The sequence below is a fragment of the Rousettus aegyptiacus genome, unplaced genomic scaffold (genome assembly GCF_014176215.1).
Source record: "Rousettus aegyptiacus isolate mRouAeg1 unplaced genomic scaffold, mRouAeg1.p scaffold_m13_p_2, whole genome shotgun sequence".
Classification (NCBI taxonomy): Eukaryota; Metazoa; Chordata; class Mammalia; order Chiroptera; family Pteropodidae; genus Rousettus; species Rousettus aegyptiacus.
The window spans coordinates 72,743,708-72,887,886 of record NW_023416295.1 but is presented as its reverse complement, the minus strand read 5'-3'; the positions used below and the strand labels follow the sequence as shown (position 1 = coordinate 72,887,886).

The 144,179-nt window shown below is 35.8% G+C and overlaps 1 protein-coding gene and 3 pseudogenes across 1 annotated transcript; 2 read left to right on the top strand and 2 right to left on the bottom strand.

The window, feature by feature from the left end:
* Window positions 1-23,920: 23,920 nt before the first annotated feature.
* Window positions 23,921-124,014, bottom strand: NXPH2 (neurexophilin 2). Its single transcript, XM_036237148.1, has 2 exons — window positions 123,403-124,014; window positions 23,921-26,300 (listed from the first exon to the last, which is right to left on the bottom strand). The coding sequence occupies exons 1-2, from the start codon at window positions 123,451-123,453 to the stop codon at window positions 25,557-25,559; spliced, it is 795 nt and encodes a 264-aa protein (XP_036093041.1). The 5' UTR covers window positions 123,454-124,014; the 3' UTR covers window positions 23,921-25,556.
* LOC118614250 lies at window positions 31,272-31,390 on the bottom strand (annotated as a pseudogene).
* LOC118614376 lies at window positions 33,761-33,879 on the top strand (annotated as a pseudogene).
* Window positions 56,051-57,669, top strand: LOC107515824 (annotated as a pseudogene).
* Window positions 124,015-144,179: the final 20,165 nt, after the last annotated feature.

Below are 144,179 nucleotides of genomic sequence, written 5' to 3'. Positions count from 1 at the left end.
ATAAAACAGCACCCCATCTGTGCATCACAACTTCCCCTCCTCACCCCACTCTGTTCATCTTCCTAGTATTTAGCTAGAGTACTGTCTGCTTATTTTACGACCTGTCTACCCTCTGAGAATGTAAACTCTATGAAAGCAGGGACTTTGTGGGTTGCTCACATATCTAGAAGAGTGCTTGATGTGTGTTGAGTGAATTAATAAAGGAAGGCCAAGGATGAGAAGGGAAAGAGAAGTGGCATTTACCCTCTTGGGCCCCGTGCCAGGCTTCATAACCACTTTTTAGTATAGTAATGTTCTCACCATTGCACACAGGATTTAAGACTCAAGACAATAAGTAGCTGCCACTTCAAAGTCACAATGTCCAAAATCACAATTGTGATCTTCCCCCTCAGCCTGCTTTGCTTCCAGTGAATCCTGTCTCAGGGAATGGCAGAAACATCTTCCCAGTTGCTCCCAGATTAGAAACCTAATTAGAAACCATTCCCTTCCCTCATTGCCTATATTCAATCCATCATCAAGCCTTATTGATTTTGCCTCCCAATTATTTCTCAAGTCCATTTGCTTCTCTCCATCTCTACTGTTGACATTCTAGTTTAGCGAATCATTATTTTTCACTTTGATCTTGCACTAGCTTACTATCTTGTTGACTCCCCTTTTCCACACTTGTCCCTCTAATAATCAATTTTCTTTACAGAAACCTGAGCAATCATTATAAAATGCAGAATTGATAATGCCCTCCTACCTTCCATGCTTAAATATCTCAGTGATTTCTCATCATTCTTAGCATAATACCAAGGTTCTAAATTTGGCACAGGTTTGGCACCATCCTGCCCTTGCCCCCTTCCACCAGTTTCCATGATGCTCACTGTGTATATGCCATATTTCTAAATACTCCAGGCACCTTCCCACCTTAGCCTGAACACTCTCATCACCCGCATGCCTTGCTACTCAGCTTTGATTAGTTAATTTCTCATTCTTTAGGTTTCAGTCCAATTATAGCTTTCAGTGTTTCTTGATTCTATCACAGGGACTAGGGACTGATGTGAGCCATCACAGAACAAGTGGCTTCTCCTTCAGGGATTTTATCATAGTTATAAACAAAGAAATGTTCAATTATGCCTATCCTTCCTACTAGATTATAATTTCCTTGAGGTAGCACCCTATACAACTATTTTATTACTGTTTTTCCATCATTTAGTATAGAGTAGCACATGGAAAGCACTCAATAAATATTGTTAAATGAAAGAATGAGATCCACTTTGAATGGTAGATTTGATGAGGTTAGATCCTGGCTTTGAACCTAAGGCTGTATGACTCCTAACTGAAGCAGTCCCCCTCTGTCCACAGTTTTGCCTTCCACTGTTTCATCCTCCATGGATTTAGTTATGTGCAGTTAAGCCTCAGTCTGAAAAAAATTAAATGGAAAATTCCAGAAATAAACCTTTCAAAAGTTTTAAATTGTGTGCTGTTTTGAGTAGCATCATGAAATCTCTTGCTCTCTCCTTCCCAGGATGTGACTCGTCCTTTTGTCTAGTATCTCCCCACTCATATATGTCCCCTCACTTGTTAGTCACTTAGTTGCCATCTTCGTCGTCAGATCGACTGTCCAGGTATCACAGTGCTTGTGTTCAAGTCACCCTTGTTTTACTTAATAATGGCTCCAAAGTGCAAGAGTAGTGATGCTGGCAATTTGGATATGCCACAGAGAAACTGCAAAGTACTTCCTTTATGTAAAAAAGTGAAAGTTCTCAGTAAGAAAAGACAAAACATCACATGGTGAGGTTGCTCAGATTTATGGTAAGAATAAATCTTTTATTCGTGAAATTGTGACGGAAAAAGAATTTGCATTACTTTTGTTTTCACACCTCAAACTGCAGACGCATCTTATCACATAGATATTGAATCATCTCACATCATCACAAGAAGGATGAGTGTGGTACAATAAGGTATTTGGAGAGAAGACCACATTCACATAACTTTTATTACAGTACATTGTTATAATTGTTTTATTTTATTATTTTATATTGTTGTTAATCTCTTACTGTGCTTAATTTATAAATTAAATTTTATCATAGGTATGTATAGTAAAAAACAGTATATGTAGGGTTCGATACTATCTGTGGTTTCAGGCATCCACTGGAGGTCTTGGAACAAATCCCACAAGGATAAAAGGAGGCTACTTTATACCATCATTCTTTCCAAAGATGGCCAAGGCAAAAGCCTACCAAAGGCCAGAGAGAAGTGGAGGATTGGTAAATTCTGCCTGAAAACGGGCTGGGGAGCATCACAGAGGCTGCTGTGTTCTTACTCCTTACTATCAGGCTCCAAGACTGATATAAGTTCTCATTGTTGGAGTTTGCCTTTGTTTTTTCACTTCTGTCAACTTTTAAAATAATGACAGAATATCACCTTTCAGGAAGCTGCTGCCTCATTTGGAGTTAAGATGAGGAAAGTAAAACTTAATTGATGGAGAGTGAGTGATGAGACAGGTAATGCTATATATCTGAAAATGAGGTGTGAGAGAGGAATTAGGATTTGTGGTGACAATAGCAGCTGAAACAGAGCCATGCTGCAAAAGAGCAGCTAAAATTCACTCATTCCTTCCTTCATCCATTCATTCAAGTATTAATGGGGCTCCTACTGTTTTCTAAGCAGTGATCTCACACAAAATATACAACAATGAGAAAAAGAAACAACTGGCACTGTCCTCATGGACTTTTATATTTTAGTGTGAGAGAGACAATAAACAAATAATAATAAAATATGTATCAATATTATGTGATGATAAGCACTTTGAAGAAAATTAGTGCAAGGTTAGGGAAATAATAGACAACGATGGAATGGGCTAGCTTAGTTCAGATGAGTAGTCAAAGAAGACCTGTTGGAGGAGGTGACAGTTAAGCGAATCTCTAATGAAGTAGGCCATATGCATACAAAAAAAAATGTTTTGAGCAGAGGAAGTAAGTAAAATAGAAAGAAATTTGGTTCTTGTTTTAGTTATGGGAGGGTAAATGTATTAATAAATATCACCCAACTCCCCCTATGGAGACTCAAAAGTTAGATACAAAAGAAGCTTATTTTTTGCTCATAGCAGAGGCTCATGTGGGTTTAGTGGATGTGTTTTCATTTGTTGCTTCAGGGATCCAGGAGCCTGCTCTCTGGTGCCTCTACCACCCTCTAGAGTCTCAAGTCCTCTGTTTCTCATTGACAGATAAAGAAAATGGGTCATATTTTTATGAGCTAGGTTTGAAAGTGGCATATGTCAACCTTAATGACACGGAAGGCTAGGAAATGCAACTAGCTGTGTGTCTGGGGGGGAGGATCCAATTTTGGTAAGCAGCTAGCCAGTCTCTTTCCAGTATATATAAAAACACACACAGAAGCCAGAATAACTGTCACAGATGGAATGGAAGATGAAATTTGAGAGGTGGGAAAGTGCTAGGGCAGGTAAGGCCTTTGGATCTTAGTAAGGACTTTGTATTATTTTCCTGAGTATATTGGCATACTATTATAGCGTTTTAACAAGGGAATTATATGCTTAAATTTTAATTTTCAGAAACAACTTGAAAGATCTTCAGAAACTGTAGAGTAGGGGACAAGAAAGGCTATAGTACTAACCCATAGAGGAGAGAATGATACCTGGGAGTAGTCATGGCTGTGGAAAAGTGCTGAAAAGTGGTCTGATTGAGTACATTTTTTAAGGAAGAGCAAACAGGAGTTACTGTTAAATCGGATCTAGAGAGGGAAAGAGAGAAATCAATGAAATTTGCTAAATGTTTTATCTGAGAAACTAGGTAAATGGTTGTACCATTTACTGGGAAAGGGAAGACTGGGAAAAGAAGAAGGGAGAAGAAATGAAGACTTCTCTTTTAGACTATATGTTCATAATGCCTATTGAACAGCCAAGTGAAGATATCAAGTGGGCCACTGGAGATGGGGAGGTTTATGGTGGGAAAAAAGAAGAGATTGAGACTGGCGATAGAAAATTTATAGTTATCAGGGTGTTGTATATGAAACCAAGAGACTTAATACGATTACTTAGCTTCAGTAGAGAAGAGAAGCATTTGTGAGACCATACTCAGGAGCATCCCAATATTTGAAGCTCAAATTATAGATTCATGGACTCAGAAATAAAAAGGCTCTAAGAAGTTAATAGGTCAAAATTTGGTCACCCTTTCCCCCCACCCCCACACCTTTTTTAGTGAAGAAACTAAGGCTCAAATGATTAAACTGTTAACGTATGGTCACAGATTTTGTGCTGGCTGAACTCAACTACAATACAGATCTTTGGACTACTTGTCCACTCTTTCTTCACCTCTCTTATAATCAGAATAATTCCTGTGGTAAAGGGTAAGAGAGGAGAATCAATGAGATGAAAGAAAAATGGAGGGAAACAAACTATGCAAATAAACAAACGAAATGTTTCTCTCTCCGTGTCTGCTCTTCATCTTTCTGATAGGCACAGAACACATTTTATGTAAAGGATGGGGTATTGGATAACTTTTATATTATTGCAACTTCGAAGGGACTAGAAAAGTACGGGATAATAGTCAATGCTGCAGTAATATTACAAGAAACATATTTTAGATTAAATGAGGGAAAGTGTGATGAGCTGTTGGAAGGAAAAGAAGGGAAACTATATCCATTGTCCTAATATTATGAAGCAGAAGTTAATTTGGTTTTGCCCTTGTCTGAGAGCAATAGATCTGGATTACAGCTGGGGGTGAAGGAAGGTTGGGCAGGCCAGAAACATGATGAGAGCGATGGGGTGGCCGGAAAAGGTTGTATAGCCTCAAGGGCCGGTCCTGGTTAATCGAACTGAGATGAGGTAAAATTCGGGGACTGAAAAATAACTATAGGTGGTGAGTAAAGAGATGGTATTGACAAAAAAAAATCCAGAATAAAAAATAAATTGCATATAGGGAAGAGAAAAATGAACCTCACCAAGGGAAGAGGAAGAACAATCCCAGCTATCTGCTGTCTCTGTTTATCACAATGGTTGAGCCAGGCAATGTCAAATGTGATTTTCTAACTCCATCATCCCTTCTAGATTTATCAATTGAAAATTTATTGTGGGATGAAAATCTCCCTTCTCCTTCATTTATTTATTCATTTATATCAGCATGTACTCATGGCTTTCTGTTTTACTCAGAGGGTTACAATATCTTACAATCTTTATTTATTTTTATACTAAAATTTTCCTGGGCTTCAGTAATGGGAGCCCCTTTAAACTGAATCATGAGCTTTTTTGATGTTTTTATCATTCTTGAGTGTTTCATTACTTTCTGGCATAAAAAGTTTTAGTCTCATATATTCTTCTTGCCCCAGTCCTGGAGAAACTCATTTCTTCAAGAAGCTCTGCTTCGTTTTAATGAAGAATGATATTAAGAAATACAGACCTGGTCTTCAGAGTGTTGTTGCTTCTAGAGTCTCTCATGAGGTAGCACTAGGATCTACACATGGATGCTCACATACACACCTGCATCTGTCTGTCCACTGTCCATCTGTCTATGTATCTATCTATCTATCTATCTATCTAATATCATGTATTTGTCCATTCAGTCAAGCACAGGCATACCTTGGAGATATTGCAGGTTCAGATCCAAAACACTGAGTTACATACATTTTGTTTTGTTTCCCAGTGCATATAAATGTTATGTTTACACTGTACTATAGTCTATTAAGTGTGCAATAGCATTATTTCTGGAAAAACAATGTATAAACCTTAATAAAAAATGCTTTACTGCTAAAAAATGCTAATCATCATCCGAGCCTTCAGCTAGTCATAATCTTTTTGCTGAGAAGGTCTTCAATTTGTAAAAAACGCAGTATATACAAAGTGCAGTAAAGTGAAACATTAAAAAAACGAGACATGCTTGTATGTTTATTAGCATTCCCCTTTCTTAATGGTAGCTTCCCTAACTGACAGTGGAAGACCTGGCTTTCATTATTCTCCATGTATGTATGTATAAATATATGTATGTACGTATATATGTACGTATGTATGTATGTATGTATGTTGTATGTATTAAATCTCCTGACCACACCAGCTGAACATTTGACTTTGTATGCATTGGTTTGTTGCATCACACCTCCAGCCCCACTGAGTACACTGGCTCATAGCTTAGACCCAATGAAAGGGAAGGGGGAAGAGGAAGCCCCCTATGTATTTCATGAAGGGAGTCATTGAAGGAGTTTCTCAGATGTGTTGTCAGCTATAGTTGGCAAAAATCATTTGCCTTACCCACCCTCTCTGGTTTCTCCTCTGTTGTTCATTTCCATCGTCTACAAAGATATTTGCCAAGGCTCACTCTATGCAACTGCCACAAGGTGAATAACAACTTTGCTTTCAAGAGCCCATTCTACTCAGTAAATTCCCCACAGCTGTGGGGCAAAGGACCTGCCTCACTCTCACTTCTCTTCCTCTTTCTACCACTTGGCCACTGAACATGAGCTCAGAGGTGCAGGATTCTACCACCTTCCGGCTTTCACCTACGCTCTGATATCTCTGCAATACTTTCATTAAATAACATACAAACACACTAACAGAACAGTTCTGCCTTCTGTTCCTTATATCTTTTCATAGAGACTCAAACGTAGATTATTGGCTGAATGAGGAGTCATGTTCTTCTGCTCTTAGTTTCTTAGCTCCCCCTCAGGCCTTCTTCATCTACATCTCACTCTTCAAACATTGAAATCCCCCCGCCTTTCTCTGAATGACACAACATGTGCCAAGCGCATTGATGAATGTGAACAGGTCCTGGAGGAAAGAAATTAAAATGATATTTGGTTTAGAGCTCAGCCAAAACCCTAGGACCTCATCTCCCTGATCTGATGATCCTTGAAACTTTTAGCACCCAAAGGACAAGCTCACAGAAACACCTAAAGAGTAGGCTGGGGGCCTCTCATAATGGACCAAACTCAGTGTTACTGTAGGGAGAAACACTCTTTCCAGAGCTGTGCCAGCCATAAGGGATTCTCACTAGAACAAGGCTGAATGGAACAACAAACCTGTGGGTTTTGATGGATCATCCTTGGATTATACTGTGAGGGTAGTCAGCTTCCATGTTTCTTTAATTTAAAACACAGTTCTGAGTATGTCCCACATTTCAGACAATGCTAAGTAGTGAGGGTACAGGGTTAAATATTAATAACCGTAATAATAGTAATAGACAGTCCTCTTTCTCAAATAATTCACTGCCTAGTTTAAGAAACAGACAAATGAATGAATGATTATAATGGATTACATTTGTTGAAATGCCAGAAGTATGACAGTAACAGAACAAATAGGAGCTGGCAGAGATGGGTGAGGAAATGGTTTCAAGACAAGGGCATGAGCATTAGAAGGGGAGTAAGGTTAGCCAGGCTGAGTATACAATAGAAACAAAGGCATAGAGGTGATAGAGAACTTGACACTTGAGGGAGGGGGACTTGTGTTAATTAGTAAGAATGTCATGAACAACCTCAGTCATGCACTGAGGGTCTGTCGTACAGTACAAATTGGTACAGTACAAATTGGTACAGTATTCCTGAAGGACAATTTACATTTCAACTTTCTTAGCATTTGACCCATTTATTCTGCCATTATGAATTTATCCTAAGGAAATAGAGAAGTAGGGGGAAAAAAATCTCATTTCAGTATTATTTATAACAGCTATTTATAATAGATAAAGTACGTATAGTGAAGAGAAAGTTGAACATTGGAAGGCAGAATAATTATTGAAATAATAATATTTTAAAACATTGGAAATAAGTTTTTTGTCTAACAAATAGAATTAGGAGTTATATTCAGGGGATTTAAAAGATGGAACATTATGCCACAGTAACTCTGAAGATGTTAAATAGAGTGTTTTAATACACAATTAAATGAGGTGGGAAAATGTTCACAGTTTATTATTGTAGTATACAGTAGGTTGCTTTCCAGGTATCCAGGTCTCTGTTGCTTCTGTCAAAACAGACTGATCTTCCATTTAGAAAATCAGCCCTTCCCTTAGTGAAGAAGCAGTGGAATCTGTGGAGAATAGACTCCACCCCAACTGCTGCCTCCATGAGGGCTCTCATGGATTTAAGCCCATCAGCATACCTCTTGTCACTAGGTAGGGGCAAGTCTTGTAAGTGGGGCCATGAGAATGAAACTAAGGGCTTCTTCTGTTTCATGATTTCAAGAGAAGTCTTCTCTTGATTTCCTTCTGGATAAAATGGTATATCAGTTCAAAGTCTGAAACTGAAATGGCTACTTTTGCTGCTACAAACAATGAAGTGAGCCTGAGAAAAAAGCCAACCATGTGAAGAGCAGAATTTACAGAACTGTAGATAAAGGGAGCTGGAAAAGTAAAGAAAACTCTAATTTTGGAATTTTCTATTATATAAATTAAGAACCCTTTAATGGTTTAAGCCAGTCTGATTTGGAATTTTGGTTACTTACCTATGAAAACACCTTACTTGATATAATTAAGTAAAAATAGCAGTAAATAAAACTGCAAACACACATAGTTAATGTGTTATTTTTTTTACATAATGTGTTCCTTAAAATGTTTTTAAAAGTTAGATAATAGGGGGAGGTGACAATTAAACTGATAGGAAGGTTTAATATGAGTTAATGAAGGGAAATGCAGAGAAAGGGGTATGTTGACCGATGCGATAACACGTGAAAGACCTTTGGTAGGAAAGAGAGGCGGAGGGTAGGGAGGAGAAAAGAAGGGGGAGATGGATGGGGGACAAAAATTTAAATCATTTCTTCAATTAAAAAAAAGGAAATAGGGGTAAATATAAGGAATTAGAATACAACCAGTGTGGCTGAAAGTGCATGAATGAGTAGAAGAGAGGACCAAGTGAGTCTGAGAAAGTTGGGAGATTTACATCTCTTAATTCATAAGGTGTTGCGTCTTAATTCTAAGAGCAAATGTCAAGTCAGTAAAGGTTTAAAAGGAAGTTTTGAGAGTGTGGTAGCTAAAATAAATAATACTTCTAAGTATACTCCCACCTTCTAAGTTCTTCTAGCTGGACTAATAATCAAATTAACAGAGATAGATTAACAGGAGGAAATCAAAGTTTTAATACATGTATATGGGGGATTCACATAAGCATGAGAATTTCAAAAACAGTGAGGCAACATTGAGTATATATAACTTTTTTGGCCAACGGAGAAAAGCAGGGGGGTGAGGGGTTGGCACTAGATTTCAGAAGTGAGAACAGGCAATTTATAGGTAATTGAGGAAGAGCAAAACACACATGGTAGGCAAATTCTTGTTAGGCAACTCAGACCTCTGGGACACAGGGAGTAAGTATCTAGCTAACAGGCTTGGAGTCATCCTGACTAATGTTAAGCTGATGACTCTTAAGGTGATTAAGCCAGGGCTTCCTTTCTAAATAGGTTCCTCTTTCTGAATCTCTTGGGAAGCAAAGGGAGGGAGGCTCAAAGGTTCCTTTCTGAGTCTTGTTTCTTAATAAACTGCTTAAAACCAATATCCCTAAAGCAGCTTCAGGGTGGCAAAACTTGGGCACAGAGAGAGGATCAGATTTACCTTCTGTAAGTAGGAAGATTACACTCTCTGTAGAGTGGAGAATAAATTCAAGGGGAGAGTCAAGAGGGAAGGAATGATATAGATACTTAGGGTCCATGTCAGTGCACACAGAAGTGGACAATGATTGCACACAGCATGGTTAGTGGAAAGTGAGTGCAGATGATTTCAGAGTAAAATCAGTGAGATTTACTCATAGACAGGAGGTAAAAGAGATTCCTCAGACTAAGGTCTATAATATTTAGAACTTATCATCAATAATGATAAAATATATGAAACATGAGGCTTTATGGTGAGATACGTTGACAGAATAAATACATAAAACATAGACTACACTGAAACTAGAATAGGGTGGGGGGAACAGGAGGGACAGTATAGACTTTAATGAACAGAGGAGGCTTAGGGAGGAGAAGGGCCATGAATGAAACAGAATTTGTAAAGGTGATGCAATTATGTGATTAAAATATTGTTGTGGATTTTTTGCTATCTTGAGATGTGTAGAAACCTTTTTTTTCTTTTCTTTTCTTTTTTTTTTTTAAATTCAAGAGAGATTAAAAAAGCTATGGGACCAGCCCAAGATTTTATCCAGGGGAAAGAAAAGATAACTTAGTTCATAGAGCAGGATGAGGGCAATAAGAGAAAAAATCAGGTTGGTTTCTACTGAGTAAAGCTTATTGAAATATTGATTGCTTAAGCATCTTTTGAAAGTGCTAGTCATTTGTAGGAACCTGTACCCCAAGATTAGCAACAAATCTACACCAGTTTGGCAAACCATGGCCCAAGGGCCAAATCTGGTCTACAGACTGATTTTGTAAGCAACTTTATTGGATCATGACTGCTTTAGCAATACAATGGTAGAGTTGAATATGTGTGACACAGAACCTTTGGCCTACAAACCTAAAAGTATTTACTACCTTGTCCTTTAAGAGAAAATTTGCTGATCCCAAATCTGGAGAAAACTGGGAATGAGAACTTCCCTTCCTAGTGCTGCATAATTTTAAAGAGAGATATATGATTTAAAATTTTTAAAATTTCAAAAATTATTATTGAATGGAATTTGAGGAGTCAAATAATAAGTACAAGAAAAAAATGAATGAAATTTTATCCATATCTCTACTACAGCAGTTAGTCTACTATTCATTTAATCTTTAATTCATCTAATAATTATTTATTGAGTGAATACCATGTGCCAAGTACACAGCTTGATGCAGGGAAAAAGCTCCTGTCACACTGGAGCTTCATTTTTGGGAGTGGGGGAAAGATCATAAAGACAAAAAATAAAAATAAAAGTAAAAAATATGAAGAATGTTGATGGTGATGCATGATATGGAGAAATATAGAACAGGAGAGGATAGAGTGAGTGAGAGTGGAGATGGATATTTAAAATAGGTTAGTTAGAGGAGGCCTCACTTAAGCAGACATTTGGGCTGAGACCTGATGGAGGTGAGGGAGATTGCCACATGGCTCTCTGGAGCAGAAGCCTTCCAGAGAGGAGACAGTAGTATGAATGCCTTAAAGCATGAATATGCCTATTGAATTTGCAGAAAAGGGGGAGATGAGTATACCTGCAGTGACATAAGCAATGGAGAGGAGTGGAGCTGAAGGAAAGAAGGTGAGGGAAGAAATAAGGGAGTCAGGTGATGAGGGATGATTGTAGGGACTGACTTTTTCTCTGAATGAGAAGGTAGGTCTCAGAAAATTCTAGGCAGAAGAGCAGTATAATTTGACTTAACATTTTAAAGGATCACTTTGTCTTCCACTTGAGAATAGACTGGAATAAGCCTAGATAGAATGATAGGTAGATGATTTACCCTGTTGGGAGGCAATAATCCAGGCCAGAGGTGATACGGCTTAGAACAGGGGGGTACAGTTGAAGATCAGGTCCAAGAAGACTCGCATTTGGGTTAGATAGGAAGTATGAAAAAACCAACAGTCAAATATGATTCCATATTTTGGGAATGAGCAACTGACAAGATGACGAAGCTTGTAGGAGGAGCCAACTTTGTGTAGAAGATTAGGAGACTGAGTTTGGATTTGTTAAAGACTGAGATGCCTATTAGCATCCACATGGAGATGTTGAATATAGACAGAGGGATATATGGACCTAAAGTTCATGGAAGAAGACCCTTGTTTTTAAGTCCTGGATATAATTGTTCTAAAAATTTGGGGAGACCACAAACCTGAGAAGTGTAAGATGTTGCTGAATGTGATGGACTCAAAAGCTTTCAGCCTTAAGGACCATATTAATCTTGGTTTTAGGCATCTAGAGGCAGAGGCTTCCCTCCTTTAGATGGAACTAAATATTGAAAATCAGTTAAGCTGATTTCACCTGACTAATAAAAAAACTGTCAACAAATATAATTCTAACATCCTATTGCCAGATTTCTTGAGGCTTTGTAGCTGCAATGTTAAAACAAAACAAAACCAACCAATCAAACAAAACCAAGAACACACTATAACTTATAAGAAGCAATAGCAAAGGATCTTGCAAAATTTAAAGCATGTTATAAATTTCTCTTAGAAAAGTAGAGTAAAACTTTGTGAGGAACCTGAGTTCAGCAGTTCTTTTTTAAATGAAGGAAAAGTGAAATGGTAAAACTGGTTCTGGTGAGAAATGTTTAGAAAACCATACCCCAGTTGACACTTGTGAAGTTAATTTCTTCCATGTTTACAAGTTCAGGTTATCTGTTCATTCTTTCTGATTGAATCTCTGTAATGGTTCCTCACACACCTACTAACCGGCTTCAAGGGAGACTATTTTCCCCGTGTGTTGGTTAGTCTCCATATACAATTGCCTCTCCCAAACCAATCCATTCTCTGCTCTCCTTCTCTTGTTCTGCTCCATGCGTTGAGAATCTGATCTCTACATGTACCATTTTGTCTCCTTTGCTCTTTGGCTCATGGTTGGATTGATCAGTGGAAGGCACCAACAGGAGATTGGAAGGAAGAGATAAAGTTTGAAGTGTTTCATCTTCTGTTTCATCTCTGCCCTAGGATAAGATTCTGGTGTGTCTTCACTCCTTATGGCTCCAGTTCCTGTTGAGCATCCCTTCTTCTGGAGTAGTTTCTACTCACTGGGTTTTTTGTAACACTGTTTCATTCCCTACTCCTTAGGTCCTAAGAGCAGTGGGATTTCCCACTGATGCCTTCCCTGGTGTCTAGCCATCCCTTGGTAGTTCCTCTACTTTTTCAACACCTATGTAAATAGTCCCTTCATTCAATTTACTTCAAAATACTTCTTCAAGGTGGTCTCTGTTTCCTGCTGGAGTATTAACTGACAGATACATTACCTAAGCTTTTAAAGAATAATTTTGAAAAACAGATTTTTAATAAGTCTACAATCATGGCCCTGAATGGATGGCCCCAGAAGGTAGTCTCTCTCATTCTCAGTTGAACTAAACACATGTTATTAATTATACCAGGGATCAGGCACTTTGCTAAGTATTAGGGAAGAATAATGAGCAAGAACAGTGATAGCGAGCTGGTCATAGCGAGCTGACAGTCCAGTCAAAAGGACAGCACTTTGCTTATACACATTACGTATCCATCATTTATTGTTGCATCCACATTGCACCCTGCCCATGTATCATATATGTAAGGTTTCACCTCAGAACAAACATTTATTAGGAAGCACTTGGTCTCTAGACACAGTTATTCTGCAATAGACCATGTTATCACCACCTCATTAGAAAATCAAGTAAAAATAATATTCAAAAATTTGTAGTTTTTTGACCTGTCCTTGGACTAAGGTCCTAACACTCAGCATGGGACCCTCTATATTGATATTCAAAATGTGCATGAGAGTCAGTTGGGAAAGTTTAGGAAAGAAAGAGTTAAAATTTCCATTTCAATAACACCAGGATGTGTTTTAAAATGTGTTTTTCTTTACCAGTTTCTTACGCACTTACATTATTTGTGACTGAGTTAATTGCATCTTGCCCACTTTTCCCCCACCCCTCACTACAGTGAATAGAAAAATGATCATTCTTTTATGTACAGCTAAAAGGATTTTATTACATTGAGTTAGAAAAGATTCGAACGAATAACTCCTTCCTGATTTTTGCCAGAAAGAAAGGTATGGCTTATTTCTTAACTAAAATTGTTATTTTGGTAAATGTCCTCAATAAATAAGAATGCTTTATTATAAAATTACTTTATGTATTTCCCTTGACAGGCATTTTGAAAATAGTTTGTTTTGCAGCATGCGTTAGAAAATAGCTTTGCTGAAACCTGGGCCATCAATAGGTGCTTTATGGAGAATTTGATTGTGGAAGGATGTTTGTTGTATTTCCTCTGTCTTAGAACAATTTTTAGGTGTTAACTATTACAATCATGCTTTGTAAAATAAAATGTAGAGAATCCTGAAACTCACTATTTTATACACTGGAATGAATTAAAAATAAGCCGTTAACTACCATTTGCCTACCTTTGATAGACTTGTTCCAACAGGATTTTCTTTCATATCATCATTTTATATGACTGCACAGATGTACCTCAATATTTTTAACCAGTGTTCTATCTAAAAATTTCTGTTGTTTTTACTATTTTCATATTAATAATGCTCCAGTGAATATTTTTGTCAATTAATCTGTGTACTCATATATGACTAGCTCTTTAGGAGTGAAATACCAGGATCAAAAATAAGCAAAACAAAAAAAGGCTTTTGAAGATATTGCCTTCGAGAAAGGCAGACTAAAAAAAAATGTTCACTTTCTCTTAAATATTTTGACTAGGATTTTTATGAAAAAAATTTTTTGAAAAAATTCTAATTTGTTAGGTGAAAAACAATATTTCAATTTATGGTAATTTGGTTAATGGTGAGAACAAAACTGTTTTCACATATGCATTAGCCACTTATCTTCCTAGTCTTCCCACCCTCTTTCTTAAACAAATTTCCTTCTTCCTTTACTCCCTCCTTCTTTTCTTTCTATCTTCTTTCCTTTTAATTACAGGTTCATGCTCATGGCAGGCACTGTAACTGGCTTTCCCAGTACTCATTCTCCCCTTATTTTTTTAATGAAACAACTTCAATTTTATTCAGGGCCATTATCTGCCAAATTAAATTACAGGAATGACAACATCAACAACTGTATTTTTCAGCCCATTTTACAGTTAGGGTTGGCCATATGTCGCAATTCCGGCTAATGAGAAGTATGTAGAAGTCGCATTTGAGGAGGACTTTGGGGAAAGCCCTTTAAAATGGAGAAGAGAAACCAGCTTGCTTCCTCTTGGCTTTTGCTGTGTCTCTCCTCTTCCTTTTGACTGATACAAGAATGTGTTACTGCAGGTCTTTTCAATCTCAGGTGAGAAAGAGATGAAAGTCACCTACTTAAGTTGGCGCTGCAGGAAAGCCTAGTCCCTGTTGGCAGAATTGCACCATGATGCTTCTATAATAGCCCCAGACGGTTTACGTCCAGATTTATTTTACATGAGAATAATAAAACTTCCATTTGCTTAAGCCATTCTAAGTCAGGTGTTTATTAGGTATAGCTGATAGAATGTTCTCTGTCTATGTTTAATTGTGAAGACAATATTTTGGTCATTGATCTAAAAGAGGTCTTTAGCCTTAAAAGGTACAAACACCTTATTTAATGAGTGTCGCCAAATATTTTCCAATTTCCTATTAAAAAAATTTTTGTGTGTGGTCTGGTTTAATATTTTAAAAAATTTAGTTATCATCAAATTTATCAGTCTTTTGTTTTATGGTTCCTGCTTTGATATCATATTGAGAAACCTTCTCCAGCACATGATTATTCACTTATGTTTTCACGTAAGACTTGGGTTCATTTTTTACAATAAAAACTAAGATGACCTATATATTATTTCCTCCTACCCAGCTGATGGAAGACATTGCTGATTGATTATGTCACTCATTCTTAGTGAGCAATCAAGTAGGCTGCAAACCTTTTTCCACATCATCTTCCGGACTGCCACCTCTAAACAGTAAAGTTTCGTGTAGCATAAAAGTCATTTGCCGTTCTTGATTTATAGTATTTTGTATTTTTAAAAATTTTATTTCTACAAGCCACCTTAAATAACTTCTTGGACAAAATGGAGCATACGTAAATAAATGAGAAATAAACTGATCTAATGGTAGCTTTAATGATATTCGTCAAGCATCACTAAGAGCAGACAACCTACTATTACTATTTCACAGACTAGAAAAAAAAGCTGAGAAGAGACTTTTTTTGTGTCATGTAGCTTCCAATTTAATAAGAAAGTCAGTATAATTCAAATGATGATATTCCTCAAATGACAAAATCACTGATCTATAAAAGAAATAAACAATTATTTAGACAGGCACATACGTTTTCTTTTAGCCTCTTACTTTCACAATATAAATTAGAGTTTAGATATTCTAAGCGTCTGTAGAGAACTCTTGGCCCCTGGGGTGTTCAGAACCATGCCAATATATTGAGAGGACTTAAAGGTAGATGAACATCTCTGCACAATAGCTCAAAAGTAGGAAGTAATAATTAATGAATTAAAAACATAAGTATAAATATTTAGGGTGGAAAATGTTACTCAGCAAGATTTGAGGAACTAAAAGTAAAGGGAACATTGTCAGTGGACCCTAGAAATAGATCATCCAGAGCATAGCATTTGAGAGTCATGGAGATTTTTCTCTGACCTTAAACTTGGCCCATGCCTTTTATTCTCCCTCTTGTAAACTGCCTTCTGCCTACTTAACATGTACTAGGTTTATAATTATTATGACTTCTCTTCTTGCTCTCTCATTAGAAACAAACAAAAGGGCACTCACTGTAGGTGTAGATGCACATAAAATTTAAAGAGTATTACTTTTAAAATATATGTTTTATAGTTACTTTCAAGGTTTAATTTATATTATTGGGTCCTGAAAGGAAATATCTGGAAAACCCCTAAAAGCTTTCCTCTAGCTGGTGTCTGCCATTGTGCTACTCACTGAAGATGAGTGGCTGGCTGCTCTGATGTTATCGATGATGATTCCACAGCATAAAGTAGGAAGAAATAAATGAGACTGGGCTTCATTGGTTTAACCTCTAGAAGCATCATGCAGCTAGGAAGAGAGGTTGTGGGAGGGGATCAATAGCTGACAAATGAAAAGAGTCTCAGTCAGTTGGAAAGGGCATTTATTTTCCCATGATGTAGTGGAATAAATCACTGTAGAATCCTACAACTCAGGATTGTCTTTTGCAAAATAACATTCTCCGTTTTTCTTTACCTAAAATCTTTCAGTACTATAACATAACATTTTTTTTCTGCCTTGTACCATTAAGAAAATAGAAGTACAACTATCTAAATTGATGTTGGAAGTGAAGCAAATTTATCATCAACTCCATTATCTTGATCAAGTATTTTTGGATAACATAGAAATTTTGTGAAACAATACTAAGTACCACAGAAACTGTGTAATAAAACGTGATTCTTATTCCCATCAAGTTTTTTCCCCCTTAATAAAGTAGCTTATTGCCTACTAGCAACATATGGTCTCAGTTATTCTTTTCTATTGAGAGATTTATCTCAAATCATTGTTTCTCTCACTAATTTTTTTGTGTAAGTCAAATTTTCTTCACATTAGGAGGTCTCTTGGTTGCATGTGACATAAATCAATGTGAGCTGTTTTTGAGGTTATTCTACACCTGCCCTTCCCAAATTTCCATCCATCCACTGCCATTTTGACTAGTGGCTGGTATCTGCCACTGTGTTGCTCTATGCTCTGGGATGCTGAGCCCTGTGGATTCCTTCTCTTGGACCACCTTGCCAATTGACTTCTGGTTGGGTTTAGCAATGGGAGGTGCTGTCAGATATGAATGAGGCCAAGCAGAGAGAGAGAGAGAAAGAGGCATAATTCATTTCTTTTCTCTGTTCTTCTTTGAACAGTGGCTATATTCCCTTAACCACAGCTCCCACAAGGCTGGGCAGCCCTTTCTTTACTGTGCTAGCTCCCACTGCTCTCAGCATATTATTTCTTTCCTTATTTCTTTAGCTTAAGGTAGTAATGGCTTCCAGTTGTTGCCCAGCTATGGGTGCCTCACTGTATTTGTAAGCTTTTGTGTGGCAACAAACAACTGCTAAGTTTCAGCAGATTAAAACAGTAGATATTTCTTTTTTTGCTCGGGTAACATGAGGGCTATGGGTCAGCTGTGGCTCAAATTTCGTGTCTTCTCATTCTGGATCCCAGGCTGAAAGGATATGATGTTTTCATGACAGAGGGCAGAAACTCAAGAAAGCCCAACCCAAACTCCACAATTACAGCTAAAGCTTCTTCTTGGATAGGGCAAATGGCGAGTCTATTGATATATAAGTGGCCAAAACCACATAACAATGCCAAGGTTAAAGTCAAACAAGTGTGGACATTCTCCCATGTGATGCTCAGACTGTCTGAGTGACCTTTATTTCTGCTAAGACTCTGATTAACATAGTTATCTATAGAATTTTAAAAAGGAACATATATTTCCATGGCAATCTCACTGAATACAAAGGCAGGGATTGCAGCAAGCCCCTAGAATGAACCAGAAAAAGACTTGGGTAGTTTTAGGACTTTTCTTTTCTCATCTCTACTCTTTTTTGTTTGCTTCCCTCTTTCTCTTTCTGTAGGACAGCCTCATTTGCAACTTTACCTACATGTTGGCAAATATTGTGTCCAACAGTCCCTGAGTGTAATATTCTATGATGAACTGTCTTTTGGTCCTACCTCTAAATTCCCAGAGAAGGCTCTGACTGGTCTAGAGTGCAAGAGGTGCTCATTACCAGTGCTATTGAAAGAATTCAGTGGGCACAATCATGTTGTACAAAATAGCTGCTTGGACCCAACAACGTCACTACATTGATTATGCCAAAGGAAAATTAAAAGAAAAAAAAAAGGGAACTGGCAAGATCATCCACTAGGTGTCCACTACATCATAAGTTTTCCTTTTGTGATCATTATTTTACTAAACAGCACTTATTAACTAAATAAAATTAGTTTATCTTGTTTAGTGAAATATCTATTCTCTACTTAAAAGAAATATGGGTAATACTATGAGGTCAATTGTCTCTTATTTCGTTTTTAATCTTTGATCTTCTTTATGCAAGACACTATGTCTAAATTTTTAGCTTCTCCCAAATATAGAAATAAATAATATATTTTAAGTAGACATCTCTCTAAAAATACCTGAGAATTCCAATTTCTTTTCTACTGCCATATATGGCTTTGAGTCTGGTAATAAGGACAATTTTACTCATATACTAAGTAATTTTTGAGGGAGAGATTTTAAAGAAAAACAATAAAGTGTAATAATTTACAATGGTTTTGGTAAGTCTACACTGTATAAAGTATTGGTAGCAAGAAAATAATAAAAACAGTATTGTACTTTAAGATTCTTGTCCTCCCTAACTGCTCACAATATATGTGATATTTACTTTCACCTCAACATCACTATGGGGCAGGTATCATAACTCCATCTTGCAGATGAGAAAAACCCAAGCTCAGAGAGGCTGAGTAATTGGTTCAAGGTCACACAGTTATTAAGTGGCAGATTCAAGGCATAAATCCAGGTTGGACTAACTCCAAAATCTGTGCTTATTGGTCAAGTATCTAGGGTGGTACCGGACCCATAGTAGACATCAATAAACATTATCTTCTTTTTCCTGTAAAGACTCTTTTACCTCTATAATATTATTATTTGAATGGTTATTTCAGTAAGTGAGTGGAGCAGGACTCCATTCACCATGATAGATGCCATAGGGGCTCTGAGAGTGAGTTGGCTTCCCAGATTCTATTGAGAGCAGAATCTGAGCTTAATTCTCTTAATTAAGATTTGTAATTTCTGCTTTAGCCCAAAAAATTCTGGAAAATTGTTTTATATTTCAGAGACTTAGAATAATTTTATAGGATCTCTATTTGTCATAGAGTAAATAACAGAAAGAGAGAAGGCAGAGGGCATCCCATTACTCTCATAATTCTGGAGATATTCCATTTTTGAGTTCATATTGAGCCACACACTATTTCTCACATGATTTGCTTTGGAGGTGTTCTTAATTCTAGTCAAATATTTGATACATAAGATGTAATAGTATATTATTACATTACTATACTACATATGAATTTATACATATATTCATATATATAGATGAAGATAAGAAGGAAAATATCAGAATAAAAATATTTATTACTTATGCAATTATGGGAGTATGTTTAAATTTTTGACATTTGAAAGTGATTTATTAAATTTTAAAAGGATACAAAGACAAATTAATGCATCATAATGTTTCAGCTAACGAGAATACACACAAATGGGATCATTCTGAACACTGAAGAAAAGATATTTAATCATTTAGAACACTTCAAAATATATTCATTTATCTCTGCCATGATATTCAAGAAATGTATATTATGGTTTTCCTCTGGACAGGGAAGTAGAGTAGTTATAGAAAACAGTTGGGAGGAAAGTCTGTCAATTATGAATCATGTGTGTTACTAACAAAAAAATAAAGATAAAAAAGAAAATGAATATGTTTCTTCCCTTTCTTTGTAGGTGGAGTAGAATTAGCATGATTCTTAAATTACTGTTTTCTTATCTTTTAAGAATTCTCTACCTCTATTTTATATGAGTCATTTGTAAAACAAATGTTTTTGAGTAAATGACTCCTTATGATATTTTTCAACGTACCTTACCATCACATATATATTACTTAAAAGGCAATAGCTTCATCTAGGCATCGTAGAACATTTAAAAGAGTATAAAATGGAATCTCTAGTTTTAGTGAAATTTTTTTGTTGTTAATATTGATGACAGAACATAGGAAGAGGTATAAATAATAAGGCAAGCTAAAAGCATATGAAATTATTACTACAGTGCCTAGCTTTGGTTGAAAGAAACAATTCAAATAGAGAGAGATCAGAGCGGGCTAGCTGCTAGAGCACAGAGGAGACTTAATGCAGTGTTTGTATTAGATCATACTGAGATGCAGTAACAAAACCATCTAAACAATTCAGTGACCGAAAGAATAATATATTTGCTTATTTCTCATTTAGCAGTCCCAGGTAGGCTTTTGATTAGCTGGATGGCTGTCTCCCATGGTCGAAAGACTCTCATATGGGCAGTTACTTTGCCTCCTTCATTGCGTAGCATCTCCGGTCCCACAGGGCATCTCTCTGAGATAGCCAAAGGGGAAGAACACAGAGAAGCATGAGAGCACTTTTATATGAATCTATATATGTCAGTCCTGGAAGCATACATATCCTCTTCTCTCACATTGCATTTACTATAGCTTGGCAACAAGGCCACACTTCACCACAGAAGACAGGGGCATGCAATCTAGTTGGCCAGCTACATACCTGATGTTTCCATTGCAATGGGAAGAGGAGGAGGGTCCATTTTGGTGGACAACGGAGTATCTATCAGCAGGAAGAACAATAAGAATTATCAGGCTGTTAAACCTCATCAGGCTTCCTTTATCTGACAAACAAAACTTATTCTAGATGATTTCTAATATTATTTCCAGCTTTTAAGTTTCTATGGTTCTGGGAGCTAACATTCAGTATTTATTGTGCTCAGCTGAAGAGATATGTTCATATTGGAAAGGTGCTCGATAACTCTTACATTGCATGGGTAGAGTGGGGTCTTGAATAATTACTGTATTGCCCTGGAGATTTTTTTAAAAATCAAGTGATAGATATTGATCAAGTACTTATAACATAGAAGACACTTTGCCAGGTGCTGTGAAGGACACAAAGAAGTTAACTCATTTTCCCTTGAATATTGATTACATACTACTTATGGGGTAGCTGAATTGGATGGAAAAAAGGGAAATATTTCCAGGGTTCCCCACTTCACAGTATGAGGTAGGAGATGAAGGTGAGTATGACGTGCCCCTTGAATATCTCCTACAAGATTTTTATGAGCCAAAAAAAATCTCTATCATGAGCTTGTTTCCCTGTGATGTCTCTTATAATTGGAGATATTAAATTTGTATTCATTCGGAGCTCTTGTTAATTAACTTGGGGTTAACTATAGTTTTATTGCAAGTAAAAATGCATAACTCCATCCTCTTCTTTATAGGCCAATTAATTAAGATTCTTTATGGGGTAAAATTGGACCTTTAGGCAATTAAAGCATTCCCCACAATTTACCTATTTCTATGAAAATATATTAACAGGTGTTATAATAACTTGAAAATTCTGCCAACTGTAGAATTCTATTGCTGTTGATTCTTAGCCAATTATACCTCTAATATGTCCTAGAACTCTTATCTTTGGATATAATGGTTCTATCTAGACTTTACTTTCCTATGCTTTTAGTTTTTAAAAATTATGTTTCAGAGAAATTACAATCTTGAAGAATTTGGAGAGAACGTTTCCGGTCATTTTCATATTTCGTTTGGCTTCTGGATCATGTCTTGTTATAAACTCACTGCAGTTATTTTTGTTTTGTCTTGAATAGCTGCTTCAATTTACATTTGTTATGTAACATAAGACCTGGCATTAGGAGTCAGGAGGCCTGCATGTTACTTGGGTTTGCCACTTAATAGGTATGTCCTTTACTCTGATGGAGCCTCAGTTTTACTTGTCTGTCAAAAGAGGGGTTTAAACTGTAAGATTGTGTAGGCTGCACTCTCTTTGAAATATTATTCTTCCACATAGGTCGATCACTTTTCTTTATTTGATTATCAATTCCTTATTTTTTGTTTTTAAAAAGGTCAGTTCCTTTAACTTTTTTGGGGGAAAGTATCGTCAAAAGCCCATTTGAACCACATAGCCTAGTGTGCTTATTTAAGATGTAGATTCTTAATTCCTATAACACATTCACTAAATCAGACTTTCTAAGGAAGTACTTCTTAGTTTTTAATGAATATACAAGTCACATAGGGATCTTGTTAAAATGAAAACTCCAATTCAGTATGTCTGGGGTAGGACCAGAGATTCTGCGTTTCTAACAAGCTTACAGATGATACTGCTCATCTGCCAACAACACTGTGAATGAATAGCATGGCTCTCTAAGCGGTAATGGCAGCTCCAACCCAGCAGGACTATGTCTTGAATGGAGACAGAATTAGCCAGATGTGGAATGTACAAAATGTAGCAATCATGCCTAAAACGTAGCATGTGGCATCTGGGTCATATAAAGAAGAAAAGTGTTGCAGAATTAAGAGTAAAGAATATAACGTAATATGTATCAGGTGCTCTTATGAGCTGCCATATCAGAGGACCATGCTCATTGTTGCTACCGTTATTCTAGATCATGAAAATGTGTTGAGGTTCCAAGTCCTAAGCAGTAAGAAGGAAACTGTTTCCTTTTTACCAAGTGCTGCTTTGCTGCATGCTATGCTGCATGCTGCCCACAGGATTGCTCTCATTTCCCTTCTATAGATTTTGCAGAGCCTGTGGCTGGTGTGATCACATCATTTCTAGTCATAGAAATATGGTATCTTTACTCATTTTGTGTGGTGATAGGTAAAGATTGTTTCTGCTGAGGTGAAACTAGCTTGCAGGCCTAGTGAGACTCTGAGAAGTTGCCTGACCTCCCTGTGCATTAAATTTCTGCTAGTGTATGTGTGTGTGTATGTGTGTTTAATTTTTAAAGATTTTTTTCCTGAGGTATACTGACATTAACATTATATCAGTTTCAGGCATACAACCTATTAGTTTGATATTTATTTTGAAAAAAGTGTGTTCCTTTTAATATGAACAGTTTGTGATCTGGGATAAAATTAGCTTACAAGAAAGTCTTTTTCCTCAACTGCAGTACTCAAAGACGAAAATGACTTTGTAGAAATGTGTGCATTTGCATGTTTAAATGGGATCTGATCTATATCGTGCCAAGAACCATTACTGACAATTATGTAGGCTCTGAAATGAAGTTATGACTTAAAGATATATGTGGCATATGTTCTACTCCAATTAAAAAATATGCCTAGGGAAACTTTCTTCCTCTTTCTCTCAATCTCTCTCTTTTTTTAAAAGTTGCTAAAACCTAAGACTCATGTAAACTGATATAGCGTTTTTTTCCTTTGCATGGATATAATGTTTATGCCATTAAACTTTTGAACATCAGATAGTTTTAAATCGCATTTCATGTTGTAATAATAATAATAATGGCAATTCACACTTGCAGAGTTCTCACTAGATGTCAGGCTATGTGCCAAATGACTTAAATGAATTATCGTTTTACTCTATAGTCTCCATAGTCAAGCTGTTCTGTTTAATATGTACATATGAAAAATCTTAATCCTCAGTTGATACTGTGTGTGTGTGCTCACACTCACACAATAAACCCTTGTGAGGAAAAGAAACAAGAACAGTCTTTAAAAAAAAAAAAAAACTCTGAAGTCACGTGACAGATTTAGCAAATTTTTTTATTTACATAGAAATGTGTACACATATTTTCTTTGTACACAGAAAATTCTAAGTATATATATACATATATGATTCCCACATATTTTACAATAAATAGTATTTTAATCTTGTTTCTAGATGAAAATAAAAAGATGTCTCAAAATATTTCACACCAACCACAAAACTACAAAAGCACCTGATGAATCCAGAGCAAAAATTTCAAGCCTGTACTATCACACACTAAGCCTACTACAATTTTTACAAAAACAAAATCAAACACTGTGCAGATATTAGTAGTTAAAGGAAAGAAATGGAGATGCGAAATAGAGAATAGAGCTGTTAGCTTTTTGAACAACGTGGTAAGAGTATTTTTGTTGGTTAGGACAGGTTTCTCTTCGGTCCTCAATTTAATGTTTTACTTTAACTGATATTGTACAGATGAGAAGTGGGGGTGGGGGAGGAGTTAACATCTATTGTAAAAAGAGTAACCTTTCTAATTTCTAAAAACATTTTTACTGGTCATCCAGACCCTTTTTGTTGTGCTAATGGCAAGATCATCCAGTTCTACAATCCATGAGGATTGTCTAACCCCCAGAGAAGATGGGGAGGGCATTGATTGGTAAGAAACATTAATTTCAAAAGCCTGGTGAGTCAGATATATTGATTATTATCACTTAATAATAATTAGTATTGTTTAAATATACTCTTTATTTCTACATGGAATTTGATCCTTCACTCAAATAAGTAAAGTCGAAGAGAATTTAATCTGGGAGGCTAGTAATAATAAATTCATAATGCTGGAATTTCCTTCCTCCACTTCCAACTTTCCCCCATTTCCAGCTTACAAAACAATCACTTTCTCTCAATTTCAGAGTTGTTCTATACATGTATACAAAAATCATACTATAAAATTAACAGAATGAGGTTATAGGTTATAGGATGAATGCAGATTTATGTCATGTGTGATAATCTCGCAGCACTGAATTTGGCAAAAGAATCTAAAAACATTATGGTTTTACTATCATTGAATTGACATATCCAGATTTGCTTTCCCAATACACCAATATTACTACTCAAATGAGAATCATAAGGGTGGTGACCAACAAAGGGCTAAATGTTTAAATCACATTTGCTCAACTTTAGCTCAGATAATAATGTATTTAGTTCCACTGTGACACTGTAACTTTACACATGAGTTTTAAAACAGATTTTACCCCTTCAACTCTCATATCCCTATCAGCACAGATGTGGGGGAAAGACAGCAATAAAAAGAAATCGGTGTCAGAAATGCAATTCATCTACCAAATATAATCTTTTCTGTTACCTTACTGAATCTGCTGTTTTTAAGGTAACCTTCTAAAACATATTTCAAGGCAGTCTCATTTCAAGAGCAGTGTTTATCACATGCATAATTTGATTCTTTCTTGTTACATGTTGCTACCTCTGATTCATTTTTTAGAGAAACAATATTTGGAGGACTTAGCCATCCTCAATGAAAGTGGTGGCTCTTTAGATTTAAGATACTTAAGATAGAAACAAACACATGCCACATTTAAAAATGTTCCTTTTTCATTTCTTTTTTTAAATTTGAAAATGTAATACGGACCTAAGGTTCACTGCTAGAAACAAAAGGGATCCTTTACCATGAAGAGCTGGGCTTGGTCATTCTAATTTGATGTCATTCTAATTTGATCATTCTAATTTGATTCATTCCTCCTTTCTATCACTGGAAAGACTCAGCCAGAAGATAAGTATGGAGTCTCACTATGGTAATTGTAGTCAGGACAGACCTTTTGCACGAGTTTATAATCAACACTGTAAAAGGCAATGTAAATGCAAATGACCTTGAAGGGCTTGGAGCACAGCCAAGACACATGGCTCTGAGTCTGCTCCTGGTAGCAGATCTTCGATGGGTCAAAGTTGCACAGGGCAGTCTTCTTCGCCCGATCTGTTTTTTCATACTCAATGCGACAATTGAAAGATTTGGATTCCTTGGTCTCCAAGGTAGACTGCGGGGAAACTTCAAATTCCACAACTTTGGAGGGGGGTACCAAACTCACTGAAACATTGCCCAGGCCTGTGGAATTATGTCGGAAATAAACACTGAAGGTTCCATTGCCATGGTCAACAATTTTCCCTGTGATCAGTAGGTTGAGTTTAACAGTTTTAATGTTGGAATGGAAGTCACCCCATCCAAACATTTTTTTAAATTTTCCCGTTTTTACTATTGGCCTCCGTTTAGTTCTTGTCAATGTTTCCTGAACCTCCGTGATGTTGGCCAGCCAATCCCAGAAGTGTTCCATGCTGTCCGCATATGCTAAGTGTCCAGGCTTTGGGACTGGAGACTGTTTAACAAACAGGCGCAGAGGATTGATGATCCTTGAGTGTACCACGTTTCCAACCAATGTCCCTGGAGCATCTTTGTCTTCCCAATCCAGCCCCTCGGTGGCATGCACCACCTTTTTACTGTCACAAAATAACTGTGAAAAGAAGAAAGAGAAATAAACTTTAGGTTAGGCTTTGAGCACACACATACTATAAAACCAAAGCACAATGGAAATTCTTGCAATATTATTTCGATTCTTGCTACACACCTGGGCTCAGCACTATAACAAGATGAGCATTTAATTTCAAGTAATGTAAATCCATGAGTACAAAAATTAAAATGAGATAAAAAAAGTTTTTCATTTTAATGGGCTGATGTGATTTTAGTTGCTGTTTCCTAATCTTTACAATTCTATCTTTACAGATTTAGGGAAGTAGTATATTTTGGTCTCTCATTTGATAAAGATGTTAAATTTGTGAGAAATTTTCTTTCAGGTAAAACATAACTATAATGCTGAAGGTTTCTCCCAAGAAGCTAGAAACCATCCAAATATAAAATATTGCTCTTAAATATATTTTGAAATATTAAGACTATTGTTTTCGAAGGCTTATGTCATATAACTTCATAGTTTTTGACAGAATTTTACCTCAAAGTGTAACAGAAAAGGAGCATAAATAGTAATAAAAAGCTCTACAAAAGTTCTAGTTGAAAAGCATAATTTTGAATTAATTAATAGATGGTATATAATACAATAAATTTTATTACAACTGAAATAGACCTTGAAAGATAGAACTGCTAAGAGTTATGTGCATGTGGTTTATAGATTCCACTGTATTGTGGTTCAAATCATACCCACTGAAACATAGCATTTTATCTGCATTTGATTTTTATTTTTATTCTTTTTGTAGTAGTATAAGAGTCTCCATGATTTCTAAAAATCATTTAGTTAAGTCAATGTGGATTTTGAGACATGAAACTGTAATACATAAAGCTACTGCCTGGAGTGAATATTTATAAATGAGTTATAAAGCCTGGAAAATAGGGGTTTCTAGTGGAAATACAGATAGCCTGTTATCTCTAATGGCACAAACCATGCTGGTAATGATTTTCCGGAAAACTGTCAACATGATGAAAAGGATGAGAAAGAAGTGAGGCCGTGTTTATGTACTGTTTCCCCAACGCTTTCATACTTGGAAAAGCACCTGGTAAAATCAGTCTCAGATTATTACAAGTATTGTCGCTTTCAATCTAATTTTGAAAAAAAAAAAAAAATAAGGCACAGCCTGGATTATAAACATTGCACTCTTCTACATGGTAGAGTTTAATAGCATGCGGTTATTTTTTTTATATATGTTCATAAAAGTTTAGAAGCTTAAGTTCTACTAGAGCTTTGTGAAAAGTGTTTTACCTATACCTTGTCCTCAATCACTTTAGAATAGGAATCCAAAAACTTAAATATATATATTTTTCTTTTTTTTCTTTTTTTTCTCCCTTTGGCAGGGGAATTCATAATATATATTAATATATATTGGTCCATTTGATTAGTTTCCTGAATACTTTTCCTCCTCATGTTTAGTATTTTTAAAAATTCTTTTCCCTTAAATTACTGAGATTTGGTAGGACAGCAAATTAATATGATGCACATCCTTACTATTTTGAGAACTTAAATTCATATTACCTCTCCTTAGGGGAGTACACATCCTGAGTTGTGTATCTCCTACGCCAAAAGGCTCTCCTGGTGTTGAAAGGCCGGCATGCTCACCGGGAAAAGAGGGATCATAACTCAGTATTTCTGCTCAAAATATTCTGGGTGTTTCTAATACTGTAATTTGCTTTTTGATTTTGAATACTTTTAATTACAATGTGCATAAACCTCATTCAAATCAATTGGTAATAGCCTGTAGAGTCAGTGCTGGCTCTAGTTATGATTTTAGTTTCCTGAGAACTAATGCAGCCGGGTCTGAGTGAGGAGGTATCCTGGCCTCTCTCCAGCGAGAGGTCCAAGGACACGTGGGCAGATAAGCAATCCTTTGCTGATCAAGGTCTAATTTCTATTTTCTATAATTATGATTCTTACTGCCCAGAGTCTATTATCAATTTTTCACCTGTTTCCAGGACTTCATGAGCTGTGCCTTGCTTGGTCAATTCTGACAGACACACTTTTCACTTGCTGAGAATCTCTACCTAGTATACAAGTTCTCCTTTACTTACCGATCTCTGCCCCTTTCTGAATAGGTAAATAGGGTAAATCATTTCTGAAATTCTCACCTTTTAGCTTGCTTTTTTGTAAATAAATTTCAATTCTTACCTCTACACACCATACTGCTGATTAAATATATTTTCGCTCACAAGTATAACAACAATCTTTGCTACGAGCAGCAACAAGCTCTTTTTTTACATTAAGATGCTTGCTTTACATTACACATTTTCCTGAATTTTTCCTCCTTGATTTAGCACTTTGCCTGATTTTTTTCCTTACTTTCCATTATTGAAAAGCTATAAACAGTGAACCCATAATTCAATGACAGGTAAGTTTGAGATCATGTAGTATCTTAACTGTATTGTTCCATTTTGGAATATATGATACACTCCATTAAGAGAGACATTATGAGATCCTTCTCTTATCGCTAGGACTTCTGCAGTGATACCTCTGGGAATAGTCAATGATAAGAATAATAATAAAAAATGGCCATTTACTGGGATTTAAAGAAAATCTGAAGATTTTCCTCCTAGTAATTTATGTTGCACAACTTGACCCAAACTTATGTGACTCACCCTAAAAAATTTGAGTGTAAAAAGAAATCTAAGCTTATCAAACAGATAAATTAGATGCAATTATTTTCTTTTCGATGGCTCATCAGCTCTTCCAAAAAGGATTCTCCATGTGAGAACTTAAAATGGAATTTGATTTATAAAAATTATATTCTAACACAATACTCTTCAAGTTCAAATATGTATAAGAAGCCCTTGATTTTAAAGTTGGCCTATATAAAAAATAATAAAATTTAACTGATAGCACAGATTTATAATAGTTCTCTGTTCCAGAGACAACATTCAGTAATAGTTCCACAGACAAAAAGCAGAGATATATATTTTAATTTTTTTCTTTGCTCTGGACATCACATTTCCTACTTTGAAAACAACATTAAATGAGTTGAGAAAAGCTGTGTATAACTTCATCTGTTTATTACTTTAAACTAAATGGACAGTTTTCACAAATACTGATTTTCAAATCTAAACCCAAATCTCAAAAAGCTATCAGACAGTGTTGTATAATTAAAATGGTAAATATATTTCTAGTTGTCTTAAAAAAGCTGACAATGGTACCTCCTCTCCTGACTTCCTCTCTCTTTGATGTAACTTGTTCAATCTTTCCCTGGTATGCAGACATCACTGGTAAGAGGGCACTTTCTCCTATAACGAGGTCTACAAATATTTGGTTGTATGACTTAAGACCCCAAGGTTCATGCTTATCTTCAAAAGACCTAATCAGGAATGACTAGGGTTGGATGAGTCACAGTCTTGCCCTTCACTCATCCATACACTCCCAATATGGAAGCAGTATGGTGGAAAAGCATAGGATTTAGTGGCAGATGATCTCATCACTCTTCACTTAAGTGAACCTTGGTTTTTTCAACTATATCTCCTTAGCTAGTTTATTGTAAGGATGAAATAAAAGAACAGATGGAAATTACTGAGCCCAAATTATGGCAAAAAGAATTCAATAACTGATGGCCCCTGCATGGTCCAATGGATAGTCCCATGTCTCCTATTCAAGAATTTTTATGTATTCTCAGGCCTCTAGGAAACTGATTATGGTTAATCAAGAAAACTCGTTGGGTGCCATATAATACATTGATGACTGAGTAGAAAGCAGCATTTTCAACTCCAGAGCATCTATCAAATGTTTCCTTGTGTTTCCAGTCTCTCTGGCATCTGAGTCATAGTCAGATTGCTTGCACAGGTAGGCTCTCTTTGCCAAAAAAAAAAAAAAAAAAAAAAGTGGATCTTTAAATCTAACCTACCAAATGAGTCAGCAAAGGGAGCTGAAAGTACAACATGCCTGGCAGGTGCCCTCGTTTCTGAACCATTTCCATGATACAACGTACTGGGTGAGGGCTGTAGGTGGTTCTGAAGCTGCTGGCAAACCACTCTGCCCAAGGCAAAGTTGTTAGATGTTTTCCACAAAACGCATGGCTGTATTCCCTCGTTACTTTTGTACTTGCTGAGGCTCTCTATGTTAATATTGGTATCACTGCTGTCTTTGTCCCATCATATTGCAATAATAATGCAAAAACATTTAACTGCAAGCACAAAACGGAGTCTAAAAAAGGGAGAAAGAAGAATTGCTGTGCTTTATCTGTTCAAACATTCCTTGATTTCGACACATTTATCAAAGCTTAAGTAATTTATGTCTTGGCAGGGTGTATCAATTTCACAAAGCACACACATTAGCTAGATACAATGATATCATATTAGCTTTTTTTTGCATCTTACAGAAGAGCTCAAAAAGATTAATAAAAGCTCAAACCTTCATCAATTAAATGAAGCAGGTGGAAGGGAGTAAAGGAAGAAGACTGTATTTCATTTCGGTTCTTTTGTTTTCAGGGGGAAAAAAAAGCTGACAGGTTCAAATCATTCATCATAACAAGCTGGAGTTGAATTTCCCTGATAATTAAATGCATTTTTTCCCAAGAGGCAGAGAAGCTGCAATGAATTTTATAGTAGCAGATGTGAGAACTCCTGCAAATTATGGAAATAATTTATAAACTAAAAAGCATCTTTCTCTGCAAATACTATAACAGAAGATCCTTTTTTCAATATCTATTATGTATTTTTCAGTAAAAATTTTATTTTAGAATAATTTTAGATTACAGAAAAGTTGCATAGTACAGTTACCACATACACACACACACACACACACATACATATATAATTTTTTTTTAGGCAAGTCAACCACAAAAGTTGCATAGTACAGTTACCATACACACACACACACACACACACACACACACACACACACATACATATATAATTTTTTTTTTTAGGCAAGTCAACCCTTGGTTGTCCTCACAGATTGTAAGGACTTTGTCAGCTTACAATCCCTCATTTTTTAATTTTTTTATGCCTACAGCACCTGGTCTTCCTAGGTGGTCTCCCATCCAAGTATTAACTAGGCCCAACCCTGCTTAGCTTCTGAGATCAGTCAGGATCAGGCCTGTTTCGGGTGGCAGGGCCTTAGACCCTATGTTGTTAATATCTTAAATTATAGTACACTAGTTGCAACTAATGAAACAAAATTGATACATTATTATTAACTCAAGTCTATGCTTTACTCAGATTTCCTTATTTTTTTCTAATGTCCTTTATCTGGATCCCATTTAAGATTCCATATTAAATTTGGTCCTCACAAATGCTGAGGCTTGTCTTGGCTACAATAGATTCTTAGTCTTTCCTTGTTTTTGATGGAGTACTGGTTATTTTGTAGAATAACCTTCAATTTGAGTTTGATGCTTTTCTCACAATTAGACTGGAGTTATGGGTTTTGGGGAGGAAGAATACAGAGGGGCCATTTTTGTCACTGCATCTCAATGCTACATGAAAGCAACACGACTTATCAGAGTCAATCTTCTGGCTTAGGTAGAAAATATATTTTTTAACGTTTTTTATTTCAGAATTCTCATAGGCTCATATATTTTTGTTATCATAAATTCAATCTACATTTAATTCAGTGGTGCTTAGTTTTTTTTTTTTTTTTTTAAGTCAGGAACACTCAAGCATTTCAGTTTGTAACTCTTTGCTGCATCACTAAGTGTTCTAAAATAACTTCATATCATTTGTTGTTAAAGAAATCATGCACTATAAATTATTCTGGCAATATTACATGCTATAAATGTGTCTACCACCATCATTATAATTATTGCTGTTTTATTTTGACTAAATCTTAATTTCTTAAAAATCGAAACCATTTTAATAATTAATAGCTTAACAAATAAAAGTTTATTCTATAAATGTCTTAAATTTATAGCTTTGGAGTTACTTTCTGACTGTATTAGATTCAAATGCCCCTTTTCTCAGTTTTGGAGCCAGTCCATTGTATTTAATTCTACACATCTAGTGAGTCAGTATCAACTTTTAGATGAAGGACCTGTTGACCAAGAGGAATAGAGCTAATAAAAGAACGCCCACGAAAGAGTATTCTATATTCATAGTGCTCTGGGTGCGACAAGGCCACTAATGCTGCTTGGTTTCCCTTGGGATCTAGGGAAGTAAGACCTTTGCCATAATTATGATAAAATCCTTTTTTATATATCCATCATTGTGATAGCTTTGCTTCTTCCTTGCAGTAGCATGGGGTGCTGGGTCCTAAACTGTGGGTGAAGGGGACATGTGGGAGTGGGAAGAGGAAGAATGGTGTTTGGAAGAGGGGAGGAGCTCTCCCTACAGCCAGTGGATAATAGAAAGGAAGTTAATGGCATTTAAAGCTTTGAGCTTCTGAGGTTCAAATTCTATCCAATATATACTGTATCATTATCAGTCCAAGTAGCTTTATCCTATAGCAATCCTAATAGGTGGTATTTTTCCTATTTGACAAAATGCCAATGGAAGAGGGATCACCACTGGCCTTGCTGCCCCAGTCCAGTGTCTAACAATTCTAATTGCCACGTTTATTTAATAGCTATTGACTCTTCACCTTCATGACACCAGGGGAGTAGGAGAGACTTCAATTTTCTCAGTAATTGAAGCTTAGCACTTTAAGCTCACTGCCTCCTGATTTTAGCACACCTTGTTTAAGAAAGTGGGAAGTCTAAAACAGTTTAGACATATTTCCACAAAAATATCATTTTATTTTGTAGGAGTGAGTTTATTGCTTCACTGACTTTTGCCTATACCTGAAATCATATGACTGCTACTGTACTCCCACATTGCACTTGCAAATTATTGAATTGGGAGAAGTAGAACAAACGAATCAAGTCTGTATATTGTGGAAATGAACCTGTTGGTACATCCTCCAGTGGCTGAATTTATCCAATCAGAGAAATTGTGCCAAGAGTGAAGAAATAAATGAAAGAAACAGGGCCAACGAACTCAATCAGAACAGGTAAAATCAGAAGCAGGAAAGAGCAAAGGATAGAAATAGTAGTGATTTGATTTACTAGAAGGGGTTGGGGTCAGGGACACCTGAATGGAAATCTGGCACTGTCACTTATGGTCTCATCATCCTGTGCAAGCCACATCCCTTCTCTGTGCCTGCTTTTCTGTACAGTAAATAGTGAAAGAAAAGGCTGGAGCTGCACTTCAGAAAGATGAAGGAGGCTGCGAGGTAGAAAGTGAACAGAGTGAGGCAGATCTATGGGCAGAAACACTTGCAAGGAGGTGAGTTCCATAGTCCAGAGGAGAAGGGAGGAGATCTGGAACAGTGGTCACAAATGCATGCAATCAGTTTTAATCGCTGATTCAACAGATTTTTTGAATGCCTTCCAGGTGCATTACTTTGCTCAAGGCACTGGGAGCATACTGCTGGATAGGTCACAGAGTTTTCTTCTTCATGTGATTTGCAGAAGAGCAGGGAAAAACATAAATAAATAATCATACATAAATAATATCTCACTTGTCTATGGCCATGCCACACTGAACAAGCCTGATCCCATCTGATCTTGGAAGTTAAGCAGGGTCAGGCCTGGTTAGTACTTGGATGGAAGACCACCTAGGAAGACCAGGTGCTGTAGGCATAAAACCAACCAACCAACCAACTAACAAACAAACACATAAATAAATAAAATAAGGGATTGTAAGCTGACAAGTTCCTTGTAAACTGTGAGCTCAACCGAGGGTTGTCTTGCCTAAAAAAAAAAAAAAAAAATCTCACTTAGTCATGGTTATCATAAGGGTCTGAATATATAGGTATGTGTGTATATATATGTACACATACATACGTACACATGTATCATTATAGCAAGAAGCATAGAGAGCAAGTCCTAAATAGAGGAAGCAACAGTGCAGGAAGTGAACAGAACTGAGTAATTCATACCTTTATTCTGATAAGGGAAGTAAAATCCAAGATTTACTAGTTGATAGTTGATAAAGAATGAATTTGTAATAAGAAAACAAGCCGATCTTGATATTCATATGCCTTTCTTCTTGTTCCAAATTGTTTATTAATTTGTTTATAATTACTAATGAGAGTGTGGTAACATTATAAGACAATAGTTATATTTTTTTCTAGTGAAAGTTTATTTTTTCTTTTCTTCTTTTCCAGCTTCGAGGTTAATTGACAAATAACATTGTAATATATTTGAAGTGTACAAAGTGATGATTTGATATACATTTACATTGTGAAAGAATTTCCAGCATCAAGTTAATTGACATCTACCACCTCACATAGTTCTTTTTAAATTTTGTAAGAATTCTTAAGAAAGGGTTCTTAGCAAATTTTATACAATACAACATTTTCAATTATACAGCACAGTATTATCAATTACAGTCACTATGCTATAAATTAGGTATTCAGAACTTATTTACTTTATAGCTGAAGTACATGTCCACTTCCCTTAACCATAAATAAACTCTAACATTCAGTTGGTGCTGAATTCCTAACTTGGAGATTTAGCGCTCAGAGGTGGCCACCTTAGGAGGCCTTGTCTTTCATCCTTAAACTTCCTAAGAATTGTTGAAGGTTTAAAGTATCTATTCTGAGATAGCCAGATCTTTGCTATAATAATGGTGTAACCCTTGTATATAATTCTATCTAGTTAATATAATATGTATTAATGCTTCCTGATAATAAACTAAGTATGCTCTGGATAAATAACAATATTTGGAAATAATGTAGATATATCTTTATGTTTATAGATGTGTTAAAATATGCTGATGTCTACGAATAGTCAACAAATCTAGCTAATGTCTATGATTTTCACAAGAACACAAATGTTGTAAATGAAAGGTAAAACAAAAAAACACTATTTTTTTTTCCCTGTAATCATAGCATTGAAGACACTGCTATACCTCAAGAGAATGTTTTCAGTTTTCTGTGTTTATAGTGATTATAAAATATTTACAACCTATACTGGTTTACCATGAAACACTTGCCATTATATATATATATATATATATATATATATATATATATATATATATATATATAAATACATAATACATAGATTGAATAGATACCTATCATTAACAAGGAAGGCCATACCTTTAACTATTTTACAGTCCAAAACATATTGTCTTCTATTCAAAAAAAGGAAAGTACGATTTTCCAGCATGAAGCGAAATGAGCTGAATGCTCCAAACTTGAGGATTTCTATCAAGCTGGGACAGTTGGCTTTTTCTTGATAACAGTACTGGCATATGCTATAAGAGATAAATTGACATAGATCTGTACAAATATTTTTTAAAGACAGCTGGCTTGCTCCTCTTGGATATTCTGGAAGCATTTATTAGTGTTCTTTCAGAATGACAATAATTGCTAAGTACCAATTTGGAAGAATAACTGGTTTGTTTAATAGATCTGTTTATAATGTTTGTGATAGGATCTATATAGCTAGCCATTAATTTTTTCACTGGGGATACTATTTTAAGCCAAGAACCCCCAAAGTGACCACTGTTATACAATCTAGAGGCGACTTGCAGATCCAATTATAGCTAAGGACCTATAGAACAGATAATGAAAGTGGTCTAAAGCCTTATTTTTGTTCCATATACATAGCTTATATAATTGGATTGCTTTAACAATTCTGTCCTGTATTCTGTAGTTAAAACTAAAATGGCAACCCACTCAGCAGAAAAAACTAAACCAAACCAAAACAAAACACAAAATAAAACACTGTCATGGCCGAACTCAGCATTCCATTAAATTTTTTGCTTGCAAACAAATCTTGTAAAGCATTTTCTCTAGGTAGAAATTTTACAGAATATCATCCTTGCTGACAAAACAGGGACACGTATCTGCTGGACAACACACAATACTATATTGATGATTAGTAGTATGGCTTCCCCTAGAGTCATATTTCTGGGGCTCCATTACAGAACTGTCACAGTAGATTAAAAGAAGAATGGCATAAAGGAAATGAAGAATGACAGAGTCAAACATGTATCAATGTATTAATTGTACCTATTAATATTTTGCGGCATAATGTGGCATTGTTTAAAAATTCATTCGCAAGTTGAAAAACAAATGATTGCTTGGGAGAAGAAAGCTAAACAGCAGACATCCTTTCTGCTGAGAGTAGCAAATTCACTTACCTTTCAGATATCTTTTAATAGTTACCCTTTACATTTTCTAAATTGATACAGGAACTAACAGGAAACATAAATGTGAAGACAGAAATCTTAGCAGTAAGAGCCAAAAAACTAGATTGCAATGCTTGGCAGTAGTTTTATTGCTAATGTTAAATATGGCAATTCTTATTTTATCTTGATGACAGTAATCTGAAAAATCAATGACACAACCTCTGTAAAAAAATCACACACATAAACCTAACACACAGAAATAGCATGTGTATAAACACATGTGTGCATGCACATACCATAATTTCTATAAACATTTAAGGAAACTGGTGTGAAAGAAAACATAGGTTTTATTTTGTTAGCAAGCTGAATAAAAGAGGCTCTTTAACAAATTACGAAAGGCTCGAAGCAAATGTTAAAGATGCCTTGTGGTACGGGGTGCTGTAATATCATAATGTCATAAATATCATCATATGGCCACGTTTGCTGAGTAAAACAGGGTCAGATTGCAGTCTCCTTAAAACTCAGAATGCAAGTTTCGAGAGTCAAACAAAGTATTCTTTTGTTAATGAAACAGAAACAGTCCCTTTGCTGTTAAGGAATAAAATGGCTTAGCATGGTAAGTGGCACTGTCTGTTTTCCCCCATGTGTCCTTATAACCACGAACCAAGTTTTCATTGGAGAAGAGTTTCACATGACAGAACACATAAATACTTCTGAAATATCATGGCCTGAGAGAGACAACACGAGTCTGTGTCTTGACATCTAAAAGTTGGCATTTAAAAAGGAAGGATGCAACAGAGGGAAGAGCAGTCAAACGAGGAGTGGAAATGCCAGATATTGTATTTCTGTGTGAGTTTAGGCAGAGTTTCAATGTGGGATGAGGAAACATGGTTGGGGGCAGCTTCCGGGGGTGGGACACAAGATGGGGGTTAGCAGTGAATATGTGTATGACTTTGCATTTTACCATCAAATCCATTTGATATTTCAATCTTCGGGTACCGTAAATCTGGCAGTTATGCTGCCTGAGACGGGTAGTTTTAGTTGTCAACTTGGCTACGCTATAGTGCTCAGTTATTCAAACACTAATCTAGGTGTTGCTTTGAGGTATTTCGTAGAGGTGGTTAACATCTACGATCGGTTTTCTTTTTTCTTCCGTTCGAAATGTCAGCATTTATTGATTACATTCTTTCACTAAACATGACATTTATTAATTTAAAATATTTTTCCAAATTGTTTTAGATACACTGTATATTTCACTTGAAAACATTCACAGTCTGTTAGGGATTTTTACAGCATCCTACACAAATGTGCTGCTTTATTATGATTTAATACAAACACGTTTTGTAAGAACAGTAACAGTTTCCATACTATTAAACTTATTCAGCAAAAAAATATAAATCCCTAGTACTCATATATATGAAACTGATAATTGTGTTAAACTTATTTTTGCAATAATCATTCCTGACACTTATGCTGAGAATTATAGCATTTTCATAAATAATCTCATTTGATTTTTACACCTATTTTGTGAGGTATGTAGTGCAGGAAAATAGCCTTGAGAGCTTAAAAGGCTTGTCCTAGATCCAAGTTTTGAAAGGCAGCAAAAAATCTAGATGACAGGTCTTCTGTATCAAGTCACTGCTCTTTCCACACTAACACTCTAATAGACCTGATACCAAACAACAACAACAAATAGGAAACAAAACCTCAATCAATACAATATTAATAACATATTTGCCTTATAGAAAAATTCATTCATTATGAAATGAAAAGTTTATTCTAGAAAATGAAACTAAGAAAACTGAGGAAAATTAAAGTCTGATAGCCACTGTCAATATTTTAATATTTATTCATACTTTTCCTTTAGTAATAGAAATAACACACATTTTATATATCATCTTTAATTATTTTTAAAGAAAATATATAGTATTCAGTTGCATAATCAATTGCTCAAGTGCTATAAAAGAAAAAAAATCTTACTATTGCTAAGAGTAAAATCTAAATTCAAATCAGGGTCAGTTTCCTCTAAACCTCCTCCCTAAATCTTGAATGACATTTTACTGTTCCATCATTTGTCATCAATGTCTAAATCAGAAGTACCTTGGCTCTTTGGGCAGGGGCAGGCTGCCTGTGCTCTGGGCCAGCTGGGGTGGCAGCCCCATCTTTATAGCTCAAGAAAGTCTGGTCGGCTCTGGTCTTTGTAAATATGGCTCTGTCTTCAGAGTTATGCTTCCTTTGTTTTGTCCTTTCTCTGTGCCTTCCAGGCCAGGCTGTTAACATTTCTGGTGGTATAAAATTCTTGAAACCTTGTCACAGTCTCCTGTGTAATTTACTAGGTCCAAACCACCATCGAGAGTGCCCTGAACACATCTTTTCTGGATAACGGCATCCCTAGTCCTGGTTCCTGCTGAGATGGTTGATGGGATCCATGTGTCCTGCACCTATATGACTTCAGCAAAAGTTGTCCATCCACACCTTTGGTGTTTTCTCCAGAGCAATTACTTTGACATAAGTAAAGGAGATACCTATGATGCTGTGGGTGGGCCTCATCCACTCTGTTGAAATGTTTAAAAGCAAAATTGAGGAAGAAATTCTGCCTCAAGACCGAAGCATCAACTACCGCTAGAGAGTTCCCAGAGCCTGCCCTATATGTGTCGGACTTGCCAGTCCCCACAATTGCAAGAGACGATCCTTGAAATACAACTCTTTAGATATCTATCTATCTTTACCTATTTGTCATCTACTTTATCTATCTATCTATCTATCTATCTATCTATCTATCTATCTATCATCTATCATCTAATGATCTATCCACTACTTATTTTGTATCACTGGAGAACTCTGATACACTGCCTTTTGATTTTAATAATTATGTTCATGTGTGACTATTCTATTTTCATGACTCAATTATGTCTCTTGCTTTATTATATTGTCCATAGACCCTAACATAAGGATACTTGATGGTGACAATCACAGGTTCATATTTAGGCTCAAGTGTCTCCATATTGCTCCCAGAGTAAACTGAAAATTTAGACCACCGTGCTTGTTACATTATTTATTTATTATTATTAATTATTTTTTATTTGACTCTTCCTCTTGTAAACTCCTTGATGGCAGCTACTATATCTTGATCAGCCTTATGTCACCAGCACTTGTCACAGATTCATAGTAAGTGCCCAATAAAAACTAAATACATCAATCTGACTAGCACTGTGTAACAACCCGGACCTTTCACAACTTTTTATTTCCTTCAGCTTTACTCTTAGGCCACTTTGGGAAATGTTTTAAATCCTAAATAAAATGTTGTCAATAAAGTAGTTAAGCAGGAAATATAGTGGAGATAGGGAATGAGGAGTTACAAGTTAGGAAAATGGAACCTAAATAATAAGCAATGATAATTTGATAGAATAATAAAAACTAAATCAAAATATTTTAAAATAATATTTGAAAAAGTTGGTATAATTAAGAGGATTAATCTACAGTTTTATAAAAAAATAAATTCTATTTATTTCCAAGGGTAATAATTCCTATGACATCATTTACCACATGTAAGCTGATATTAACTCACAGATCTGCACCATTAGCTTGAACTTCACTTGGAGTTCAAGATCTGTATATATAGCTTTCTAACAGATCAATTCACTTGAATTGAATCAGGAAAAGTATACAACACCAGTTTTGGACTCTGTAAAGTATAATATGATTTCTCCATGATAGCGTAAGTAGCAGTTAAAAATGAGGGGGCTAAGAAGGAAGGCTATGAGCTCTTTGTTATAACTGACTGAAACACTTCCTCATACAATCTCTAGTGGGCTGCTGTTCTGCTTGCACAATCCCATGAACTTCTGTACTTTGCAGACAACTGGCAAAGCTAACTATACTTACTGGGAGCTCTCTTTTAGTCATCTGATACTTGGCTAAGATCAGCTGTGGCTTTTTTCTTGGCATCTGCAATCACTGGTTTGGGCAATGGGATTCAATGATGAGAGGACCATCATGGCTCCCATTTAATAGAGTGTCTAGTGCAGTGGACTGACAGAAAATTTATAAACAAACTAGTTTCAAAATAAATATAAACTCTGAGGAGTGCAGAGAGGAAAACCAATAGGAGATTCACTAGAGAATGTGGTGGATCACTTTAGAGATTGTGGCATGACACTGGACAAATAGACAGAAGTCGGATTATTTGGGCATCAAGTTGAGCATCTTACTTGTAGGTAGTGTTTACTAAGTATTTGTCGAGTTTTCATGAGGTGAATATACTCTTAACTACAAAATTATACACATTAAGATACTGAGGCCCTAAAACTCTAGAATTGATCTCCACATTTCCAGTTGAATGCTCTTTCTAGTGTTGCTATAGACTGTTAAATATGAATGAAGACACAAAAGCGGAGTTGAGATGTGATTACTCAGCATCTGACAAAGACAGTGCCAGTTTCTATCACGCACAGATGGACTCGATTGACATGTATTAATCAACAGTCTTTTATTAGAATATGTGACAGTTATGGATAGTTTTCTTGAGTCTACCTTTTTTCTAAAACCAAACACTGCTTAACCTGAATGCTCCCTCTTCCCCAAACTCTTTTTGTCTAATTACCTCCTATATTTTTGACATCAGGGAAGCTTTTCCTCACTATTGGGACCAACTTGTATCTGTAATATTCACTCTTGGAACCTGAGCAGCTGGTTAAGAAGTTGAATTACTCTGTTGAAGAGACCATGTGTAGAGGCTCTGAAATTATAAGGAATAGGAAAGGAGATTAGCTGAATTCAAATTTCTAGCCATTCCTTCCAAGGCCCTGGGTGTGTAAGTGAAGCCATCTTGAACTCTTCAGACCAATTCAACTGCCAGATGAGCACCTCTAAATGATCCATATGAATGCTACTAGGAGAAGGAGAACCACTAAGCCCTGTGCAAATTCTGGATCCATAACATCATGAGATAATAAAATGGCTGTTGCTTTAAAACGTCACATTTTAAAGGTAGTTTTTTTTTTTGTTTATTTTCCTTTGTTATTTTTAAACTGTGAAGCAGAGAACATACTTATTAACAATTTCCTTACTGATTCTTTTTTGCTGAACAGTAAATAAACTCCTCCATGATTTGTGACATTCCTTTTAGATATAACCAAAATTACCTTTACTGTTTTTACTTCTTACAAGGGTAATCAGTAAAGTCATTTGTTAAAATTAGAAAGCAGAGATAAGCTCAAATAAGAAACCTATTAAAATCATGCATAGTTCCATCATTCTACAAATGTTTGCATGAAATCCCATTTTAAGAATTCTTTTATTCAAACAGTTCCTTACTATATAATATTGTTGGGCTTAATTTAAAAAAAAATTTCAATAGGAATTAAAATAGAAAAAATTAGGAGTATATAAACATTACATATGAAACACGAATTAACATAGCCTGGAATATTTTCCAGGTTATAACTGAAAACACATAGCATTTGTACCTGAGGGATGAAAGCACAAATTCAGGGTTAGACATTTAGGAACTGGTACTTGTTGATGAAATCATATTATTTCCCAGCAATTCCATTTCCTCATTTATGGTTTTGAGTGTTGATTAACTGACATAATACATAAATATTTGTATACAAACATAAATAACACATAAAATTCTATATACAGCTATTAAAAATATTGATGTTATTCTTAATTCCATTCAATCATGTGAGGTTCTCTTGTGCTTTTTCTTGTATTTCCGTTTACACATTTCTTAATTAAATTTCTTTCAAAAAACCATTGATTTGTCTGTTTTTATGTCATGTTAAATTCAAATTTAAGTGATAGACTATCTCCATTGTGAACTATTTGTTTAACTTAAATGTTGTCCAGAGAGCGTACATGAGGAGTTTACTGACTAATCTTTTCTCTGCATTTCTTCCTCATTTTCTGTTTTTTATTTCCTTTTCCTCCTCCTCTTGTTCTTCTTTCAGTTTCTCTTCCACATTCTTTTCCTTTTCTTCTCTTTTTTTCTTTCTCCTTCTCTCCATTTTTTATTTTCTCTTTTTTCATCTATACCATAAATTCTATTTGATTGCCCTGGATTCTGACCATAAGGCATAACTGGTTGTTTTTGTATAGCAAGATTTGAAGCATCAGGAGCTTTTGAAGTATCAGGGGGCTCTCTTTATCTTGAAAAAGTTTCTTCTCATGGCTTCCAAGACACCAGCCTTTTTTGAGTTTCCATCTTATCGATAACTGATCCTTCAAAGTTTTCTTTGCTTGTTTCTTCGCTTTCTTTCTATCTCTCCCCTTAGACTTCTTTTTTTTTTTAATTTTAACTTTTTATTACAGAAATTTTAAAATATACACAAAAGAAGAAAAAATAGTGTAATGAATTTCTATGTCTCCATCACATAGTTCAATGATGATAAACATTCTGTCATCTCCTTATGATAATGATTGTTAAAGTGAAAGAAATAAAAATTATTAAAAATTTTTTATAACAGATAAAAAATTAATATGGGATGTATGTACAAGATAATATGCTTAATATACTTTACGGTGGAGTTTCCAGATTAGAGATTAGGGCTCTGACCCTTAGTTCTCATGACCTCAAGTTCACAAGTCTCACCAATACTCATGACCTCAAGTTCACAAGTCTCACCAATACTTCTTATTCAGACTTAAGGTAGTTTTTCATGCAGACAATAACTGAAACATGGAGGCGTGTGTAACTTTATGAAGGTGATAGAGTAGTAGCCACAATGTGCAGATGCCAAAGAGATAATCAGAACATCTCCTGTAGATGAGATTGTCTCTGTGTACAGAAACTTGTAGAATTAGCTTGGATGGTTCAGCCCTGAGTCATTCTGATTTATGGATCTCACACAAAGCCCTGGGATCTGTCTAAATTTTACCTCCAGGATTTCATGGTTTTTATTAAGGCAAGTTCTTGGAAGTTCAGACCCGATCCCTAGACTCTCCTGGACACGATCACCTTAGGTAATATGAATTCCACATATTTTAAAGTTGTGTTTATACCACCGAAGAACCTATGTTAGTTCCTTATCAGGCACTGCAGAGCTTAGTCAATTTATATACTTAAATGATATTTGAGATATGTGCAAGAGAAGCTTTAATAACTATCCTCCAATGCTAAGTAACCATCTCTTTATTTTGCTTTACGTAAGAATTCCTATCTATCTTCGATCTTAATCAGGCACCATTTTGCCCTAAAGAGAAGTATTAAAGGTTAATTTGGAATGGACACTAAAATAGACAAAAATGATTGGGCACAGACTGTTAAGCCAGGTCAACAGAAAGCAGATGAAATTCATAATTGCTGGTTTTTATTTATGGACTATGTTCACAACAGACATCATTTTTATGCATAGAAAATTTGATCTTTAGATGTATCTCACTTCTCATCTAGATATGACCTAATTTTAGAATATGGGTGCTACAGAATACTTTGAGATTTATAATATTTATAAAGGAATCACATTAATAGCAGAGGATAGCAGAGGAGAAAACAATTAGAAGAGACCTAGTTTCTTAAGTCAGTTGTCAAAACCTCAAGAAAGCCTTTTTCAAATAAATTAATTTTTTTCCTTTTTATACAGTGCATGCAAGTTATATTTCCATTTCATACATATTCTCTTTTTCAACTAAATTTCAAAGAAGGAATTAATGATTAATAAAATTTAGCCCCCTGCTTGCCTCTTTTCCATATTACCTCTTTTTTACTGTCTTTGCTTGATTTGATTTCATAGTTTACCCCATGAATGTACTTATGCTCCTTGTGCTTTGTCTTTCAACATAGCTAAAACACTTAGTAGCAACCATCTGTTCCCGCCACCATGGTTATTTAAAAGATGGCTTAAAAAAATATATAGAAATGCTGATCACTACTTCCTCACAATTATGTAGGAAAGAACTCACTGTTATAAAAGCATGTGAGTTTCTCTTTTGGTAGCCTTTAGTTAGGCAAAAAAATGTAAGGTAAGGCCCATGTCTGTGAGTATGTTGGATAAAAATCATCTCAGATGCTCTGATACCATTTAGGTCATTAGGATTAGGAAGTATCTTCTGAGACAACTGATGAGAATCGAAAACAGGATATTCAAAACTCAAGCCCTGTAGCCTAGGTTTATATGTGTACCCCTGAAATATTATTTTTTTTAATTGATGGTATATGGTTGACATGTAATTTATAGAATCTTAATTGTGGTCATTTATTGATGTTTTTTCATCAAAGATGGGACTATCTCTAAACAGCGAGCTATGGAAACTGTTTTGGTATATTTGAAAGGCTGTCCAATGGAAGCCAGGTGAGATTTGTGGTGGTTTGCCCTAGGTCTTACTATGCCCTGCCTCCTAGAGATATGCAGATTGTGGGTTGGTAAAAGGGATTTCTTACCATGAGGATCAATAAAATGCTCTGCTCCTACGATAGTGTTATGGGTTGAATTGTGTCCCCCTAGAAGAGATGTAGAAGTCCTCATCTCTGTTACCTGCGAATGTGACCTTATTTGGAAACAAGGTCTTGGCAGATGTCATCAAATTAAAATGAAGTCATTAGGGCGGGCATTAATCCAATATGACCAGGGTCTTTATATAAAGAAGAGAAGAAGTACATGGGTAAAACACCATGTGAAGACAGAGACACACAGACATAATCTCTGAAGATGGAGGCCAAGTTAGAGTTATGCTGCCACCAGAGAAGAAATGCTTGAGGCTACCAGAAGCTGAAAGAGGAAGGAAGCATCTTCTCTGAGAAGTTTCTGAGGGAGTGTATTCTTGCCAATACCTTGATTTTGGACTTGTAGCCTGCAGCCTGTTACGGAATAAATTTATGTTGTTTTAAGCTACCCATTGATAGCACTTTGTTATGGCAGCCCTAGAAAACAAAACTGGAATTTCTCTGTCTATGTCACTTAAGATGTTAATGCAGAATATTTGAGGTTATAAGGGAAATTCATAAATCAACTGAGCATTAACTTAGACAATCTTTATATTTTTCCAAGTCTCAAATTACTTTCATTTTTAATATACTTTTATATGGTCTGTAAGTGATATTTGAGGTTTTAAGATCAGGTACTATTATGCCAATTATTATTTAAAATTGTCACAAAGTTATGGCCAATTCAATAAAGCATAAAGAAAAAAAATTAGAAAAACTCCTGGCAATGAAATAACTAAATTACCATTACCTGCTGAGAAAATAAGTTGCATAAATAGGAAATCAAATGAAAAAGATTCCAAATTGATACCAGCCTAGCACAGTGGCTAGATAAAAGATCAATAAGCAAAAATTAATAGCGTGCTATATTTTAATATTAACAGTGTTGGGAACGTAATTTGAAAAAGATGCTGTTTATGGTAGCAACATTAAGTTTAATATATGCTTTAACAAGAGATATCTAAGACTTCTATCAATAAGTTTATAGAATTCCACCAAGAGAAAAAAGGAAGTATGTTTACACTAAATGGAGACATACTATGTGTTTGACTGACAAGAATGGAAAACATGAAGATACCACTTTCGCACAAGTAAATGTATATGTTTCATTTAATTTGATCTAAAAATCCTAACAGGATTTTTTGTAGGACATGAAAAAGTGATTTTAAAGTCTATTCAGAAATAAAATAATAAATATTAAACATCTGTTGATGTTGGAAATCTAACTAATAAAGTTAAGTGCTAACAAAACTGATAAACTATTTAGAAAAAATATGGTAAAAAGTTTCATATTCTCATCAAATAAAGAGATTTTATGTATCATTAAGAAAAAAAGTGAAAACCACAGTGAAATGTACTAAAGAATAAAAACATGTAATTCACAAGAAAAGCCATACAAATAGCCAATGAATATTGTGATAAATAGCCATTTAAAAACAATGACATAATATTTTCCAAAAGTTAAGTTAGCATGCATATTTTTAAATGAAACAACCTATATTGAAGGTTGGGAGAGTGCTTGGAAGAATAAATAGATGCAATCTTTCAAGAAAAAAAAATTTAGGCATATTAATCAATAACTTTAAAAATAGTGATAACTTTAAACACAATAATTCATTTTTAGAAATATAACTTAAAGTAAATAAAATGATGTTCAAAAGTACTGATGTCTAGAAAGACAAATAGAGCACTGGAACAGAATAGAGAGCTCAGAAACAAACCCACATATATGTTCAACTGATTTTCAATAAAGTGTCATAGGAATTGAATGGAGAAAGAGTAGTCTTTTCAACAAATATGGCTGTAATATCTGGATATCCATGTGGAAAAAAATGAACCTTTTACATCATACACAATAATTAGACTTAATGGAGCTAATTATTGGATATAATGGATCTTACACCTAAATGTAAAAGTTAAAACTACAAGATTTCTAGAAAAATAAGGAAGTAATCTTCAAGAACTTGGTATAGCAAAGGTTTCTTTAAGATAGAATATAAAGATATAGAATATGGACATCATAAAAATATTTGATAAAATTGTATGTCATCATAATTAACAATGTCCGCTCTTTGAAAGATTCTGTTAAGAAAATTCTGGGTAAAACAACACACAGACTGGGAAGACATATTCACAATACATTTATATTACAAAGGGTTTATACCCAGAATATAGTAAAGAAGACATTCAACTCAATTGTAAGACAATCCAATTTTTTAAAATGGGAAAAATGGTTAAGCATAAGAGATATAATTCACTAAGAATATACAAATGGCCAATATGCTCATTATAAAATGCTCCTCCACATTAGTCATAGCAGGGAAATTAAAATAAAATCCACATGAGATAACATTACCTACCCACCACAGTAGCTAAAATGAAAAAGACTGACAGTAGCAAACAGTGACAGAGATGTGGATTAACTAAAACTCTTGTACATTGCTGGTGGGAAAGTAAAATCTAAAAAGCAGTTTTGAAAAACGGTCTGGCAATTTCATGTAAAGTTAAAGACATACCTACACTACTCCTAGGTATTTATCCATGAGAGAAAATTACATATGTCCAGATGGAGGCTTTTATACAAATATTTATAATCCCTTAACTCACAACAACCTCAAACTGAAAACGATCTAAATGACTGAATAATGGACAATCAAATGTGAATAATTAAATAATGAATAACCAAATGGAAAATCGCAATTATACTATTAGAAAAAATATAATTCTTTATAGAGCAATATAAATGGATAATTTCATACAAAGAAATACTACTCAGCATAAAAAGGAACAACTTACCGACTCAGAAAATAAAAGTGTACACATACTATGTGAGTGCATTGATATGAAATTCTAGAACAGGTAGAACTAATCTATAGACAAATCAGTGGTTGCCTTTGACCAAGTGGGTGGTTGGTTGGTGGTGGTGCTGATAACAAAGGGACTTGAGAGATGTTTTCAAGGTATTGGAAAAGTTCTGTATTTGATTGTGGTGGTAGTTACCCATGTGCATACATTCTTCAAAACTCTTGTGTCTGTATTCTTAAAATAATTTAATTTTATTATAACTAACTTATGCCTCCTAAAAGTTGATTAAAATTTTAAAAGAAATGATGTACATAATCTATGTACAAACATGTTATTATGGCATTATTCATAATGGCAAAAATACACAGTGCATCCATTTAATGGGAGCATTAAAATGTAATTTATTTGGTGATTCATTAAAATAATGTAAATAAAGAACATTTAATAACATAAAAAATTAAATATTGTCCAGTGGGGAAAAGTGATACACTTTTGTAATACAAATAGTTTATATACATGTTAAAAATTATTGACAGGACATATACCAAAACATTAATTTGTTATCTCAGGATAATGGGTTCTTAGTATTTATTGGTTCCTTCTTTTTACTTATCACTCTGTTTTATTTTCTACATTAAACTTACATTACTAATTTGAAAAAATGCATGTACTGAAGAAAAATAAAATAAAAATAATAAACTGATAAATAATCAAAGTAATCTCTTTAGAAAAAATATAAATCAGTAATATTAACATTCAGTTAAAAGTCCAACCTCATTACTAACCAAACAAGTACAAATTAAAGAACAGAGGCTTTTGTGACTAACAAATTAGCTGATATAAAATGTATGAGAACAATTTTTTTTTTTTTAAGAATGAGAATATCTACTGCTGGAAAGGATTTTCCTCCACTTTGTTATGACAATATAAATTAGTAGAGCATTTCTGGAAAGCAATTTATAATATGCACAAATAGCCTTAAAATTCTTCACTCCTTTTAATGTAATAGTTTCACTTCTAAAGTACCAGCCTTAGAAAAATTTTCAAAATACCAACTGTAATGCATGGACAATTATGTTTATTACAATGTTATTTATATTTTAATAGACTACGAACAACTCAAATCTCTAAAACTTTAAAAAAAATGTTAAGTAATTCTAATATATTTATTTAAAAGCTTATTAACCAGCATTTAAAAATGACATGGGTTTCAATAACATGGGAGAATGCTTACTTCTGTAAGGTTACATTAAAATAGCTATAAAATTGTATATATGATATTAGTTCGACTACACCATATATTAAATATGAATGGAGAAAAGAATGAATATCCTAAAATGCTTATAGGTTACAAATGGGCAGAGAGGTCACTGATAATTTACCCTCTATTTTTAATACATTTTTATATTTTGAAAATAGTAGTGAGCAGGTATAAATTTAATAATTACTCCTCTCAAATAAAATTCTAGAACTAAAATATGCCCAGACCAAAGTTAATGCATTCAGGCAACTTACTATCTAAGGTAGAATTATTTAGTTTACTAGTGTCTGGTGAAATTGGCAAGGGTAAAGAATTTCGGGAATCAAATTACTTCAATGCCTGGGCAGTAAACAATAAGGCATTTAACAAATTTATATTTGTATATATGATGCCTAGCATAATATATGGTAATTGATGATTAATAAGTATGCATTATAATGAACAGCAATGAAAAATATTGAGTTATATGAATGTATATATACACAAAAATATGCACACATATATACACACAACATTAAGCAATCTCCCAAATTAATCAACAGTATGTAACAAAATTTCAGCTATATAAGTAGAGAAAATTGAAATAAATGCAAACTGCAGTTCTCAATAAAATAAAAATTTAATCTTTTGTGGGCAAAAAGAATAAAAATGTCTACTGAATGTCAAGAGCTGCCCTTATAGCCCTGGGAGTAAACAGCAATGCAGGGTGCTTGCCCTTGTCCAATCAAGATTGGCCCAGGTGGACCTTTGAAAACAGAGGAAGTAAAGAAGCAACTCAGCTGGGTTACTAGTTGATACCTTGTGAATAGCTCATTAAGAAGAATCATCCCTAATGGAGCAGTGGAAGAGAAGGCAGGACATTTCTCTCTTTGCTTCATCTAATTTAGAAATTACTTTCTGTTAGAGCAGCATCAAGTCCTTGGGATGGAAGGTGGCCTAAAAATAGCAGTAAGAATGATAACTAGGGTTCAGAATCTTTGTAGGTTAAGGGAGCTAGCCCAAGATGGGGTAAGAGTCAGAGTAGATCTCACGATGCCTAGTTTCTTAGAAAGATAGTTGCAAGCAAGAGTGGGCATTTCCTGTAGGGATTAGACCGAGTCAGAGATTTGGGTGAGCAAGTATTCTACCTGATCCCAGACAGTCTCTTGCTGGGGGACAAAACACTAACTGTAGAAATATATTCATGTTTATTTTTATTTTCTTGTTAATAGCGGCTTTTAATTCAAAATATATTGAGATATAAATTGAGGCTTGTGTGCTATACGGTGGGTTTCATCAAAGCACACTCTATATAATAATTTGACTCTGTTCCATTCATGTGCTAGATATGTCCTTATGCTAGCCTTGCAGTTTGATAACATCACTGAATTCTGTTTTCCCTGTTTTCCAGTAAGCCATGCCAGGCAAATGGTAATAACATCATTTTGAGGATGAGAGATCAGGGCACAGAGAGTTTAAGTAACTAATCCAAGTTCCCCAAGCAAGAGCCCAGATCCTTTTAGCGCTCCTACAGGGAGGCATCTAATAGTCCATTTTAAACTAGCATTCAAACTGTTTTTTAACATTAGCTATGGCTTTCCTTTTAATTGAAAAAGTTGTTTAACAATTAAGCCCTTCACAAAATATATATTTAGCACTATAAACATTTAAAAAATAAACTATAACAATTTCACTTACTAACACCTGCTTTCTAACATTTCTATTTTGCTCGGTTTATGATACTGCTTATGATTACTGCAGGGTATCAGGCCACATAAATATTTAATGTCATTCATCTCTGAAAGGGAAAAAGAGAACCTTGCCACTAGGTTTATATGGATGAGGAATTTATTTTCCTATATATTTTGCTCTGATATTTAATTTTAGATTCTTGGATTGAAGTCTCAGATTTATGATTGATTAATTAGAGTTTGACACTGCTCTTATTAAAAAAAATATCCAAACAAACAAAAACCCCAACAACAAAATATGGCAGACTCAGAATCAAGTCACTTGCACTAAGCCCCACATCAGCAAATCAAGACTTAATTGCAGCTTTAGCTTCTCCCAGGAATGTGACCTTTAACCAGTCAATCTGGAATTACCTGGTCAGCAACTAGCGAGGTAATCTGCCTAAGAGACCCTCAAACTTCCCCAAAGGAAGGTGATGCCTGAAATAATGCACTCTGCAAAAGCTTTTTTTTTTTTTTTCGATGCCCACTTCTGCCTATAAAAGCCTTTCATTTTGTACAGACCTTGGAGCATCTTTCTATTTGCTAAGATGGGATGTTGCCCAATTTATGAATCATTAAATAAAACCAATTAGATCTTCTAATTTACTCAGTGGAATTTTTTTTTAACACTCTTCAGGCATATCTCTTCACCTTTAAATATGGGCTTTTCCCTGCCTCGTGCATCACATAAAAACTGGAATGCTCAACTCTCTATCAGATCAGTACCTGCTGACCATCCGTCTGTTGGACTTCTCAATTAATATCCTCCCTCCTGCTTGTTTCTTGAATGCCTGGGAGATTTGCTAAGACTGGTTCATTAAAATACTAATTTTAAACTGTAATTATCTGTTGGTTCATATCAGCAGTTGAAACACAGTGGCACTGATATCTTCTAACTGCAGGAGAATTTCACATCTGTTCTCATTCCCTGGAGCCTCAAGCAAGAGTTACCTTGGAACCAGAAAGGAGGCAGTTTGAAAGAGATGTAGAGAATGGTGTTTTAAGAAAGGCAACAAAGGCAGGCAGGAAGAATTGTAAATATGGTAAATAGACTCAATTGTAAAACTATTCATGATAATACCTTCTGGGGAAAAAAAAAAACAAGAACAATCAAGTAGATAGCATGGCAGTAATAGTCCTGTTGTCCCCTTTGGGAGGATTTGAACTGTGCAATAGTTTATCTGATTCCTGGAGGATTTGCAATATGCTAGCCCAAGTGGGTGAGAAGTGAGTGGGTGGATTATTTCTTGTTTTAGGATAAAGGTCAATGATATTGTTAGCCTGAAAAAGCATCAATTAGTCTAGGGAATGCCCAATGGTTGGCAGAACTGAGTACAATTATCAGACTTGAGGTATAAATGTGTGAGAAAGAAAAAGAAAAGGAAAACAGAAAGGGTTTTAATAAAGGGGAAAGGAATATAATGAATAGGGTAGAGGACAAGAGGAAGAATTAAAAACAGGTCCTGGGGAGGAGCCACACTATTTTTTGGGAACCAATTATACACAAGTCACTGTAGAAGGGAGGTTAAAAGGAAGACCATTCACTGGTTTATTATGTATTTGATGATTAAGGTCATAGGGTTAGTTAGAGGGATATTATCTACATTGTATAGAGGAAGAAACTAAGGCTTGGAGAGATTATAATCTGGATTTGAGAACCTGGTTGTCTAACTGAACACTTTTGTCTTTTTCCAGAGAGATTCAGAGACGAATACAACACAAATCCTTTCTTCAAAGAGCTCAAGGCCTACAGTACACATTGCAAAGCAGTGGCATCCATATGCTACAGAAACTCGCCTTGAGCCTGCTTACAGAATCTGTCTTATGGCTTTTGTGGAAATTTGCTGGATACTATTCCACTTCTATGTGAACCTGAGGCTGAGACTGAGGCTGAGGCGCAGGCGCAGGCGCAGGTGTAGGTGCGTGCAGAGCTAGCAAGCTTTTGTAGGGAGCAGGTCCTGCCTGCTTCCTGTTATGGGAAAGGAGAGGGGGAGAGGCACAGTCTCTTACTCCAGTTTAGGGTAAGGCGAGTGTGAGGAATGCTGGGAGAGTTCTCTGCAACCTCGTGGCTACTCTATCATTTTCTAGAAACTATTTATGTTTTAATACATTCCAGACTCATAGTTGGCCCAAAACATCATAATACCTCATGGCTCCCATCCACAGCATCTTCTACCAGAATTACAAAAGATTCAAAATGTTTCTTGAGTTACCTTCCTACTCTACCCGCTCCAGACACAAATAACCTGAATAAATTAACTGGAGGGAAAAAAAAATAATGATAGAAGCACAGCAACAACGAAGCCAGAGGTGCAAACGACTTCTTTGACAGTATTAAATGCTTCAAATACAGAATAAAATGCTGCTGCTTTTGTCTACATATGAAAAGTAAGTCACCAGGTATTAAGAACAAAATAAGTGAAACCTCTTTAAATCTTCGAGCAGACAAGTAAGAGCTTTCACCATGGCCAACTAAAGGGAAGATAGAGAAGTTTAAGAGGGCAAAAGAACCTCTCCTCCTCTCCTCTATTCTGAATATAGAAGGAGGTAAAGGGAATGAGGGCTCAATCAAGTTTAATGAGCGCTAAATCAAGGACTGTTCTATTGACAAACTAATTTGGAAATCATTTAAGAAAAATTGTGCTTCAGCTCTTACTTCTATCTGCTGGAGAGAATGGGCCATGTTCTTTCCCCTGTGTTAAATAACAAGTCTTTAGCCCAGGAACTTAAAGTCCACTTTTCTTTTATATCTCCAGGACTCAGGGACTGGGTTGTTAATAATTTAGCTAATTGAGTAAAACCTAATGCTTCAAATCTCGGAGCAGGGAAATAAAAATCCCAAGATTTTCTGTAGATATGGGATGCATAATATTTAATGCTTCAGAGATCATTAGTAAAAGAAAATATTACAGACATACACACCCTCTGAGAGTCTAACTAATGAACATCTCCCAGCTGCTGTTGAAAAATCAGCAGTAACATCGGCACCAATTTCAAGACAAAGCACAGCTGACAGATGTTTGAAGGGATAAATCAGGCTGTACAAGGATTAAAATAATAAGTCCCCAGTGTCTTTAAAGGCAGAGGTGCCACAGCAAACTATTTCCAGCTACTTGAGTGCAACTGAAAGATGGATCCCGGGGGCTCTTTATCTAGCAGCCTAGTAGGCATTGGAGTGGTATATTACTAAAACCTAGCACAGGTTCTAAACACACCAGGTTTTAAGCTTTTATTGTTACGTCTGTTTTACGGGAATCTCAAGGATTCTGCTTCAGTTACAATGTTCAGGATGTGATGTAACTAAATGTGAATTGGGCCAATATAATGAAACACAAGTGACAGTGCTTTTTTATGCTCATTGCAATGGATGCTTAGCATGGTGATAATAACTATTATTTTTTTTTAAAAGGCTGCTAAACAACCTCCTAAGTGAGAAACATGTCCTTATTGGGAATCTATTATGTGTCTCTTCCTATTATCATTAAGATGGTGGATTAAAAAGGGAGACTTTTTGAAAAAATCTAAATGGTTTCATATCAAACTTATGGAACCCTTGTGAGCTACAGGCTTCTCCTACAATACCACCCTGGATATGACTTTATTACATCACTTACTAAATTGCATTTTAATGGTGTGAATGCATGCTAGCTACATTCTCTTGCCTGATACTGATGTGAGCCTTTTGAGGGCAAAACCTGGATCTGAGCCACCTTGTGTTCCTTGGAGCCTTAGACAATGCCTCTGATACAGATTCGATAAAGGCCTAGCATTTTCCTATGTGTCATGGTGTGATGCTTAATTTTATGGCCAATTTGACTAAGCAACAAAGTGGTTAAATATTTGGTCAAACATTATTCTGGCTGTTTCTGTGAGAGTGTTTTTGGATGAGATTAGCATTTAAATTAGTAGACTGAGTAAAGCAGGTTGTCCTCCCTAATGTGAGTTGGTCTCATCCAATCAGTTGAAGGCCTGAATAGAACAAAAAAGGCTGACCCTTCCCTGAGTAAGAAAGACTTCTTCCAGAATATTGGCTTTTTTCCTGCCTTTGAACTTGAACTGAAATATTGGGTCGAGAGCCTGCTGACTCACCCTGCAGATATTGAGCCTTGCCAGCATGCATAATCATGTGAGCCAATTCCTTACAATAAATGTCCTGACTTTAAAAAAAAAAAAATGTCTTCAGTATAAAATACAAGTAGAAGTGTAAGAAGTTATATGGAAGGCAAGGACTGACAGACAACCCAGGCTCTCTAAGCCTGTGGTTTACAGCTCTGGATTTGTGTCATTATCGGTCAGTGCTCCTTAAAATATACCTTATAAACTGTCACTAATCAAAGATAAACACTTCTGTGTTTAGAAACTTTTATAGCAATCATGTGGTTTTCATTTCATTCACAAAAATATCAGTTTGGAACTTAAAACAAGCAACAATAGCAACAACTGGTTGTTTACACAGACGGTTTGAGGCACATTGACCTAGAAAGCTGGTACCACCTCAAGCTGATTAAATCAGAATGAGGGAGATGTCGAACCTGAGCATTTCCTGGGTGTTATGCTCTGCAGGGGATTCTAATGTGGTGTGGTGATATTAACTAGTTCTAACACCTGATCCAGCATGAGTACTCACCAATCTGTATGGAAGCTGGTCAGCACCCACCAATCAGAACAGAAGTAGACTATAACAATCAATACTGTAGTACCAGTACCAGCTTTTCATGTTAGAGGGTCCAGACAAGATAAATCATTTTGTGAAGAAGTCTGAGTTAATTTGGATTGGCTCACAAACAAGTGAAGGGAAGATATTTTTCCTGTCCGTATTGATATGCTTTAAAGGGATTCTAAATCAGAAATTTATGGCTGTGAAGTACAGGAAAACTCTATTATGGAATGGAACAAAGATATACTGGGGCTCAAATTATATTCCTCAAAATGTGACAATTACCTAAAGTTAAAGACTATTAAATGCAGCTTTTGTATCTTGTCTACTAATAAGAAAATAATCTATCCTATTAGATTTCTATACTCTGTGAGCTAGCTACAACTACATCAACTGGATTTTATTCAACAGAGTAGGACCCATCACCATATTTTTCAAAGTAAGTACTATTAAGCATTATCAACTTATATTATTTCTTTTCAGATTTGTAAGTCATTTTAAATCATAACAAATTCACTTATCACATCTTCATGTAGTAGAGATGCAAAATAATCCTATTCCAGAGAATATTGTTATGAATAATATTGGTAAGATCCGTATTTCTTTCTTCTTGATTTGAGATATGGAATTCTCATAGTGAAAAAGAATAAGAACATCTATGCATCAAAATACATATGTATAGTCTCAGATATCTTGAGACAATAATTATTCTTTTAAAAAGGAAAGTGGCCATTCCTGCCCATCACATGTAACAGCCGCCAGCCGAGGGACTCCCCCAAACATTTCTGCAGCCTCCAACTCAGACACAGGGAAGACCTGGGACACATGGGGTTTGTCCTCTGCTCAGCTCCAGCTATTCCCACAACTGCCAGAACAATGAAAGACTGCAATGATGGATGCACCGAAGAACGTACTGGAGAAGCAGGATCAAAAGAGGTGATGTGGACTTTAAAAGCAAAATATCTAATAACCACACCAACCAATATTTTAAAGAAAAAGCCAGATCAAAACACTCTGGTTTCTGGAACTGTTTTCATGGATTACATGTTGGTAGTCGAGTGGTCCTCAGAGTCTGATTGAGAGAAATCACATAAGCCTCTTCAAAAACCTGTCATTGCATCCTGGCTCATTGGTTTGCACTATGCAGCAGAGTTATTTGAAGGAATGAAGGCATTTCTAGGAGTAGATAATGAAAACTGACTCTTTTGAACTCATTCGCTCCCTTCAACATGGACAGAACGTACCGATCTGCTGTAAGGGCAGCTTTGCTGGGATTTCACGAGGAAGAGATTTCAGAGTATTTTCAACAGCTTGTGAAATTACATCAAAAATGGCACCTATATTCAACATCTACTAGTCTATATATTTGTCCTACACTCATCAGAACTGCATTTTCTCTTGGAGTCAAGAAGGCTACCAAAACTCTGATCTTTGTGATCTTGAGTCCAGTGGGTTTTTATTTTTCAAGTGGAATCTGTAATCCAGTGTTCCTTTTGGCCTGTCTGAGGTCTGTCAGAGCCTGGAAAGGTGGGACTGGGACTGCAAGATGAGAGGGAATTATGGCTCATCTCTTTTTTGTCCAACGTGAAGCAATAACAGGTGTCAGCAGGTTCTGTTCCATTATCTGATTATCTTCTAAGGAAAGTGGCCATCTAAGGAGAAGATAATCAGATAATGGAAGTTGGAACTACAAATCTTTTTCTCTATTAGATAAATGAAGATGGAGAAGAAACACTGGAAACTCCTCTGCTAGGTGGCATCATTCTTCCAGGAGTGACATGGCAGAGCATTCTGGGCCTGGCACACAAGTGCAATGAATTTAAGGTGTCGAGGAGAGGTACCTCACCATGGGTGACTTGACAATAGTCCTGGAGCAGAAACCAGTAAGGGGGATGTTTGGCTCTGGCACAGCTCACATTGTTTGCCCAGTTTCTGATATACTGTACAAGAGACTACACATTGCAACTATGAAGAATGGGCTTAAGCTTACAAGCCAGATCTTGGACGAATTGACTGAATTTCAGTACAGAAGAGAAGGCAGTGACTGGACAATCATTGTATGCTGAATGGAAAATACAGGATTCTATTTGTGTGCAACTGGGACAAACTGTTGCCATTAGAATTATGATAGATTTTTTGACTACCTGTTTTTAGTTGTGCATTATGTGTATTATCAGTGTTATCATGGTGGTTGTTTCTCATGCCAGAAAAAATGAACTGTAATCATTAAATGATGTTTTATAAACCTGGCAGTAGAAGCTTCTTATCTTACGTTCCCTTAGAAAGATGATGATGTAAGCCGTATGGCAAAGAATTTTCCTAAATAATATTAGTGCCTCACTTAGTACTTCACTCAGATACAAAAATGTTTGTTTATTCTTTAGCTTAAGTTATATTCTACTCATTCTACGAATGAGTTATTTTGGTGCTTGAAATCAGATCTGAGTAAAATTCATAGGTAGCATTACCTTTGACACATTTTCATCCTCAGAAAGCGTTTTGTTATTTTTTTTAAATCAAGACTTCGAAAAATTGGATTTCCTTGTGCCATATTTTTTTTTTTTGCAGGCCCCCTAAGCCTATCTTAAGGCAAATCTATCCCTTCTTCCTGAAGTCACAATCTGCTCTAAGATCAACTTGTGCATCAGTAGAATCTGTGCACCTTTCCACCACTGTCCCTTCCACTTTGGACTGTGAGTGGCTACTTGTTCGGCTCTACTACAACACTGAGGGTCTTGTGCCTCAGAGAGCTTTATATCTTCAATGCCTGGTACATCATAGGTACTCACTAAATAATAAATAAATGAATATTTGCCTTCTTAAAAAAGAGAGAGAGACAATGTGTTCTTTAAAGTTAAGATGAAGCAATGACATTGAGGACTGCTCTGATTTTGGCAATCTAAAAGCCCAAGTTGTGTCTTCCGCCTGCCTATTCCTTCTCAGTAGATTTTCCTCATTTACTGATTTCCCTGCATTGTCATTACAATTTGAGAAGTTATCATTATCCAACGGAATTCCCTACCATATCCTGAATTTGTCCTACACCAACACGACCAAGAGATCCTACGTCATCTTTAAATTCATTAAAATTCATACTGATGTGAGGTGAAATTTGTCTGCCTCCACTGTTATTCAGTGGTTTGTGTTCTCTACCTCTACCCTACCTCTACCTTGCTCAGGATTCCTAGAGAATATTCCATATCATAAATCTTCCAACATCTAAGGAAATTCATAATATTGAGTCAACTCTTTTTTAGATTAAATGCCTCTACTTCCATCAATCATAAGCCACTCTTCAATACTGATAAGCATCCTGGTGACTACACTCTGATCGTGATCCTGTTTCACAGTGCAGTGACTGCTCACCACTAGTGGGCTTTTCTCTAGTATCTACCTTCTTCTCTTGAGTTTTACGTGAGACAGCTGTCTGTCCCCATTCTGTTTATGCCAGTTATATTGGTCATTTTAATCGTGTAATTTAATGGAATATTAATAAGCTGATGAAGCATGAGTGAGAAAAGAAAGTTATTATTTATGTAAAAATTAAGTTGAATGGTTGGAGAAACTTGTTGCAGATGAGTCTCTTAAAATATTGCTGTTGAAATAAGAGCAAAAAAACTGTAAAAGAAAAAAAGGAAAAAAAAATAAATATTCTAGAACGATTTGGATTGATTGGAAGATGTCTTCAGGTACTTGCTCCTTAAAAAAAAAAGCTAGATATCTTAGATAATTTATTAAAGATGGGGTTATTTAAATGAGAAAACAAAAAACCCCAGAGGACCCATATTCAGAGGGGTGATATTCCAAATATTGTTACACCCCATCAGAACACACACCCAGCTAACAAGAATGGAGGTGGGTCCCAATCCACAGATAAGGCTGCACCAGTGTGTTCTAACTGAAGGTCAGCTCCACCCTCAAATAAAAAGGCCTGATCCTGTGCCAAAAAAAATATGTGAAAGAATGGGCATTCATAGTTCCAGTTAAAAAGTGTAATGTGCTTTCGATATTTTTATATTCACTCACTCCTAAAGAGATTCTGGTACACAATGAGCTGGAGATGAGATTTGAAAAACAGTTGTCTGACCTCAAAGAGCATTTGCTTGACATCTGTGTATATTGCCTGCAAATGTTTTAAGCTACAGTTTTTCTTTAACTAAATACCATAGTCTATTAATACATTCTAGGGTTGCATAAGCATTCCGGAAAGCTTATGCATACTTGGAAAGCTTTCGCCATATTGATGACTCACAACTTTAGTTTATTTCAACTAAAACTTTTCCATACTTGATCACCATATATCCTTTATCCTCTGTTGGTGGTGTTCTTTTTGTATCCAAGTGCCAGACCTTAAAATAATCCCTTTTAACTTTCTTCTTTGTGGATTTGGCTTTTGAATTTTGTCAGACAACATATCCTGCCCCCTCTCTCTGAGCCTCCTGTCATCAGCTAATTTAATAAGCAAGACCTGAGTCTGCCTTTTAAAAATCCGACCCTGTCAGAAGGCTCCATGGGCAGTCAAGATGAGTACTATACATACTGCCTCCATTGCTTCCTCATGGAATAATTTGTGATTGCAGTCACAACTCTGGTTGTCCCAAGATGCCAAGGCTGTCTTCCAGCAGAGCCTCATGCATGGCACCATGCCTGGCTTGTCCACAATTGCATTTAGCCTAATACACAGGGCATTCAATAAATGTGTTTAAATAAGAGAAATTTCCTTCTTTTTCTGGCATAGGATGACAAGAAAGGCTTATCTAAACAAAAATAAAACCCCAAACACCTGCTACTTTACCCAGCCATCATACACGCGAACAAATTCACAAGTATCACCAATGCCATGAACCTAAACTTGGGAGAAGAATGAGCATAGATGAATTAAGATGTTCTAGAAAGTATTTGAATGTACAATTGAGCCAGCATTATTTCTTATGTTAGGATTTGAATATTGCAAAAGACCGTATTGATTGCCTAAATCTAAAAATAATTTCATTAATGGAGGCAGATGTAATGCAATTTAATATGCAAATTAATGCTGCATTCACTGAAAAATACTAAATCACCCCATTTGGCAATCCGACTGAAAATCGCTAATAAAAATCGAGACAATTTTTTTTTTCCTTTCACAAACTTACTGAAAACTCTTGAAAGACAATACATGTCTTTTAGTTCTGAATAATCTACTCAGAAGTCAAGAAATAAGCCCAAACTAAGCTGAGGTATAATGCTTATTATTCTTTGAATGTTGTTCTAAATTAAGGAGACAAGTTGTAGAAAAGTTAATTACTGTGAACTGGAAAACCTCCAATTAAGTGGTTGGATTTCGACCTCTCCTTGACTCAAAGAACATTTATCAACCCATACGGAAATCAAGACTGAAAACAAGGGCTGGTTTAGATAACAAAAAACTCTCATTCATTTTCTCCATGTTGACAAAATATACTCTCTGCCCACAAACCTAGTCTGTGTCCCTGCACACACAAACCAATTTGAAACAAAAACAAGTAAGTGAGCGTTTAAATTTAGACCAATTATGACAGCAAAAGCTGTGTTCTCTGGCATTCTACCAAACAAAAAGCTGCAGAAACCAGCACTTCCGATTCGCCTAGTCCCATGTGTATTCTAGCAGCAGGGACTGGCAGTGGAGCTAATTCTAATCAACAACAAAGCTATTTAGATCCCATAGGACTGACTCTGGGCGTTAATGGGGCAGCTGGAATGTAGGCTGTTAGTTGTGGTTGTGGTGAAAGAGGTGGTCATAGAGTGGCCCCATCTTCTATCCCCTCAGGGCAATAGGGGCGGCTGTAGGGCACAGCATCCCTAAGGAGAAGAGGGATGACCTCTCAGGAACTCATAGGCTCAAACTGTGCCCTACAAGTAGACTTCACGGTTTCCCTTTAAGAAAAAAGAAAAAAAAATATATATATATATATATATATATATATTTTAAATTCTAGTAAAATATATATAACATAAAATTTACCATTTTAACCATTTTTAAGTGTACAATTCAAACGCATTAATTGCATTCATGTTGTTGTACAACAGTCACTGTTATGTATGTCTAAAATGTTTTCATCCCCTCAAACCAACACTTTTTAGCCATTAAGCAATAACTCTGCATTCACTCCAAGGTCCTGGTAACTTACTTTCTGGCTCTATAGATTTGCCTTTTCTAGATATTTTATATTACAAGTGGACTCATACAATATTTGTCCTTTTGTGGTTGGCTTATTTTACTTAGCATAATGCTTTCAAGATTCATGCATGTTGTAGCATATATCAGACTTCACTCCTTTTCACAGCTGAATAACATTCGATTGTACGTATGTACCATGTTTTGTTTATCCATTCATCTATTGATGGACATCTGGGTCATTTCCACTTTAACTATCGTAAATAAATTCTTCAATGAACTCTGGCATATAAGTATCTATTTCAGTCCCTGTTTTCAATTCTTTCAATGTTTTTTTGTTTGTTTTTCAATATCTAAAAAGTATAACTTCTGGATCATATGGTAATTCTATGTTTAGCTTTCTGAGGAACCATAGAACTGTTTTCTACACGAATGCACCATTTTACATTCCCACCAACAATGTCCAGGACTTCCAATTTACAGCTTATCTTAAGCCTCAAGCAGAGTCTAATCAAGGGTTACCTTGAAGTTACGTGGCATCCTTATTCCACCTCAGACTACATAAGACAAATTTCACTATAAGCTATTATAGTTACCAATCTGAGACCTGCAGTTCCTCACTGGAGTTCCCCTCACTAAGACCTTTTTTTCTGTGCCTCAGGCCGATTACTCTCTAACTAAAAGCTTCATTCACTCACTCACTCTGTTTCCCTCTTAGCTGAAGCAATCTAATCCACCTGTGACTCTAACTCATCTAAACCACCAGGCCCAACACCAATCCAAGCTAGTATCCCTCCCCGCATTTCCTCAATCTTTGCCTGACCTCACTCCACTCAGCATTTCTTGTCCCTGTTCCTTAGTAATGTGCATCTTACTGCCATCTTCCTAGAGCCAGTTCTCCACTTATTAAAATGAGGTGATTCGCTCTTTTTGACTCTGATATTGTACAATGCTGTCCTATGATTGGCATAATTCTATTTAAATACTTTTAGCCAGAGGCAGGAGGCTGACTAATTAGTGGACACTTTAGTAGAAATTTCCTTCATCCCTTTTCTAGCACTTATACTTTCTTTTCAGTCATCCATCTGCCTCCATCCTACTTGAAGACATAGTTACCTCATTACAATGGGTTCCAAACTTGTCCAAACTTGTCTCTTTGCCTTTAAATTGCATCTCAGTTGAATCCGTCTTGTCAACTGTAATCATAGTATAGCACTTACAGCACAAATTCTCACCCAAACCCATCAATTGTTCAGTAATTTCTACACAATACAGTTCAAACACCTGATTCTAGCAGTTTCAGGCCTCCCATGATGGTCCGAACCACCTTTCCCACACTATCTCCCACTATTTCCTATCAGCTCCTCTCTACCTAGGCTGTGCACATCCCTCTGTGTCTGGTTCATGACTTGGCCTTTGGATTTCCATTTACCAAGAAACTTTTCCTAATGAATCTCTACGTTTCGTTCAAGGACAGAGTTTCCTTGATAACTCCAGCTAGAAGTGAAATGTATATCCTCTTGCATAGTTTGTGACATTTGGTTCATGTTTTAGCTTGATCTGAAAACCAGTCAGTGAGTTTGGGGTGACACTAGAAAAGGGCAGATGGCTAGTGTATAAATGGTATCAATCAGGTCACCTTGGGGCATTCACTAATGTCAGGCTCTGGTCTCAGATTGGTAAGTATGGAGTCTGACTTTGAACAGTATATGCTGAGCAGAATTATTCTTAGGAAAAGATACACATTACCTGATCTCAGGGAACTAGTGTGTGTGTGTGTGTGTGTGTGTGTGTGTGTGTGTGTGTGTGTGTGTGTACACATGCACATGCACTGCAGAATGCCATTACATTAATTAATTTACAATGACAGTTGTAACCTACATGGATAGAATATGTATGTCACATGAGTAGAAGAGTATCTCCCTGATGGATAGACTTACACTAGAAGCCAATTTATAAACAGAATATTGAGTGAGTGTAGAATCAAAACAAGCTGCTTGCTTTATGAGCCAAATGGGGATTCTTTTGTCACTGGATATAAACTGCTCATCTTTTTAGGCCATTGAGCACTAGATTTTGGAATTACCTCCTCTTTGAACTTACAACCTTCTGTCAATTCAGTTTTACTTCAAAAAGACTAAATATATTTCACCACAATATTACACCTCACTCCCCACCTCCACCCCGCATGCTCCTTGAGGCTTTTGGGCATCTTTGAGCATGTTTTACTTTCCCCAAATCTGCATTAGCTTGCAGTCTTTGGTTTATCCTCTGACCAAATTCAGCCACTGTGGATGTGTTTAAGTGTACCTCTCTAATTTGCCTTTCAGAGGTGAAGCATTTTCCTCCTTTCTCTATATTCTTAGGAGTTACTTTACTGTTCCACATTTGATTATCCTGTGCCACTAAGCACAAACTCTGTAGCACAATTGAGCTCAGCCCTTATTTCCACGTGTGAGTGGGAAACTCCTTGAGAACAAGGCCTTTGTCTTGTATGTCTGTCTATACCTTACAGGTCTACACCAACACAGCAGGCATTCAGCTATTATTGAAAAAAGGAACAACCAGAGGCCATACTAATATATATGCTGTGATAAGTTCTCTCCAATTCTTGCTTCTCTCAGTTATGTCCACCATTAGTGATTGTCTTGAGACAATTTTAAATGTTGGTTGTTCATGAATATCCTCTGAATGGAAAAAAAAATTTAAATTATCCAATGCTTCCAGGCCATAAATGGGTAGCTGTGGAGAAATAGTCCCTACTAGGTCCAAGGGAGCTTCCCGTTGGGAGAAAACTAGATTGGAAGACCCTTTAGGATTTGCTTCCATCCTACCAGGAGACTCTGACCTGGAACTGGGACTGGGTCCTTCATCGCTGCCCTTTTGACTAAGGCTGATCTCCTTTGATTGGAGCAGAAACCTCAGAGTTACAGGGAAGCATGCCAACATTCCTTGGTTGTGTGTTAAGCCAAACAGTCTGAAGACAAACTCTTCCACATTGAGAAAAACGGATTATTTTCTTCCTTGGCCATCTTTAGAAGGCTCCCAAGGAAGAAAGACAAAATGAAATCTGAGTGAGCCTTACTCACAGCTTTGCCGCATGGTGTTGGATTATCCAGTGTGCTCAGTATTTATCTCCTGATTTCAATAAGGAAAACAAAATGAATGGGAAAGAAGAACACAAGAAATAGAAAACCCTTTCTAAAGATTGGCTTTAACTGTATTTAAAGTCAACTGTAGAAAACTTTTTTAAAAAAATTGCAAAATTGGTACAAGCAAAATCTCCATTTGTCCAGGATCTCAAGAGAAGCGCTATCACGATGTGTGTTTTGTGTTGGTGCTATGGGCCCAGACAATAGGACTGGGACAAGACAGTGGGCACAGTGGGATCCTGCCCAGTCTTTTGTTTCACGCAGACTCACAATGCAGCCGTCTGAGAAACCCAGCATGTTTTTCTTATCGACCCTTCCTATTTTCAGTGTGAATTATCAAATAATGCTCCAGATATTGATTTTTATCTTCACACAAGGTAAATTTTAGTTTCTATTGGCACACACCGATTCAGTGCATCTCTCTAAAATTATGTTAAAAAATACAATTAGTGGAACAAAACAGGAGAGAAAAATCAGCAAGGAGAACTTTCTTTTTTCCCGCTGTTATGAAAGTGTAGGAGCTTAAATATATGTCCTAATGCAATAGATCACTCATTTGAACTATAATTATTGGTTATTTCTGGCCTAAAAATTTGCATTGGAATAAAATACATGTATTTTCTATTCTGGCTTCTCTCTTGCTGTGTGTCTGTATGTGATGGGGTTGGGAGAATACTAAATCAAAAAGGAAATAAAATATCGCAATTAGATCACTACTAGTATGATTGTATTATATTTGCTCCTTATTTTAAAAGATTCATTCGTTCATTCAACAATTTATTACGTGACTGTTATGATGGTGGATAGACCTTCATTTTTTCCTTTTTTTAAAATTAAATTTGACATTGGTTAATAAGATCATGTAGATTTTAAGCATACAATTCAATAATATGTCATATGTGTATTGCATTGGATGTATACTACCCAAAGTTAAATTTCCTTCTATCACCACACATTTCAACCCTCCTACTCCTATCTACCTCTCTTTGTTCCTGACTTCCCTCTGGTAATCACTAAACTATTGTCTGTGTCCATGAGTCTCTGTTTCTTTGTCATGTTCATTTGTTGCTTTCACTTTTCTATACCATATATGAGTGAAATTATATGGTTCTCAACTTCTTCTGTCTGACATATTTCACTCAGCATGATAATCTCAAGATTCATCCATGTTATTGCAAATGGCAGTATTTCATCTTTTCTTATGTATGAGTAATATTCCATTGCATATGCACCATATCTTCTTTATCCAATCATCTATTAAAGGACACTTAGGTTGTTTCTATGTCTTGGTCATCATGAATAATGCTGCTATGAATAACCAGGTGCACATATCTCTATGAATAAATATTTTCAAAATTTGAGTAGCTACCCAGAAGAGGAATTGCTGAGTCGTATGGTAATTATATTTTAATTTTTTGCAGAATCTCCATACTGTTTTCCATAGTGGCTGTACCAATTTGCAGTCTTACCAGCAGTGTATGAGGGTTCTTTTTACTCTCCATCTTTTCCAACACTTGTTATTACTTGTCCTGTTGATAACAGCTATTCTAACAGGTGTGAGATGATATCTTATTGTGGTTTTGATTTGCATTTCCCTAATAAATAGTGATGTTGAGAATCTTCATGTTTGTTGGCCATTTGTATGTCTTCTTGGGAGAAGTGTCTGTTCAGATCCTTTGCCCATTTTTTAACTGGATTGTTTGTTTTCCTATTGTTGAGTTACATGAGTTCTTTGTATATTTTGGATATTAGACCCTTATCAGAGGCACTGTTTGCAAATATCTTCTCCCACTCAGATGGTTGTCTCTTTGTCTTAACAGTTACTTTTGCTGTGCAAGAGCTTTATTTTTGCTTTTACTTCCCTTGCCTTTGAGGTCAAATTCATAAAATCCTCTCTAAATCCAAGATCTGTAAGTTTGGTACCTACGTTTTCTTCTGCGCAATTTGTCTCAGATCTTATATTCAGGTCTTTGATCCATTTTGAGTTCACTTTGGTGTATGGTGACTGTAGTCTAGTTTCATACATTTGCACGTGGCTTTCCAATTTCCCATGAACCATTTATTGAACAGGCTTTCCTCACATCATTGTATGTTTTTGGCTTCTTTGTTGAAAATTATTTTCCCATATATACAAGGATTTATTTCTGGACTCAATTCTGCTCCACTGCTCTGTGTGTCTGTTACTTACTTACTTACTTACTTACTTACTTATTTATTTGCCAATGCCATGTTGTTTAGATTATTGTTGCTTTGTAGTGTAACTTGAAGTCAGGCAGAGTGATATGTCCGGCTTTGTTATTTTTTCTCAGGATTGGTTTGGCTATTCAGGGTCTATTGTGTTTCCATACATATCTGATGATTTTTGTTCTACTTCTTTAAAAGATGTCATTGGGGTTTTGATGGGGATTGCATTAAATCTGTATATTGCTTTGGGTAATGAAGTTATTTTAACTAGGTTGATTCTTCCAATCCATGAACCCAGAATATATTTCCATTTTTTGTGTGTGTCTTCTTTAATTTCTTTTAATAACATCTTATAGTTTTCACTGTATAAGTTCTTCAAATACTTCATTAGGTTTACTCCTAGGTATTTTATTCTTTTTATTACAATTGAAAAAGAAATTGTTTTTTTCATTTCTTTTTCTGAAAATTCATTGTTAGTATATAGGAACACTATGCATTTTTGTACATTGATTCTATATCCTAAACTTTACTGTGTTTGTTGTTTCTAATAGGTTTTGGTGGAGTCTTTACAGTTTTCTACATATAGAATTATATCATCTGCAAAAAGTGGTAATTTGACTTCTTCATTCCCAATTTGGATATATTTTATTTTTTTCTCTTGCCCGATTGGTCTAATTAGAACTTCCAACACTATATTGAATAACAGTGGTGAGATGAGACAGCTTTGTCTTGTTCCTGATCTTAGAGGAAAGGTTTTTAGTTTTTCACCATTAAGTATGATGCTAGCTGAGGGTTTGTCATATACCACCTTTATTTTGCTGAGGTACTTTCCTTCTATAACAATTTTATTAAGTGTTTTAATCATAAATAGATGTTGTATCTTGTCAAATGCTTTTTCTGCGTCTATTGATATGATCATATGTTTCTATCCATTATGTTTATGTGGTATATCACATTAATTGATTTGAATATGTTAAGTCATCCTGTGCCTTTGGAATAAAGCCCACTTAATCATGGTGTATAATCTTTTTAATATACTGTTGTAGTAGATTTGTAGTATTTTGTTTAGGGTTTTTGCATCTGTATTCAGGAGATTTTGGTCTGTAGTTTTCTTTTTTTGTGTTATCTTTATAAGGTTTTGGTATCAGAGTAATATTGACCTCATAAAATGAGTAAGGAAGTATTGCCTCTTCAATTTTTTCGAAGTTTGAGAACAGGTATTAACCCATTTCCTGGTTACCCCAAAAATACTTGCCAGCAGCACTTGGGGCTACAGCATTTACCCTAACTCGTGGATTATAGTCCCAACCTTACTCCCAAAGTTTGCCACGAAATACTTGCTTTTATTATTTTTATTTTATTTTATTTTATTTTTACATCACTCTAGTATATTGATAGTCTTTGGAAACAAATGACATCATTCTATTCCTAGTATTCTGTTTTTAGTAGTGGTATTTTCATTTACAAAATATAGTAATTCTTGATCACTAAAAATGTAAAATCCTAGAAAATGTAGCATTCCTATGCAAGATGTTAACATCATTCTCAAAACAATTGTTAGCTGGAGGTTCATTTGATGAATCTGATTTTTGTATACATTTCTGTTACATTAGAATTAGAGACAAGTTCTATTTGGAAATAACTCCAAGAACACTTTTTATACTTTATTTTCACATTGAAAACCATTCAGATTTGCTTCAGCTTCAAAGAGTGTGTTTATGTCAAATTAACACTGGCAGCAAGCTGCACTTTTTTTTTTTTTTTAATGGGAAATAGGTTAAATCATCAATGAATGTTTGGTAGAATTCAGTAGTGAAGCCTTCTGATGATTGTTTCAATTTCCTTACTGTTGATCGGTCTATTTAAATTTTCCAGTTCTTTGTGATTTGGTCTACGAAGGTTGTATATTTCTAAGAATTTGTTTATTTATTCTAGGTACTGAATTTAGTGGCATATAATTTTTCATAGTATCTTGTTAGATGCTTTGTACTTTGGTGTTATCTATTGTAATTTCTCCTCTTTCATTTCTGATTTTGTTTGTGTCCTTTCTCATTTTTCCTTAGTGAGTCTAGCTAGAGGTTTGTCAATTTTTATTAACCTTTTCAAAGAACCAGTTCTGTGTTGCATTCACTTTTTTCTATTGTCTTTTTGTTCTTAATTTCATTTAATTATACTCTAATTTTTACTATTTTCTTCCTTCTGCTGGTTTGGCCTTCATTTGTTCTTTTCTAATTTTTTAAAGATATAATGTCAGGTTGTTTATTTGGGATTTCCCTTGTTTCTTGAAATAAGCTTATAATGACAGGACCTATCCTCTTAGTACTACTTTTGCTGAAATATACCCTCATTTAGCTGATTTCTATATCCTGGATTTCTGTAAATTCCTAGAAATAGAGTAACCCTTCCCATATAAATATAAGACTTCCATATTCCCAGCATGTTAGGAAGAACACTGGAGTCTTTTAGAAGACAGTATGCAATGAGTGCTGGTCTCTTCTAAACACAGATGCAGGAAGCAGGCTGTGTTCCCTTCTCTACAAATCAGAAATAACACACTTTGTTGCTAATAGCCTGATGAAAAAATAAAAGATGAGGTACTGAAGAACTGGGTCCACCTCTAGGATAATAGTGTTGTCATTTGAATTACTTTACTGTCACTATGTCTTCCCACCAAATTATCTAATTTGTTTCAATAAATTTATGCAAAATAGCACAGTATCGGAAGTCTAACACCTGAAAGAAATTGAACCATGCACTAAAACAATCCAACTTCATGCCAAATATTATAACATTGAAAGGCATATGCATAACAATATAGACAGATAGATAGATGTTGATATGTTTTATTCAAATTGTTGATGCATTAGCTTTTCAGTTTTTGTACCCAGAGAAACACAGAAAATCGGAGAAAATATTATATATGTGCAACAGAGCCAGTAAAGTTACTTGCAAAGTTAGTTAAAAGACTTATTAGCACTTTTTTCTCATAACTTTTTAATGAAAATCCATAAAACATTGTGGCCAAGCAAATTAACCTAGAAATTAATTAGAGATGTTAAAAAAGAGATGTTGGACTAATAGAAAAGAGACCAGAAAGTTATTTTGACTATATTAATATAAAAACCAACTTATTATAGTTTATCCTAATTCACCAAACAAATTCTTTCATCCTATACTCATTGACTCTTGATACAATCACTCATGGCTCCTCATAACATTACTATAAATATTTCATAAAGATTACTGCTTCCAGAAATATGGTAGACTGTGTTGTTGTGAGGGACCCTCTTGATGTAGAAAAGATCTGCTCAGAACTTGGAGTAGATGGGAAGAGCTAGCTTGCCTTGAGGTCTTATGCCTACAGTGCTGTAGTAAATTAGATATTGATCCCCAGGCCAATAGCAATGTAGATAAGCTGAGCTTGAGAAGCCTGTGTTGAATTGTGACTCTCAGAGGGGTCAAATGGTCCTAGGTTGATGCCGACTCTTAGGTCACAGAAGCAAATACAAATGCTCTCCTCAGGAAGGTATCCCTTCAGGATCCCAACATATGAAGAACAAACAAAAAGCCTGCATTCTGAAATCACCAAGCTCAAGAGAAGGCAAGCTCCATGAGTGAGTCCGAGGAAATGACAAGGAATGGATTTAGACCCTTAAATACTGCAGAGACTAGAACTGTCAGACACATAATGTAAAATAGTTATGTGTGAACAATTTAAAGAAATAATACAGAAATTAAAAAAAGAATTGTAAAAGAATCAAACAGAAACTCTAAAAAAGGAAACTATTTTGGGGAAGAAAAAGCAAAAGTGCTATTTAAATATAACTAAACACAGAATTAGTGGACAGGGAGAGAGCTGAAGAAAACATCATCATCTTAGAGAAATAAGAAGATGAATGTATATAAAAAATATTTAGAAATATGAAACAAATGAAAATTTCCAGCATATGTCTAATTAGAATCTCAGAAGGAGAGAAGAGAGATAATGGAGAAATATTTATAAACGCAATAACTAAAAATTTTCCAAAACTGATGAATGACATTAATTTACAGCTAATAATCCAAAGAGGATGAATAAAACAGTTCCATGAGTAGACACATCATAGTGAAATTCCTAAACACCAATGACAAACAAGAGATATAAAATCTAGGAGTGAAATTTGAAGCAAAATGTAGGTTTTTCATCAGTGAAGGAGATGTTCTGTCAACTCTATGTACACTCATCCAAACATGCAGAAATAATACTATGTCACTGTAGGTCCAGTAGATTCACTTTGCTTTTTATTTGAATCCCTGTACATTTATTACAACTGACTATAAGTTAATAGCTGCTGACACAAAAGTTATCTATTAAGTAGATCTAGAGTTTGATTTTTTGTTCTAAACTCAATTTTAAAAGAGCAGAGATTACTGTATACTAGATATGTGCAACTATTCATTTCAGTTGTTTAGAATACGGTTTCTCAATCTTGACTGCAACTTAGAATTGTTTGTGGAGTTTTGATGATGTACATAATGCACAGATTTTATGGGCATACCTGAATAAAATATAACAAAGCGACATGCCCTTGGTGCAAGATGACTTACCATACACTATCTCTCCTGAATTAGAAGGCAGAATACATCTGTGACAGTACTAAGGCATGCTGACAAGCAGGCTCCTCAGTAGGACCTGTTGGCTTGGAGCAGACAGGTGGCTGGGAGTCCCACCGCAGTCAAGAAAGAAGGGCCCTCTTCTGGTAGTAGAAGGTTTTCCTGTTTTCACTTTTGGGCAGAACTGCTGCCTTTATATTATCTTCGCTCTCTGAAGTGGAAATCTAGGGTTACTTAATTATCAGTTTCTTTTGTCTTTAAGGTCTAATACATTTACTAGGACCCTTCTTCAATCTCATCTCTTTTTAGAAAATTTAGCTTCACACATACAAAATGATAGATAATATATTCATTACAACATTAGAAGAAAGAATTCCTCAATCTAATATTTAAAAAGCAAAGTGTTTCAAATCAATAGGGAAATAATTAATAACTCTGGTACATCCACAAAATACAATACAGGTTTATGCTGCAATCCAAAAGTAGAGTGTTCTTATGAAAACTTTTGTAAGCCTAAATGGTGCAAAGTGAAGAACCGATTACTCTAGGACACAAAATAAACAGAGGTAAAGCACAGTTGCTTGGACACAACTCAAAGTTATGGTGCTTGATGCTGAGATGCTGAGTGTAGTTCCCAGGGAAGGAGCCTGGCAGGGCTGTTCTCACTGCTCCTGTGTGCACTGCCTCAATAACAGTTCACTATGAAACAAATACTGAATGCTATTTTTGATTTTCATCTTTTTTTTTTTTTTTTTGGTAAAAGTGAAAATCCTCTTTGGATTTCTTTCAGATACCAAAAACAGGTACAAACATAGGTCTTTTGTAATAGCCAAGTGGCATAAAGCAAACTCTTGAAAAGTCAGGATACCTGTACTATGAAACTCTAATAAAGGAGAGAGTTTTTATACTTATACAGTGATAAGAAGAAATCTTCAGGGCATATAATTACCTGAAAGAAGATAAACTGAAGAAGCATGTACATAATCATTTATCCACCTTATTACTCAGCAGACATTCCTAGATCTTCACCCCACGTGTGAATCATCTGAAAGAACTCTTAACAAACTGATGGCATGGCACTTTAGGTCAACCTATACAATTCACAAGTATGAACAGGCAACAGATCAAGAGAAATATGAGTAAACAAAACAGATCAAAAATAACCCTAAAAATTCTAAATATTATCGTTAGGGGAATTAGAGAGGCTATTGCATGTACCAAACAAGAAGGAAGTTTGGGAATTAAAAAAATTCAACAGACCACCACATATTACAATAGAGTTAAAAACAAAGTTATTGATAGGGAAGCTCAACCAAAGAAATTTCTAAAACCTTAAAACAACAAACAAAAAGACAAGAAATAAAAGAAAAAAATTAAAAATATGGAGAATGGGTCCAAGGGGCTCAGTAGTTGATGGAAAGAAGTTGCAAGAGAAGAGGCTAGGAAGAGGGGGCTAACAAAAGAAAAAAAAAATGGAATAAAAATATTCCAGATTGAAGAAATAGAAGATCTTCATATTGAAAGTCTCATTAAGGCCAGGTAAGGCAGATGGAAAAAAGATCCACACTTATTCATACCCTATTCGAAATTCTGGAAAGACAATTTGAAAAATTTTCAGAGAGGGAAAAAAATGAGGTAATCCATAAAGGAAAGAGAATCAGATTAACACATTTCCCAACAGCAATATTGAATATTGAAGTCAAAGAAACAAAGACTGTCAAAAAACTTGCTAGGTTAATCCTATGAATTTAGGATTCCACATTTTAACTATTATTTTATGTAACATTGCAGTCATACAAATTCACAGTAAGTTTATTACCCTCACAAGTTCTCCAAAAACATTACTCAGCAAGGCTTTCCAGCAGATCAAATGAAAAAAAAAAAGTATTTTTAAAAAGCACATCATGAGCCACAAGAGTAACAGTTAAAATGACTTAAAAGAAAAAAACATGAAAGGAATAAAAAGAGAAACCACTACACCTTAGGGCTTGGGGTATCATCCTTTGAGCGGCTGGGAATTAGTGTGTTAGCATTCTATTTCTTTCTCTCTAAATCCAATAGCATAACTTGGTTCTGTAGTAAATATTTATAAGAGCATAACCTCATGAATGACTCTTAAATTTAGGTTAAAAGCTTTGCATTACCTATAGACTAAACATGGAATACACAATCATACAGAACAACATGTAGGGAAGTAGAGAGAAGGGAGACATGGATAAACTCATTAGGCTGTATTTTTCCATGTCAGAAAGTCAATAGCTGCTCTCTAAAGTTGAAACACACACACACACACACACACACACACACGCTAGTGAGGAAAATGTTAATTACAATGGTAATACCAGAAGAATTACAACACAGAATTTTATAGGTTTATTACTGGGAAAGAATACTAGAAATGTAGTAGAAGTTAGCTGACTTTTTTTTGACTTTTCTGTATGATTTGACTTTTAAAAATATATTAAAGATAGCCTTTATCAATAATTACTTAAATTGAAGTAGAATCTGTGTAGACTTTAGAAAGAATGAGATTTGTCAACATATATTTTTGTGAAATTATATGTTTAATGTAAAAAAAGTGGAATTTGCAAAATAATATAGTGTCATCCCCATTTAGGTAAAAATAAAACCATATATATGTCTGTGTATGTGTATGTATATGTAAACACACAGTAAAATATCGGGGAACAGAAATTATAAACTGAGGGTGCTGGGGAAAGAAAGCATTTCAATTTTAACTTTGAAAACTTCTGAATTGTTTTAATGTTAAGAATGGTAACACGTACTATGTAAATATTACCTTTAAAATAAAGTCTGTACATTTAAATCACAAAGATAATATGTAATGAGTGAAAAAATGTAAACTTGTAAATGTATAGTGTTATTACTTCTTTACCTTCATTTAAAACTTTGAATAATCAAACAAATTATTAAACTTCGAACTATTTTTTTTGTTTTGATAGCCAAATAATGCTAATATTATTTATTAAATAAACTCTCAATTTCCTGTGGAATGGAAATGCTCTCATGATCATACAACAACTTCCCACAGTTTTTTATGTTTCTCAGTTCAGACTATTTCATTGCTCTATTTGCTTTTCTTTGTGCAAATGGCCTTTTTTTTTTTTTTTTTTTTTTTTTTTTTTACATTAGCTTTAAAGTAAATTCCAGTATCTGGTACTACCTGCACCACCTCATTGTTCTCTCTCCTTTTTATGTGCTTGAGAATTCTTGCATTTATTTTTCCATATGAACTTTTAAATTGCCCAGTCCAGTACAAAAAATAAGTCTACTGAATTTGGGGGGATTACATGAAACATGCATTATTATTGTAATAAAATATTTTAAGATAAAAAGCAGTACGGTTAAATCAATAGAGATCATTTTTGCCATAGGAAGGATAATGCAAGGCAGGTCTTCTGTTGACTGTATGAAGTGCACAAGCAATAAGTATTAGAGAATCCCACCTTCATGCACAAAACAAATTCTTCACCAAATAGAAAATAAGCCTGCAAACTTCCTCACAGGCAGACCACAGCAAAACATGAGTGTTTACAGATGGCTGTGTTCACAGACCTGTGGATATCATAAACTGAATGAACAGACTTCAATGAAGTGTGAGCGTTTCTTAGCTTGAATAGGTGGTGAGGGACAAGCCACATGGTCAAAGGTGAGAGCTGACTGCCCTAAACTGTGGGTGTGAAGATGTAATTCCCAGCCATAGTCTTTTTCACAGACAATTAATCCTATTTAAGTAACTGAAAATTGATGGCCCAGGTCGCTGAGTCATTGTAGCTACAAAGAGAAACAAAATGCTCTGCCAGTGAGAGGCCTACAGCTCTTGGGAGGAGATATAATCATATAATATAATCAGGGCCAGATGTGTGGCGCCCAGCACAGTGGGAAGATTATATGCGCTGGCACTGAGGCAAGAAATATGGCTCAGATCCCTGCTCTCCCATTGTCTGGTTATGTGATCTGGAGCCCTCTTAGCGTCAATTCCTTTATCTGTAAAATATGGATAAAAATGCTGTTGTGAATATTAAAAAATAAACACAAAGCACCTTGAACAATATTTTACATATAGTGGGCTCTCAACAGATGCTAGATATTAATGACCATCAGAAACGTTATGACAGAAACTAGGCAGACGTAATATTTTAGAACGTCTGGAGTAGAGAAGAGTGTTTATATGTGAAAGTGCCATATGAATGGCATTATTAAATACTTTTGTATTGTGAAATTAAAAGTTGCCAGAGAGGGAAAGCCTATGTAGAAGGCTGGGAGGTACACAGGTAATTGATTAGAACACTAGTACAGTACGCTAAGCAAAGAATCATGATTGTATGTAATAACAGTTTTATTTTTAAAGATGGAATAAAATAATAAGATTAATGTTTCAAAAAGAACCTCCTGGCAACAGTAGAGAGGATATACTGAAGAAATTTGGAGGCAGTGTTTTGCAGGAACACTGCAGGCAAGATGATCATTTTATATCAAAGGAAACATTAGACAATTTTTTAAAAAGTTGCAATAGGACAGATATATAGAAAAAAAGCTAATAAAAAAGAGTATGTTGAATAGCTAAAGAAGTGACATCAACTCTGGAAGTTAAAGAATCCTCTGTTAGGCTCAGTCTTGCTTTCTTACCTTTCTTCTCTTTTACAAATTTAAGATTAACAATGGCTAAAACAAGGTCACTCCCCAGGCTGAGTAACCTTGTCAGCAAGTGTATAACACCTGTAAGTTTGCGGGATTTAGATGCAGCAGGTAGATGTGAAAGTGCAATGTGCCCTGAGCATTTTGTCTCCATCGAGTGTGCAGACTCAGCATTGGATGGAGCACGGTTATTTTTGCTTCAAAGTCAACTACTTGATTTAGCAGAGAGAGAACACAGGCTGCAGAGATAGCCACACTGTAGGCGGCGGTCTAGCTGCTCACTTACACTATGGGTAAATAACTTAACGTTTCTCAGAGACTCAATCTCACCTGTTAATGCCTCGCTCATGAAATCTACATACTAGTGGAAGCAGACAAGACATCAACCAAGAAGTATATTCCAAAGACGGTATGTGCAGGAAAGAAGACGGCTGCACAAGAGGAGAGAGTGTAACTGAGGATTGCTTTTTATATAAGGTGGTCAATGAAGGAGTCTATTATAAGATCCTATTTGAACACACACTTGTAGGAAGTGAGGAAGTAAGTTTTGAAGATCTTTGAGAAAAAGAGAATTCTAGGCTTAGAAAACAGCCAGACCAAAGGCCATGATGTGGATGTAAGCTAGACTTAGGTGCAGGAACATCAAGTAGGCCCATGCGGTTGGAGTAGAAAAGTGGAAATGAGAACAGAGAGGTGGTGACGGTTGGACCATAGTGGATTTGCAGGAAGCATGGACACTCACCCAGTAAGCACAGGGAGGCATCTGGACAGGCGCCTCCTGAGTAATCAGAGAGATGGGAAGCTGTCTTGAGCAGAGCAAAGGCATATTCTGACTTGCTTAAGGATCACAAGGGCTGCGGTATTAAATACAGGCTGTAGGGGGCATTGGGAGGAGAGATCATTCCAGCAGTGAGGAGATTCTGTAATGGAGCAGCAGAGCAATGAAGAAGGCCCAGCCTAGACTAGGAGGTTGAGGTATAGTGCAGTACTTATATTCTGGATATATTTAGAAGAAAGTGGTGCTGACAGGATTTGCTGATGGATGACCAAGGTGTGATCTTTGGCTCAAGGAATTTTGACCGGTCTCATAAGAATAAAACAAAGTAAATAAAATGCCAATAATTCGATAGTTGCTACAAAGCATGAATTCCTTCCACCTTCCTTTGAGGCTATTTAACCTCTGCAGCTCCAGGCCGCTCCAGCTTCTCAGCATTGGCAGAATACAGTTAAGAGTGGCAAAGGGGAAACAAAGACGAAATAATACTATGAAGCCCACATCAATCAGGTATGTTTACATTTTTCACTGGAAATTCTCTCCTTATCAGTTAGATGCCCAAATCATAAATGACATGGGGGAGAAAGTATAAAATAAAGCAAAGGGGGAAAAAAGCGGCATAGGGTACTTTTCCAGCTAATATCTACTGCCTCCTGGGTCCTTTATTATTTATTTCTGAGTGAACAAAAACAAAAAGAGTAAGCACCACATTATTTTATATCTGTCACTAGGGCAAGCAGAGACAAGACCTGCTGGAGACGAGATATTTTCTTTCTCAGAACACCGATGAGATGCATCGTTGGCTTTCACACTGTAGCACAGCCAAGCAACACACACAAACAGTGTTTCTCAAGGCTCAAAGCTTTAATCCAAGAAGCTTTAATGAAGCCTTGAAAAGCAACAGCCAACAGCGGCAGAGGATTTAGTTCCAGAGGGAGCAACGAAAAGAAGAAATTCACTGACGTTATAAATACTAAAAAGTGGATGAGAAAACCATGATTAAATGTACTTTTACTTAGCATTTGCAGAGAAACTAATTGATTTGGTTCAAACCTGTCTCTGAAATTTAGTTTTCAATGATTAAGTCGTAAGGCCATTTTTCTCCAAGTGAGGTTTTGTGTTAAGCCAAGTGTTAGGGGCACTGCCTTAGTGTTTCTCAGTATTCTGCTTTCCTAGCTGCATCGTCACAGAAAATGTTGAACGTGATCCTCTTCTATAAGGCCCCTTGGTTTTGCATTTTAAAGAGAAACTAACATTTATTCAGCCTCCACCTCCTGTCACTCAGTTTAATCTCACAATACTAGAGCACTAGGTCGACTTTCATTATTCCAATTTTCCGAGGTGGTGCTTGAGACTAAGAGAAACCAGATCACTTGCCACAAGTCTCACAACTGTTATATCATGGAGCTGGGTTATGACTGAGTTGTTCTCTTTGTCCTCAGATGTCCTTCCCCCCAGTACATTCTCTGTTATTCACGGGAATGTACACTTTCTGAGCCCCTGGATTATATCGTCATTACTCCTAAACCATTTATTTCATGTTTTCCTAATATTTTATCAGGAACAACTTTAGATAGATAGAAAATTTTATCAACTTTAAGGAGCTTTACATTACACTTAGCACGACTGTTTTCCACCAATCATTGTCTTCAGGGTTTAGGCTACAGCAAGAAATGAACTCACGTGAGACTGAACTTCACCAAATTGGTGCTGTCAAATGGGCTAATGTGTGTGTGTACGTGTGAGTGTGCAGGTGCTCATGTGTATGTGTGGACTTACAAGCATTGCATATGACATTGTTTGTGGCTCTATGGGGCAGAACTCAGCAGATCATTGCTCACCATGGGTTACCTCTCCCTTTCATCCTAACCGTTTTCTCCCTTATATTATTTTTGTTACTTCTACCTTTAAGAAAAGCATAGTCTCACCAGGAGAAGACATTGAGTAGCTCATAATATACGACCTCATTCAGTGCTAAAGTGATTTAGTGAAATGCCAGAACTCCACTACTAATAATTGTGTGTGTGTGTGTGTGTGTTTCATGTCCAAATTAGTCTGTTAGTGGCTCAGAAAGAGGACTACTATAATTAATTAATTAAGCAAACAGCAACAGAGTGCTTATTATGCAGCCGCATTATGCTACATGCTCTCTTTGGAACTAGGCTCTCATAACACAATAGGATTACACAAAGTTGAAAATAAATCTATCATGAAAGAGGCTACACGAATAACAGAACAGCAGTTTTGCTTTGATTACCCCTGATAGAATTACTGAGCCCTTCCTTCTTCTGGTGTTCCAAATTATGAACAACTCACTATTTTTTGTTTTAACAAATGGGAGAAGTGAAAAAGACGAACTAAGGCATAGCATGATTAAAATACCATTTGTATTTGCTTCAAAAATGTAGTCTGAAATACAAACATGAATTATATCTATTCTGTAACAAAAGATTTGAGAAACCAGTTAATTATTGAAATATTTTATCTTACTATTTAAAACCTCTGCAGATTTTTCCATGCGCAGGTATTTGATGTAAGGCACTACAAATATTTACTAAGCGACTGATTTTTAAAGTTTTCATATGATGTTTTTGTGTTAAATGGACTGTGTCCACAAACAGATAAGACAAACTCACATAACCTACTCATATTCTGAACTCAGATTTTACTAGTGTCCTAATCTGGGATAGATATGAGGTTCTTAGGAGAGGATGGAAAAGATGATGAATCCACAAAGCTAAGATTTCTTATATCATATGAGTGTCTGATTCAGTAAATGCTTGTTGACTTGAGGGCAAACAATTCATTAATAGATCCTAAATTGTGATTCTTACTTTTAGGTAAAGTTCATGAACACAAACATTTTTTTTTTTACACAAGATTGGGTGGGACCAAAGGGTGTTATAGACTTATGTTACACACTATTTGGCATTGTAGATTTGAGACCACTTTCCATTCTTGAGTTTATCCCACATTTGTCTCACCAACTTATGTATATACTTAGTTGTTCTTTGTATTTTAAAATAGTCTTTTAACAATGACTTTAATTTTTCAGCTTCAATGATCAGTGGCTTTCTCTGAGAGCATCTCTGTGTTTTTTAATTTTTCTGCATTAAAAAATACATTTACTATGGGCAAAAAGTTTTCGAATGCACAGGTAAGATGTATTCTCATTGTTCCAGTATGTCTTCTTCTAGTGTATACTGTCATTCCCATTATCTCCATTTATATTCTTCCTTCATGTATCTATGAGTTAGTCACATCTATGCTACAGTCTCCTGACTATACCTTGATACTGTAAGTATTTGAATATTGACTTTTTCTCCTAAGCGCCATTCATAATATCTCATACAGAATGGCCAACTTAAGAGTTTAACTAACCTAGTGTTCATATATTTCCCTCTAGATAATTACACTCCTATACTTTCCTTAGGATTTCTAGAGATTAAAAATATTTATTCCACACTGAACAAACTTGCTTAATTTGTATTAACTTGAAAAAAAAATAAACATACACACAATTTCTAAGACAGCACCAAAGACATTTTATTTGTTGAATATATAAGACACGCTTTCATATTATTTGCTTTAAATAAATTTCTGCCCACTCATTTACTTCTAATTTTTGTGTACCCTGCCAAAGTTTCTAGAAGAAAGACATAGATGTTACTGCAGAAAGCTAAGTGAATGAAAATGTAAAATAGTACTTGGAGGCTCAAAGCTCTAGAGTCAGGCTGCCTGGGCTCCAAACCTACCTCCGACACTTTCTGGGTACGTGACCTTGGGTAAGATTCTTAATATTTTTACTATAGACTGCATTGTGTCCCCCCCACAATTCATATATGTTGAAACTTCATCCCCATGTGACTATATCTGGAGACAGGGCCTTTAAAGAGGTTATTAAGGTTAAATGAGGTGATGAGGGTGGGGCCCTCATCCAATAGGACCAGTGCCCTTATAGGAAAAGACACTATAGCTCATTCTCCCTGCATGCGCTGAAGAAAGGCCATGTGATGACACTGAGAAGGTGGCCATTTGCAAGCCAGGAAGAAAGGTCTCACCAGAAGCCAACCCTTCCAGCACCATGATCTTGGCCTTCCAGCCTCAACAACTGTGAGAAAATGAATTTCTATTGCTTAAGCCACCCAGTCTATGGTATTGTTTATAGTAGCCCTACCAGACTAATACAATCTCTAAAACTAAGTTTCAATCTTCTGGTATAAAAATATCTTTTAAGGAGTATTTGTATTAAAAAAAAAAGTATTTTAATTACTTGGCATAGAACCACACATATAGAAAGATCTTAATAAATGTTCGCTAATATTATTTTTAATAAAAGGGTGCTTAATCTACCAGAAGTCTAATAGATGGCTTTAACCTGAAACATTCTTCCCCAAGGCATAAATAATGCTTATAAACATAGTGTAAATAAAAAATTCCTATATGAAAATACTGCCAGAACAATAATGTAGAAGTATTTAGTCTCTGGTAAAAATGTTTGCCACTATCTTGACATCAAGCTGCATGATAGAGTCAAAATTATAGATTAAAATTGGGGGGAAGGAATCAATAAAAAATCCATATATGGCTTTATTATAAAAGTATTTTAATGACTTTAGTTTTCATTTTTCAGTCTAAATGTTGGAAATCATTAAGACACAAAGTTTTGCTAAAAGTTTAACTACTATTTCCTGGTAGATTTTAAGGTATCTTATAAATCTAATTAATTTTCTAGAGTTGAATAGATCAGAGCTTTCTTTCTATTTCTTTTTATACATATTGGCCCAATTATTAGACAAGATTATGAGTTGCTTTTCAAGAAGATCACAGATTATTGGGTATTGGTTCATTCTTCCCCTGAGGTTTAGAACTCTCTTAATGCTTTTCTAAATATTTCATCAGAGAACAGATTATACCTGCTTATTCTTAAAAATATATACTTGCTCTTTAAAAAAATGGATTGATACTAAATTCTGCTTAGAGTTCTATTCTTTTCTAGATGTATAGAGTCAAAATATTGTTCCAATTATTATTTTTGGTCATATTGGATTTACTTATTCCTTAAAAGTGATATTTCTTATTTTAAAACAAAATTGACACTTGAACAGATCTAATCTTTTATTATTATTATTATTATTTTTAAATTGAAAACACTGTTTTCAGTATATATTTGCATACTTGTGTGGATGAAACCAGAGCCACGTACTAAACCTGACAACCTCAGAGGAGGCTTGAATGACAGGATTTACAAACTCAAAGACCCAAAGTAACCATATAGGATGGTCTGAACATAAAAATTCCTAACTAAAAATGGGTCATGGTGACTCTTCATATCTTAGACCTATAGCTTCCGTAACAAAGAACAATAATCTTGACCTTAACAGCATTTAATTATTTATTTTATTAATCAGTTTTAGCCTCCCCTATGATGCTACTTGCTTTTTAAGAGCAGGAACCACTTTTCACTTGTTCACCCTGCATAAGATCTGTAATGTGTGCTCATAATAGGAGGCTGTGGCATATTTGCTGAATAGATAAATGACTGCCGGTTCAATATCACTCTTTTCTTACAGGAAAAAAAAATCATTGAAAGTAAGTTGATCAAATTTAGGAAGAGGCTTGGTTAAATTTGCACAGTACATTTTTATTGAGTACCTGCTCTTGTTAGCTCTAATCTAGGAGCTGATGATGCAACGATGACCAAGAAAACCCAAATGTTAAATAAATTCTGTAGAGGAGAGCACTGGGGTAACTCAAATAGTCTGCTTTTTGTCTCCCCAGGCCTCTGAGAACTTAGGGTATGAGTCAAAGCGATTAAACGATCAGGCTAAAAATTTTCCTCACTGTTGGAACTTGGTTGGTGAGGTTATTTGCAAGTTCTCTCACAAATGCCAGGCTGAGCCTTTAGAAGTCTATGGGTATTAAAGATGAAAGATTTAAGCACACTTATGGATAGGTCTGTTAGAAACCAAGGAGATCAACCTGTGGACAGGACTGGAGGCTTGGGGCCCAAGGACAGGACTAGAGAGTCAGCACCCTGGTCAAAAGTGAGCACGGCCATAAAACCGTCATAAGGGGGAAGTGGTGGCATGGCCCTGACAAGTCTAGCTTCACAATCCATGTCACTTCTTTTTGAAATGAACACTCTCCTCCTCCTCATATTTTACAGTTATTTTTTATTTCTCTCAGTTCTCATGAGTTATACATTGCCTCGATCTATGATCTGCATGTATGCACCTCTGCCAAAATATAAAAACAACTGTCTGCAAGTAGGTAGGTGTGGATGGACATGTAGATTAAGAGGAAAGAGAAATAAGAAAAATGTGACTAATGTGGCAAAGTAGGTTAAGGAATTGGCTGGTTGCTTTTAGATATCATGGTTTAAAGTCAGAATATGTCAAATTAGAAGTAAGAAACTGGACTACCGTTGTGTTCCAAGTTTGCTGATCTCATACATGCTATGTTAAAAGGATTGCTCTGTGATTGGGATATAATCATTGTGGATAATTAAAAATGCTTTTGAATCCTGTAGGAAAATTTGGCTCATGGAAAGTCAAAGAGAAGACGGGAAGATCTTCAGGTGACTTGTCATATACACAGCACTGGAAGAGAGTGTCATATGCCGCTGGACCTTTTAAAAAGCATCTGCATTGTTAGGCAAAGAGAAAAAGTAGGGGCACCGTGTTAAATCATGAAGGTGGATACTCTTTTCAGGAAGTCTCTTGTAAAATTCTGTCCACATAAGACTTGAGGCTGTCTTTCCAAATGAGGGCAGATTCTCAGGCTCTCTTAGGTATGTTGGCTCAGACTTCTGATTCCTGTGCCTCAAAGCTTCACTATTGGACTCTGCCCTTCTCCTGCCTTGTCACTTTGGTTTCACGAGGCTATGCTGTGATCTCTTTGACCTCTCTTTCTGAGCCTAGGATTTTTAAATGTTCCTTCTGTTAGTATTTTGATACTCGCTTGTGGCCTTGACCTTTTATTTGAAGTCCTAAAACTTGCTCTTCGCAATTCTGAGTAACATGGCTTTTCCTAGTTCCACTGCTTATTCTTTTTATTTCACTTTTAGAGGTTTTCTCACTGCTATTGATTATACGTGTCATAGCATGTATGACTTAAAGCCAAAACCTCCAGGTTAAATGGAAAAATTCTGAAGCAAATCACAAATATTTGGTATTGTTCAAAATATACTTCCAAGCCATTGACTACATTTCCCCCTTTTCCGTGGTTTCTGTGACTGCTTACTGTTAAATCATCTCTTGTCCTGTTTGACATGCGCAAATACCTTACATGGCTTTTAAATTTTTCTTTTGAGAACTTGAGAAAAGCGAGTTTATCAAAGTAACCTATGCTGTATGCCCTAATAATTCTTTCTCATTTCTTATATCTACATGGCCTATAATGAAATGATTTAAAGGAGAAATTCCCTGAAAGATGATTTTTCTATTGATTGAAAAATTTCTATGATATTCTTTAGTATGAATGGTCCAGTGATAAGTGTATTCAAAGAAATCAAGATAAGCAGAAGGTCATTTTGTTAACTGAGGGTAACTTAGAAAGAATGAAAAGTTAAAATATTTAGAAAGAACATCTGATTTAAATGGATTTTTAAATTATTTTCAGTTATAGTTGACATATAATAGTATATTAATTTTAAGTGTATGATGCAGTGATTAGAAATTTACATACCTTACAAAGTGATCACCCCAATAAATCTAGTACTTATCTGGGACCATACATAGTGGGTTTATTTAGAATAGCTAAGAACATCTGACTTTAAATAGGAGTTGAATGAACATCTATATACTTTATCTCTGTATAAATCAAGAGAGAAACTACTTATCAAATCTGCAGGTGACATAAAACTGGGAGACATTATTAATGTCAGAATACAGAACCAAGAATCAAAGAGATCTTGAAAGGTAAGAAGAGTTGAAATTAATGAAGAAAAATGTGAAGACTTGCACTTAAAATTGAAAAAGATTTTGGTGGAAATTGTCATTGCATGTAAATTTCACAATTGTGCCAACAAGGGAATATGACATCCAAGAAAGCTCTCACAATTTTTGGCCGCATTATAATAGTAGGTTGCACAGGACTATTAAGGAATTTACTGTACTCACATAGCTCAGGCCATATCTTGACGTTCACACTTGGTTCTAAAAGGAGCACTGAGTAATGAGTTGTCTCCAAAAGATAGTAACTGAGGTCTGGAAGTGTCCTGAACGTAAAGTCAGGAATAGCAGAAGGACTTGCAGATATACATCAAGAAAAAAAATGATTTCGGGGAAAATAGGAATGCTATTTGTAAATATTAGAAGAATGTCAAGTAAAAGAAGAACAAGACATTTCATGTAGCTGTTAAAGGTAGGCCTAGAATGCATGGAAGTTATTAGGCAGCAGGATTCGGCTTGAGGATATTCAATTCAATAAAAGCTTAATCACCTATCATGTTCTGAGTACCAGCAGTACCAAGATAAATGGGGCTCAATCTCTGCCCTCAAACTTATATTTTAGAAAGGGGGTAAAAGTTCTGAGTACTCAATTTCAATGTGTGTGATGATTTTTATCACCACCAATAAGTAATGCTCTGGTACCAACTGGATGTCCTATAATTTAACTCAATTTTAACACTATCTACCCACATACATAACTATAGGTTAAGGGATCAGTCCGATAAAACTGTCCTGTCCCCGCCTTCAGACTCCAGTCTCAAGACTAGGTTGTCACCTGTGCTTTTCGGTGTGGTGGAGAAGATTTCATCAAGTGAGAAGAGGATCAAGAATAAAATCTTGGAGAATTCGGTAGTTTGAGGTCAGACAGGAAAAGGAGTTGTGTCAGGTAATAAGCTGTGTTTAAACATAGACATGGTGTTATTCTGAAAAATTCATGATAATGAATGCCTGAACTTAGAGATGTTGGTTTTATGACTTGAAAGTTCATTAATCCCCTATGATTCTGTGAATATGAAAAGAGCTGAAGGTTGAGACTAATTGTTGTAGGAAGTTTTAGCTACTATTATGGATCCAAGGATCCTATTATGGTGTCCTCGTTTCTCACTTTCTCATATCTCCAATCCCCACACATTTTAATACGTATTTCAGAATCAATCTGTCTCTGAAATGTCTCAGCCTCTCTGGGACATTCTCTCCTAAGTCAGTGTGTTTGGGTTAGTCAGAACTGGATGCTCCCTTTAGTCCTTGAAATTACTGGTACCTAATCAGTACCATGATTTTCAGACAACACATAAGTAGAGCACTTCTTTGAATCATTATGTAGTGTGTCATCCTCTGAAAGATATTGTCAGTCTAATTTGTGGTTAATAACTCAGTAAGCAACACAAAGGTGTTGTTCTATTGTCTTGTTAAACAGAACTTCTTCATTCCTATATGTAGACACAGTCCAGTGTAGTGGAAAGAAAGCTGTAGATTAGGTTTTTGGTTCTAAATCTGGCTTTATTATTTTCTAAAATCTGTAGAACAGGAATAATGGAGCTATTCTTGTAGCTAAATAAAACGATGATAAAAAACACTTGGAATAATATATTACACTCAGTGGACTCACCCTCAAATAGTAATTACTATTTCTAATTTTATTTTGGAAAACAGATTTTCATCTACCCTCAATGTGTGTGCAAAAATCTTTATCTGGCATTTAGAGATATATTTATTACCTAGGTCCACAAGGATAAAAGACTAAGGAAAAAAACAGTGTGGTTATTCAAAGGATTGTCATGGCATTGATAAATGGGTCTTTTGTCCAATATAGATTTCCTTGATCACTTCAGTGTTCATTATAGGAGTACCTCTGTCCTATTCTCCCTTTTACAATTTGTTCCTACAACAAAGGAAATCAAAGCCTTCGAGTTCAATGCAATACAGTGCAACTCTGATCTAACTACACTGAAACAAAGGGTCAGAATTGAGGGGACTGTCTGAATTTGCTCCCTTTGCTCTGCTGGTTAGTTCTGCTCAGGGGAAATACATTATCACTCATGCCATATGTGCCACAGCATCAAAGGGAGCAGAATCAGATGAACTTGGAATTTTGTGTCTCATCAGTTTCTTTGGGGGTAGACAAACCTATAACACCACCCTCAGAGACCTTGTCTGCTTGCAGCTCACAGACTCATTAGATAGTACAATGGAAGTTAGCAAACCCTGAAAGACATCTTGGCACTAATAATGATCTCCTTGGAAATAGAGGCTATGTTTTTTAAAGAATTAACTTCTTAAAACAATGGGTTAAGCCTACATTGGATGCAGGATGGTGAATAAAACTGTAATTAATATTTCCATGGACAATGTTTTATTGCCTGAAGGGCAGAAACCTGTAGCACTATATCAATGATAAAAATAACAACAATAATAACCACCTCTACCACCACAATAATAATAAACATGTGGTTTCATTTATGTGACAAATAATCATCAAATTTCATCTTAGATTCTATATTAGACTGTTGTACTAGAAGACACTACACAGAGAAGGGCCATAGCCCCTGTGTAAATATAGGCATATACAAACACCCACAGTATTTTAACTATAAAATTTTACATACACACACACACAATACACATATTCAGAACAGGGAGAAATAATTAGTGGCTGTGATGATCGGAAAAAGCTTCATAGGGGAAAATAGCAATGAAATGTGGTAAAGAACTATTTTGGAAATAGAATATGGGATAAGCTAAAATACGGAAGGCATGATGAAGGAGGAAGGGAATAGTGTGAGAGAGGAAATAGCAAGAAGTCCCAACTGCCTATGACACAGGGTACGCGAAGTAAGACCATGCAAGACAAAGCCAGGGGAATATGGTAGGAGCGGGTACAAAGGAACTTGGATGCCAGGTTGAGAAATTGTAATTTTTCCTCTGCAGTTTAGTTGATAGAAAGCCATCTGTTCTCAAGTACGAAAATGATCAAAGGTGCAGTGCAAGGTTAATCTAGCAGTACCGAAGCTATGAAATGAGACAGGATTTGTATGTATGTATAAAATAACAAAACAAAATAAAAAATACATTACATTGGCACTGTACAGAACGGATTAAAATGAGAAGAAAGAAAAAAAGAAGTGAAGAGAAAATTAGAAAGCAGATAGGAAGATGTAGTACTTGACCCTAGAATTATTTGGATATACAGACTGAGTTGTTTTGTAATAGTTTAGGTAATTTTGCCCTAATCCATCTATATCTGTTCACTATAATCTTGCATGAAATGACACAATTCTGCACTGGTCTTCTATATCCACAGAGAAGAATCATGTAAACTGGCCATGGTAGCACAAATGACCTGAACAGCTAGAGGTCATGGCTGCAACACTGCAATAGAAAAGGGTGAAGCAAGTCAGGAACTAGAGTAGATTTCAGTCACCAAGTCCCAGTTACCTTAGGAAGAGAGTCTGTCTTTTGAAAACAAGACTGAAGAGCATGAGGTAAGGTATTATTTTTCAACTTTCTGGCTGGAAGTGCTTTGTTTTTCTCTGTTTCCTCTCTTAATCAACATGCTACACAGGTGTCCAATTGTTCTTGAACTTTGTTTGCTTGCACACCTTTTCAGAAGATTATCAAAGTATGTTGAGAGGTTTCTAGTCATCCTGAAATGAATCAGTTAATTAAATTAATTTTATCTCGGGTATATTGCATAGTCCAATTAAGTTCCTAAGCCAGTCATATCAGAATAAATCAACCATATTGTTACATAATTCCTTTTAATAAACAGAATTATAATTATATGAAGGCAATTCTGAGGATACCATATGCTACAAAGCAGGGAACCTAATTTATTTCCTTGATTTGGAGAGACAAACTCACTCATGTGCAATAACTTTTATCATCCAAATTTTAATTCTTATTATATTATAAAGTTTAAAGTTCTTGCTTGTTTTATAGATCCCAATAAGAATTAGTTCATAATGGGACTTGAGGGGGAAAAGGGAGGCCATGTACTATATCTGAAATGATGTGCGTGAAACCATGCTGAAAATTCTGCTAGAGCAGTATTGGAAACAGGCACTCATTCCTCCTGTTCTTCCGAACGGCCAAGATAAGTAGAGGTATAAGTGGGAGTTGGCTTGGAAAAAAAATAGATCCTTAAAGAGGAGAGCCACGTTGGGACAATGCCCTTATCCTCCCCTGCCCCCCTCCCCCTATTTTTCTGGAAAGTCATATGTGTTTTGTCAACTATTGGCTAAAATGACTTCTATTAAAATATAACAGAACAGAAATCCACTTAACAGACCTGAGAAAAAAATGAAAACACCTTTGTTTGACAACTTGGCCTGATTCTCCGTGGATGCTGCTGAAGTTTCAGCTTTGTCGTGGATGTAAGTGAATGAAACTGGCAGAAGGAGTTGGTCCACGGAAGCATGATGTTCAGGCAGTTATCATCTCAAGCCAAGATAGTGTTGGCAGAGCCATAGATATCCTTGCCCAAGAGATGGATGGTCTACACAGCCTCACACACATTCATTCCGCTGCTCATAACAATGAGCACTGGGGAGTTGAGAAATGGTGGTGAAGAAATGCTGGGCTGGGGTCTTGGACAGCCACCTTTGCTTACGTTCTCTTTGAAGCGATTTTTGAGAATGCTAGAAAAATAAGAAATCATACCCCACTCTTTTTTTTTTTCATATTTCTCACTAATGAAGTTCTGAAATTGTGTGATCCAAATCCTGGTGATTTCTGGAAGAGATAAGCAAATAACCTCATTTCTAAATTTGGGATGGTACCTCTGGTCATTTAACTGACTTCCCTATCTGCAGAAGTGGTACCACTCATAAATTACATGCATCCCTAAAATGAAATAACCTATACACAAATGTCCTAATTTAACGAGAAAAAAAATCTAGATTAAAGCAACAAAAGTAGCAGAAACTGATTTGCAAGCAAGTGATCTAGTGTATTACGTACTCTGTGTAGTGGTTACATCTAATCCTATTCTGGATTGCTGCTAGAAATGACTGGATATCAACTACATTCATTTCTATTTCCTTCCTGCTCTTATATAATTAACTAGGTGCAGGACAGAAGCAGAGGATCCACAAAGCAGAGAAAGCCCTGAGTTGCACTTGATTGGGTATTAATGGGGAAAATGTCACCAGGGTAAAATGCACTATTGCTAATTCATGGTTACACCTCCCACAGAATCTAGCATATTGCTCTCTATTTAGTGGGCTTGCAAAGTCAATCCCATGCCACCATACGCCCATAATTCTAGTCAACTGTCATCATTCCAAATGGAAGAAAACAACACAAAATTTGGCTCTAACTGAACCAGTTCATTACCAAGGTATTAATCCCAGGAAAAATGACTCTTGGGCTCAGAATTCAGATTTTTAAAAAATTTATCCTCAACAACTTCAGATGTGAGATGCCTCAGAGCTAACACTTAACTCTATTTTCAGACACTTCACTATAATGAGGGGCTGGAGCCCTGAAAGAGGTGTGGATTTTTTTCTGGAATGTACATAAGTTAAAATACTGAGGAACCCTGGGACGAACTGAGGGCTTTTTAATAGTGCATATTGAAAAAAAAAATAGGGGTTGCTTTTGATAATTAAGAGATGAATTTGGGTCTTATGAGAAAGTATCAGCATGTATTTCTGACAGGAATTTTCTTACTAATATTTCTGCTGAATATTCATTTCGGAAAACTGCTATAATTGTAGAGTCAGAGAAGATGAGATTAAAGGTTTCTTCTTAAGATTTCCGTACGCACCATGGGTATCTAACAACAGTGGATCCCGTGATGTATGAATGTGACAGAAGTGTGTATAAGACACCAGCAGGACACATGGAAGGACAAAGCAAATCTCCGACTTGGCTGAATCTATACCCATTCCTAGCAAACAGGCATCTATCTGCCTTTGCTGTTGGGCCCAGAGCAAGTCAACTTTATTCGATGAATCCAGCTAAAAAGAAACAGAGACCTAATTTAAATCCAGACTCAAGTTCTGTAATGTCAACAGTGTTTTGAAGCTCAGATTCCAAAGACTTAGAGAATGGCCTTGAACAGAATGGATTACATCACAATAGAAATATGATAGTGATAAATAACAATTATTGCTTTGTGTTGGATATGATAAATACAAACAAGAACAATATTTTTATCAAGAATTTTCACTTCTAAATCCACATATATTGGTAAAATTTAGTAAAATCATTTCTTATTTGCAAGACTGCTCTCTTTAGTAAATATTTGTAATTCATATTTCAAAAAACTTGCCAAAAAAAAAAAACATTCACAAATGCGTTGCAATAGATTTATAATACTGTTGAAGTAGTTCTTTTGATTGCTGTGGCAAGGGCAGTTAGTCTGCATTAATCAAATAAGGTTTCTCAAAGTAAGGATAAATGAATTTACACATGCTATGAGGTACCTCTTGGAAGTCATGGTCATCTGGGCAGGATCAACTTCTAGTTGAAAAAGACTAAAATCGATGTCCATTAATTGATGATTGGACTAAAAAATGTGGTGTATCCATACAATGGAATATTATTCAGTCAAAAAAAGTGATGAAGTCCTAATGCCTGCTACTACATGGATAAACCTTGAAAACATTATGCTAAGTGAAAGAAATCTGTCACAAATGACATGTTATATGATTTCATTTGTATGAAATGTCTGGAACAGGTGAATCCAGGGCTAGAAGGGAGAGAGGAGATGGAGAGTGATTCTTAATGAGTACAGAACTTCCTTTGGTGATAAAATGTTCCAAAATTATATAGTAATACTGGTTGCACAGCTCTGTGAATATACTAAAACCCACTGATAGGTATACTTTGAAAAAGTGAATTTTATAGTCTGTGAATTATATATCAATGAAACTGTTATAAAAAATGACTGAAGCTATCCTGTTATTTTATTTTTTTACCATGTCTTTAAATATTCTACGCTCTTTATGACCATTATTAGTAGAGGAGTGACTTAGCCGTAATATAAACTATATGTTTTCAGAAGGTATAAAGTTATGGTTTTGTTGTGACTATTAGAATGCAGTTCTTTCCCCTCCCCACCCCCAGCCCCCCCACTGATTAGGAGGGATTTCAGTTTAAACATTTTTTCCTCTTCATCTTAAAAAGAAAAAACACAAGTGATACACACACAATGATATTCAAGGTGACACGAGGCTCCTACAGGAGAAAAATAATAATGCAATCTTTTGTTGTATCCAAAATACAAGTCTTTTCATTTTATCCTTTTCCATGGTGAAGACTAAAAGATTTTTCTTTTTATAGTTTACCATTTACTATCTTCAAAAGAAGCACTCAGTGAATGTGAAAGACCTTGTGTGTTCTGTTTTCAGTGTCTCTCATGGAGTGAAAACAAAGAACATGATATGTGCAAATAATTTAATTCCAATCGTTAATATTTAGTCCAAATATAGCCAGTGACATAAGCAAATGAAGAATTAAATAATTCAACATTTTTGGACATAAAAGAAGCTCATAAAATAAGCAAAAGTCTATCTAAATATTCTAGATATCACAAACAACATAAGTCTAGCCAACCAAGTAGAGCTATAAATGATTAGCAGCATCGTAGAGCCTCATTCATCTGTTTACTGATTCATTCATTCATTCATTCATTCATTCATTTAGCAAACATTTATTGAGTCCTGCCAGAAAGCCAGGAACTATGCTTAGATATTAGGGACATAAAGGTGAATAAGACCCAGTCCTTACCTATGAAGACCTTACAAACAAGTGAATGATAACAAATCTACTTGAAAACAATATGACTTAAAAAATTAAATTAAAAGGAAAAGGAGATGTATGCACAGTCCCGACAACTTCAGACAAGTTTAAAAAATCTAAATATCTCAGGTTACAATTGAGCAGAAGTGTAGAGGCCCTCGCTGCACATTATAAATAACAGTGGTGGTTCTATTGCCATAGACTATTTTGTGGCTTCTCACATAGTGTGGCACCAGGACAAATCTTTCAGCTAAAGGACCTTGCAAATCTGAGTGAGAACATTTTGTGGCCAGAAAAATGCAACCCCTAAACATAATTAATAATAATGGAAAGAAAAAAAAATTAGGTTGTTTAAGAAGCATACAGAGGAAACTAACCAAGAGTTTGTTGATTGCACTAAATTACGTTAAACAAAGGGTTTATTTTATTAAATATTTTCTAACAAGTGCTTTGTACTTCAAAAAGTATAAGATAAACCCTTATCAGAGATACTAATTTTAACTCTCAGAACTATGGTAAGTTTGAGAATATGTACTTGGTGAATGGTGTGTGACATAATCTCATAATAATAACAGAAAACTTTCTAACTGTAGAAAACATGCTTCAAAATACCTGGTTCTACTAAGCTCTTACTAGATAAGACAAGATTTCCTTAAATACTTCTTTCCACTAACATATAAACCCTGCCATTGGCCATCTACAGATGATTTTCTTCATTTTACTCTTTAGCTTAGGAATGATTCCTGGTAGATAAATTAAAAATATAATTAAAATTACCATACATTCTAGGTCTTACAATGGTAGGTCCATTATTTTACTAGGTTCTTTCAATACTGCATTTCTATATTATTCCTAGCTTTACATTTTTTATTTTTTACTAAATAGCAAATTTATGTCTCTCAATCATATATATGTGTATACACACACACACACATATATACATATACATATATACATAAACACATTTTTTTTGAAGAAGCAAGCCTGTTCCCATTATAATCTTTCTCATCTTATTGAAAAAATACAAAAAAAAAAAGTAAGCCTATTTACATCTTTCAAGGACAGTTTCCTGTTTTATTAAACTACTCTTTCAAAAACTACATTGTAATAACACCGCTATCATCAGGGGAGGCAAAAAGCCTTCTTCCTAAATCAGATAAAGTTAAACAGGGTAATACTAGATGGGCCTTTGCATCCCTTCTTAAAATTTACCTTATTATTTCAAAGTTGTTGTTATTCAATCTATTAACATCTAAAATAGGAAATAAATAGGCATCCTTGCATCTTTTACTCTCCCTTCCTGATAATTTTCCCCATGTCTTTCCATGTCTGGCTTCTTCATTTCAGTCTGGTCTCAGCTCAGATGTCACATCAGATAGGCCTTTTCTTGCCACTCTCTATAAAACATTGTCCCCCTGGCTCAACTCACACTCCCTCAGCCCAACTTATTTCTTTCTCTATACCCCTCGATTTTTTTCTGCATAGCATCTTTTACTCTCTGAATGTCTCTTGATGGTTTATTTACTTCTTATCATCTGCCTCTGCCATAAAACATGCTCAAGAGAGCAGGTATCTGTTTGTCAATGAACCAGAATATCTTGGAACAGAGAAGGTACTTGAAAAGAAATATTTGTATAAGGAATTGATGAGTAGTATATTTCACATACTATAGACTATACCGTGCTGTCTCTGAGACCCAGCTATTCACAGAAACCCAGATGAGAAAGATAATATTTAGAGAAGATAATTTTAGGAACATACTATCTATATACTGTTCTTGATTATCTAACACATTCTTGAAGTGAATTAGATTTTGGAATATACTATAATATATATGACTACATTACAATATCATCTCAAATAACTATGTACATTGAATTGCCTTTTATTATTGTGACTTTATTCTTTTAGGCAGGTTTTATGAGCAACGGCCATATAAATTTTATTTCCATATTGGCTGTGAAACTATTGTAAACAATTCTTTTATTTTACCACCTTGAAATACCCTAAATAATAAATTCTCCCAGAAGAGGGAACGAGGGAAAGTTTTGCCTGAGAAATTGGTATGTTTCCTCTTAAAAGGAGACATGAATTTATTCACACTTCCTTGATTTTCTTGGCCACCAGCAGCTTTCATGGTGAATTTTAAACAACTGTACTAACTTCTATGGTTAAAGTATTTTTTTATTCTCTTGTAATTCTGTTTAGATTTTTAAAATTCATTTTACTATATCCTTTCCTAGGGTATCTTCAACTCTTATTTGAAAGGCTATGAGGAATACTGAATTTAAATTGTAATACTAAATATTAAATTAATTCTTAATACTCAGTACCCAATACTAAGTTGAGTAAAAGGCATCATTGAGGTTATGGGGAGATAACTTTAGTAATATCTGAGATGCTTAAATTACATTGAAGATACACTAAATTATGAAATGGAGGTCCGAGGGGATTAAAAAATGCATTCTGAGACTAGAGTGCTAAAGAATGACTTAATTCTAGTGAATGGCACAGTTTTAAAGGACTAACAATGTGAAAAGGAAGTGTTATGAGAAAAATTTCATGTGATTTCTTTTTCACTCAAATCTTTTTATTAGATATAGAATTTTGACATCACCCCTATCCTCTCCATTTTCTCTTAGCATCAGACTTCTTATTCACAGATTTGAAAAAAAACAGTGGGTTTGTGGTGGAGACTGGATGATATAAGGAAAGTAAGACATCTAGTGGAATTCCTGGTCCTGAATCAATGGCAGAGGTTCAGGAGAAAGCCTCTTACCTGATGAGATTAGGCCTGGCACTTGGCCACTTCAAAAGAGACATCAGTATCTGAGATGTGTACATTATACATCACGCACACCTTAAATGTTTATTTTAAAACACACACACACACACTTTATTTTTGAACACTTTTAAATTTATAGAAAATTGTGAAGATGACAGAGTCCCTATTTACATATGTGATTATTCCTATTAGTAGCCTCTTACATCAGCATGGTATATTTATTGTAATTAATAAAGCAATATTGAGATATTGTTATTAACTAAAGCTTTACCCTGTTCAGATTCCCTTAGTTTTTCTCTAATGTCCTTTTTCTGTTTCAGAATTTCATCCAGGATACACAGTCCATTTAGTTGGGTCTCCTTAGGCTTACCCAGGCTGTGATAGTTTCTCAGACTTTGTTTTCGATGACGTTAGCAGTTTCGAGAAGTACTTGTCAGAGATTTTGTGGACAATCCCTCCATTGGGATTAGTCTGATGCTTTTCTCATGCTTAGACTGTTTTTAGGAGGAAGACTATAGAGCTAAATGCCATTTTCATCCTGCTATATTAAGGAAATATATTATCAATATGACATCACTGTTCATTTTAACTTTGATCATCTGCTTTAGATAGTGCTTGTCAAATTAATTACTACCAATTAATTTTTCACTGTTTCCATACAATTCCCTTTGGAAGAAAGTCACTACACATAGGCTGAATTTAAGGGGTAGAGTTATGCTTGCCACTTCCATGAAGGTGGAACATTTATAAATCAGTTGGAATTCTCCTGCATGGGAAATCTATTTATTGTCCCCCCCATTCATTTATTCAGTAAATTATATCTGTGAGAAATCATATTTATTTTAAACCTTGGGCTAGAATACTAACTTATTTTATTGCTCACATTATCCAGTTTTGACCACTGGAAGCTCTTTCAGTTGGCTCTTGTGTCATTTTGACATACCCAATCATTGAGGATTTTCTTTTTTTAGCACTTCCTGATTCTCTGGCACTACAAGATGCTCCAGAGGCATGTTATATATTCCCTGTCCCAGTTTTAGAATCGGACATTTCTCCAAGGATCCCTGGTTCCTTTAATTAAAACATGGTATTAGAAAACAAGATCTGGTTGCACCTGTGCTCATTGCTACTAGGGTGCTGTTGCTTCTAGGCCCTCTCAGCTGGCAGAGTAAGGAAATCTGTGTGTTTAACAACTTGAATATATAAAAATATCTATAGATATTTCTCTGTATAAGCAGCTATATCTATATGAAACTAGACATAAGTTCATACTGATGTCTCTGACTGTAATCCATTGCCATATGGATCATTTTAGCTTCCTCCCCTTCTTTACCAGTAAGTTTTAACTCCAAAGTGAGAATCCCAGTTCTGTGCATTAACTGACCCATTCCAGTATACATATATACATATGTTATAGGAACTTAATCTGCACTCCATGGGACACAGTTAGAGTAGAGTGCTTACGTATAGTTTCTTGCCTTTAGTTTTACAGACCCCACTCATCTATAAAGTTACTAGGTCAGCAACTTTCCCTCCTCCCTACCCTCCTCAGTGAAGTTGTTTCATACATTTATAATAGCGTTAAATTGTTTTGTCATATTCAGTATTCCGTCCTGGAATTCCTCAACCTTCCAAATAACTTTTTAAAATTTACATACATGGAAACTCACTCTTTTTGCTGCAAAACTGTACAAGCTTTAAAAATGCTTAGTGTCGCATATCCATTACAGTGTCATACAGAAGAGTTCACTGCTCTAAAATGTCTCCTGTGCTTTACAATTTAAATCCTCCCTTACCCATCGAATTCTTACAATCACCGATCTTTTTACTGTCTCTATAGTTTTGCCTTTTCCAGACTGTCACATAATTGGAATCGTAAATATGTGGCCTTTTAGCTTGGCTTTTTTCACTTAGCAAAATGCATTTGAGATTTATCCACATATTTTCATAGCCTGATATGACTCAAAATTTTATCATTGAATAATATTCTATTATTAGTTTGTTTATCCATTCACTTGCAGAAGAACATCTTGTATGCTTCCACTTTTTGGTGATTATGAAGAAAGATGCTATAAACATTTGATGCAAGTTTTTATGTGCGAATAAGTTTTTATATTTCCTGGGTAAATACCTAGGAGCTCAATTGTTGAGTTATATGATAAAACCATGTTTAGCTTTGTAAGAAACTGCCAAACTGTCTTCCTAAGGGTCTGTACCATTTTACAATCCCATGAGCAATAAGTAAAAGTTCTTGTTGCTCTACAACTTCATCAGCAATTGGCATTGCAAGTTATTTGGATTTTAGAGATCCTAATAGGTGTGCAGTGGTATCTCATAATTGCTTTAATTTGCGATTCCCTAATAACAAATGATTTGAGCATCTTTTCATATGATTATTTGCCATCTATATGTCTTCTATGATAAGATTTAGATCACTCGCCCATTTTAAATTATTTTTTTATTGTTAAGTTTTAATAATTCTTTGTGTATAGTCATGTCTGCTTAATGACAGGGATACATTCTGAGAAATCCATCATTAGGTGATTTTGTTGTGTGAACATCGTAGAACGCACTTCCACAAAGCCTGCTACACACCTAAGCTATGTGGTATGTCCTGTTGCTCCTAGGCTACAAACCTGTATAGCATGTTACTGTATTGAATAATGCAAACAATTATAACACAATTATAAGGGTTTGTGTATCTAAAAATATCTAAACTTGAAAAATGTACAGTAAAAATGTGGTATAAAAGATGGGGGAAAAAAGGTACACTTGTATAGAACACTCACCATGAATAGAGCTTGCAGGAACAGAAGTTGCTCCTGGTGAATCAGTTAGTGAGTGGTGAGTGAATGTGAAGGCCTAAGACACTGTTGCACACTACTACAGACTTATAAACACCATACACTTAGGCTACACTCAGGTTATAAAACAGCATGAGATCAATGAAGCACAAGAGAAAATGATATGATCAAGAAAAGCAGTAAACACGAGCTGTATGAGCTTCTGCCGGCATAACATAGTATTGTTTTACAGCAAACCTTTTATAAGTAGAAAGAGTACATTATAAAATAATGACTAAAAGTATAGTACTACTATCCTATATGTGGTCTGTTGTTAACTGTAATGTTCTTGTGTGGCACATGATATACATATTTTGGATATAGGCCTGTTATCAGATATGTATTCAGCAAGTACTTCCTTTTAGTCTACGGTTTGTCTTTCCATTCACTTGTTCTTTCAGTGAGACATTTTTAATTTTAATAAAGACCAAACTATCATTTTTTTTTCATGAACTGCGCTTTTGGTTTTATATTTCAAAACTTATCAACAAATTCAAGGTCACTTAGATTTTCTCTTATGTTTTTGTCTAGAAGTTTTTCCTAATTTAGCATTTTACATTTTGGTTTATGATCCATTTTGAGTTAGTTTTCATGAAAGATATAAGGTCTGTATCTAGGTACATGTTTTGTATATGAATGTTCAATTGTTCTAGTGCCATTTGTCAAAAAGACTGTCTTTTCTCCATCAAACCGCTTTTGCTACCTTGTCAAAAATAACTGACTATATTTGTGTGGGCCAATTTTGGTGCTCTTTACTCTGTTCCATTGACCTATATGTTTATTCTTTTACCAATTCCACACTGCTCAGATATCCTAATAGGAAGTTTTAAAATTGAGTAATGTGAGTCTTCCAACTTGTTCTTCTTCAGTGCTATGTAGGTTATTCTAGGTCTTTGCCTTTTCATGTAAACTTTAGAACCAGTTTGTGAATATCTAAACAATAGTTTGTTGGGGTTTATAATTGGTATTGCATTGAATCTATCTATCAAATTAAGAAGAAATGACAACTTACTTATATTGAGTCTTCCAATCCATGAACATAGCATCTCTATTTATTAAGATCTTCTTTGTTTACTTTCATTAATGTTTTATAGTTTTATTTTTTAATTTTTTTTTTTTTTTACTAAAAATGTACTTTATTTTTATTTTTATTTTTCCCCTTCTTCTTTCCCCCTTCTGGTAACCACTAGTCCATTGTCCGTGTCCATGAGTCTCTGTTTGTTTGTCCTGTTCATTTGTTGCTGTCAGGTTTATATCTCACATATAAGTGATATCATGTGATTTTTCAACCATTTCTGTCTGGCTTATTTAGCTTAGTATGATTATTTCAAGGTCCATCCATGTTGTTGCAAATGGTGGTATTTCATCTCTTCTTATGGCTGAGTAATATTCCCTTGTATATGTGTACACAGCTTCTTTAGCCAATCATCTATTGTAGGACACTTCAGTTACTTCCATGTACTGGCCACTGTGAATAATGCTGCTATGAACATCAGTGTGCAAATATCTTTTCAGATATGAGTTTTCAAGTCTTTGGGGTAAATACCCAGTAGAGGGATTACTGGATCATATGGTAGATCAATTCTTAGTTTTTTGAGGAACCTCCATACTGTTTTCCATAGTGGCTGTACCAATTTGCAGTCCTACCAGCAGTGTAGGAGGGTTCCTATTTCTCCACATCCTTGCCAACATTTGTTATTACTTGTCCTGTTGATTGTAGCCATTTTAACAGGTGTGAGATGATGTCTTGTTGTGATTTTGATTTGTATTTCCCTAATAGCTAGTGATGTTGAGCATCTTTTCATATATTTGTTGGTCATTTGTATGTCCTCTAGGGAGAAGTGTCTGTTCGGGTCCTCTGCCCATTTTTTTGATTGGATCATTTGTTTTTTGTTGTTATTTAGTCATATAAGTTCTTTGTAGTTTTTTACACACAGAGCCTGACATTTTGTTAGATTTATAGTACTTAAGTATTCTATTATTTTTGATGTTGTGTAAATGTTTTTCTTTTTTAATTTCAAATTCTAATTGACTTTCGTATATTAACCTTATATCCTGAGACTTAGCTATATTCACCTACTAGTTCCAGAGGTTTTTACTATTGTTGATTTTTAGGGATTTTATAGTTATACAATCATATCATCTGTGAACAGTTTATTCATTCTTTTTCAATATAAATCTATTCCTTTTATGACATTTATTCTTTTTCTTTATTTTAATGCACTAGCTAGGATTTCTAATACTAACTTTTTATTTCGATCGAAACATGTATGTATGCCAATTTTTTATTGTAAAGCCAAAAACTTTCTCTGAGAATTTGTCTATTGATGGAAGTTATATGTCACATTTCTTATAGAAAACACACTTTCTCTAAGATTTCCAATGCCGATTCCTTTAAGCACCCCCAAATGAACATACTTGCAAAGTAATCTGAGTGCGGAATCTGCCTAGAGTTTTAGGATTCTTTTTTTTTTTTTTTTTGCCTTTTTTTCCAGCTGCCTTGCCCATACCTAATTTTTCAGCAATTTAAGAAAAATAATTAGCCTTTATTTAATCTACTGAAGACATTTAACTGAATTTTTATAAATAAAAATGCTTTTATTTTCCAAATCAATTTTTGTTAATTCACAATAATAATTAACTACAGAATCAGAATAACAATTAAAGGTGACATGAACAAGTTGGGTACAAAAGTTGATAAGAGCAACCTTACCTCACTCATAAAGTACTCAGAACAGTATCTAATGGCCTCAAATTCTCAATATTTCACAGGATTAGTCAATACGTTTGAAAGAGAATCAAAGACACTAGCCTGGCAAACCAGTTAAAATGTAACCTGGCAAATAGGTTAAAATGTAATTTATTGTATTATTAAGTTACAACCTTAATTTTAGGTCAATGAATAAAAAAGATAACATTCAGCAGGTACTTTACATAATGTTGATGAGATGCCATAGGAACTTAACTCTTGTTTATATCAATTAACCTATGGTAAAACTGGTTTCATTATACATTGTTTCACCACAGTTCCAGGGACCTAACGATGACATTGAGTGACAAATTACTACATGTATGTATTATGTATATGTATACGTATATGTGTATGCGTGTATATACCTGTCTATCTTCTCCCAGTGGTCCTGCTTGTCTAGGTGAACCCTGACTGATACACATACCAGTGAACTGTCTCCCAGAGCCACATCTGAGTGACAGGAATGGTGGCTCAAGGAACCATTGTTACAATGTGGCTTTCAATAAGCTGTGAGATGAGGAGAGCCACAAGGACAAACCAATGATGATTGTGTCAGATTCCCAGACAGACTCAAGGTTTTCAGGAAATTTCTATTGTTTCCTAAATCCACATACTAAATTTTATAATCTTAAACAGAGAACTCCAGAAAAATGAAAAATCACAATTAAGGCTGCATGTCTCTTGAAAAAGCTGATTTTAAACACTATCCCTTGGGTTCTAGCTATAATAATATTAAATAACATTATTGAGAGGCTATGCAGGATCCTAGGAGGCCTCTGCTTGAAATCTGCTCTGACTCAAATGACCATATTCTACTATCTTTGTGAAATTACTCTATAATCATAGAATTTCAAATCTGAGCATAACTTTAAAGTTCATATAATATTTAAGCAAAGAACAATGAAAGTTATTTATAGGGAAGAACACTGAAGTTTAGTGATATCGTGACTTGCTCAGAGTCACACAGCTAGTTAACCAGAATAGTTCAATTTTCAAGTTCAATTTCCTGTCCCCAATCCACAGTTCACTACACAATAATGTTCCTATGCCTGGCACTTCTTTGCCTGGTCAAATCTCACTGGCTTCTGGCTCACTGTTAAACATCCTGTTTGTTAAGTCATATACTTACATTTGCAAATTTCGGTTCTCAAAATTGAAAGACTCATAGAGACCTACTTCCCTGACTGTTTTACTGCGTCTAAAGAGTTCTGAAGTCATGAGACTTCTTATAACCAACTGTATCTCACTACAAACACCTTCAAAATTTCACTCAGAAGTGGTTCCAAAATATTTCATTCTCTGTCTCCTATTCTGAAGGAATGAGAGCTAGTTTAAATCTTATAACACTATACACTTATGTCATTAAAGTGTTTTCTCTGGCTACCTTGACAGATACAAAACTCACCATCTCAAGCCCTGAGACATTTTATGGCCATCGCTTCAAATTATAACGCAATTTGTGGCCATGTGTGCTGGGGGAGGGATAGACTGTCATTTGATATTCCTTATAACTCCTTCTGACCCCCATAAGCCTTGGAGGCACGGTTTTAAGGACGTTTTTCTTTCTTCTTTCTTTCTCCTTTCTTTCTTAAACCAATGTGCCCCATTCATGATTCACGGCTATCTTTGATAGTGGGTGTTTTCATTAAGACGGTACATTGTGCAAAATATTTCAGCATTCCATATTAATTTGTGGACAGTATGTGATTTGAAGCAACAAAAGTTTAATTACCACAGTGGCTTAAATAGGCAGAGACTCAAGAAAAGACACCCTGAGGCAGGTAGTCTAGGGCTGGCACAGAGGCTTTGCCATCATTCCTCTCTGCCATCCTCAGGATATAGCTCTCTGCCATGCTTGCTGCCTCATACTTACAGAATGGCTGCTGCATCCCTTAGCTGCATATCTGTAATCCAGACAGAAAGGTGGAAAAGGGGCAAAGTGCCAAAGAGCTGAAGGCACTCCAGCCAAATTTATCCTTATTTTAATCAAAAAAGCAAAAGGTTCCTTGAAAGTTGCTCTCAGCGAATTTCTACTTGTATGCTACTGGCCATATACCTATGTCTTATAAGCCAACCTGTGCTAGAGTTTACAAAGAACAAAGACATTGTAGATGGTGATAGTGACAGCTAGCCAACAGTGTCTGACACAGAAGACTCCAATGCACTATTCTTATATAAAGTGTTTAAATTAACCATCATTCTGAAAAAATCTTCAATTTTATAATCTATTCCAACTTCTTTTTTCCAAATCATAAAGGTAAACCTCATTTATAATTTGTTCATTCTCAAAGATAATTGAGAAAATTAAGAAGCCTGACTTTACATCTGACAAATATCCCTATTTCTAGATGAAACAGTGGTAAGATAAATGGGGTACCCTTTTCTCAACTACTAGTGGGAAATAATAAACTAATCCACAAATCTTTCTCCATTTTTCCCTGATGCATATTCTGAATTTGTCCACATATTTGACATTTGCTAGAGTTTTAAGATCACTCAGCCAGATCCTCTGAAACAGAAAGAACTGTTAGAAGCATGGTGACCAAATGGTAAAATCCTGATGAGTTACATATAGAGTATAGAAACCATGTCTTACCCACTGTACAAAGGATCCTGGCTTTGGAAGAGAAATGCCATCATGATCCTTAGGTAACAGTCAGTCATTAAAACCCATGATGTCCTTAGAGGGATATTTTATAAAACAAAGTAGAACAAGCTCCTTTTAGGCTAGTGTTTCTTAAAGTGTCTCTAAAATCTGCTTTAGAAGCCCTTTAGATGCTGCTTAAAATCCAGGCTGCTGGGACCCACCGCAAGCACATGGCAGCAGCCCAAGACCGTGCCTTTTTAGTAGTCTTTCCAGGTTGTTGCATACTATAAGTTGAGAACTACTTTCTTAGATTTATACACCAGACTCATGCCCTAGTGGGCAGACTGGCAGAGTTCTCAGTCAGACCAGATGAGGACCATCTTTTGAAACTCAAATGCCTGTGGGAGAAAAATAATTTCAATTATTTACAGGAATATAGCTCAGAACAAAGGCTTAAGCTTCTTTTGCCAAGCAAATATCTGGGACAAGAGCAGGCAACTAACTAAACCAGACTCTGCACATACAAGCCTCTAGATGATTAATACTGCTGCCAGGTTAACATCCTTACTAGGAGGATTTACAATGCTGGAGTTAACTCTACCAGAAGCTCAGAGATCCATAAAGGTCCAAAGCTTCTGTCACCATGCCTGACCTACTGCTGCCATCCATTTGCCCCGACCCTCTGCTCAGTTTGAGCCTATCCAAGCCTTTCCAGTCTTCACAGTCTGTATTCTATCTAACCTCAACTAATTTTTTCACCAGAGCAGTCTCTAAAACATTCTCCAGCTGCCCATGGCTTACACCAAACATTTCTTCTGATCTAAATTACCTGATCTCACCATTCACCATGGCTGTCAATTGCTATAGCAATGGGGCAACACCCAGTTTCTTGGCCAGGTCCTCGACAGTCAGGGGTCATGGCATACTCCAGTCATATTTATGCGTGTGAGACTTTTAATGTTTTTTAGCTGTATTTCTTTGTGGTTTTGAAATTTCTGTGATTTACTAATACATCTGCTGTGCCTCCTGTTGGTTGTCGGCAATAAGCTAAAGCATGTTCTGTGGCACAGAAATACGTGCTATTCTGAGAGAATATGTTGAAAATCTAAAGGGGTTTCCTGTGCCACTTGAAGCGGAGAAAGAAGGATCCTGGCTTGGACTTTAGTACCCAAGTACATCTTCCTCCGCCTCCAAAAATCACTAAAATAAAGTTGGGAAAATGTTTTTCTGGCTGCTTGGAGATATAAGAATATCTAATGTTCAAAGATTCTGATTGAAGTACATATCTAAAGCAAAATGCATTTCATGGTAGGCATTCAAATGTATGTATTATCTGAAGATAAAAAAGCAGGTTGGCAGATTCAGCTAAAGAGAAACCTAGCAACTCTGAGACTGTGAAAATTAAAAGCCAGGCATCTGAAACTAATCATTTAAAGTACTTGTAGGTGTTCAAAGAAGGTGGCACGGGAGTAGAGCTAAACATAAAAAAAAAAAATCGTCACATTTCAGTGTATAGGGAGACAAAGGTGGAAAGCCAAGATTAAGCTTGTTAAAATCTGGAGTAGTATAAGGGTCAAGCACATGTAAAACTTAGAGATTTTTTCCTGGATAAAGAAATATGGCATATAGAGAACTGGGAAGTAGCCAGGACAGCTTAGGTCCCCAGAGAAAATACTTAGCAGGAGTTTCTGTTGGAAAGCATATTAAGCAGATTCAGAGCTAAGTGTATGTGAGGAGGGAGAAGGGATTAGATGTGAAGACAAAAATCATGACTTCTACTTCTTTTATAACATACACTCCAGTCTTTCCATGATATATCTGGAAATGAGAACTTTGAACAGCACTCTATTATGTTATCGACAAGGTCAACTGGAGATAATAGGACTCCATAAACTATTACACTTGTTACATCACCAAAGGAACCAGATTTTATACCAATACCAGCATATCTCTCTGCAATTCACACTTTACCCAGAAACCTCTAGCATCCCAGAATTCTTGATATAAGTCTTCAAGTGTCTCATTAATAACACTCAAAGATGACAGCTTTTGCCCACTGTAGGCATTAATAAATTACTCTTCTTACATTGCAGGCATTTTAATTAATAACAACTTGGATACAGTTGCTTTAGTTCTACATCTCTCTAATATAAATCCAAAGACAAACAAATCAAAACCAAATATTATAGAAGAAATTTAGATAATTACTTGGTCATGGGCCTCAACCTTGTCAATTTTGGTCTACTAACTTACATGCTGTGAAACATATAAAGGGCCTTATTACACCCTAATATTTCCACTGTTCAGAACACAGAAGAAAAGTTGTTCCTAGGTGATAATGCAAGTACATTCCCTGACGGCCCACATAGGGATGCTGTGGATAAAGAGTGGATGCCTTTATCACATGGGAGCATGTGGACTGTGTTCCACTTAAACCATAACTGTCTGCAGATGCTACTCTTCAAATGAAAGTAGACATGCCCCGTTATCTGCTGGAAATATGGTTGTTTACTATACTGAGAAAAGTAACCTTTTCCTACAGAGCCCTGTTTGGCATCTCGGGTCAGGCTGTACCTACTTATGTGCACCATTACATTACATTACACTTACCTATATATAAGGTGGAAGAGTTTGGGGATATCTCACTGTTACAAAAAGTTACAGTCCTTACTGACAGATAAAAGGATGACTGGTAAAACCATATCGGGTCTCTGAAGTTTTAAAAAAGCTCAATCATGAAATAATCACCTAATTACCACTGAATGAAAATTTGATACATGGTGATTATAATTTGAAAAGACAGTAAATGAAACTATACTAAAAAAGTGCCCTTAGTATATAAATAACAGCAATTAAACTGATTACCTCACAAAAATAAATAAATAAATGAAATAAGACTAATGTAGAAAAATACTAGAAGACTGGGATTAAAAACCAGATTATTAATCTTGATCATAAATTTAAAATTGTTAATTCTCTAAATTCTTATTTTCATGTTATTTTTCTCTCAATTGACTCTAAACTTTAAAAAATACACCTTTTTTCTATATTAATTATTAATTATTTCTCTAACTATATAAATACTAATGTATCAGAAAGGTCAATAGCATGGCATGTTGTACTAGAAACACATGAGTCAATAAAAATGATAGGAAGAGATTATAAAGCATTATTAAGTGGATGTTTGTGAATGAACATGAAATTTTATTTGTGGTTATTTGTATTTATTCAAAAAGGGTAAACAATCACTTCCACGGCTCCTGTGAATATCCTTTCCTTGTCATAATAGAAGACGACAGACTTAGTCTTGAGAGAATCAGTCTATTTTAGTATGGTGCTTTGACTTAGGTGTAGAACTCTTGTCACAAAGGATCCTTATAATGGTATTGTTAAGAATAAGAAAAGTTAAGGGCTTTTGCCTATATAGTCTAGAGTTTGAAAGCAAAGGGGATTGGCTTCAGGCATACTTTGAAGAGGTTTGCGATACTGAATTAGCAGACTAAGGGCTTAGACTACTAAATATACCCCCTAACATACTCCCTGTAAGGTCACAGTTTTATACTGGCTTTGAAGCATAGCATAAGGGGGGTGGGGGTGTGGGGTGAAGAGGGAGGGGGTGGAGGTTACTGAGTGATTTCTTTCAACAGTGCATTTGCTCGCTTTCTTTCTTTCCCTCCCTCCCTCCCTCCCTCCCTCCCTCCTTTCTTTCCCTTCCTTCCTCCCTTCCTTCCTTCCTTCCTTCCTTCCTCCCTCCCTCCCTCCCTCCCTCCCTCCCTCCCTCCCTCCCTTCCTTCCTTCCTTCCTTCCTTTTCTTTCTTTCTTTCTTTCCTTTCTTTTCTCTCTCTCTAGCATTTATTGGATGCCCACTATGTGCTTGGTTGTGGTGTTACAGACATTAGCATCCGCATTTTGTGTTCACAGACTTTGCTTAAGTGGAATATACAAAGAAGTGCACCTGCAATTATAATGTCATAAGATAAATTCTTTTTTATCGCATTCTTTTTCCTGTGTCACTGACAGTATGATTAGTATAGCTCTTACCCTAGGGACTGGCTTGTATTCCACCCACCAGAGGCCATGCTTTCGACAGCATCATAAATTCATAAAGCCAAAGGACATCTAAGAGACCATCTGGTCTAGGCTTTCCTAAATCTGGCTGGGCCCCAGCATCACTTGGTGCATTGGCCCCAGCCTAGAGACACTGATATAACATCCCTGAAGGCTCTGAAAATACTTACTATGGCTGTAGCCCATGGACCAGCATTTTGGGAATCAGTGAATCCAAACACCTCAATTTTCAGAAAGAACATTTTAGAGAAAATGCATACCCGCAGAACTGAAGTGATTCCATCAAATTTCAGCACAGCAATGGTGAAACATCTGGCAAAAAAAATTAAGCTCTCATACTCTCTAAAAGTATTTCCAAGGCACATGATACAAGCCATGTATAATAGAACCAACTGTAAAAGAATACATGTGTGGTCTAGAGCTATATAGCGGGAGAGAAAACACCAAGAAAATTGGGATAGTATAGATAGTTGCTGCAACTGAGCTATTTATTATCTCTGTTCTTTCTGGTAGGAAAAGTAAAAAAGGAAACACTGAGTTGGAACACTCATTCTTTAAATAAGGATATTTGATTTATTAGGAAAAAAGATTTTTGTCCCTAGGTACACATTCTAAGGAAAAGCTTAGTTTGGTGCCGTGACTACAGCACACATTGAAACTGCTGAATGAAGAAATGAATGAAAATATAAATATAAATGTTATCAAAATGTTTTTTCATATTGTCACAAATGGCAGTATTTCATCTCTGCTTATGGATTTTGTTAACCAATTTCGCCATAAAAATAATTTTTTTAAAGAATGTTTTTCTATGGCCATTTCCTACATTAATCTTTGATGGAAGCTAAGAATATATCTGTAAAAACTGGCTTGCTTAAGCATTTGTACAGAAAATGGCAGCAGTATAATATAGATCTATAACTTTCAAGGTAGAGGTAAGAAATCTGCCTGCCAATGAAAAGATAACATTTTTGATGTGGTAGGAAAAGTTCGTTAGGAGAGTGGGATCTGTGTGCACGTGGTGCATATGTCCAAAGGCAGGAGAAAGAATGTGCTGGCCTGTCCAGGGTGTCAACACACACAGGAGCCTGGGCAGAGGCTCGTCTTCCATAATATAGAGATAGAGTGGCAGCCCAGCTGCAGTCTACCACGGCTCTCACTTCATCCCACAAGTAAGGTCATATAACTTATGCATAGTTATAATTCCATGAAAAAAACATTATATTTCAAACTTCAACACCAGGAGGGATTCTGCTTATTTTTTTATTAGCATGTTTATCCCTGGGAGAGAAGATGCAACTCTTACAGTATACTTTCACAGATAATATTTTTTAATGAGAATTGCCTTAAAGGAGAAACTTAATTTAAGATGCATTCCAATGAAGAAAGTGATTCATACCGTTTATAAAAATAGGGTAACTCTTAATTTACATTTCTGTAAACTTGACCATCCCATTTTTTTAATAAAAAGGAAATGTGTTCTTACTCCTAAAAACTGAATTTTTAAGAGTTTTAAAATACTTTAAAAAATTTTAAAAACATAGGATCAAATTTTCCACTCAAAAGTGCTGCTCTCCAGCTTTATATTTATAATATCATCTGAGTTCATGATAAACTCTTTGAAGTTTATCCCACTATAATTTAATTGTAACAAATATGCACATCAAGTATGATTTAGTTCATATTTTTAGCAAACATATTATTTGTAATTGTCATTTTTCTGTTTTGTTTGCTATCTTCTATAAAGTATGTTATCATTACTGAATTTTAAAATATAGAAATTTGAAGGCTTTACTAAAACTCTCTAAGCCAGTCCTAACTGGTAAGATTTGTACTTGTAAAATAAAATGTATAAATTTCTATTAGAGAGGAAAATCTTGACCACCAAGGAATATCAGGAGGATCACTCATTATTCATTTCCCTTAAAAAGAAAAAACTTTCAAACAGAGATGTGTGCACTGGGCACAGTGCCTGACAGAGTTGGCACTCAAATATGTTGGTTGAATTCAACTGATTCAACTGAACTGGAGGAAACTTACCTGAAAAGAAATGTTAAGAAAGAAACTAGGTCTATGCAGAATGCTGACCCTTTCCCAACAGTTCAAAGACAAAGTACTTAATTGAGAGAGGCCAAAGAGGTCATCATTGATTCAGCTTCTCACAGCCAGGAATCCTCCACAGTGGTGGTTCTCAGCTGGGTATATTTATTACCCAGGGCACATGTGTCAATGTGTGAAAACATTTTGGTTGCCACAATTGGGATAATGTGCTACTGGCATCTAGTGGATAGAGTCCGGGGAGGGATGCTACTAAACATCCTATAATGCGCAGGATACCACCTCCCTCCAAACCCCCCTTCCGACACAATAAGTAATTATGCAGCCCCAAATGCATAAGCAGAGAAAATTTGCTCTACACATCATGACCCAACAGATCACTTCTGCTTACCTATTTTTTAAACCAGTTTATTGAGGCATGACTGACATACACAAAGCTGGAAATATTTAACGTACTTAACTCGATGAGTTTGAAGATAAGTATACACCTATGTAACCATTACCACAATCTATGTTGCAAATGCATTCATTACCTCCCAGTGAAGGCAAACTCATGGCCTTGTGAGCATGTCTTCACCGCTGCTGGGCAGGTCTCCCCAGCACTAATGATTTCTTTATTTTGAAATTCGCATAGAAATAATATTTGTCAAAAGCACTACATAAAAAGAAGCGCACAAATATGAAATCACATTATAAGGTCAAAATGACTTTTCTGGATGTCAATCTTAAATTTATTTTTACAATCTAAATGATAAGAAACGAAAGCATATAGCAAATAAATTTGCATATTGAGTTTTTGTTGGCTGTGTTATTTTTAATTCTATCATTTGTTAGTTTTAAGCCTTTACATCTATTTCTTAGTTTGTTAACATTAGACAGTTTCTCTGCTTACTATGAAAGATAAGAAAATAGGAATGCTCGCCTATCACCTCTTATATTCCTTTTACTCCAAATTTTTATTATATCACATTAGTTCATTAATATTTATAATAGTTATATTCTGTTCTTGTATTTAAATCATCGATGTTTTGTGTAGAAGTACATTTCAAATACCGCAAACTAATAATAGCGTTTATAAAAGTGAAATGATTTAAAATGGAATTCCTTGCAGAGACACGGTGGGATTGAATCACAGAGAAGAAAATGGAACCCTTCACCTTGCAGGGTGAGGCTAACAAGTTCTTCTCTGGCTCCCTTCACTTCTTCTGAGTCATGCTCAGATACTACTGTATCCCTCATCATCCCCTTATTCTATATTCTTTCTTTCTTTGCTTAAATACTCTGTATGAAGTAACTGTTAACTCCTCTGAGATCCTTGCATGCCCCAATTGTCACTTTTTAATTTTCTCTTCCTCTTCTTCCTCCCCTTTCCATTCGTACTTGATTAATAATTTGGCTGTAGGTTCAATATCCCTTTCCCCTCAGAACTCTGAGGGCACTATTCCATTGCTTCTAAGATCCAGTGTGGTTAATGAAATGTGTGTTTGTTTTGTCATCAGTCTTGTTTCTCCGAAAGCTCTTAGAATTTTCTATTTTTTTTTCCTTTGAGTTCAGAAATTTCACCAGGATTTTGTTTGTTTTTAAATCAGCTAATTGAACACTATTTCTTTTACTACATTCCCTCCTTCATAAACTGTTATTCGTTTCTGGGCCTCCTTGATGGATTTTCTGGATTTATCCTTTGTGTCTCATCACTGTTCTCTCACATGTCCTATTTTGTTCATTTGGTTCTCTTATGGCAGATTTCCCTGACTTCACCTTATGGTTCGTCAGCACAGGCATTAACCCTGTTCTTTCAGTTTTCTCCCTGACTTTTTAATTGTATTGGTTATATATTTCATTTCCAAGAAGTCTTTCTTGTTACCCAGTTGGACTTTCTTCACAGCAGTCTACTCTTTTTTTTTTTTTCCACGACGTTAAAATCTGTCCCGTTTTTTTTTTTTTTTTCCTCCTCTAATGAGTTCTCTTAAATGTCTGATGATCTTTGGTTGTCTATGTCTACTTACGAGTGAAAGACTATAATAATTAATATAAAGACCTGGAATAAATCTTCTTTGTGGGTGTTTGGGTCTCTTTCTTTAACAGAGGACATCCTTTAGTGGAAATTTTGATCACAAATTCTCTAATAGGGTATGTGTAGTATTGTTTTCCTAGTATGTAACAAACTGCATCCAAGTACCCACCCCCATCCCTTCTCAAGCTAAGACATATGACCCAAGTCAATCAGGATTCTCAACCAGAACATGGTATCTTAAATGAAGTGAAACAAGGACTGGAGGAAAAAGGTTGGCATTTATTCATCGTTTTAGCTAATTGATACTTTCCTGATACCCAGACCCTTGATTCTGGTCTAGATGTGCCTAGTTCTCAACCTTTCCTGTAAGCTTCCCTGTTTTTGTGAATTTCTTCTCTAAGTTTGTCAGTTTCTGTTGCTTGCACAGAGAACCTAAGCTGTTGCAGGTGGAAATAAAAACTGACCTTTGTTAAGCTAATGCAAGGTACTAGGCATTTTATATTTTTGTATATAATCATCATAATCACATGGGATAGCTATAATTACCATTATTTAATGAGGGAAGTAACTGAAATAGAGTAGCTTTATTGGCTTGACCAAGATACTAGAGATAAAGCACTGAGAGTATGACACCAAAACCTCTGTACTCTAAAGTATTCAGAGAGTATTAAGGATACATGCCGGGCTACAGATAAGAGTATGTGCTGAGTGTTGGATGAGGTATTCAAAGCTGGAAAACCAGAAAGACTCAATGAGTTAAGAAAAAAGAAATCACAATCTTATTCTTAATAGTGGAGCAGGACAGTAAATTAAAAGAGAATTTAAGAAAGATTATTTCATGACTTGTGGAATGAATTTAGAAGTCTCATGTTTAGTAGACCAGCTAAGAGGCTGCTGTAGCATTGAAATAGCAGCGGGTAGAGAGGAAGAGACAGTTTACAGAGGGATTTGGAAGGAAATTTCATAGGATTTTGTGACTGAATGAATATTGTAGGGGATAAAGAAAGATGAGCCAAACATGACTAGAAGATTTCCAGTTTCAAGGAGGAAAGCTGAGTGAATGCATTTACCTTGCCTCTTCCCCAGATTTCCAATGAAATGAACTAGGAGTGCAAAAACCAGAATGAATGCATAGTGGTGCTAGAAAAGAAAAGGATGCCAAGAGTCAACAAAACTTGAGCATCTCTAAAAGATATAAAGAAACATGAATCAGATGATGAAAAAGCTAAGTATGCTGAGCAGCCTTTAACCAAACAAAGGCAAAGGAGAAAAGCACAGAAGCAGTAAACTAGGGTTTACTCTCCACAGAGTACAACCTTCCCACTGCTAAGCTTAGCACAGGAGAAGCTGAGAATGCAAGCAGGCACGAGCTAGTGCTGCTATCAGAGGTTGCAACATCCTCTACAGAGCAGAAAGAGGGCTGAGGCTCACCCGTTAACACAGGGCTTCATTTAGGTTGGACCACTCAGTGAATTAACTATGGACTCTGCCACAGATTGCTTCTATTTACACTGGTAGACCTAGAGATAGATGGAGGGTGGACCCCTAGGAATAGGATCTAAGGAAAAGCTTAGCCTAGCGTCATGACTAGAACACACACTTAAACTGCTAAACGAAGAAATGAATGAAAATAGAGATATAAGTGTTACCAAAAAGTGTTTTGTTCCAAAACAATTAATACAGATGTAAGGGGGAAATATGGCATAAATTCAAAAAAATGGAATAATTTTTTAAATTAAGGTAATAGTATATATAATTTTATGCTAAATACACAAAAATGCTTAACTCCCTTTTAAAATTAATAAAAGGGATTCAATTAGGGTTGAAGATGAAATCCTGAATGGATAAGTAGTCATAAAGGAAGTGAAATGCTTATAAAAGATCTCCTTTCCTAAATAAAACAAAAAGGCTCAAATGAATTAAAATGATTCCCAACAAACTTCCAAGGGAAAAACAATTTTGAATTATTTTAACTTCTCCCAGATTGAAGGGCAAGAAATAGAAGTTTTTCTAATTACGATTCTAGAATAATCATAATGCAAAAGCTGACATGTCTGACTTTACCATGTTTTATTTATGAATATAGAATTAGTGTTCCTAAATAAAATAGTAATAACATAAAATAAATATATGTGTACACCAGTATATTAAAATACAGATAATTTAACTTTGTTTAAACAGCTTAATTCTAAGAAACCAATTCATAAATAAGAAATATAAACAGGTTAAAAAACTTAAAATATACGATTACTTTGAGGGATGATAAAACTATATCTGAAATCAACCTCTGTGATTGATGTAAATTTATTCCAATATGGAAAAGTGTATTCTTAACTTGATAGTTTATTAGAAACTAAAAGCAAGCATCATATTTAGTAAAGTTTAAAGTTGGAATTATGAAAAAAATCTTTCACAGGTTATTCAACAATATTCTGAAATTTCTACCAGGTACATTAGTAGAATAAATCTTAATTTAAGAGTCATAAAATTTCAATAGAAAGAGCAAATACAAAATTATTTACAAATAATACGATTGTCTATACGTAAAACCCAGAAGAATCCAATTAAACATTATTAAAACTAATAATCCAGTTCAGAAATAGAACTGATACAAACATAAATATACTAAAATAAATAGCTTTCTTTATACTCCAGCAAAAAATAATTTTTACATGTCAAGCATGTAAATAGTATCCACAGCAACACCATGATATATAAAATGTACAAGAATAATAAAATAAACAATTATGCAATATGAAAATGAAACTAAAGTTTAAAGGCTAAAGAAAAATATTGAAAAACGGGGCTTATTTAGAAAAGAAAATCACAAAATAAGAAATACAAATTGCTATTAGATATAAAAACACAGATCACTCTTCTGATAAGAAGTATAAGCACATTTTAAAAACAATGAGGTGTTTCTCTCTAATAGATTGGCAAAGTTTTTTTAAAAAATACACAATTCAGATAGAGACATAGGTCGGCATATGCACCATGAGTGGTACTGTATGTTGTAGTAGTCATTTAGGGAGAGATTTATATTTACCCGAATTCATACTATGTATTCTCAGATTTGAATCAGTATTTTCAATTCTAGAAAATAAAAGTTCATTTTATTCATTCTAGGAATTTATTTCAATTCTTTGAATTCATAAATGTATAAAAAATTCAAAACAATCAAAAAATTAATAAGGGACTGATTAAATACAATATGGCACATCGATGCCATGAAATATAATGAATCCTCAAAAATACAAATAATTTCTATACTGCATAAAAGTGGAAACATTACTGCATTAAAAATACATGTTATAGAACATCATGCTGTGTTGATATACTTATGATAAAAGCATATATATCCATAATTTCTAGAGAAATACACATTAAAATATTAATAGTGATTTTTAGTGTGAGATGGCAGAAAGCAGGGAGGGATGAGAATGGCCATTTAAAAAAATTCCTGAATATGAAAAAAAAATTAAACAGAAATCTTATATTGGGTTCTCCAGAAGCAGATGCCGAGACAAGTGTTTGAGTGCAAGTGCTTTGTAATCAAGCACTTCTGGAGAAGTCTGGTAAGGGAGTGAGGCAGCAGGTGGGAGAATGGAAGTGTGTGACTGAACTCAGGCAACTTCTCCTTGAAGGTAGCTTCAGCCTCCTTCCACAGGGGCACTCCAGAGTATTAGTTAAACCTCTGAGAGAAGGAGCAAAGCTTTTTACACCCTGGCCCCTGTCAGTCAGTCATTTGTCAAGAGCTGTGCTTTCTGGCAAGGTGCATCCAACACCTGAGGAAATCCTACAAAGGAAAGTTACAGGTACTTAGTGTTAAAATAAAATCAAAAAAGGGGCTAAAAAGAAAGCCTAAGGGATCTGGATAGAAAGCTAATAATAGCATCTGTTTAAATATACTACCTTTATAATAAAATACACATTTTCATAAAAAGAAAGGAAGAGAGAGCAAGAGCAAGTATGTTACCAGTAAAGCAAAATTAAATATGAATGCTTGCAAGTTCTGCACTAGTGTGAGCACCCACAATACTAGGATAGCCTCTCCACATACCGGTTCTTTCTCTTATTCCCACCTGTCGATTAGAAAACCAAGATTAAGTGGCCCTTAATAGAAATTACAGCCTTTCTCCCTTTTCTTGTTCATCATCTCAGTCTGAAGTGGTACAGCTCGATATATTAAGAAATTAAAGAAACAGAAACTCTCAAATCCTCCGCTGATTCTAACCGGAACCAGCCACCAACTTAACCCTAATGCTATGTAAAAGCTGGAGCACTTGGCAACTAAACTCTGTGAGACTAAATTCTAAACAGAATGCCCTCTTAAGGGACATGATACAACAATGCATCTGTCCTGTTTAACTTATTTGACTTTATGACAAACTTGTTTAAAAGATTTTTTAAATGAATGAGTTGAGGTTTCTACCTCAGCATGGTCACTGAGCAGAATAGAATGTTTCTTAGAAATGTTCCTCAAGCCCATCATTCCAGGTGTCAATGATAGATCTCACAACCTTCTGCTACAAATGGATGCTGTCATGAGCTAAGGGCTGGACTGACCAGGCAATTCAGGTTTCATCTTTTGTGTGGTCTAGTCCATCTCTGAAACCTTCAATGCTTTTGTTTCTTCATCTGTAAAATGGATGCAATAACTATTTCTACGTTTATCTTTCAGAGCTGATGAGAAAATGAACCATGAGATAACATATGTGAAAGAATCTTGTAAATTCTGCAGTACTTTATGCTAAGTCACTTGTCCGAACACAAACATAAGAGATTAAAAAGGGAGAGGTGGTGACTTTAAGATCTGAATCCATGAATGTTGGAAGGCACTTGTTCAGGAAAGATGAACATGGGTTGGTAGTAAAACGTCCGAGTAAAAATGAAAAGTAAGCTATGGAATCACAGGGTAGGAACTGAGGTATAAATTTGGAAACCATCAACATGGGACCAGGAGGGGAATTCATGATTGTGGAAAGCATGCCCTTGATAATTGCATCTCTCTTTTCATTTCTTATACCGATCACAATTGTTGTCTGTTTGGATTATCAAAATGCAAAACCTTTTTCATAAAAATTATTGTAATCATTATGATAAAATGTTCAATGGTTCTTTAGAGTCCTTATTTTCTTACTGCATTCATTATCCCTTCAAAAGATTGTGCATATTGTTGTACACAATCAAAGATGTTTACTGGTTAAGTCTACACACACAAATTCAGGATAGAATTCTGGAATAGAAATCATATGGACTTTTAACAGCCATATAAATTAAACATGCAATCTCTCTTTCAAATAATCGTGACTATTTCTTTTTTGAATGAATAAATATATATGCTAAATAACTTAAGATGAAACCATTGAGATTTAAAAATTGTTAGTATATACAACAGTGCTTGAAAGTCACAATTTTGCATATTCGCATGAAGAGATTTACGCAAATATTTGTATGACCTTAGAATCACTTTATTTGGCCAAAAACAGCAATGTTACAAAGTCAAAGTTCATTTATAAAGCCATTTATGTTGTTTAAAGCATAGCTGGATTAAGCTCCAGGACTAGTAAGACTGTTTCAGTTGGCTTATTTCCTGATATTAAGACTATTAACAATTTTCTCCTTCTTCGATGGGTCTAACATACTAGTTCTTCATTGATTTTTCTTTAAACATTTTGTACCATTTACATCTGAACTCCTGACACATTTAAATACATTAGTTTAACATATTTCTGATTTAAATATACTGGATTCTACCGAGGTGTATAAAAGTCACATACTAGTCTTCGGGTTGAAGTACGGTATTGAACTGTAATGTTACTTATTTTAATGGTTAGAATTTAACTGAGAGTCAATCTATTTTTTATATAAATTAACGCAGTGACTAGATGTTAGTAGTTTACAATTTAAAATAATATAAGGAATAAACCAGGAAGGTACCATTTTAGTGAAATATTATTGATTTTATCGATTATATATGTTAAATAAGTGTGGATCAATTCCCTTTGCCTGGTTTCACTAAATTTTCCTTTTCAATAAGCAGGATGAACATTAAGCTGCTTGGCAGTGTTTTAAGTCTACTTCTAAATGTATGTACTATTTGTGATATAGTTAACAGCATAAACTTCATGTAAAACTTATATTTAAAACTTATGTTTGTATGCAAGACATACTTTAAATCGTACAGTAACTTAAGATGTAATTCATAAAAAAATTCAGAACCACTCTTATATATATTTAAAAAAATGGACAGAGATGCTAGAAAGTTGATTTTTCATCAACTTTGTAATTAATGACTTCATTTTACAAATGTGGCTATTAAAAAACGAGCCCAAGACACACATGCATACATACATGCGGACACTCTCAGATCAGTTCTATTTTGTTTACTTTGATGTCCTCAATGTCTGCTATCATCTCAGCATGAAGTCTAGGTCCAAACGGTTAGTCAGTAACTACTGGCTGAATTTGCAATTTATTTAGAAATAGAACCCAAGTCTATTGACACCAAATGAATTGTTCTTTCCAATACACAAATGGAAACAATTAAAATGGCCTTCTCTATCTTGTTGTTTTATTGGAAGAACAGAATTTGATAAACTGTGAAATAACTTAAAAACAGGTAATTATATGCATATCTAAGAGAGCATCGCTATCATTATAGTTTAGGTTTATAGAACTTTTCCACTTCTCTTACCATAGGTCCATAAATCTAAGAAAGGCAAAATGTACAAGAAAAATGGCAATTTTAAAGACAACTATTTTAATTTCTTGAATAATCCGGCTAGGAAATAGGAAAATATTTCTTACAGATTTTGGGTTTGAAGAACAAAACTTTCATTTTCAATAGCAGTTAAAGAAACAGAATGCCTTATTATATATTAATCTTAAAGCATAACCAGTTATTTCAAGGTTTTTATCTAGATTTACATAAACTAAAAATAATATAAAATGGGAGTTTTCAATCAATCATGTATTAGAATTCTTTCTATAAAATGAAAACTTACACCGTAAATTGCTTGAGATCTTTTTTTTTTGTGCAAGGTGATGAACTAAAGAATGGAGTGGTCATCAACACCATCAGTCATATCACAAGTAATAAAAAAAGTTCAAATAGATTGTTAATTATAAAGACTCAAAAATACTGACTAGGGCATCTGAATTTGGCACAATTAGAAACATTCATGATACAACACTATTACAAAATCATACAACATGTAACAAAAAGGTTAATCGAGAAAGGAGTATTTAAAATAATCTAAACATATTACAATTTAAATTATAACCACTGTGCAAAAATAACATAGAAATTAGTTTGTTAAATCATCATCTTGCATGCTATAATGATACCTAGAGAGTAGCCTCACATAGATTAGTGCTCAAAATCATTTGGATCAATTTTTTAAAGCAGCTTTAAAATAACTGACTCCCAAATCAAGATATTAAATGCCAACTTCTGACCAGTAATAATGCTTATGGCTAAGATAGAAATGAGATTCTTTACGGAAACGCTGACACAGCCCTAACTGTAAGCACTTGAGTGTGTGGCTATAATTCTTTTTTCAAATCTTACCCAGCAAACCTTCAAGTAAAGAAGTCCGCGGAATATGTAAACCATAAGGGACAGTCCTAGAGCTTTTACAAAATCACAAATCTGTGACACACTTATATTTATCACTGATCGCTACTACTAAATGACTAAATCATTGTAAATATGTTGATTACCTCTTTAATAGATGAAAGGTGGGCAATGTATTATAAAAATCGACATTTCTTAATTCATTCTACTTTCAAGAGCTATGCATTTTAAGCTGACAATGTAAAACCTCTAAAAGGTTTTTCATAAAAGGCTTCTGCCTTATTTAGCATTTTGACCACTAATCAGAAACAATTTTTTTAAAAAGGAAATTAAAAGAAAATACAGAAAAATATTAAGAAGCTTTTATTTTCTGGAATAACTAGATTTCAGAAAACTAGTTAAGTTATAAAATAAGTTCCCCAAAGGAGTCCGTTTCCTATGCGGAAGGCATTTAAAACTACACCAAATAACAAAATCTCAGAATAGGTAAGGGGAACACAATTTATAGTGGGAGGTGAGTGGCTAGAAAAGAGAATTTAATTTTCTAATCCTAATTCTCATTTAAAAATGTCTAACATAATGATGCTTTTAAGGAGGATGTTAATTTTAAAGCCCAGCCAACTCTAAATTGTAACTATGATATGGTATTTTTCTCCTCTGCTTTGTCATCTTGCCAACAGACTATTATTGATCCAACACTGGGAAATACTGATTTGATGTTTATTGATCAAAATTGTATGAGGGAAATTGTGATTCGTGAATGAAAGATAGTCGTGAGTAAAAGCAGAACTGGTAATAAAAGTTATAAATATTATATTAAGCAAAAATTAAAATTAATTTGTTAAAATAAACAGAAATCTTAATAAGTTCATGAAAGACAATGCTATATTATGAGAATGAACTTAAAACTGGAACACCTTACATCACAAGTATTCTGATTTTATAGGATTCTAAAAATTTGCTAACTTACATTACTTTTAATTTATATTTTACTTTATAAACTCATCATTATATCACAGAAAAACAAGTTGAAATGTATAACTTATTTAAAAAGTCATAGCTAAATTTTATCTTAAACTCAAGGTAATCACTCGTTTAAATTCAGAATTAATCTTTTTATAATCTGCATTTTACTTAAAGGCAAAAATCACACTTATCATGAGTTACAAATTATCATGCAAATCTGTAAGAAGCTGTTAACTAGTGATGTCTTTACCTTGGATCATGTCATGAAATAACACTCAATTTATTATAATATTAATTTCAAATGCTAATTTTCTTTTCATTAAGTGGCAAAAAAGGAATAATGTGCTGTTAATATTTTTATAAAGAATATGTTGCTGAATAAAAACTGCAAGGCAAATAATACATTTAGGATTGATATTTAAATTTTGCAAGTACCTAGTAATCCTATTAATTAAGTATAGTAACCTGTCTATTAAAAGACTGGACATAGGCCAGGAAAATTGGGCAAGAACAGGTAACAATACATACATACTTTTTAGGTTACCTTCATTATTTCTCAATTCAGTTTATTGTTTTCTTAAAATTTTTAAATATCACAATGATAAGTAAAAACATTATAGTTATTGTACCAGTATTATGGGGTTACTGACTTTTTTGGGCCCAACTCCTTGTGACTGCTTTCAAATAAAACAGGAAATTTTCTTAAAATTAAATTTTCAATATCCCCAAATGAATCCACTACTCATTAAAAATATTTAACATTTTTAAAAGTATATTCTTCAGGCTGAGGGCAGTGCAGATGGAAAAGTAAAATCCAGTTCCAACAATAACCCTATCACGTCTCTCCTCCGCCCCTCCAGGACAGATCTATAAGTAGATACGGTTCTTAGTTAAAAAACTAGTTTTTAAATCTAGAAAACATTTTATCCACTTGCTGTTAGGATTTAACAAAGAAGCTCAATATGAACTGAAAAAGGTAGAATAAAACTCTAAGCTATCCGAAGGGCCAAATTATGATCTGTCCTTTTTGATACCTGCTGGGGTGGGACATGTGGTCAGATTGGGGTATGTTTTAATTTAGATCTCCTCTGCCTGGCCACTCTTTTTTCCTTTCAGATCCTAACCCCTTGTGCTATAAGGCTGGCAACAGCTCTAAGAATGTGGAGAATGTAAACAGCCTTTTATTGTCCAAAAGGATGGCAGTGTAAAGAATGTGTGCTTATCACACAGCTGCAGCTCCACACCTCACTTACCATGATAAAGTGCTCCAGGAAAAAAAAAAAAAAAAGAAAGAAAGAAAGAAAGAAAGAAAGAAAGAAAGAAAGAAAGAAAGAAAGAAAGAAAGAAAGAAACAACATTACAACCCAAGCACAATCCAAAAATGGATTAGAATTTGACATAAGCATTCTTAAAAACTAATCAATCAATTTGTGCTGTAATATTAGAATCTAGCTCCTAAGGAGGGTATGTAATAGCTTCATGATGTATTTCCTATTCCCTACTGACTATGGTGGTGTGAAAAAAAAAAAAATCTCTAACATTTGCAATATAGTATCTGATAGGAGAACTTTTTCTCAAACATATGCCAGGAAATATATCTAATCTTTAAGAGTTTAACATAGTGGAACAGGTGCAAGGTTCATGACCGTTGAATGTAAAATTAAATTAATGAACTAAGATATTCACCTGATTTCCCCAGATTTTTAGAGTTTTATTTACACACACCATACAAATACTGCTTTTTTAGATCACATCTTATTGGAATCCAAATTAAACATTTCAAAAAGCAAGTGATTCTAAAGACTAATGTGGCATATATGTTGCTTGCATAATGCCTTACTCAGATGTAAATTTTATTTTAACATGCAGTGTTACATATAGCCAGTATGTGCTCTCTCATTCAAGGGCACTTGGGAACATCAATCATTGCATTTCCTTCTTGATGCCTTTGAAGAATTACTTAGTAAATGCTGAGCAGGTGAAGCTAATCTCTGTTGTAACAAGAATGAACAGGCCCTTCCTTGCAGGACCTCTTCCCTTCTCTAAGACCTTTCAGGATGCCTTCCATCTTCAAAACTTGCAAGTATCTCTGCCTTTACTATAGCACACATATCATAGAAAAAGTTTCATAAGTTACTTGATCTTTCCCTCTAAAGGAAAATAATAGAAAGAAAGAAGGAAGGAAAAAAAGGGAGAGATCATCATTCCCAAATTCCTTAATCTTGTTTTAACAGACCAGAGCTAACTGGGTGGTCTTCAGTATGAGGGCCAAAGAAACCAGGGCACCTGGAAAAAGCCCCCTTAACAGCAGCACCCTATCAAGATGAGTGCCAGGAGAGCAGGAGAAATCCATCACAGAGGCAGATTGAGCCAAAGGTGTCCCCTTCTACAATTTTAAAAGTTGTGTCCTTGAAGATCTTACTTGGGACTCTTCCTAAAATGTAATTAACCAGCAAAATACATACAGTAAGTATATAGGTATATATTTCCTAAGGAGAGCAGGGCGCCACGCGGGATACGCGAAGAGAAATGACAGTCACAATGCCAAGAGTCGCCTAGAGCTTCGCTGCAGAACCCTGGATCGCCTTCTAACACCTTTCCTATTCCTCAGCGCCCTTTGAGCTGTCCAGACCAAGATGCAGAGCTCTTCTACAACATACTGCTTAGAGATGCCCGAAAGGGGGCTCCTGCGTGGAGTTGAGTGGAAAGTTACCTCCTGTGTCCCCGCCGGCGGAAAACCCCAGCTCAGTCCTCAGTGCCATATAGGAAAGGAAGAGAAATCCTGACTGCCCCCCGCCCCCGATCGGTCTTTTACCTGAGTTTTACCCCCCAGGAAGGCGCACTAACTGGCCCTGCGAACAAAGATGCACGATGAGGTGGTTTGGAAGAAGTGTGTCTGCGGGCATCCGGGCAAAACAAGTGAAAAATCACCAAGCCTCTTAAACTCTGGGCTGGAGGCAGGTCTTTCAGCCCATCCTGATCGTATTCTGTAGTCTCATCCGCTCCTGGACGCTTCTCAATAAACCTCTTCCTTCTCTTGAACCTTCTTCTCGGCCACTTTCTGCCTACTTTACCCCAATCCTCAAGTCCCAAGCCTCGCTAAGCCCCTCATTTGCCTCCAGGCCCTCTCTATTCTATTTCCCTAATCTTCCCCTCCGACCCATAGGGCTACCTGGAACTCTACACCCCGCGCGCCCTCATACCCACGTCCCAAGCAGCCCCAGTCTCCGCTTCCGAATCTGCCACTAGCGCGGTTTTCCCGCCGAAAGGAGTCCCCAGCGCGCGGAGCGCGCAGCGGAACAAGCACTCACCAGCTGCAGCAAGCCCGGGACCACGACGAGGGGCAGCGGTCGCAGGCGCATGGTGCCGGCTGGCGCGGCGTCTCACGAGCTGCGCGCCCTCGCCTGTCTCTCGCGCATCTCCACTTCGGGGGACAGGACTGAGGACGCCAGGGACACAGCACGGCTCTTCACTCCCGGAATCCGAGCGCAGAGCCGCGCGGTACCTAGCAGCGCGGGCCGGGCGTGTGGGCAGATAAGAGAGAGGGCGGGCGGTGCCTCTTGGGCCCCAGTGCGCCCCTCCTTAAAGGGGGCTGGAAAGGAGCTTGTGGGGCCGTTCGAGCTCCCGCACACTACGCTGGGCTCGAGCTTCGCCCAGTACTCCGGCGTCCGGGGGTCTGGGTGAGCGCCGAGGCGCCAGGCGGCTGGAGGCGGCGGATCCGGTGCTTTGGTACCGTGTTCCCCTCACAAGGCTGCTTTGCGATCCGGCCCCGCCGTGAGGCTGCGGGTCACAGCTGAGCGCGTCCCGGAATGCCTTGAGGCCGGGTGCCTCGTCCGCCCCCGCCCAGTAGAGGGCCGGCCCGGGAGGCTCCGCTAGACCAGGCGCCCTGCCTGCTGACCCGCTCTCGTTTTGCTGGGGAGGTGGGAACGAGGAGGTCTCCCTGCGTAGATGCGGGAAGGAGTGCGCCGGGAGAGCACCCAGGGAGTTGGGGGCGGGGGGAGGCGACGGCAGGGTCCTTGGGCGGGGCGTGGGGGGCTGCGAATAGGAAAGGCTAGGGCACGGAAGTAGGGGCTGGAACCTGGGCCACCCCGGGAGAGCGCCTTTTTCCTGGGCAGCCCTAGCTCGAAGAGCCCCAAGCAAAAAGTGCAAAGTGCGGCTGGCGCGGCTAGAAGGATTTCCGAAGTGAGAAATAGTGAAACAGAGAGGGACCTCACGGAGGAGTAGAGGATGGGCTGTGAGAAACCGAGCTTAGGTATAGCGTCCTGGTTTACTGCAGGTTGGGGATTGTATAGACAGTTGGGTGACACAGAGAGACACAGAGAGCTGCGCTGTGGGGATCTCGTGCCCTGGCTCAGGAGGAGAGGAATAAAGGGAGGAGACCCCGCGGCAACCTCCCACTCGGGAAATCTTGAAGACGGGTATCTTGCAAACCTGCTGCCGGTTATCCTCACCCCGGTGTTAACAATTCTCCTTCGAAAAAAACTCTGAACTTTTAATTGTCCCTGTGCTGGACGCTCGAAAGGGAAAGTCAAAGGGCAATGGGGCTTGCAGACTCCCACGACGTTTACTGTGGATGAGAATTTAGACATCATTCATCAACCCATTTATTGAACGAATGAGAAAGCTGAGGTCCAGAGAGGAAAAGTCACTTTTCCAGGGCGAGTCTGTAGCCAGCTGTTTCAACAGAATACACAAAGCAAAGCTATTTTCTACATACAGAACTGCAAAGCTCTCATTTACAGACGGAAAACAATTTGAGGCAAGGGAGTAAAATTGCGATTGATTTTCAGCCTTTAAAAAATAAAACACAACCAAAAATAAAGTTTGGTTTGTAATTTCCGGGGGGAGGGGAGGGGAAACACGTGTGTGTGTGTGTGTGTGTGTGTGTGTGTGTGTGTGTGTGTGTTTTCCCTCCTCCTCTACCCCTAGCCCAAAATAGACATGAAGGGGGAGTTTTTAAGTGGTCCAGGACTACGTTTGAAGCAGAGCATCTTGGTCCTAGGTCTCAAGAGCAAAAGGATTGAGTAATAGGGCAAGGTTCTACCTTCCTTTCATTGGATGTGTCAAGATTGTGGATTTAGTGAGGGACGTTTTTCAGAGTGTTCTGGGGCCCCAGCTTGACTCTGAGAGGTGTTGTTCCTAAGGCTGCAGGTGGAGTATCTCTCTCATACAATTCACTCTCTGTATGGAGAGAGGCAAGCCAGGGCCATGTATCTTTCCTAACCCCTTGCCAAACCTGACTGGGAGATTCTATGGCCTTATGGCAAAGGACGCATCAGCTCTATCCCACTTCTGCTTGTCCTCAGATTTTTCCTATTCCTTGTTACAGACTTTAAAAAAAAATCACTATTTCCATATCTAAATCTATAACTCACCTTATATGACCACCCCTCACCTCCACAAAAATCTCTTTACCGATGTTTAGAAAGTTATTCTATCCTAGAAGAATAAATAAGAATTTCGAAAATTGAAAGAGATCTCTATGGGTTGATCTTCTTGTCCAACTTTAAGTTCCTGGATAAGCCTGCATTTTATTTACAGATAATTTTTGGGAAACGAGAGGACTTAATGGGAAAGGGTTTGGCAGACAGAGGGGATCCCCTTTTTGGAGAGGTGCTGCTAGGAGAGGAAGGAGGGCACACAGCTTTGTAAGAGGCAGTGCCTCATTTAGACTCAGTGTGATGCCTGCCTGAGCCTCTGCTGGCTCAACTGAAACCAGAAGGTTCAGTCTCTCCTTGACTTAGTAGCTTCCAATTCTGTTATTACTAACTCTCTAAATGAGGAGTGCATGACTTAATACACTATTGAAATAACTAAGTCATTTAATGACTGGAATAATTCTTTTTTTTTCATATTTCTTAGACCATTTCCGTACTTTTGGGACACTTACACATAAAATTTTAAAGTAAAACCTAAATTTGGAAGTGTGTCCTAGTAATACCAAGTATTCTCACAAAGGAACACGCTTGAAGGGTGTTGAATCCCAAGCTAAAAGATAAGCTACACAAGAGAACCGTGTGTCCCATTGGTCAGGCTGTATGAGAGAGAAGCACCAAGGACTCCATTGACTAAAGTCTGGTATTACTGCTTTATAAAGTGACTACCGATAATTCACTGTATTCCCCAAATATTGTTGTACATACTATGGGAAAGTGAAAGGAAAGGATGGAGAGAGGGAGGGAAGAAGGAAGAAAGGAGGAAAGATAGGCAGAAGGATAGATGGAAGCACTTAATACATTGAGTCTGTCGTTGAGAACACATAGTCTAACCAGGAAATATGCAACAACGTGGGAGAAAATGGGAAAAGCCACTCCATATGGGAGGAGCAGCATGAGCAAAGGCACAGAGAGGGACTTCCTATGACATAACTGAAGGATGAACAATAAATAGGCCACACTGGCTGGAGGAAACGTGTTGAGGAAAAAGTGAGAGAAAAGGTAGGTTATGGGCTGGACTGTGGAAATCCGAGGATGACAAGTTGAACAGTTTAGTTGGTCTGCAGGGAATAAGAATTCGTAAACCTTTTTGGAGTACAAAAGTCATACTTAAAGGAGCATAAAGATATATGCAGAGCTAACATGAAGGATGATCTTGAGGAGGAGATAGTCATAATAGTTGGGAAAAAAAAGAATGGAGAGACATGGGTGTGAGAGCTATTATAAAGGAATGGTGAACTGAACTTGGGGTAGGAATATTTAAAAATATTCCTGGCATACTAGAGGATTTTTTAAAACAAAACAAAACATCATCGCTTTCTCTCTTAGAGGCAATTAACAACTAGAAAATCAGATCATTGCCTTTTCACTTTGCAAGGGTAGTTTTTGAAATGTGAAGGGAGTGAAAGTGGAGCCTACAAAATTTCACTACCATAGGATTTCACCGTAGTCTTTTAAGAAGGCAATTTATAAAGATACTGTCAATGCTTTGAGAATAAATTTGTCAACTTTTTGTCAATGGCTCATCTGGACCATTAGCTTTTTTCTTGTGCTTCTCTGTACTTACTTTCCCACCCTTAGCTGTTTATTACATCATTACCAGAAAGTAGATAAGAACATAATATGCTCTATAACATTTGAGAATTGCAGTGGGTATTATTCATTAATCAACTTTCTCACTTTGCATTTAAGGAAATGGAAGCTCAAAAGTTTGTGCGTGACTTGCTTCAGGTTATCTGGAGAGGCATGAGTAAATTTGAAACTTGATTCAAGGCCTTTTGGTTTCTCAGTGCGGTCCTCTTTCCAATTCATCACTCTGCCCCAGGTATATTTCAACTGGCCAGCAGTTATAAAAGTTTTGATATAGTGAATGAATGAACCTTTAACTAATAAGAGTTGTGGGAATGATCTATGGATGCTAAAAGCCCTAGAGTCTATCTTATTATCAGGAAAAAAGGTATGACAGTACCGAGCCTGAAGCATTGATCTGGTAATAATCTTAGAAGGGTGAGAGATAAGGAGAATTACATGGCACAGGGCTACTGTGCAGCCCTCAGAGAAATGGGATTTGGGACTCAATGACATGGCGGTACTTACCCCAAAGATAAAGGGAATTCTCAGGGAGTCTTTGGATCTCTACACCTCTGTAATAAGAAGATCGTGGGGGTTTTTTGTAGCAATTCTTAAATACTAAAATCCTTCCTAGTGGCCACTATTATTGAGTAATTGAATACTCTTGAGTTACTATTTAATAAAATATGATGCTATCTAACATTGCCTCTCAAACCTGATTGCATGTAGAATCACTGGGGATTTTAACATCACTAAAAGTGGGCTTGAGCACTGATACTTATCACCCAGGAGATTTCACTGTATACCCATGATTGAAAACTGCAGCTCTGCCAGAAACTTTTTTTTTTCTTTCTCCTTCCCTCCCCACTTTCTTCCTCCCTTTCTACTTCCTTCGTTCCTTCCCCTACAGAATTGTAGCCCCCACAATGAATGCACTCAGGTTTTAACAGCATATCATTAGAATCTATTTACATTCTTAATTCTATAGGAATTTTCAGGAGAGAACTGGACATTTTCTTTGTAGATATGATTGAAGGATTTACAGATTTTATCACATAAACTTATCAGTTGCTCCAAGTTCACATACAAATCCAAGCATTCCTCTGTAAAGAAATTTTTTTTTTTCTCAGCCTTTGCTGGCCATGACACTATCTCTTCACCATCTCTTCACTTGTAGGTTACAAGGTGCTCCCAGGAGTGTGCTAGTGGTTGATGCTACTATCAGTAGACAAAAGGGGAGGCTAGAGGGAGGGGAAGAGTGGCAGCCTACCACTGGGCGAACAAGACCGACAAGGCTAAAGAGACAGTCTCACTACATGCTCATGTTACATCTCTACCAACCACATCAGACTGATTTTTATAAACCTGTCATTGTCTTTCCATGTATGTTCCCATGCATTGTCCATATATGCATGATTATTTGACCAAATAATCACCCTTTCTACTTGTATATCATCAAATTCGATGGATGTTGCTTCATATATGGAGAGAATGCAAGCTAATGAAGCCATAGAAGGTTAGGAATGGAACATCTTGTTCAACACCTCAGTTTATATATGAAGAAACTGAGGCCCAGAGTGAGGAAGTGATGTTATCAAGGCTCACAGCCATGCCATGGCAGAAGAAGACTAGACTTGAGGGCCAGTGGCTCTTTTGACTATGTTGGGCTTACTTCAGGGTAGGGAGCTGCTGTGGAGCGCTACTGCCCAGTCCACAATGATTAAGGAAGGGACAGTGGAGGGAAAACACATTTACAGAATACTATCTTAGCTAATCAAATAGCAATTTTCCAATCTAAGCACTCTTATGGTTCCTAGAAGAGAGAAGCAAGAAATCTGGGGTGAAAAGAGGTTGGAATGAGCCTCTACCTCCCCTGCATATTAATAGGGCAATTTTAGTTACAAGTGCCCAAACACAATTTAAACAAGTCAAACAACTAAAACAGAAAGGCATGTAATTACTCACATGAAGAGGAAATTCAAAGGCTGAAAGTAGTTTCAGGCAATTTGAGGCTAAATGAAGAAATTTTTGAGCAGGATACTGGGTCAGCCATCTTGAGTATGTAAGTCCTTTGAAGTGGGCTGGGGGTAACAGCTGAAGAAAGCTTAAGCTTGAATCCTGGTGAGTAAATCCAGGGAGTGAAAACCTATTCACCCAGGAGTTGACTTTTTAAAGAGCTTGACCATCAAATTTCTGCAGAAGGAATTTGAAGTTATTTCTTTAGTTTTTTTTTTGTTTTTTGTTTGTTTGTTTGTTTTTACTGAATCTTTTTTAGGTGCCTTTTCCCCTTCACATGGTCTTTTCTCATTCAGTCACCTCCAGTCTTTCTTTGATAGATATTTGAGTGACTCTCATCTTCTAACTTCTCCCACTCCAGCCTTCTGTATCTGCTTGGACAGCACCTTAGTACCCATCACCTTGTTTAACGCAGACCCAAATTTGCCGTATCCAATGAACTGAGGCTGCAACATGTAGAAGATGGTTCAAAATCATGGGAGCAGCTCGCTTCACCACTTTCTACATCTAAAGGATCATGAGTTGCTCTGTATGCACCATAGAAGCGATCGTGTCAAAATGCAGAAGCAGCTACACATAATAGTAGGTTCAACCACTCCAAGGCACTGTCCACCAGCTTCAAGCAATAATGATTCATTTTTTGTTTACCAAGGTTCTCATTTAAATATTACCTTCCCTTCTGAAACCAATCTGGCCGTTGTACTCTTCAGCAGGGTGGATAAGTATTACAGGGTGTTTCACTTTGACTCTTTTTTGTGAAATGCAGCTGGCATGTTCTATGCTGTGGTTTCTCTGGACCTCAGAATTATCATTCAAATGCAGCTTTCATTTTTTTATTTCAACTATGTCAAATGAGTAATACTTCCCTTGCCTTCAAACAAAAATTGTGTTAGGAAACAAGTGGATTAATTTTCTTTCCTTGTTAAAGTAGATTTACATTAAGAGGCTACTGAGGTTTGGTACAGAAATCCCAATTTCTAAGCATTTGGGGGCACCTAATTCCCGCCTCCGTTGATCTAAAATGAACTTGTCTCATATTTCCCTGGCAGAGTAACAATGGCATTAAGATTCCTTCTCTCTATGTATTGGAATATCTTGAGTGCTATCTACTGGCCAAATGTGGCATTGCCTCATAAAGCATGAGCTTCAAACAAATTGTCATGGCTCTTTTAAGGATAACTTTGTCTGGGGGCTGAATTTATGCCACATGTTTTAACAGACTGACCGAAGATCTGCGTTCTTGAATGCTGTCACTGCTGGCTATCACTCATTGATTCCAGATCAAAAGACCCCTCAATTAGGAGTCATACAAGTTGTACAATTAGTGAAATGTAATAGGTGGGCAAGATGCCTGCTTGTCCTTCCTTGAAATGGATGACTATGAATAGCTTAAATCTGACTCCCGGTTTGCTGACTAATATGAATGGATAAAAAATAAGTTCTTAATTAAAATGTGTTATTGAGAATCAGTTTATAATCTTCATGTGTATAAAAAAGGAAGAACAAGAAGTTAAAAAAATCCTTCCATTTATTTGCACTCGACACTAGATAAAAAGCATATGACAATACAAATAGTATTGATCAGAATACTTGAAAGGTAACGGATAGCCAATATTTAGTATGAGTTAAAATTCATCCTATTTATTAAGAAAACAAAACTGCCTACAAGAGAGTCACTTCAGGTCAAAAGACACAGACTGAAAGTGAAGGGATGAAAAAGGTATTTTATGAAAATGGAAATGGAAAAAAAGAAGCTGGGGTAGCAATACTTATACCAGACAAAATAGACTTTAAAACAACGGCTATAACAAGAGATAAAGAAGGACCCAGTAATCCCACTTCCGGGCATTTATCCGAAGAAACCCAAAACACTACTTCAGAGGGGCATGTGAATCCATACGTTCATTTCAGTGTAATTTACAACAGCCAAGATATGGAGGCAACCTGGGTGTCCATCAATGGATGAATAGATAAAGAAGAGATGGTACTTATATACAATGGAATATTATCCAGCTATAAAAAGGAATGAATTCTTGCCAACTGTAACAATGTGGATGGACCTAGAGGAAATTGTGCTCAGTGGAGTTAAGTCAGACAGAAAAAGACAAATTTCACTTATATATGGAATCTAGAGAATAGGATAAATGAACAAACAAAACAGAAACTGGCTCATAGATACTGAGCATTTTCATGGTTGCTGGATGGGTGGTTGAAGGAATGGGTGAAGGGGAGGAAGGGGATTAAGAAGTACAAATAGGAAGTTTCAAAAAGTCATGGGGATGTAGAGTATAACTTGGGGAATATAGTTATCAAACTATGTATGGTGTCAGATGGGTACTGAATTTTTGGAGTGATCACTTAGTAAGTTATATAAATGTCTAATCACTATGTTGTACACCTGAAACTAATATAATAGTACGTCAACTGTAATTGAAAAATGATAAACATATATTTTTTTAAATGAATCAAATTTATGCTAACCAACTTATATTTTCTGTCCAGGGTCTTTTCTTTTTAAGCATATTATAAACTATCCAGAAAAGTACATTAAGCTTTAATCAGAATTGCAGAAAAGCGCAAATTGAGGAGGGAGTGCAAACCAATGAATGATTCAGAGTCAATGCCAAGTGATTTGAGAGATAGGGTCAGAGAGCTGTGGGATCTTATTTATTGTAGCAGAATGAATAATGGTCCCATTTAGGACAAATAGTTATAAAGGAAGGACCAAAGACAGGAAATCGCTATTAATTATCAGTTCTAATGTGTTGACATTAATTTAGGCAAAGATCCAGATTATGAAGCTGTAGTTAACAGGAACTTCATGCTAACATAGAGATTTGACAATATACAGGAAGATAGAATGCCCTATCTAATTTTTGAAGTTATTAAAATGAAACTAATGCTAGTTTTAACTCTTTTTAATTGTGTATTCAGTAATTTAGAGTTACTTATGTCAGTTTATACTTATAAATTCTACTTCAAGTTATAGTTTAAAAATTGAATATCTTGAATTCTGGGACTATATAATGTATGTAACATATTTATTTATATGTTATTAAATATTTATCAATATAAACATTTTGATTGATAATGAAAAACAGAGAACATGAAATACATAACTAATTTAAAACCATTCTGTTTCAGCTATAGAATAATATTTTTAAAATTGTATTTATAAGCATAAGCAAGAATCTCGCTAATACTTATTTTTCAATCATTCCTAAATTGTGCTATTTATTTTTAACCCTGTGTGCTGTACATATGTTATTATATGTAATCTTTACAATAACCCTGTAAGGTGGGTATTATCTGAAATTTGCAATGACAAGCTGAGGAATACAGGAATAAATATTTTGTCCAAGATCACTTAGCTCTCATGTAATAGGACCCAGGATTTTGGCTCAGAAACTCTGGAGCTTTCTCTCCTAACCATCATACAACATTGTCTTCAATCATATTACTATTTACATCTTGTTAGTAAAGGTCCAGATCTGTTCAAACTCCTCTTCATCTTTCTCTCATTGTGACCAATAGAAATGGGGAAAAGTAGCATATAGTGTGATACTGCTAAAGAAGGGTGTGTGTGTGTGTGTGTGTGTGTGTGTGTGTGTGTGTGTGTGTGTGTGTGTGAGAAAGAGAAAATATCCGGCACAATGTCTGACACTGAGTGGGAATCCCTGCAAAGCTCGTTAAACCTGAATGATATGAATACCGTTTTCAACCAGAAAAGAGATAGTTTTACTGTTTTCATTTCACTAATAACCCCTGAGATGGATTGCTCTGGTGACCAAGCTAGGAACCATGTTTCCCACTTTTCTTTTCCCTGTTTAGTTCTATGTTAGAACTGGCCAAAGAGAGCTGGGTCTGCATGAGATCTAGCAGGCCAAAGCTCCATGGCAGCAACTCCTCTCTAACCATCTTCAGCTTTTAACAGGCAGACACAGATTGGACCAGCAGTTCCAGCCTGTCCTTCTCTCCTCCATCTACATCTTGCTCTTCTTCCCAAGGGCTGTCCCTCTGGCCAACAGCCACCACAGGCTTACCACTAGATGCTTGGAGTGGATCCACAGGAGCGGTCCCACAGGTATCTTCCCTTAGATTGCCCTATGGATTCCCCTTCAGGACCCCACCTGGCTTCTCAGAATATCTTGACTAAACCTTGACTGACAGCATCTCTAAGCTTTATCTTCTTTTATTATTGACCTAGCTGAAATTGGCCACAATGGACATAATTGGTCAATTAGCACAGAGGCCCTCAGTTCCACTAATGTTAATTGCCTGGTCATTTGCAGCTAAAAAGTGTTCCTCAGGGAGGTCTGTGCCCCCTGCTAGTATATAATGGAATAAAGATTGTTGCTGAGTGTTTCCTGGCTTTTCCTTCTTCTTCCTGCTGGAGAAGACTCTGCCTCTGCCTGCTGATTGCTCCCCCACCCCACCTTTTCCTCTCTATGGAAAGTGTTACCCTGACAGACTTCTTGGATCTCAGCGGTGGTGATTCAGGAGTAAATGTGGACTGAAGCAGAACCAAAGGAGACATGAGGTTTAAATGCAGTGGAAAGGCAAAAAGGGAATTCTAAAAAATATTGCAGGGACTATGTGGCCCTTTCATGGTATTCAAATATTTAAGTTAAGAGCTTGAGTTATTTTGAAATTAATATCAGTTGCATAAATTGCATTCCTTACATTGTACCACCTCCCTGGGACTGGACCATATATTCCAAAATTTGTAAGTGTTTTTCAAAGTATATTTTACTAAACTACCACCAAGGAAAGTTAATAGATATTTCCATGAAGAAAAAATTCCAAGTTTAACCAAGCTTGGGAAACACTAGATGAAACAAATTTAAACAGATTAATTTGTTCAAGGACTATTCAAAGTCCTATTTTTTTTCTTGTAACTTTTCAACCTCCTTTTTTTGGGACTACTTTTGTTGAAAATATACTTTGGGGGACTCAGAGAGAACCACATAGTAGCCATGTCTTCCTGCACACAGGAAAGATTCAGTAGGATCATGGCCAAAGTCAAATGTGTCTGGATGTTTGTCTTTGCATTGATCATGGGAAAGGACAAAGTGAGAGCAAGGGTTATGAGTTAGACTGATGTATTTGACCTGGTAAGAGACAGACCAACATTTGTAATATTTGGTTTTATCCCCTAATTATAGTTAGCATATTTTTGTTTTGAGAAAGTAAAAATTGGTGGAATTCAGGGTTTTTTTTTTTTTTTTCCATACAGTAAAACTCCCTTTTTATTGTGTATCATTTCATTGGTTTTGGCAAATGCTTACAGTTTCAAGTCCCTCACAATTGTCTTATGTTTTCCCTTTTTAGTCAACCTATCCCACAAACACTAATCCTGGCAACCATTGATTTATTTTTGATCCGAATAGTATTTCCTTTTTCTGGATATTAAAAAATATGTGGCCTTTGGGATTTGGCTTCTTTCACTTAGCAAAATGCCTTTATGTTTTACCCATGTTGTCGAATGCATAGGTAGGTAGTTTCTGTGTTATGTTGTATAGATTCTTTGGAATTTGTTTATCTATTCTCCTGTTGAAGAACATCTAAATTCTTTCTAGTTTTTGGCAATTATAAATAAAGCTATGTGAACCTTTTGTTCTTCAATTTACTCTGGTAAATACACAGTAGTGGATTGCTGGGTCACTTAAGTGTACGTTTACTTTTAAAAGAAAAGAACAAGCTGTTTTCAAAATGTCTGTACCATTTTGAATTTTCATAAGCAGTGTATGAGTTGTTCACATTCTCATCTGCATTTGATGTTGTCAGATTTAAAAATTTTAAACCATTTTAATAGGTATATAGTAACATCTCATTTTGTTTTTAATTTGTATTTCTCTGAAAACTCTTGATGTTCAGTATACTTTCATGTGTTTATTTGCTATCTATATGTCTTCTTAGGTCAAGTGTCTGTTCAAATGTTTTGTTTATTTTCTATTGCGGTGTTTTGTTTTAATTATTGAGTTTGGGGAATGTTTATGTATTATTTGTATGAACCTTTTATCAGATCCATGATTTACAAATATATTCTTCTATTCCATGGGTTATCTTTCCATCCTTTTAATACTGTCTTTCACAGAGCAAAAGTTTAAAATTTTGTGAGTCCAATTAATAGACATTTTCTTTTATGGATTGTGCTTTTGATGTTATATCTAAAAATCCTTTGACAAACCCAATGCACAGCAAATTTCTCCTAGAAGTTTTTTATACTTTTACACGTTACCTTTAGGTCTATGACTATTTTAAATTATTTTTTAAAAATGTAGTGTGAGGTATGGATTAAAGTTCTTCTTTTTTTCCTGCAGGATGTCCAATTATTCTTCCACCATTTGTTAAAAAGACTTTCTCCATTGAATTGCCTTTGAACTAGTGTCAAAATCAGTTGACTATATTTCTGTCATCTATTTCTGGGTTCTCTATTCTGTTTGATTGATCTATGTGCCTGTCCTTTTCACAATACAATGTTGCCTTGATTACTGTAGCTTTGGAGTAAATCTTGCAAGTAATGTAAGGCTTCTGACTTTGTTCTTTTTCAGAATTTCAGAATTGGCTATTCCCGTTCCTTTTCCTTTCCATATAAATTCTAGAATCAGCATGCCAATGTCTACCAAAAAAAAAAAAAAAAAGCTTCTGGAATTTTACTGGATTGCATTTTGAATCTATAGATCAAACTAGGGAAAACAGATGAAGAATGGAGTTTTGATCATCATTTCTTGACTAAGACAGCAAACAAAACCAAACCTTACTAGCTCTTTTCCTAGTAGAAAGTAAAGTTCAAACACCATGACCCAGCCTGACACTGAAGTTCTCTATCATTCAGCAACAACCCTTTTCCAGCCTTATATTATATAACTTCTTAGCCTAGATTCTTGTTTCTATCCAAAGCAAATCATTGCTCCTCCCATATACAGTGGTATCCTCATGCCCATTAATTCACTCCTTTGCCTCCTCCAAAATCTTGCCTCTCCCTTTATTTCAAATCTATTTGTAAGGTTTACCTCAAGTAAAACTTTCCCTGGTTTATTCAATGGACAGTCATGTCTTGGTTTTCTGAGTTCCTTCCATAGATATTGTGAGTACCACTCATTAGAAGCTCCTCAAACATTTAGTATATTGTTAGTGTCATTTTTATCTGAGAATGTCTTATCAGAAGCACCACCTGGTAAACTACCTGAAGATAAAGACTGTATTAATGTTCTTTTCTACTTCTACAGAACTCGAGAGTATGCAGTGTGCATTACTGATATCCCTAAGTATTAACTAGAACAAACTAACTTTTTAATGTTTGATATACTAATAAGTAAATAGTAAGACTTCTAATATAACTCCAAATTTAAATATTTGGCCTGCTTTTGTAGTTCATATCCACAGTTCTAAATTGTTTCCTATCTTCTTCTTATTCCTCTTCATCTCCCCCAATCCCTTGGCATCCGGGTGAGCTCGCCTGGTACTTGGGGTCCCCTGCATTCAATCCTCTATGTAGGGCCAAATTTTCTGGGGTTTTGCTTATTTCATTCTTTTGATCAAACATTTTCTCTTAGCTGTACCATGTCCTCAAAGGGCTTTTTCTTTCTTAGTGGCATGTGGAGATCAGAAAGAGAGATGGGATTTTGATCTGATAGATTAATCTTTGATGATACACTAACAGAATTTAGGTTAGGAATTTTGTGGAAAGTGCATGGCTTTTGAAGTCATATAGTCCAAACTCTACCAGTTACCGTCTTTGTTAATTTGGCAGAATTGTGAAGTTTAAATAAAGGTATTTATAGTCTTTCTAGAACATGAGGAGCACAACACATATTAGTTTATTTGCCCTTGTTTTTCTGTAATCTTTCCCTGAGAATACTGTAATAGCTATTATTATTTAACATTTTCTGTATTCCAGACACAGTGCTAAGTGATTTCTTGTAATCCTTAAAGATGTATAACTTTTTGTTATTATTATATCAGGTTTTTTTTTTTTCACAAAAACAAGCAAAGACAGTATAAAGAACATTTTGTAAGGTTATAATATAGGGAAGTAGTGAAGTTGACACTGAACCTTAACTGATTACTTCTAAGACGTGAACTCTTAGATACTGTTAAAGAGCAAAAGTCAACAGAGTTCATTTGAAGATCTAATTGGCTTTATTAAGCAATTCATGAATGAGACAGTTCTCATCTAGCAACTAGAAGGGCCCTGTGAGAAGTTGTACAAATTAGAAGGTTTTTATAGGCAGAGGGATGTAGTAAGGGAGTTATTAGTAAAAGGAAAGAAATAATTATTTTAAAGCCAGGTCATCTTTTGTGGGGAAGGGAATGGCAGGGGTTTTATCATGTGGATTACCTCACTGGTACTGATTTGGAAATTCCAGACATTGGTTTAAAATTCCACTCCTGGGAGAGGCCAAAACTGCAGTTAGGTTAGTTTTTAAGTTTTGATTTGGTGACATGGCTTAGCAAAAGTGACTTCATTTGGGCCTGTTGTTTCTTTTTTTAACATTACTATACCATGTCTTGGTAGTTATATGCACCGTATCTCCTCAGAAATTTTATGTGTGAGGTCAAGAAGGGGGAACATTCAATATCTAACAAACTTGTGGGACACATATTTAAGTTGCATGGCTTTTTTATGTGTCCTTCAGATCATACCCCCCAAAACTGTTACTTGTAACATGCACTTATAATTTTATTAAATATATTCTAATTGGGCAAAATATGTTTCTATAGTCATAGCACTTGATTAGACTTTTTCTATTATAACGCCTTTTAGCCAGCTAATCAAGAAGCATGTGAAGACTCTTATAACACTGTCCCTGGTGTTATTTATATTGACACTTTCAATAGAGCTCAGCTTGGTTAGCAAGACCCCTCTTCTATTTTTGATGGATTTGGAGGTTGTACAAAAGGACTTAACTATTCACAATCAGAGCTGCTGCTTGCACTTTTGCAACTTTTTTTTTTCTGGATTCTGTTCCTTTGAGTGACTAGTGTGGCTGTGCATCCCACAGTCCCTTGTAGCTGCTGAGCTGCGAGGCTTCTCTGAGGGTTCAGCCGCTAGTGACTGGCTCCTCCTCTGGCCCTCAGAGAAAGGACTTTCACCTCTTGTAACCAACTTGCCTCCAAGATTTTCAGAGAAGTGCAGCGAGGGATCCTAATTGACATGGTTCTCTCCTTCCCTTTTGTCCCCACATTCTTCTACTTCCACTTAAATTTAGTTTTATTTTTCTCAGATGTGCACAATTTAAAAAACTTACTTGTAGACTTGAAAACCCATATGTACAAAGATATTTGCACACCGATGTTCATAGCAGCATTATTCACAGTGGCCAGGACATGGAAGCAACTGAAGTGTCCCTACAATAGATGATTGGCTAAAGAAGCTGTAGTACATATATATAGTGGAATATTACTCAGCTGTGAAAAGAGATGAAATACTGCCATTTGCAACAACATGAATGGACCTTGAAATAATCATACTAAATGAAATAAACCAGAAAGAAAAAGTTGAAAATCACATGATATCACTTATATGTGGGATATAAACCTAAAAGCAATACATGAAAAGGACAAACAAACAGAGAGACTCATGGACATGGACTATAGACTAGTGTTTACCAGAGAGTAGGGGGTAGGGGAGAAAGGAAGAGGTAGATAGGGTAAAGGGGGGTAAAATATAGGGTTTAGGGGGAGGATGAAGTGGGTAAAGGGGATCAAATATATGGTAGCTGAAGGAAACTGGACTTTGGGTGGTAAACATAGAATATACAGATGTCAAATGATAATGCACACCTGAAAATTATATAATTGTAGTAACCAATGTTACCCCAATACACTTAATTAAAAATTTAAAAAAATAATAAAAAAATAAAAAGCTCACTTGTTATATAAGATTTTTTTAATGAAAAACAGTATTCTTATGCCTCCCTGCTGCCCAGTTAATACCCAGATCACCACGAACAATCACTTCGATCCATTTTATCTGGTTTATTTAGTATTTATTTCTATTTATTTTACTTTCTATTTTACTACTTTTCTCTATTTCTAGTTTTTCCCATACTATTTTATCAAAATAAAATTATTATATTGCCATTCCTTAATGTACATTTCGTGGTACTCATTTTCATTGACTTTCTACTATGAAGATAAAGCCATTCAGTCATGTGCTGCATAATGACGTTCAGGTCAGCAAGGGGCCACACATAGTCAGTGGTTTCACAAAATTATAACCAAGCTGACAAATTTCTCTTGCTTGTTACTGACATTGGAGTCATAGTGCCATTGTAGCTGTGGTAACGTGGTAGGCATAGTGACGTCGTAGCATTGTTGATGTTGCAGCTGTGGTGATGTTGTAGCCTTGACATTATCTTAGTGGTCAGCAGCATCATAATGCAGGAGCATCACTCACAATTGTTAATGTAGAATAAGGATGTAAAGCAAGAAATATTTTTTGTACAGCTGTACAATTTGTGTTTTAGGCCAAGAGTTATTAGAAAGTTAAAAAGAGTTAAAAAGTTTATAAAGTAAAAAGTTATAGCAAGCTGTTTTATTTATTATTAAATAAAGAAATTTTAAAAATAAATTTAGCATACAGTGTTTATAAAGTCTACAGTAGTCATGTCCTAGGCCTTCGCGTTCACTAACCACAAACTCCAATCCTGCAAGCTCCATTCAGGGTAAGTGCTCTGTAAAGTGTACCACTTTTGATCTTTTATACCACATTTTTGCTGTACCATATTTAGGTTTAGATACACAAATACTTACCAGTGTTTTACAATTGTCATTAGTATTCAGTATGGTAACCTGCTGTACAGGCCTGTAGCGTAGGAACTATAAACACTACCATAGAGCCTAGGAGTGTTGTCGGCTATACCATCTAGGTTGGCATCAGTGCACTCTATGATAATGTTCACACAGGATGCAATCATCTAATAATACATTTTCTTAGATTGTATCCCTGTCATTAAGTGAAGCATGACTATATAGCTTTCTTTTGTTAGTTCTCACCCCTTTACTACAGTTACATCAAAACTTTGGTTACAGATTCCATTTTTACACTATTACAACTATTATAAATGATATTCATGGAGAAGCTACATGGAAGACTGCAAATTCTTTTTATTTCCTATGCATTTTGTTTTCATAGAATTAATAATTATGTTTTTATTTATTTAAATTTCTATGTGCTTATTGGTGACCCAACCACAAACTTAAACCCAATTGTTTAATCTTCTCTCTGTACAGTGATAATTTACTAAATAGGTTTTAGGGGGAGTCTCTCCAGTAATTTGACCTGCTCCAATCTGCTCTACTTCTTTCATCTTCTCCTGTGGTCCAGAGGACATACTGGGATCTTCCCTCCTGTCAGACTTATTTTGGTTTGCATTTTCTGGGTGCTTTCAACTTTTCTATTTGTCTCCAGCATTTCATGATCATGCCCCTCTTGTGGGTTTACATTTGTCCACTATGGTTAGGGCTCAGAAGGCTCTCTCATCCTGAAAACACACCCTTCAGAGCTGGAAACTCTTCTTGAATCATTTATTTTATTATTTTCTCCCTTCTTTTTCTATTTTATTCTCCCCACTTCTCTCTAAAAGGCCTATTTATTCAGATGTTGGTCTTCTTAGGCTCTTATTTTTTCATATTTTCAATTTCGATTCCATCTCCTTGTCTTTTTCTCTTTTCTCCTTGAAGGATTTTCTTAATTCCATCTTCCAAGCCTTCTGTTGAATTTTCAGTGTATGTTATGCTGCTGTGTTACAAGAGCTCACATCCTGTTCTGGTTTATGGATGAAATGTTTTCTTTTTCTAAGAATATGGTTTTATTTTTGAAATTTTCTTCTCCCTGTAGCACTTCTGAATTTTTTTTCAAATTGTTTTGACCTCATTCATGTTAACAGCTTTCGCAGAGGCAAAGTAGTCTTTGGATACCTGCTCATATCGAGAAACGAATCACCAAAAAGCTGATTGGAATACTGTATGTACCAGCGTATCAACTCTGAGCTTCACTGAAAATTAATTTGCCTTGACCATTTTCTTGAAAAACCCCAAAGTCGATACCATTAGCATTTTTCCCTTGGCCTGATCAGACTGCTCAGAGAAGGATCTTCCAATCTTCTTTATGAAGAGTATAAGCTTTCCTTTTGAGTAGTTCTAGTAGTCAACTGGTAATAGGAACCTGCGGGAAATCGCTTCAAATTTCAGGATCTGAATTTTCACTTTAATTTCTCTGTGTTGATTATCTATCTCCAATCTTCCAAGGTGTCTGATAGTTTTCAGTCCAGAGACTCTGTTTTGTAGTATTCAGGGACAAGGAAGGGCAATTTATCCATCAATATGGAGTTGGGGAGAGGATTGGAAAATATCTGTTTCTTAAACATATTTTTAACTGACCTCCCTGTTTTTGATTACTTTTCCCAGAAGTGACTGAAGCCATCTATTTCTAAATCTTTTCTGGGAGCAAGAGATCTTTTTTTTTCTCTCTCTCTTTCTCTTTCAGCTTTAATAGTATTGGCTTAGGATTCAGCTTTCTCAAATATGCTACAACAATTTTTATAAGTCCTTTTGCTTTTCCAAATTTGTGTTTATAAGCCTCTGTTTTCCCATTATTTTTGACCCTATGAATTTAGCATTTGAAATTTTTAATAAAATTACTAAAAAGTCTATTTATGGTTATTTTAACAGGGGTTTAGGAGGCAGCAGAACTCAACTGGATGTTTTCTGCTTGTCATTTTTGACTAGAATTTGTTTTTATTCTTTCCTGTCTCACACCCTCATCTCAGCTGAAACTGGATGTCCTGTTCCCTTGAAACCCTAGATTAGTCCCTTAGTCTGTTTTATTCTGCTAGACCCTTCCACTCATCTGAATGTTTAAGGGACCCCACTGTTTCTCCCTCAGATGTGGTTTCTTCTAACTCTGTCCATTTCTGAACTCTAACAAAACACTAGGTTATTATTTTCACCTTCAAGGTTCCTGGATCTATACTGATCTAGAGATATGGCTGGCTTCTTTTTCCATATCTCTAAGTATTCTGTGAACTGTAAAGTCTCCCTGCAATTTCAAGTCTGGAGTCCCCTAGAACAGCAAATGAAATCTGCCAGGGCACATAGAAAAACAAAGAATCTCATCTCATCTTAGGCAAAATATTACTTAGGTAATCTCCATATACGATGTCTTCAGAATTACTAGGAATATCATTTGTAATTCTAGAAAATGTGTTTTCCACTTGGCCACATTTCTTTCTTTACGTTTTTTTCTTTCGTGTTTCTTTGGGGGTAAAAAAAGCTTTCTAACGCTGACTTTCGTTTCTGGTCAATACCTTATTTTTCAAGTAATTATACATTTTGTAAGTTTAGTACCTTATCTTTTAGATATAGGTAGGTACCTAGCCCTTTACATAAAGAAGGGATTTTACTTTTAAAATGTATTAATGTTTTTCTAATTATGAAATTAATGTAAATTTATTGTAAAACATGAAGTTCAGTGACATTAAGTTATTGGCCTAAAGTCGTCCATTAAACTAGTGTCAAATCCAGTATTCTTACTCACATGCAAGCTATTAACTACTCTGCTATACTACATTTCATCAACCTAAGCTATCTTTTGCAACAAGAGACATATAAATAGTGATTATATAGAGATGAATATAAAACTCATCTTATTTTCTTTGGTTTTGATATTCAAGTTCCAAGGTTATATAATAGTATTAGCCAGCATTTTCTAAGAAGTAATTAACTTATTTACAAATTAATTCAACAGATATTACGTAAGCATGCACTGTGTTCCAGACTCTGTGCTAGGTGTCAGATAATCATCGGTGGTCAACAGAGATTTTTGGGGTGAGAAATTCTTAATTTTCTTACTTTGGATTTTGCATTTTAGCTTATCTTTACTTTTTCTGCTCGGGAGGAGAGTCTTAAATGCCAAGAGTTCTTTTAGCTGTGATACTGGGAGACAAATGGCTTTTCAGTCTCCCCAGTCTTGCAAGCTTGTGATGGGCATTCTACCAGCAGGTGCTGTTATAAATTGTCAGCTAGATCTGGCTTAGAAAATCAAACAGATATCTTAACTCAACAAGTTTTTGGCTTATTCCAAGCTATAACAGGACTTGTTTCAAATCATCCTCTGTAGTCATGAGTGAAAAATCAATGTACATCTCACTGGGGTACATAATAGGTGAAAAGATGTAAGTTGAAGAGAAAATAAATAAAATTTTTGATATTTAGTGGGAAAAAAAATCAACCACTTGTGATGTTATTAGGTATTTATATTCCTCAGTTTATGCACATTCTTGATATTTAAATGATTGCCTTCCCTTAAAAAACTAAAATAACAAGATAGTTATTCATTCAATAAATTTGGCATGAGGGCATAAAGAAGTAATCTTAGTTTGTGTTGTTGTTTTTATTGTTTTGCCACCCATGGGGCAAGGGTTCCTCCACCGGTAAACACACTCTTTCTTCTATTATTTGGGAAAGAGTAATACGGAAATAGCTAACTGACCATTATATTTTTTCCACAGTGTCATAGTTGTATTTTGCTCAACCATCCACCTTTGGGGACCTTGGAACAGTAATTTGTAATTGGCTGCACCTCAGAATCTTCTGTGGAGGGTTTGAAAACTTCATGTGCCTGGGCTCAGGTGCCTGGATTTTCTGAAAAGCTCCACACCACACATAAGTGATTCTGCTGGGTCATCAGGATTGGAAGGCCATGGGGAACAGCATGAGCCTGACCAGAGCAGGCCCTGAGAGTTGGGTGAAGGCTGAACTGGGCATATGCAGATTAATAAATAGGATAAACATGGAGAGCTCAGTTCATGGTGGGAATGGAGAGGAAAAATACAAACACCTTTAGTAAATGACTCAAACAAGCAAGCATTGATTTAGTATACCTCAAAAAAAAAAAAAAAAAAAAAAAAAAAAAAAAAAAAAAAGGACCTAGGGCAATGCTGTTCAAAGGAAACCTAATGTGAGACACGAGACATATGTGACTTTAAATTATTTTCAGTAGGTACATTTAAAAGAGCAAGAAGGCACAGGTAGAATTAGTTTTAATATTTTATTTA

Bases quoted from the DNA above. Each gene is read 5' to 3' on its own strand.
- NXPH2 (XM_036237148.1), bottom strand. From the start codon at position 123,453: ATGCGCCTGCGACCGCTGCCCCTCGTCGTGGTCCCGGGCTTGCTGCAG. The intron at 26,301-123,402 runs GTGAGTGCTTGT...TTCTTTTCACAG, and splicing joins TCCCGGGCTTGCTGCAGCTG to TTATTTTGTGACAGTAAAAA.